The 144,179-nt window shown below is 41.6% G+C and overlaps 3 protein-coding genes across 5 annotated transcripts; 2 read left to right on the forward strand and 1 right to left on the reverse strand.

The window, feature by feature from the left end:
- The first annotated feature begins 12,650 nt into the window (after positions 1 to 12,650).
- LOC139407683 (pituitary adenylate cyclase-activating polypeptide type I receptor-like) lies at positions 12,651 to 72,166 on the forward strand. The gene is made up of 13 exons (XM_071151529.1): positions 12,651 to 13,047; positions 21,315 to 21,423; positions 43,538 to 43,642; positions 63,522 to 63,622; positions 65,847 to 65,944; positions 66,165 to 66,297; positions 67,371 to 67,524; positions 67,733 to 67,793; positions 67,946 to 68,015; positions 68,167 to 68,258; positions 68,481 to 68,610; positions 70,038 to 70,079; positions 70,394 to 72,166. The coding sequence occupies exons 1-13, from the start codon at positions 12,967 to 12,969 to the stop codon at positions 70,634 to 70,636; spliced, it is 1,419 nt and encodes a 472-aa protein (XP_071007630.1). The 5' UTR covers positions 12,651 to 12,966; the 3' UTR covers positions 70,637 to 72,166.
- A 12,107-nt stretch (positions 72,167 to 84,273) lies between these two features.
- On the forward strand, positions 84,274 to 98,107 carry LOC139406775 (cytochrome P450 2J2-like). Its single transcript, XM_071149801.1, has 9 exons — positions 84,274 to 84,668; positions 84,877 to 85,069; positions 85,984 to 86,133; positions 90,086 to 90,246; positions 93,221 to 93,397; positions 93,840 to 93,981; positions 94,217 to 94,404; positions 94,740 to 94,881; positions 97,420 to 98,107. Exons 1-9 carry the CDS (start codon positions 84,468 to 84,470, stop codon positions 97,593 to 97,595), a joined length of 1,530 nt encoding a protein of 509 aa, XP_071005902.1. The 5' UTR covers positions 84,274 to 84,467; the 3' UTR covers positions 97,596 to 98,107.
- An 11,212-nt stretch (positions 98,108 to 109,319) lies between these two features.
- LOC139406782 (terminal uridylyltransferase 4-like) lies at positions 109,320 to 129,052 on the reverse strand. Of its 3 annotated transcripts, none has more exons than XM_071149815.1 (29): positions 128,913 to 129,044; positions 127,008 to 127,576; positions 126,667 to 126,839; positions 122,890 to 123,006; positions 122,415 to 122,592; positions 120,731 to 120,819; positions 120,199 to 120,250; positions 119,768 to 119,837; positions 119,394 to 119,520; positions 118,970 to 119,089; positions 118,589 to 118,774; positions 118,055 to 118,229; positions 117,131 to 117,702; positions 116,703 to 116,853; positions 116,380 to 116,466; positions 116,146 to 116,249; positions 115,969 to 116,026; positions 115,728 to 115,831; positions 114,415 to 114,618; positions 114,155 to 114,232; positions 113,818 to 113,995; positions 113,683 to 113,730; positions 113,491 to 113,573; positions 113,118 to 113,233; positions 112,675 to 112,835; positions 112,240 to 112,337; positions 111,419 to 112,025; positions 110,895 to 111,071; positions 109,320 to 110,701 (listed from the first exon to the last, which is right to left on the reverse strand). In XM_071149815.1, the coding sequence occupies exons 2-29, from the start codon at positions 127,492 to 127,494 to the stop codon at positions 110,613 to 110,615; spliced, it is 4,689 nt and encodes a 1,562-aa protein (XP_071005916.1). In that variant the 5' UTR covers positions 127,495 to 127,576; positions 128,913 to 129,044; the 3' UTR covers positions 109,320 to 110,612. The 3 variants fall into 3 exon arrangements, with proteins under 3 accessions (XP_071005916.1, XP_071005914.1, XP_071005915.1); XM_071149813.1 differs by having other exon boundaries at positions 110,379 to 110,701; positions 113,097 to 113,233; positions 128,913 to 129,052; XM_071149814.1 differs by having other exon boundaries at positions 110,379 to 110,701; positions 113,097 to 113,233; positions 127,008 to 127,528; positions 128,908 to 129,039.
- Between the last annotated feature and the right edge of the window lie 15,127 nt (positions 129,053 to 144,179).

The following is a 144,179-nucleotide window of genomic DNA, read 5'->3' on the forward strand; positions in this document are numbered from 1 at the left end:
ATCGACCTGGCCCGGGTATCCTGGAAGGATATTGACCTCATCCCGTCAGTCGAGGATGCCTGGTCGTTCTTTAAAAGTAATTTCCTCACCATCTTAAATAAGCATGCCCCTTTCAAAAAATGTAGTACTAAGAACAGATATAGCCCTTGGTTCACTCCAGACCTGACTGCCCTTGACCAGCACAAAAACATCCTGCGGCAGACTGCACTAACATCGAATATGTGATATGCAACTTTTCAGGGAAGTCAGGAACCAATGCATGCAGTCAGTCAGGAAAGCAAAGGCTAGCTTTTTCAAACAGAAATTTGTGTCGTGTAGCTCTAACTCAAAAAGGTTTTGGGACACTAAAGACCCAGTGGAGAATAAGAGCACATCTTCCCAGCTGCCCACTGCACTGAGGCTAGGTAACACTATCACCACCGATAAATCCACGATAATCGAGAATTTTAATAAGCGTTTCTCTACGGCTGGCCATGCTTTCCTCCTGGCTACCCTAACACCGGTCAATAGCTCCGCACCCCCCGCAGCTACTTGCCCAAGCCTCCCCAGCTTCCCCTTCACCCAAATCCAGATAGCAGATCTTCTGAAAGAGCGGCAAAACCTGGACCCATACAAATCAGCTGGGCTAGACAATCTGAACCCTCTCTTCCTAAAATTACCTGCCGCCATTGTTGCAACCCCTATTACCAGTCTGTTCAAAATCTCTTTGGTATCGTCTGAGATCCTTAAAGATTGGAAAGCTGCCGCAGTCATCCCCCTCTTCAAAGGGGGTGACACTCTAGACCCAAACTGTTATAGACCTATATCCATCCTGCCCTGCCTTTCTAAAGTCTTTGAAAGCCAAGTTAATAAACAGATCACTGACCATTTCGAATCTCACCGTACCTTCACCACTGTGCAATCCGGTTTCCGAGCTGGTCACAGTTGCACCTCAGCCACGCTCAAGGTACTAAACGATATCATAACCGCCATCGATAAAAGACAGTACTGTGCAGCTGTTTTCATCGACCTGGCCAAGGCTTTCGACTCTGTCAATCACCACATTCTTATCGGCAGACTCAACAGCCTTGGTTTCTCAAATGACTGCCTCGCCTGGTTCGCCAACTGCCTCCCAGATAGAGATCAATGTGTCAAATAGGAAGGCCTGTTGTCCGGACCTCTGGCAGTCTCTATGGGGGTACCACAGGGTTCAATTCTCAGGCCGACTCTTTTCTCTGTATATATCAGCGATGTAGCTCTTGTTGCGGGTGATTCCCTGATCCACCTCTACGCAGACGACACCATTCTGTATACATCTGGCCCTTCTTTTGACACTGTGTTAACTAACCTCCAAAGAGTTTCAATGCCATACAACAACTCCTTCTGTGGCCTCCAACGGCTCTTAAACACTAGTAAAACCAAATGCATGCTTTTCAACCGTTCGCTGCCCGACTAGTACTACTCTGGACGGTTCTGACTTAGAATATGTGGACAACTACAAATACCTAGGTGTCTGGCTAGAGTGTAAACTCTCCTTCCAGACGCATTTTTAACAAATCCAATCCAAAATCCAAACAAATCACTCGTGCTGCCAAACATACCCTCGTAAAACTGACTATCCTATCGATCCTCAACTTCGGCGATGTCATTTACAAAATAGCTTCCAATACTCTACTCAGCAAACTGGATGCAGTCTATCACAGTGCCATCCATTTTGTCACCAAAGCCCCATATACCACCCACCACCGCGACCTGTATGCTCTAGTCGGCTGGCCCTCACTACATATTCCTCGCCAGACCCACTGGCTCCAGGCTCCGCCTTATCTCAGCTCACTGGTCACGATAACAACACCCACCCGTAGCATGCGCTCCAGCAGGTATATCTCACTGGTCATCCCCAAAGCCAACACCTCCTTTGGCCGCCTTTGCTTCCAATTCTCTGCTGCCAATGACTGGAACGAATTGCAAAAATCGGTGAAGCTGGAGACTTATATTTCCCTCACTAACTTTAAACAATAGATATCTGAGCAGCTAACCAATCGCTGCACCTGTACATAGCCCATCTGTAAATATCCCACCCTTACTACTTCATCTCCATATTGTCAGGATTTGGCCAGGGTTGTTCCGGTTTTTGGTCACTAGATGCCCCCATTGTACTTTTTGACCTTTTGTTTTCCCTTGATCCCCATTATTATTTGCACCTGTGCCTTGTTTCCCCTGATTGTATTTAAACCCTTAGTTTTCCTCAGTTCTTTGCTCTGTGTTTGTATGTTAGCACCCAGCCCTAGTATTCTGTGAACTCTTGTTGATCCCGGTGGACTCTCTTGTGGAATTCTGTTTTTGTTCTTGTTTATTTATTTTTGAGTATCTTTTGAGGCTTTTTATGCTATTCCTACCACCTTGTGGATTTACCTTTTTGTCTTGGAGGATTACCTTTGTTCTTGTGGAATTCCTTTTGAGGTTGTGAAGTTACATGTTTTCCTGAAGGACTTCTCTTTTTACTTCATTAAATACACCGTCTCAAGTACTGCTGTGTCTGCCTCATCTTCTGGGTTCTGCCGACTATTCGTGGCTCAGTAGGTTAAGTGACTGTTTCTTACTCCGGAGACCCGGGTTCGTAACCGGGTCCTGACAGAAACACAGAGCCAAAAATGAACCCAGAGGCAGCCAGTTCCCAGGACCTTGTTGCCATGCTGTCCCACCACCAGGAGATTGTCCAACGCCACGAAGCCGCCCTGGTTCAGCAAGAGGCCTTAATGGCTAGACATTCTCATCTTCTGTCGGAGATGCTAACTTCCATAAAGCAGATATCTGATCGACTTACTCCGGCAACAGTTCCTGTCCCAGTACCTCAGATTCACGTACCCATGGCAGTTAACCCCCTGGCTGAACCTCGTCTTCCACCTCCCCAACGGTTCTCAGGTGATCCAAGTGCTTGTAAGGGGCTTCTCACCCGTTTCAAGTGCTTACGGACCACAAAAATCTGGAGTATATCCAGCAGGCGAAGCGGTTGAAGTCTAGACAAGCTAGATGGTCTCTATTCTTCAATCGATTCCAGTTTATCCTCACCTATCGGCCCGGGTCGAAGAATCTCAAACCGGATGCCCTGTCCCGAGTCTACGCTCCTGCCATTCGAGATGACACGGACATGCCTGTCCTTCCTGCTGCTAAGATCGTGGCTCCGATCTCGTGGCAAGTTGAGGATACCGTGAGACGAGCTCAAGCTATCGAACCGGACCCGAAAGGAGGCCCTGCCAATCGGTTGTTTGTCCCCAAGGCAGTGAGGACTCAGGTCCTTCTGTGGGGGCACTCCTCTCGCCTCACCTGTCACCCGGGCGTAGGTCGCACCTTGGAGTTCATCCAGCGTAAGTTCTGGTGGCCTACCATAAGAGAAGACGTTGCCACTTTCGTCAATGCCTGCCCTGTGTGCTGCCAGGGCAAATCTTCTCACCTCCGCCCTCAAGGACTCCTTCACCCTTTACCTGTTCCCCACAGACCCTGGTCCCATATCTCGTTGGACTTTATTACTGGCCTTCCTCCATCCTATGGCAATACTACTATCCTAGTCATAATCGACAGGTTTTCTAAGGCGGCCAGGTTCGTCCCTCTGACTAAGTTACCTTCTGCCAAGGAAACTGCTGAGTTGGTAATTAATCATGTGTTCCGAGTCTTCGGCATTCCTCAAGATATGGTTTCTGACAGAGGTCCCCAGTTCGCCTCAAGGTTTTGGAAGGCCTTCTGCCAACTCATGGGGGCTTCTGCCAGTCTATCTTCAGGGTACCATCCGGAGTCCAACGGTCAAACAGAGAGGATGAATCAAGAGCTGGAAACCACCCTCCGATGTATGACTCGTAACAACCCGTCCACATGGTCGTCCTTCATTGTTTGGGCCGAATACGCGCACAACACCTTGCGCTCCTCCTCCACTGGTATGTCCCCGCACGAGTGTCAGTTTGGCTATGCCCCTCCATTGTTCCCGGACCAGGAGGCAGAAGTCAGAGTGCCTTCAGCCTTGAAGTTCGTCAGACGCTGTCGGCTTATGTGGAGGAAGACCCGTCTTAATCTTATGCGTTCCTCACAGAGGTACCAACAACAAGCCAACAGACGTCGCCGTCCCGGGCCTACCCTGCGCCCCGGCCAGAGAGTCTGGCTCTCCACAAGAGACTTACCACTACGGGTGGAGTCTCGCAAGCTGTCCCAAAAATACATCGGTCCCTTTAAGGTTGCCAGGAGAGTTAACCCAGTTTCTTATCGCCTACACTTACCCAGATCCCTTAAGATTAATCCCACGTTTCACATTTCCTTATTAAAACCTGTTGTTTTTTCTCCCCTTGTCCCGGCAGACAGACCTCCCCCTCCGCCTCGTGTCATTGGAGGCCAGCCGGCTTATACCGTCCATCGGATACTGGATTCCCGCCGGGTGCAGCGGTCCTGGCAGTATCTGGTGGACTGGGAAGGCTACGGTCCCGAGGAGCGCTCCTGGGTTCCTGCCAAAGACATACTGGACCCTGACCTCATTCGTCGGTTCAGGGCCCTCCACCCCGAGAGAGCTGGTAGGAACGTCAGGAGCCGTTCCTAGGGGGGGGATTCTGTCAGGATTTGGCCAGGGTTGTTCCGGTTTTTGGTCACTAGATGCCCCCATTGTACTTTTTGACCTTTTGTTTTCCCTTGATCCCCATTATTATTTGCACCTGTGCCTCGTTTCCCCTGATTGTATTTAAACCCTTAGTTTTCCTCAGTTCTTTGCTCTGTGTTTGTATGTTAGCACCCAGCCCTAGTATTCTGTGAACTCTTGTTGATCCCGGTGGACTCTCTTGTGGAATTCTGTTTTTGTTCTTGTTTATTTATTTTTGAGTATCTTTTGAGGCTTTTTATGCTATTCCTACCACCTTGTGGATTTACCTTTTTGTCTTGGAGGATTACCTTTGTTCTTGTGGAATTCCTTTTGAGGTTGTGAAGTTACATGTTTTCCTGAAGGACTTCTCTTTTTACTTCATTAAATACACCGTCTCAAGTACTGCTGTGTCTGCCTCATCTTCTGGGTTCTGCCGACTATTCGTGGCTCAGTAGGTTAAGTGACTGTTTCTCACTTCGGAGACCCGGGTTCGTAACCGGGTCCTGACACATATTGTTTTTATTTACTTCTCTGCTCTTTTGCACACCAGTACTTCTACTTCCACATCGTCATCTGCTCATCTTTCACTCCAGTGTTAATTTGCTAAACTGTAATTAATTTGCTACTATGGCCTATTTATTGCTTTACCTCCTCACGCCATTTGCACACTGTATATAGACTTTCTTTTTTGTTCTATTGAGTTATTGACTGTACGCTTGTTTATTCCATGTGTAACTCTGTTGTTTGTGTCGCACTGCTTTGCTTATTCTTGGCCAGGTCGCAGTTGTGAATGAGAAATTGTTCTCAATGAGCTTACCTGGTTAAATAAAGGTGAAATATATATTTTAAAAAATTAACAACTAAAACCAGGTATAAAGTATGTAGAAAACAGCCCATTATCAGCCTCATAATGTCATCCTGTGACAATTTTGGATAAAAAAGTTAAGGGTCACAACATGATGCTCATGTCAATGCATTGCAGTCAATGGAAAATATGAGCGTCAACCTAGTATAAAAAAATCCATGCATGTTTAATGGCCGTCAATCATTACGTAGGCTGTACCTGGATTATCGAGCACGCAGATTGACAAAGCAATGAGCAGACAAGTCAGAACCATGGAGAAATAATTAAGCCATGGCTACACCTTGTTCTTTAGAATAGTCGGACAGTAAACAAAATAATAATCATGCAAGATCTGGAAGACCGCAGTCTATAACATACACTGTAAACAGAAAACACGTCCACTTCATTTCAATATTGCTTTCTGTAGTCGGGCACAACAAGCAACTGAATCCCATGTGCCTGTTTGGTTATAGTTCAAACTGTAATCTTATATAGAATAGTCTACTTTTGCTTTCAGATTCCATTTACAAACAAGTTACAGGAAAGAACACTACAGTGAGCCTACTCACCAAACACATGTGTTTTGTCATGGGGTGAAATGTAATTCATCATTCTCAGTGGGCATGGCAATTCTATTGTCGTGGAAATTCTACACATGGGAAACTCAAAGTCAATCTTAAATGAATCATTGTTTATTACAGCAAGCTGGAGAAGTCACAGTCAACTTTAGGAGAATATAAGAATGTATTTTCTGCTGAATTAACAAGCAAGGGCAAGGCTAGGACATTGCAATTGCATATAGCCATAATCACCAGCATCCAACCAGGAGTGCAGCACCAGGGTATGGCGACAGACACAGACATTGCTTAATAAAATAGGCAACACCAGCTCAGACCAATTCCAGGATTTAATCAAATCATATGGATATCAATTATATATACACGGTACATTTGCCATGTTTTATAATGTTATGGGAATGTTTTTGGTACATTGTCAAAATAAATAATTATATTCAAAAACTCCAGGAACAGGGGGGCCTAAGGTGGTCGCACCCACAGGCTTTGCGCCACCTCCACCTCTGTCCAACCATTACCCTAGCATCATGTCCACACCCGGCTCAACCCTAACCCTCTCAACATCAGCGTTTGTTTTCAATCTCCAGGAACTGTGGGACGCAGGTAGCCTAGCGGTTAAGAGCATTGGGCAAGTAACTGAAATGCAGCTGGTTCAACTCTCAGAGCTGGCAAGGTAGAAACATCTGCCGTTCTGCCCTTGAGCAAGGTAGTTATCATCTCTGATTCAGAGGGGTTAAGTTAAATGCAGAAGACATGTTTTTGTTGAATGCATTCAGTTGTGCAACTGACAAAAAATGGACGAAGTACAAATGATTTATCCTTAGTCTCTGTGCTTAATCCTTTTCCTTCAATTCGCAAGAGGCTGACTGCATCTCACTGGAGCAAGCATCTGAGCGAGCGAAGCCCCTCTGTCTCTGTATGTAACACCCATCTGATGCTGTCTGGTCAAAAATTATGATATTGTTGCCACCTATAGCATTGAATACAAGGGAAGCCAGCGAGCATTTGGCCTCCCTTGATGTATTTTTATAATAGCCAAACAGCGTTGAGCTAAACTGAGTGAGCTTATCTGTGAATGGTCCTGGCGCACCAAAAAAAACATTCAATTTTATTTTTAATAATAAGTGTCAAAGGACGGCAGTTTGGATTTTCCTTCACACCAAGCCGATCACACCAAAAGCCCAATGTCATTTACAGAAAAAAATGAATTGTTGCTTCTCGTTGTGTGGCTGGCTAGCTAGCTGAAGTCGTTCCTTTCCTAAATTAGCCACAGAAGGAGATAGGGTTTTGGACTTGTGGCTTTGCTTAATTCTCCGTACTTGCCAATGATTAGAATGGCGATATTGATCCAACTGACACGACTCAGGATAAGACCCAAATGCAAACAGTTCGAATTTCAGATGTTTATTGCAAAAAGGCAGGTCAAGGGCAGGCAGAAGTCAGGCAGAAGTCAGTAATCCGAGGCAGAGTCAAGCAGGGACCGAATGGAAGACAAAAACCGAATAAAATTAACTTTAATAATGATTTAATATTTAACCGTGTCCATTTGATCTGTTTCGTCCTGTTATTACAGCCCTTTTGGAAGCCTTTGTTTAGACATGTAGAAGTGCAAATTATTTAAAACATCTAGTAGTCATTAATATGCAATAATATATAAATGCTTAGCAGCCATCCTGCTTACTCAAATCACTTGTAATTACAGTAAAATACTGTAGAAACTTTGCTATACTTTGCCACTTTTACAGTATTGTACTGTGTTTCAATACTTTGTCCATGGGGAAGCAGTTAGTTGACTAGTAGTGGCTATTCAGCAGCCTGATGGTCTTAGAGTAGAAACTATTGGCCAGACTTCCAGTTTTTGCCATGACGCTCCTGTGCTGCCCACGTCTGAGTGATTGAAGATGGGAGAACAGGGAATGGCTTGGGTGGCTGTGATCCCAGATATTCCTCTTGGCCTTCTTGCGACACCTGGTGTTGTAGGTGTCCAGTAAGGCAGGCAGTGTGCACCCAATGGTGCGTTCAGTTGCACTTATCACCCTTAGAAGTACCTTGCAGTCCGCAATGGTTGAGTTTCCGTACCAGGCTGTGATGCAGCCCAACAGTATGCTCTCGATTGTGCGCCTGTAGAACACTGAGGGCCCTCGGGACAGGACAAATTTCTTCAGCATTCTAAGGTTAAAGATACGCTGTTGTGTCTTCTTCACCACTGTGTCCGTGTTGTTAGACCATTTCAGCTTCTCTGAGATCTGTACACCAAGGAATTTGAAGTTATTGACCGTCTCCACAGTGGCCCCATTGATGAGGATTGGGGCGTGTCCAGCCTGGTTCCTCCAGGAGTCCACAATCAGCTCCTTTGTTTTGCTAATGTTGAGGGAGAGGTTGTTTACCTGGCACCAGGCCTTCAGAGTGCCTGCCTCCTCCCTGTTGGCTGTCTCGTTGTTGGTAATCAGGGCTATTACTGTTGTCGTCAGCGAACTTGATGATGGAGTTGGAACTGTGTGAGGCGCGGTCATGGGTATACAGGGAACACAGGAGGGGACTGAGGATGCACCCTTGTGGGGCCCCCGTGCTGAGAATTTGTGTCGGAGGTAATGTTGCCGAACCTTCATCACCTGAGGGTGGCCCGTCAGGAAGTCCAGGACCCAATTGCATTGGGAGGAGTTCAGACCCAGGGCCGTAAGCTTTGTAATGAGCTTATAGGACACAATGGTATTAAAGGCTGAGCTGTAATTGACGAACAGCATTGTCATGAACCGGCTCGTAGCCCGTAACAAAAAGGGAGACAACGTGGAGATCAAAGAATAACAAAAATATATTTATAAACAAGTAGCAATGGTGTGTGTAGTCAGTAAAGTAAGTGGTTTGCTTGCATAGATGTGATAATGAAGGGTGTCGAAGGTGCCAAAGCAGACAAACAAAACGGCCACAAAAATGCCACAACCAAAATGCAAGAGTGTGTCTGTGTGGAGAGTCTCCTCAATTCATGGGGGAAAGATGTATTCATCCCCAGGACACACAGCCCAGGTGTATCCCATTTTGCTGACAACCCTCCCGGCTCCGCCCACAAACATCCTAATAAGGAAAACAAGAGCAAAGAGAAAGAATTCGGCAGACAGAGTGGGATGGTCATCACACCCCCCTCCATAAACCGGGACCACCAAGGATCCCGGAACACCACACCAACCATAAATTCAAACAAAATACTGGCCAGGAAGCAACCTTTAAGAGGAAAGAAGAAAACGAGAACAAAAGGGAACAGACAGGAGCAACAGGACAATACAAAACATTAGATAAACAGTGGCCGGTCACGTGAACGACACCGTACACTCAGACAATGTGTATGAGAGAACGCGTGTCCACCAATCAATGGGACCTGACAACTCCAGAACATGGCACACGAGAGAGTGTCAGCAAAGACATTATCAGTCCCCCTGATGTGCACATCGAGATGGAATGCCTATATAAACAAACACCACCTAATTATCCTCTGGTTAGGACACATCATAGACCTCAAGAAGGTAACAGGGTTACGGTCGGTCGGTGTAGACCACAATAGGTACTACACCCGACCCAACAAAGACCTCGAAATGTTGTAGCGCCCATATGAGTGCTAGCACTTCTTCTTCCACCACGGATTAGTTCAACTGATAAGGGTTAAACTTCTTGGAAAAGAAACTAACAGGCTTCTCAACAACGGACACATCTGCTTGCAGCAGTACTGCACCTGCCCCCAAGTGACTCGCATCCACCTGCAAGGTGAATGACATATCCACACGAGGAGCAACCAGCACTGGAGTTGCGGTAAGCAACCTCTTTGCATCCTCAAAAGTCTGTTGACAAAGAGGAGACCAGACGTAAACCGCCTTATCTTTCAGCAAATCTGTCAGGGGAGCGACTACGGTAGAGAAGTTCCTACAGAAACGACAGTAATAATCAATCATTCCCAAGAACCGCATCAGTTCCTTTTTAGTAGTTGGCGGTGGAAAAGCATCAGTAGCTACCACTTTATCCCAAACAGGATGCACTTCACCCTGCCCAACCACCTGGTGGTTCATGCTCTAGGTACGCAATGGTCGAACAAGGCTTGAATATGGGACATATGCTCCTGCCAAGTATCTGCATAAACCACTACATCGTCCAGATAAACAGCACACCCGACCAGACTGGAGACAACCCTATTCATAAGGCACTGAAAAGTGACAGGTGCATTATGCAGGCCGAAACTCATAACCGAATAAGAGTACAGACCGAAGGGTGTAATAAAGGCAGAGATTTCACGTGCCCTACTTGTCAGTGGCACCTGCATTTAGCCCTTTGATCAAGTTTGATCTTTTTAAACTTAGCTGCTCCGACCTGATCAACGCAGTCCTCCATCCGAGGAAGAGGAAATTCATCTGGTTTACTTTACGGTAGTCTGTACAAAATCTGTTTGTCCCATCTGGTTTACTGACCAAGATACAGGGAGAAGCCCAGCTGGAGAAAGAAGGCTCTGCAATATTACTCTCCATGTACCGCTCAGCATTCAGACAACGCAGTTTCCCTAAAGAAACTCTATGGAACCGCTGACGGACGGGGTCAGCATCCCCAATATCAAGATCGTGTTCTATTCTACAAACCAATTTGACCGCAGTGGCAAGTCTACCAAAAAACAAACCAACAAAGGCACCCAACACTGGCCTACCAAACAGCACAAAAGATGTCACAAAAGATGAAAACAAGCACCGACAGAGTTTTCAAACACCATGTTTTCTCCCAAACAAATTACTCATACCAGTTAGCTCAACAACACTACTGTTAGGCCTACTGGCCCTTTTAATTCCATGCAACGCATAATTTGATGACATCACCGGACAACCAAAAACACTGATACATCTCTAAGGCACTATACTGAACACACAAGACTATGCAGTGAATACAAACCAAAGCACATCCCAAAATAGCATCAACCCATCATAATACTATACGCCAAAATGTCTAGGAACCAACCTTATATTCCCAGATGAGCTCCCACCTGTCACGCACCGGCTCGTAGCCCGTAACAAGAAGGTAGACAATGTGGAGATCAAGAAATAACACAAAATATATTTAGTAACTAAAGTAACAGTAGTGTAAGAGGTTGCGCGTAAATATGTGATAATGAAGGGTATTGAAGAGTGCCAAAGCAAGCTGCCACAACCAAAATCCAACAGTGTGTCTGCATGGAGAGTCTCTTCAATGAATGGGGGGGTGAAGGTGTATTTATCCCTAGGACACACCCGAACCCAGGTGTACCATTTTGCTGACAACTTTCTTCCCACCGACGTCGTAATAAGTCAAACAAGAGCAAAAAGAAAGAATTTGGCAGACAGAGTGGGAGGGTTGTCACAGCATCCTCACGTAAGCATTCCTTTGGTCCAGGCCCACTCAGCCAACTAGCTCCCTGTCCAATCAGTCTGTTTTTTTTTCAGACTTCCTGGTAGTTTGACATGAGAGAAACATTTTGAGCAGTTTTATCTGGAAATAATATAATGGGTAATCTTTTGATTAGAATCAGAATGATATTATCTGGAAATAATATCATGGGTAATCTTTTAATTAGAATCAGAAGGACTGTTCGGTGCCTTTTAAGAAGTCACAATTTGGTTACAATATCGTGGCCAATAAATTAGAATATTTTATGTAAAGATCAGTTTGGAGTCACTATTTCACGTTATTGAACCAGAGTAATTTCTTGAGTAAAAGTTAAAAATCTACTCGAATTTTTAAAAGTGGGTGTATTTACATGAAATATTAGTTTGCATTTATGTTATTTATTTGATTTTAACCTCCAACTTGAAATATAGTTTTTTTTAAATAATCAAATAATACAGTTGGCATTGAATCATATATTTGGTTTCAACAAGTATAGTATTTTTCCATTGAGAAAACCTAACTCTTATGTGTAATCACTTGAATTATTTGTATTTTTAAGTTGATCCAAAGAGTTGTTATTTTTATAGTGTAGGTCCCTATATCCTCCCCATGCTAATGTCCTGGCATGGCGACTAAGCCTAAAGATAATCCAGTTCATTAAATGTCTATGGTTGAGGACTGCCTGTGTTTGGACTCTATGGAAAAACAATGAATTAACGTGAATGGAAAATCAGTAACTAACAATCATATGTTAAAGATACAGATCATGTTGAGTTGCCAAATTAGAGCTATGGGTGCCTCATATCGTTTGTAACCCATATACTTGATGAAATATGTAGTGTATATGCACATAGTGTTTTAATTTTATTTATTTGACCTGTAAGCCTGTTGAGGTGGGGGGTTGTCTGTTAAATAGACCTCAAGGTAATTTTCTGACACCTACAGAAGTATCTATCCAGTCTCCAGCACTGTACCAGCAGAATGCACTACCCTCACGGGACAATAAAATGCATGTATGCTTAGGTCTACTGCAATTATGCTAACCATGGTTTCCCTAATATTTTAGTATTTAACATTAACAGTGGATACAAAACACTTTTATAACATAAGAAGCCAGTGGGCAAACTACGGTCGTTCTTTATCTCCAAAGAGGACAAGCACGTCTACTACTCCGACTGTGCGCGTGCGCTGCGCTGTACTGTACTGTAGCTGGCTTTTGAGTAGGAGGCGCGCACCTCATTCACTCAGTCGAGTCCTGTCTCTTGTACGAGTATGACGAAGTCTTGCTAGGAACTAAACCCAGCATAACTGCGCTGGAGAAACCCTGCAAAACTTCTGAATAACGGCGACAAGAAGGGTTACATACAGGCAAATGCCAAATCTGTGGATAACAGACTGAAAGAGAATCAAACAATACTAGTTTTCGTTCATGAGGTAGAGAAACAACTAACCAGTGTTTCATTAAATAATTAGGATACTTATTTAGAGTTATGTCAATGCATTGTACTATTCTTTGAACCATCTGTTATACTAAGAAAAGGGGCAATTAATTATAAAGGACAATGTTACTCACTAAAACTTCGTCGTTGAAATGGATACGTACGTTATTTGCTATTTGGCTGCATCAGATTGTATGGGGAACGGTAAGTAAATGCTTTTATAACATTCAAAACATTATTTCGACCTTTTTTAATTGCGAATCAATTTAATCATCAATATAGCATATTTTATACAATGCTCTATAACACACTATCCAAACTATACATTATTTCTATAGGTTAAATGAGAAAGAATTCTAAAAAGTTTGCGACTTAATTTCCCTGATTATTAGGCTGCAACACTGAATCTTTCATCCAGTCTTACAGATCATTGTCCTTCCAATTGTCATCATAGTCTCAGGATCCGGCTGGTTATTGTTAAGTTAATTTCCTTTGAGAAAGGATCTTGCTGAGTCTGGTGTGCTCCGGTGCCAACCACGGAGACCGGGACACAGCGACTGTGTCTAACAGTACTCCGTGCGGTCCTCGTACAGTATCATTTTTCTGAAGGCGTAAATGAGCAGCAAGAGTCCCGTTCTCCGGTGCTGACTGTGAAAGAGACTTGAGTGTCTCCCGTGTCTCTATTAGGACACATGTCCTTGGCATCTCCCTGTAGTGTTCAACGTCAAGCAAAATAAAGTGTAAACATATTAATGTTATCTTTCAATAGGGGAAAGACCCACAACTAGGGTAACTTGGGGGGAAACGCCTCCCCTTAAGGGAAATATTTGGTCAAATTTAAATATGTGCATATTGGCGATCCCCAGAACACATTTTGAAGGGAAATAATTGGGCAGAATTTTGGTTGTTGTTTTTCAATAAAAACAAAAAACTTGCCCCTTTAGGATTGTGTTCAAATCAATTGTATACCTTTTTATTTTGAATTTGAGTAATTGACTCTTAAAAGCTGAAGTCTATGTATCTTATTTTCTTTAAATTAATCAAATATCGGAGCAAAATGACATTGGACATTCTCACTAAGATGAAGTTTTGATGTATGGACCCTTTATTTTCACCCCATCACATCATGGGTGAACTCACCATTGATCGGAATAATTGAGTAAAACAGTTTCTAGAAATCAAAAGGAATCCAATGATGGGTAGTTTTTGCCAGCCGTCTGTTTTTTGTTTTGTTTGTTGCATCAACCAAACATAATAAGAGGAGACAAGATGAGTTCGGTCTGTTTGCAGTATGCATGTTGTCATCTACGGTCATTCACTTCCCTTCATTCCCTTCCGGAAGTTTACCCGAAAGATGAGTGACCCATTTCTTTACCTCATTATAACATCTTTGGTCTGACAGATGTTTTACGTGACCCAGAATGCATTGTATAGTGTCAACAAACATGGTGCCACACATAGCTGGCAAATAGCTTAGCATCATTATAATCAGTACAACCTTCAAAAAATTATTTTACACACATAGGTGTCCATTACAATCTATGCAATAATCGAAATGCATTATTTGACACCAGTACTTGAAAACATGTGAATAAAACAGTAAATACATTATGCTCCATACATATATACTGTATGCACCTACAGTAGAAACAACAACACAATATACATAAAATAAGGAACTTACTTTTATAGGAACGCACCCATGTCTAAAGTTATTATTTGTAAGGAAAACGACAGGGACTGCAATGCGAGCGCCAGCCAGAACATTTTCCAAGACTGCACAAATGTCTGCATACTTGATCTGCACAAACAGTGGTGACGTGTGTAGGCTCTCCTCGAAGAGAGAACCCATGAAGACATACGTTTCTCCGGCTCAGTAAAGCCTCAAACATAAATTGTCCGCAACGCTGAAATGGGCTAATTCTATGTGAATTAATGAGGAGGCGGATCACACCTCAATTCAAACTGTTAGAAAATACAACTTGTTAGAAAATAAGTTGGAATTGACAAGTTGAAACATAGCTAGCCTATAGATAATTAGCTGCAGCGCGTATTATATGTCCTGTTGCGTAATAATCACGTTTTGGAAAAGTGAGTGCATTCTGACATCACGTGCATAAATCAACTCTCGCTGGGGCGACCGTTAGAGATATTTGGAACTCGCGTATGAAAATGTTAAAACATTTTGAGGGTTGCCTATACTTGTTGCACCCGTTAGTGAGATTGCTGTACCAATTTAAGTGGCATGTGGTAGTAGTTCCCTAACACTGAGAAGTGTCCAGGAGGGCATGAGACGAAGGAATGTATGTATGTATGTATGTATGTATGTATGTATGTATGTATGTATGTATGTGTGTGTGTATTTGTGTGTGTGTGTATGTGTATGTGTGTGTGTGTCCGCAGGGCTGGAGATCGAAGGTGTCTGGCATGAGAAAGGCTGGTTGAGGTTGCCAAGGTCAGAGTAGTAGAGAAAGTGTTGAATGATGAAGCTGTGAAGAGTGGTAGAAGATGGTAAAGGGTGAGGGATCCTGAGAAGATTCCTGTGAGTAGGCAGAGACCAATAGAGTGTTGGGAATAATATGTGCTTCAGTAAGGTGGGTTTCTTAGCATTCATAGCCATGGTAGCATTCATAGCCAATCACAGAAAATAAAGGTTGTGGTGGCAGTTGCAAAGAAGTACTTGGGATTGAGAGGTTTTACTGCAGAAGAGTTGCAGGGGGTGTTGAGTAGGATTAGATGGGGTTAAATAGTGGAATGGGTTGGTGCTTTTTGTTTTGTTGTGAGGGCTAATAGTTGGCAGGGTAATTTTCCTTATTCTCAATTTTGTATTACCGGAATGTTATGTAGGTAGGCCTTGACTGGCCTCACACTCCAGTACAGTAGGTGGCAGTGTGTGCACCTAAAAGTTGGATGAACTGTTAGCAATTGTTGTAATTATTTTACAATACAATTTAACACTATCTTGCCATATATTTACCGCAGCATTCTGTAAATTAGAGAGAACATATTTTTAGACATGCCCCATGTAAGAGGCGAAATTTGTTGCACCCCGTTAGTGAGTGCTGTACCAATTGAAGTGATATGTGGTAGTAGTGTCTTAACAACTTAATATATTCAGGAGACAGGTCAGAGTGACAGTGTCTTAAATCTGTAGTGGTTGAATAGAGGTTAAGCCGTGTCCTTTTGATCTGTTCTGCCTTGTAATCAAAGCCAGTTTGGAAGCCTTTGTTTAGGGTGCTAGAAGTGCAAGTGATATGAAACACCAAATACTCATAAATATGCTGCAGTATACAAATACCTAGCAGCCAACTTGCTTGAACTAATCCCAGGTAATTAGTGAAATACTAACATGATTACAGTAGAATTGACTTCATTACAGTATATTAGGATCATTTCACAGTATTGTAGCATGACACTGTGCTGCATTGGAAAGTAACTGACAGAAAGATGGTGCAAAGATACATCCAAAATATATCCTATTACAATTACATTATAGTTTAAAGACCAATGTATTCTAAACTACAACAACATTCCTAGTAACGGTTACAGAAACATTGTTCTAGCTATAACTGTTAATATATATATATATATATATATTATTAATTATTTGATTAGATTTTTTATCAACCTTAGATGAATGCAGTGACTAAGTCAATCTGGACAAGAGCATCTGGTTATGATAAATGAATGTTATGTTAGATTTTTTTTGTTAAAAATAAGCTTTTGCAAAGCACACTGTTGGGTATTATTCTAATAAGCTCCGCACTCAAACGATTTGTATTTTCATCACATTTGGCGTTGGAGGTCATTAAATGATACCCGGCAGTGTGCCTTTGCATTTACGTTTTGTTCATTTATCATGCACTATTATCCAGAGTGAATTACAGTCAGTGTATTAAACTAAGGTAAACCACAGTCATAGCAAGTAAAAAATATTGTGCTGCCCTTACTGAAAATGCTGTAGTTAAGCGGGCTACTTGCAAGTCTATATTTTTATTAGAAAATACATGTATTCTAATTATACTGTTACAAAATAGCCTACATGAATTGTAGTTCAGGCCAGTGAAATACGAGCGACAGAATAGGTATGGAAGTACTTATATCAAATGCATGTCACAGAAACCCTGCCCATTGTTGGTCATATGCAGTCAAAATGATGTTCCCAATGTCAAACACTTAGATTTATTATTAAGATTTATTATTAAAATAGTATTCTCTTACCTAGTTTAAATAAGTATCGTCTTGTAACCAACATCGGAGAAGGCATGTTGCAGAGGGGCGTGGTTTATATAGCTCAATAGCTACTGTATTGATGCCAACATTTGACTGTAGGGTTATCAACTGTAACGCAGAAATGGAATGAAAATCACAGAAAATATATATTGTGGTGGCAGCTGCAGAGAAGTACTTGGGTGTACAAGATTTTGTTTCATAAGAGCTACAAAGTGTATTGAACGATAGTGTCCCATCCTCCCAGACGGATGGCCTAGTGTAGGGTCAGATAGGGCCAAAGTGGTGGAATAGTGGTGAGGTTTTAATGAGTGCAGGGTTAGTTGCTAGGGCAATTTTTCTCCCCTTTTCCCCCATCCTTTTTTCCTTCCCCTTTATGCGTCACAAAGTTGAATGAATTTACTGAATTTACCCAGAACAGTAGGCCGACACAGCCCACACAGAAGGTGGCAGCATACACCTCTAACGTATGCTTGCGGCGATCATAATGCCATAGAAGAAGAGGGAAAAAACAGTTTTGTTTACGGTAACTTACTGACAGTTACTGTAAAATAATAATAATGATTATTATGCGTTAACGCAGATACATTTAAACATTTTTTTTTAAATATCTGTTTTTTTGCATGTACATTGACTGAATGATTGATCTTATACTACACAAAAATAAATAACATAAATTTTCTAAACTAATCCAATCATTTAGTTAGATTTTTTGCACCTGTTACTGAAAGGCTTGTTCCAGTCTAAGTGGCTTAGGTAGTATCCTCAGCCTGTTTCCAACTCTGGCAGTCATTATGAATGCAGGTTGCAGGTGAAGAAAAATGTCAACAGTTGGATATTCTAACTCTCGCTGGATAACTTGCAGGTGGGGTTGCAAAATTCTGGTAAATTTCCCGGGTTTTACAGAATTTGTGGTTGGTTCAGGAAATCCTTCAACTGGTACAGTGTGGCTCAGTTGGTAGAGCATGGCACTTGAAATGCCTGGGTTGTGAGTTTTTTCCTATGGGGGAACAATATGTGAAAATATACACTACTGTTCAAAAGTTTGGGGTCACTTAGAAATGTCCTTGTTTTTAGAAGAAAATCATTTTTTTGTCCATTAAAATAACGTAAAATTGATCAGAAATACAGTGTAGACATTGTTAATTTTGTAAATGATTATTGTTGCTGGAAATGGCTGCTTTTTAATGGAATATCTACATAGTTGTACAGAGTGTCACGACTTCCGCCGGAGTCGGTCGCTCTCCTTGTTCGAGCGGCGTTCGCCGGTCGACGTCATCGGCCTTCTAGCCATCGCCGATCCACTTTTCATTTTCCATTTGTTTTGTTTTTGTTTTCTACACACCTGGTTTCAATTCCCACATTACATACATGTTCATTATTTAACCCTCTGGTTTCCCCCATGTTGGTGTGCGTGTTTGTTTTATTGTTCAGGCTGTTTCTGACGGCTGGTTTCCTCCATGTTTGTGTGCGTGTTTGTTTTATTGTAAGGCTGTATCTGACGGCTGGTATTTTGTTGCCGGGTTTTGTTATTATGCCCGTTTATTTTGTGGTACCGGTATTTTCCCGCACCGTAGTATTGTGTTTATACTGGTGTATCTTGTATTACATACCTTGTCCCCGCATCTTTGCTCTCCTGCGTCTGACTCCTTTCACCAGTTGCCCACAGCCTTGACACTGAGGCCCATTATCAGCAATCATCATTCCTGTGTTCCAGTGGCACATTGTGTTAGCTAATCTAAGTGTATCATTTTAAAAGGCTAATTGATCATTAGAAAACCATTTTGCAATTAGAAGGCCAGCATCCCAGCATCTTCACTGTTGATATTGAGACTGGTGTTTTGCTGGTACTATTTAATGAAGCTGCCAGTTGAGGACTTGTGAGGTGTCTGTTTCTCAAACAAGACACTTTAATGTACTTGTCCTCTTGCTTGTGCACTGGGGCCTCCCACTCTTGTTTCTATTCTGGTTAGAGACAGTTTGCGCTGTCTTGTGAAGGGAGTAGTATAAAGCGTTGTATGAGATCTTCAGTTTCTTAGCAATTTCTCTCATTGAATAGCTTTAATTCCTTAGAACAAGAATAGACTGATGAGTTTCAGAAGAAAGTGCTTTGTTTCTGGACATTTTGAGCCAGAAACAAAGAACCCGGAAGTCAGTGATGGTACTCTCATGTGGTCTACTCTATCCGAGCGCAGGTCTAAATCTTTGGTCCTTCCGTCACACCTCTTCTGATGTGGTGATGAATGGTTTCTGGTCTAGTTCTGTGAGAGTGATAGGTGTAGTGGGGGGAGGGGGAAGAGCGATGGAGAGGGAGACGGGGGGTGGGAGTAGTGGAGGGTATGTCTATCGGGCTGGTGCTGGAGGATAGAGTGAACAAACAGGACTCAGACCCGCCTGGCTTTGGTGCACTCACCAACAGTATGTGTGTTCATTGTGAGTGACTCCATGGGGGCAGATCTCTGTACGTACCTTGTGCTGTCTATGTGGAGTCAACCATGAGCAGCCATATATCTGCTGCTACCAGGGCTGGAAAACCAGGGGTTGGTGCTGCGTCTGGTGCTGGGACTGTGGGCCTGGAAGCAACAGGAACCGGGAACCAGGAGGAAAGACAACTTGAAGAGCAAGCAGACACACAAGGGAGCCCGAGACCCAGGGGTCAGGGATGGCCCTCCACTGGGGTCCGCTTGCTCCGGGTCAAGGTGTGATGTTTGGTTTCCCCGCCATCCTCTTTTGGTGGTGGAGGGTTCCGGGTTGGTTCCGTGAGTGTGATAGTGGGAGGTAGGTGTAGGTAGAAATCGAGAGAGACAGAAACGGTGGGTGGTAGTAGAAAATGTGTTCATCGGCCTTTGCTGGTGCTGGAGCCTTGGTTGTCGTGTAAAAAGCAAAGCGACGCGGCAGCCAGGCTGAAGGCTAAAAACCGGGTCTGAGTTTTGTCTTGGTCTGGGCAGCTCGGGGGGCAGTGAAGATTTCGACTTCTATCTTGTCACCTTCCTCCTCAGTCGTTCATTCCACCGTTTGTTGCTGGTAGATCCTGATGTTCCCTGTCTCCCACATATATAACATTTACTTAGAAATTCACTTGATGAAAGCGACAGGACTAAAAATGAACGAATTCAGCAACATTGTCTCTGTCACTAACAAATACAGTCATGGGTAATAACTCTGCAATCCACTTGAAAAGGCAAGGCGACCTGGGAAATTATATTGGAGGCGTGGCTTGGTGGGGGCAATGTTCAAGATGATACCACTCAAATTTGGACCACTACAGTGACTCTATCGGTTTCAGAAATGACAACAAAATCCCTTTACGTAACTGTACTCATATGTTACGTGCAACGGGTTTCCTTAAAAGTTTTGAGTAATGACAGCACATTGGGTTTTACAGTGCAGCCTCCACCTCCAGTCTGTTCACGTGTTCTTAGAAAGTTATTGCGCAATCACGTGTGAAAACAGAGTTTTGACTGGCCACTATTGAAAAAAGGATCCCAGCTTTCTTGGACTGCGACATGTATTGCTCAACTCTTAAAATTAAGCACATGAATCGAGACAACCAGTGTAGCCTATCTGGCAAATTAAAAACATATCCACAGGAAGAGCTTCCTCCATTCACTATTCACTGTCTTGATGAATATGAGGTTGAATGAATATGTTGATGAATATGAGGTTGAAAAGTGGTGGAATTTCCCTTTAAAGACGTTGGCTTTACTGTAATATATCTCAAAGATATAGACCTCTCTCACTATGTACACTTCTTCCACTGTCATTAATAATACTTTCCTCCAGTTGAGCAAGCACACAAAGTTTCTACCGAAACTTCTGTTTCTACTGTAGTTATAGATACTGTCACTGTCTTTGGAGAACTGTCACCCTCTCCCGTGGGTGTGGGTATATAAACAGAGCCCTATCCCAAACAGCATCAGTAGCAGATGGTCTCTATAATGAAGTAAACAAGTCATTTTGGTGGGACTGTTTTTCACTGCCCTACAGATGGGACAGGAGGGGAGAGATGGTTGGAAGACAGGGTGATAATGAGTGTGTAACTCTCTACAGTATGTGTTGAATAAGTTAATGATACAGTGTGCGTAAAGGGACAATGTTGTATGGTGGCACTTGTCGTCTCGGTAAAGATGCAGGAATATGTTTTCACATTACACAAGTTCTGTCCTTTTTCATAGATAAAAAAAATCTCCCCTTCCTTCCCTCCCTCTCTCTCATACTCCCTCCCTCCCTCCCCCCTCCAGGTGGAGGCCATCCATCCAGACTGTGCCTTGGTGTCCCAACACATGAAGGCCCAGCAGAGCTGTATCCACACACGCAGACAGGAGGGTCGCAACCGTTCTGCCAGGACAGGTACTGTACTGTAAACCCAAACAGTACTATTAATTTATTGGATTAAGTTCTGTAAACATAATCGATGTGAAAACTTTGTAGTCGCAAATGTTTTAGGTTCCCTTAACATGCATATTCAGTCTTGATTTTGTGAGACTATTTTTGATTCAGATGAAATTTACCAGAGGTTTTAGGTGAACAGGCCTTGTGGTGATAGATTTACAAATACGTCTTTCAAGTTTGACCTTGATTACATCTGACCTCCTAAACGATGACTGCACGTTTATGTTCATAAAAATATTTCCAAAAATGGTGGCACAAATTGGAATTATCTACGTAGCAAGCTTTTATCTATTGTTGGCGTCAGTGTAAACTTTCTTAATGGTAAAATGTTTAAATCTGTTAGTGACCATTTCTTCTTTGACAAGATAATCCATTCACCTGACAGGTGTGTCATATCAAGAAGCTGATTAAACAGCATGAATATTACACAGGTGCACCTGTGCTGGGAACAATAAAAGGCCACTCTAAAGTGTTCAGTTTTGTCACATAATGCCACAGATGTCTCAAGTTTTGAGGGAGCATGCAATTAGCATGCTGACTGCAGGAATGTCCACCAGAGCTGTTGCCAGATAATTTACCGTTTTTCTCAATTGCTAAAACACAATTTCTGAAACCTTGCTCCATTTCCTGAAAACATTCAACACAAAACCTCATCTTCAAGCACTATTTGCATAACCTCTGACTCCTCTTGCAAAATGAAACATTCGCCTCAAAACAGTTTTACCTGTGTTCAAAATCAAACACGGCTCTCAAATCACAAACAAAGTGATCAAAATGATATACACTCTCAAGCAGTCCGTAAACACAAATAGAAGACACACGAAAAATAGAAAACACATTGTTCAAAACATACAATTCTCAGGGAGAAGTACATTTTTAATCTAAAAAAATATTCATATTTTTCCGTCATTGTCTTTTGATGAACAAAAACATGTTCTATCATAGTAGCTGAAAATTGATCAGAAATTACTACTCTGCTTTGCTCTTTGCAATTTTGTTTTTTGTTCTTCCTCCTCCTTGTACCCCTATTTTTACAGTACTGTACCCTGCATCTCACAAACTTGTCCTTTGTCTCTGTGATACTGTACTTCTTGTTCTTTGTTGATATGAACCTGCAACCAGTCAAAATCTATTGAGCAGTCAGTACTGTTAATAAATGGAAAGCACAATGTGCAGGGCCATACAATTTGTCCATTGTACAGTATAAAGCCTACAATGCACTGTACCACAGTATCCATTCTCAGACTTTCTCCTTCCCACCTTCAACAACCTGTTTACTCTCTGAACTGGCTTATATTGGTTGTGTCACATCATTTGAAACAGGTTAAATCAATTTTGAGTGGTTGTGTTCAATCAATGACACATGTTCTCTATTTGTATTTGATTGTTGCCACTTGTGTTTACCAGTATGGATGACGTGCATTAGAGTGCAGAATGTGTTTTGAGAATGAGAATGTGTTTAGAGTTTTGCTGAAAAGTCTAAGTGAGATCTGCAAATTGTGTTTTACCATGTGAAATTGTTTAAGGTATTGACAACAGACTGCATAATTAGCTAAATGAGTCCAGGCAACTGAGAACTTTGTTCAGCCAATGGGTTTTAGTGTTTTAGCAATTGAGAAAAACTGTAATGTTCATTTCTCTACCATAAGCCATCTCCAACGTCGTTATAGAGAATTTAGCAGTACGTCCAACTGGCCTTACAACCACAGACCACATGTGGGTGAGCGGTTAGCTGATGTCAATGTTGTGAATAGAGTGCCCCATTGTGGCGGTGGGGTTATGGTGTGGGCAGGCATAAGCTACGAACACAATTGCATTTTTATCCATGGCAATTTGAATGCACAGAGATTCCTGAGGCTCATTGTGAGGTCCATTTTGTTAAAGGTATCTCTGACCAACAGGTGCATGCATATCTGTATTCCCAGTCATGTGAAATGTTGTATTTATTTTATTTAACCTTTATTTTGACAGGGAAGACATGTTTATACCAAGGTCTCTTTTCTTAATGCACCCTGAATAATTAAGTGATAATGCCCTCGAAGCCAATGTTTGGAGGATATATTGGCACGATACAACAGGTTACCAACATATGATTGGCTTGATGGGCACTTCTTACGTACTATACGGTCAAGCTGCTCCCACAACAGCTCAATAGGGTTGATCTGGTGACTGTGCTGGCCACTCTATTATAGACAGAATACCAGGTTACAGCTTCTTCCCTGAATAGTTAATGCATAGTTTGGAGTTGTGCTTTGGGTCATTGTCCTGTTGAAGGAGGAAATTGGCTCCAATTAAGCGCCATCCACATGGCATGGCATTGCAAAATTGAGTGATAGCCTTCCTTCTTCAAGATACATTTTACCCTGTACAAATCTCCCACTTTACCACCACCAAAGCACCCCCAGACCATCACGTTGCCTCCACCATGCTTGACAGATGGCGTCAAGCATTCCTCCAGCATCTATTTGTTTTTTCTGCGCCTCACAAATGTTCTTCTTTGTGACATGAACACCTCAAATTTAGATTCGTATGTCCATACACTTTCCCAATCATCCTCTGTCCAGTGTCTGTGTTCTTTTGCCCATCTCAATCTTTTATTATTTTTTGGCAAGTCTGAGATATGACTTTTTCTTTGCAACTCTGCCTAGAAGGCCAGCCTCCCGGAGTCACCTCTTCACTGTTGATGTTGAGACTGGTGTTTTGCGGATACTATTTAATGAAGCTGCCATTTGAGGACTTGTGAGGCATCGGTTTCTCAAACTAGACACTCTAATGTACTTGTCCTCTTGCTCAGATGTGCACCGGGGCCTCCCACTCCTCTTTCTATTATGGTTAGAGCCAGTTTGCGCTGTTCAGTGAAGGGAGTAGTACACAGCGTTGTACGAGATCTTAAGTTTCTTGGCAATTTCTCGCATGGAATAGCCTTCATTTCTCAGAACAAGAACAGACTGACGAGTTTCAGAGGAAAGTTCTTTGTTTCTGGCCATTTTGAGTCTGTAGTTGAACCCATAAATGCTGATGCTCCAGATACTCAACTTGTCTAAAGAAGGCCAGTTTTATTGCTTCTATAATCAGCACAACAGTTTTCAGCTGTACTAATATAATTGCAAAAGGGTTGCCAATGATCAATTAGCCTTTTTAAAATGATAAACCTGGATTAGCTAGCACAACATGCCATTGGAACGCCGTTGTGATGGTTGCTGATAATGAGCCTCTGTACACCTGTAGATATTCCCCCCCCAAAATCAGTTGTTTCCAGCTACAATAGTCATTTACAACATTATCAATGTATACACTGTATTTCTGATAAATTTGATGTTATTTTAATGAACAAAAAAATATGCTTTCTTTCAAAAACAAGGACATTTCTATGTGACCACAAACTTTTGGATAGTACTATATGTATGTTGGCTATCTTATCTATCTATCTCCTACTCATTCAAGGGTTTTTCTTTTTTTAGAATATGTTCTACATTGTAGAATAATAGTGAAGACATCAAAACTATGAAATAACACATATGGAATCATGTAGTAACCAAAAAAAGTGTTAAACAAATCAAAATAGATTTTATATTTGAGATTCTTAAAAGTAGCCACACTTTGCGTTCAAAACAGCTTTGCACACTCTTGGCATTCTCTCAACCAGCTTCATGAGGTAGTCACGTGGAATGCATTTCAATTAACAGGTGTGTCTTTGTTAAGTTAATTTGTGGAATTTCTTTCCTTAATGCGTTTGAGCCAACCAGTTGTGACGTGACAAGGTAGGGTTGGTATACAGAAGATCACCCTATTTGGTAAAAGACCAAGTCCATATTATGGCAAGAACAGCTCAGATTAGCAAAGAGAAACAACAGTCAACAAATTTCAAGAACTGAAAGTTTCTTCAAGTGCAGTCGCAAAAACCATCAAGCGCCATGATGAAACTAGCTCTCATGAGGACCTCCACAGGAAAGGTAGACCCAGGGTTACCTCTTCTGCAGAGGATAAGTTCATTAGAGTTAACTGCACCCCAAATAAATGCTTCAGAGACTGTGTGAATCAGGCCTTCATGGTCGAATTGCTGCAAAGAAACAAGTACTAAAGGACACCAATAAGAAGAGACTTGCTTGGGCCAAGAAATACGAGCAATTGACATTAGACTGGTGGAAATCTTTCCATTGGTTTAAGATGTTTGATTCCAACTGCCGTGTCTTTGTGAGACGCAGAGTATTTGAATGGATGATCTCCACATGTGTAGTTCCCACTGTGAAGCATGGAGATGGTGTGGGGGTGCTTCGCTAGTGACACGGTCTGTGATTTATTTAGAATTCAAGGCACACTTAACCAGCATGGCTACCACAGCATTCTGCAGCGATACCCCCCATCTGGTTTGCACATAGTCCCACTATAATTTGTTTTTCAACAGGACAATGACCCAAAACACACCTCCAGGCTGTGTAAGGGCTATTTGACCAAGCTGCATCAGATGACCTGGCCTCCACAATCACCCGACCTCAACCCAATTGAGATGGTTTGGGAGGAGTTGGACTGCAGAGTGAAGGAAAAGCAGTGTGCAAAGCCGTTATCAAGGCAAAGGTTGGCTACTTTGAAGAAACTAAAATATATTTGGATTTGTTTAACATTTGTTTTGGTTACAACATGATTCCAATGTCATTTTGTTACCACAATTTTGATATTGCAAGTGCACCCTCTTAAAATGTTTTATTCTTCCACAGAGCAATGGCAGCCTCAGACCCTCAAGCAATGTTACTTTGCATTGTTAATGCTGACCATACAAGGAAGATAAACCTCATCTCCCGTCCAGCAGCCGCTGTTGACGTAAACATTTTGAAGGAACATTTTGAGTTGAACCACGACTTCCTCTTGCAGTATGAAGACCCTGACATTGATGGACAACTTACCTGCTTGATGATCATTGAAGAGTTGCCACAAAAAGCAACACTGCACATTTCAGTGGAAGAAGGAGATTCAAGTTCTACTCCAACCACTGACAGAATTACGGGGACCATGTCTGTTCCCTCAGCAACGTGTTGTATCAGTTCCCACAGCCCTATATTTCCTCAGCCCTATTTTCCCTCAGCTGGTCCTTCAGCTGTCCTTCAGTTCTATCAGTTCAGCTGGTCCTTCAGTTCTATCTTCTAAACCATGGATCGGCAACCCAAATGAGAGATACTTTTTTCAAATTCTCTCAATAGCTAGTATTTTTGGAGCTGCACTGAATGTATCCCTGTTTAAGAGGGGGAAAGCAGAAAATATGGGCATTATAGACAACTGGATGTTATGTGATAACAAATATTTCACATGGCGTATATTTTTTACACCGTTGATGTACACTTACACTTACGTTGTACGATTATTTTCTTAAACACAATACCAGACGTATTTCATAAGGCCTTATTTTGAGGGCCTAGTTTTACCCTAATACAGGATCTTGAAACTCATACACATCACTTTCAACCAAACCACTCCCATCATTATCATATTTCCCAGCATATTCTGCAACAGCAAGTTGCAAGTGAATAAAAATTTTAAATTGGAAATACGGTTTATGTGTCTTTCTGTTGGGGAAGGGGCGACGTATGGGCTGGCAGTTCCTGGATTGAGGTGGCAGTTGTTTGATCGGTGTTGTGTCCAAATCATATTGTATTAGTCACATGCGTCGAATACAACAAGTGCAGACTTAACAGTTAAATGCTTACTAACCAACAATGCAGTTACAAAAATAAATATGAATATGAATAATAGATAAAAGTAACAAGTAATTAAAGAAAAACTGTAAAATAACAATAGCGAGACTATATACAGGGGGGTAATGATACAGAGTCAATGTGCGGAGGCACCGGTAAGTTGAGGTAGTATGTACATGTAGGTAGTGTTATTAAAGTGACTGCATAGATGACAAGAGTAGCAGTGGTGTAAAGAGGGGGTGAGGAGGTGGTGGGGGGCACTGCAAATAGTCTGGGTAACCATTTGACTAGATGTTCAGGAGTCTTATGGCTTGGGGGTAGAAGCTGTTTAGAAGCCTCTTGGACTTAGACTTGGTGCTCCAGTACCACTTGCCGTGCAATAGCAGAGAGAACAGTCTATGACTAGGGTGGCTGGAGTCTTTGACAATTTTAGGGCCTTCCTCTGACACCGCCTGGTATAGAGGTCCTGGATGGCAGGAAGCTTGGCCCCAGTGATGAACTGGGTCGTAGGCACAACCCTCTGTCATGCCTTGCGTTTGGAGGCCGAGCAGTTTCCATACCAGGCAGTGATGCAACCAGCTCTCGATGGTGCAGCTGTAGAATCTTTTGAGGATCTGAGGACCCATGCAAAATATTTTCAGTCTCCTGAGGGGGAATAGGTTTTGTCATGCCCTCTTCATGACTGTCTTGGTGTGCTTGGACCATGTTAGTTTGTTGGTGATGTGGACACCAAGGAACTTGAAGCTGTCAACCTGCTCCACTGCAGCCCGTTGATGAGAATGGTGGCTTACTCGGTCCTCTTCTTCCTGTCGTCCACAATCATCTCCTTTGTCTTGATTACTTTGAGGTAGAGGTGGTTGTCCTGGCACCACATGGCCAGGTCTCTGACCTCCTCCCTATAGGCTGTCTCATCATTGTCGGTGATCAGGCCTACCACTTGTGTCCTCTGCAAATTTATTGATGGTGTTGGAGTCGTGCCTGGATGCAGTCATGAGTGAACACGGAGTACAGGAGGGGACCGAGCATGCACTCCTGAGGGGCCCCTGTGTTGAGGATCAGCGTGGCGGATGTGTTATTACCTACCCTTACCACCTATGGGGCAGCCCATCAGGAAGTCCAGGATCCAGTTGCAGAGGTAGGTGTTTATTCCCAGGGTCCTTAGCTTATTGATGAGCTTTGAGGGCACTATGGTGTTAAATGCTGAGCTGTAGTCAATGAATAGCATTCTCACAAAGGTGTGGATCTGTTGGGGCGGTATGCAAATTGGAGTGGGTCTAGGGTTTCTGGGATGATGGTGTTGATGTGAGCCATGACCAGCCTTTCAAAGCACTTCATAGCTACAGACGTGAGTGCTACGGGTCGGTAGTCATTTAGGCAGGTTACCTTAGTGTTCTTGAGCACAGGGACTATGGTGGTCTACGTAAAACATGTTGTTATTACAGACTCAGACAGGGAGAGGTTGAAAATGTCAGTGAAGACACTTGCCAATTGGTCAGTGCATGCTCGCAGTACACGTCCTGGTAATCCATCTTGCCCTGCGGCCTTGTGAATGTTGACCTGTTTAAAGGTCTTACTCACATCGGCTGCGGAGAGCATGATTAGTCTTCCGAAACTGCTGGTGCTCTCTTGTATGTTTCAGTGTTATTTGCCTCGAAGCAAAAGTATCTATTCTTTCCATTAAATCTTTGACCAATCTCTGTCATGCTCACAGACCTGGTGGAGTAGCATGAATTTCAAGTAATTAGCAACCAAGCAGTTGTGATTTCAAATCCCAAGTGAAATATAGTCACAATTAACCAGCATTCAGCAGCATACTGTCCTTTTACAGCAATAACACCTTAATTCAGTAACTTGTTGTTGTTTACCTTACTTCCACTGCAACCAGTAGCCTGTAGTGTACCGTCAAATTACAGGATTTAAAAAAAAGTGCTGTCATGTCTTTGGTATCATTAAACTGAAGACTTATTTTTATCAAATACATTCTCTGTAATTATTATTATGTGGTTAAACTAACCTTAATCATGTAAATGTAATTAACTAGGAAGTCGGGGCACAAAGGAATATATTCAGATTACAAAATTATAATTTTCCAAAAAAACTTTCAGATATTTTAATATTGTAAATTGTTGGTTATCTGCATGAACCCAGTCTTCACTATGAGTCTATATGACTATACTATGACTATACTATGACTATACATCAATTGTCTTAAATTTTTTAGGTAGTTAGTAAATAAATGATCACAGAAATGCATAAACAAACGAACAGTAGATATAGTTACAAGGAAATGATAGCGGAGTTTCCTTAGTGGGATAAATGGGAATTGATGGGAAATGATGTAAATATATCACTAGCCACTTTAAACAATGCTACCTTATATAATGTTACTTACCCTACATTATTCATCTCATATGCATACGTATATACTGTACTCTATATCATCGACTGTATCCTTATGTAATACATGTATCACTAGCCACTTTAAACTATGCCACTTTGTTTACATACTCATCTCATTTGTACATACTGTACTCAATACCATCTACTGTATCTTGCCTATGCTGCTCTGTACCATCACTCATTCATATATCCTTATGTACATATTCTTTATCCCCTTACACTGTGTACAAGACAGTAGTTTTGGAATTGTTAGTTAGATTACTTGTTATTACTGCATTGTCGGAACTAGAAGCACAAGCATTTCGCTACACTCGCATTAACATCTGCTAACCATGTGTATGTGACAAATAAAAATTTGATTTGATTTGATTTGATTTGATTTTAAACCGGTATCGCGGCTTGGTGGACAAAAAAGACACTACAATGTTGATAATTATAACAATTGAAATGCTAACCCTTTGCACATGAACGCTCACTCATTCGGGAATAATTGCAATCAATATATATATTTACGCTCAGTGTGTCGTCGTGGTCTCTGTTGGAAAGTTTGTTTCTGTTGGAGAGTTTGTCCACCCTCTCACTCTCTGCCGTGGTTAGAATGGATAGTTCAGAGTAACATTCAGCAATGTTGTTATAGAATAGATGTTTCAGCGGTTGAGGGTCTTCGCGTTCAATGATACTGAATTCCTAGCTGCAGAATAGTAATTAGTATCAAAGATCGGTTCTTATTCTGTCTGTTCGATAGTCTCAGAGTTTAACCACGTGGTATGGTTAAGAATTCAGCAATCGTCTGAAACCTTAGCCCTCTCGTGGTTATCGAGGTAAGCTGGTCTCTACTCAAACCTTAGCCCTCTCGCAATTGAGAGAAGCATGGTCTGAAGATAAATTCCCAAGGTGGGGGTTATATTCGTAAGAACAGAAAGGGGCTGTCCCACGACGCCAGATCAATGTATGTGCTCATGGGGCAGACCTATGATTTAGTTAACTCCAACTCCCTTTGGAGTTTTCCTTCATTAAACTCGCTGTACCCAAAGAGTGCAACGTCATGACTGTGTATTTCATGGCATAAAAGGAAACATGTCAGAGAGGTAAAGAACAGGATGGTTCTTCACAACCATCACAGCTGTCCCGCCCTGAACGTAGAGAGCGTTTTATGTCTCAATTTTGGTTTGGTCAGTGTGTGATTTGGGTGGGTAGTCTATGTTCTTTGATTTTCTATTTCTATGTGTTTGGCCGTTGTGTGGTTCTCAATCAGAGGCAGCTGTCTATCATTGTCTCTGATTGAGAACCATACTTAGGTACCCTTTTCCCCCACCTGTTTTGTGGGAAGTTAACTTTGACTTTGTTCAGGGCACATAGCCCAAAGCTTCACGGTTTGGCTTTGTTCTTTGTTTTGTCGGTGTCATTTTTAATAAAGAGAAAATGTACGCTTACCATGCTGCACCTTGGTCCAGTCCTTCAGCCAGCTGTGACAGAACTTCCCACCACCAACGGACCAAGCAGCATGGTAAGGTGGACTCCTGGACATGGGACGACGTTCTGGACGGCAAGGGAGTCTACACATGGGAGGAGATCCTGGCGGGAAGTGATCACCTTCCATGGGAACAGGTGGAGGCAGCTAGGAGAGCAGAGGCAGTCAGAGAAAGGAACCAGCGGTATGTGGGAACACGGCTGGCAAGGAAGCCCGAGAGGCAGCCCCAAATAATTTTGGGGGGGGCACACGGGGAGTGTGGCAGAGTCAGGAAGCAGACCTGAGCCAACTCCCCGTGCTTACCGTGGAGAGCATGGGACTGATCAGGCCCCGTGCTATGGGGTGATGTTCACGGTGTCGAGGCGGAGCATTCACAGGCCGGTGTGCTCGGTGCCAGCGTCCCGCATTTGCCGGGTGTAAGCTGGCATCCAGCCAGAACGGGTGGGGCCACCTCTGCGCTCGAGACCACCAGTGCGCCTCCATGGCCCAGTGTATCCGGTGCCTCGGCCAAGGAAGAGGCCTCCTGGATGTCTCCCCAGCCCGGTGAGTCCTGTGACTGCTCCCAGAGCCAGGTCTCCTGTGCGTCTCCGAAGCCCGGTGAGTCCTGTGTCTGCCAGAGTCTCCCTCCTGTCCGAATCTGCCAGAGTCTCCCTCCTGTCCGGAGCTGCCAGAGTCTCCCTCCTGTCCGGAGCTGCCAGAGTCTCCCTCCTGTCCGGAGCTGCCAGAGTCTCCCTCCTGTCCGGAGCTGCCAGAGTAAAAAAATAAAAAATACAGTAGAAGATAAATAAATAGGTTTGTCCTTGCCCTCGTCCCCTTCTTACTCTCACTCCTCTTCCTCTAACTCTCTCTTCAAAATTGGCTTCCATTGTTGCCTATTTATAGTGCTCAAGCTCTGATTTCTAAGTGAAGAAATTAGCTAGGTGTTGTCACACGTCAGCACTGGGTGTAGGTAATCTGTAAATGAGTGTGGCATTTGGAATGGCAGTGTTTTCCAAACGAAACACAAGACCTGTTAGTTTTGAATGATGTGTCTAATGTAGAGAACTGTGTTTAGTGTTTTGCAAAAGTGTGTTTTACACTTGCAAACTGAGTGTAAAGCAGATAATGTGCTTGCAGTTTTGCAGACTTGGTTTGAAGATCAGGACATGAGTTAATGGTTTCACTGAGTGTGCCTCAAGTACCACTTTTAGTGTGTAAGCGATTGTGAAAAACTGTAATCTGAGAGTGGTTACATTTCTCCAGGCCCATCCCTCAGCTTTTTACCAAAACAGAGGCGGGGTGGCTGTTTTGTTATTGTCTCATCTGTGTATTTTCCCTTTAAACAGCTGCATTGTATTATTATATGTAGTTGAAAGCGATGGGTTAGAAGAAGCCTACATAACCAACCCTTGAAGTAAAACGTAGCATCCATATGTCAATTTTGATATTGATTTATCTTGTAATAGATGTCGCTCAATTGGTAACATTCATGTTTGTGTTCTTCTACTGTCTCTTAAGGGGAAAGCAATCTAAAAGTAACTGAATATAATCAGATTACATTACTGAGTTTGGGTAATCCAAAAGTTACGTTACTAATTTTAAAAAATGGACTAGTAACTAGTAACTATAACGGATTACATTTAGAAAGTAACCTACCCAACCCTGGTCTGTTACCTGTGTGAAGCAGGATATGAAATCTGACACCACTTGAAGCTGGGATGTCAATCTTATCATTTAATTCGCTCTTCCGACTGTCCATAAACTCATGGCTGAACCTTATATCACAGCCACTAAAAGCAAATATGCCTGGAATCAATACATCATAATGCAGCAGGAGAGAGTGGTTTTATTACTGTAGCACATATAGAGATTGATTTATTGCCAGTAATTTAAAATATTTCACAGATTTTAAACAAAACAACACTTTCTCTTTGTTAAAGACGGACAAGATTAATGAGATTTCAGGAAGCCAAGCTAGATCTCTGTGAGACGTTCACAGCGATCGGGGCAGAAGTTTTGATCAAGAGAGACGTTTAGAAAATATGCACATTTTCTCTAACAATAAATAAACAAATATGTATTTTACAATTATAAGGAAGGTGAAATCTTATACTTAGTAATTTTATAAATACTATATTTAGACAAAAATGTCACTTCAAGCCTTATTCATACAGTTTTGTTAAAAAGGAAATACGTCATATAAAATATTACATATTTTTATCATATTTGTACTGTGTACTTGAGCTTGTGTCCTCAAATGTGACTACACCTCTGCAATTTACAACTAATTTTACCAGAAAGGTGAGATGTTAACCTTTCTTGGACTATTACTAGTTATTATTACTAATAACTAGCATTACTAGCATTACTATTACATTTAAGAGTTAAATTTGATTCTTTGTAAGTCTGTTTCTCTATAGTGACCCGTTTGTGTTTCAAAATAATCCATTTTTATAGAGAGCTTTGTGAGACATATGATAACGTCTAAAGGTCATCAAATTCCTCCAGTTTCCTTTGACAGCCGCCTTGGAAAAGGTGAACATGAAAGGTAGCTTATCTGTCAGGTCTGTTTGTCTGTCAGGGCTCTTCAACCCTGTTCTTGGAGTCCTACCATCCTGTAGATTTTCAGTTCAACCCTAATCTAGCGCACCTGATTCTAATAATGAGTTAGTTTATAAGCTGAATCGGGTTAGTTATAACTGGGGTAGGTGAGAAAATCTGAAGTGCCGACGACAGTTTACTGTGTGTGTGTCTTCATCCTGGCTGACACCATTACAGACGCCCAAGGGGAGATGAAGCCTGAGCTCCTACTGGTCCTGGGCCTCCTAAGTGCCCCCATATCCCCTCATCCAGGTGTGTGTGTGTCTGTGGGCATCCTAAGTGTGCCCATATCCCCTCATCCAGGTGTGTGTGTGTGTCTATGGGCATCCTAAGTGTGCCCATATCCCCTCATCCAGGTGTGTGTGTGTCTATGGGCATCCTAAGTGTGCCCATATCCCCTCATCCAGGTGTGTGTGTGTGTCTATGGGCATCCTAAGTGCGCCCATATCTCCTCTAGAGTAGGGATGAAAGATGGTAACATTGAGATCAACCAACATAGAAAACATGTTAGATTGGTGCGTTAAAATCAAAAATGATTCAGTCAAAAAGAGGGCAGTTCACACACAAAACAGACAAACTCCAAAATGTTCATTTTGTGACTTTTACTGTGTTTCTTTTCTTGTTTGGAGGCGCATGGTGAAATATATTTATTTCAGTCTAAGCCAAACTCGGCCTACGGAACCCCAAGGACTGAGTTGTTTTTTTGCCCTAACACACACACACAAAAAAAGATCAGCTTTGTAGTGCTAGGTCAAAAACCAAAATGTGCACCCCTTGGGGTTCAGAGGACTGAATTTGGGAAACCTTGGTGTAAGCCTTCTACAGTGTGTGTGAAGGAGTGCTCAACCATTATTTAGATACAAATATACTGATCAATAATATAAACACAACATGCAACAATTGAAACAATTTTACTGAGGTACAGTTCATATAAGGAAATCAGTCAATTAAAATAAATTAGCCCTAATCAAGGGATTTCACATGACTGGGCAGGGGCGCAGCCATGGGTGGGCCTGGGAGGGCATAGACCCACCCACTGGGGAGCCAGACCCAGCCAATCAGAATGAGTTTCATCACCTGTCCGGGTGGCTGGTCTCCGACCATCCCACAATTGAGGAAGCTGGATGTGGAGGTCCTGGGCTGGTGTGGTTACATGTGGTCTGCGGTTGTGAGGCTGGTTGAACGTACTGCCAAGTTCTCTAAAATTACATTAGAGGCAGCTTATGGTAGAGAAAATCACATTAAATTATCTGGCAACAGCTCTGGTGGACATTCCTGCAGTCAGAATGCCAATTGCACGCTCCCTCAACATCTGTTGCATTGTGTTGTGTGACAAAATATGAACATTTTAGAGTGGCCTTTTATTGTACCCAGCACAAGGTGCTACTGTGTAATGATCTTGCTTCTTGATACGCCACACCTGTCAGATGGATGGATTGTCTTGGCAAAGGAGAAATGCTCACTAACAGGGATGTAAACAAATTTGTCCATAACGTTTTAGAGAAATAAGCTTTGTGCGTATGGAACATTTCTGGGATCTTTTATTTCAGCTCATGAAACATGGGACCAACACTTTACATGTTGAGTTTATACACCCTGTTTTGCAATGAAGGTCTACAGTAGCCTTGACAGCATTCTGTCGGAGGTCAGCTAACTTTGTCCTCCTCTGGGTGTTTTGACTTCAATACAAAACCTAGGACGCTCGTGGTTCTCACCCCCTTCCATAGACTTACAGTACACAGTAATTATGACAACTTCCGGAGGATGTTCTCCAACCTATCAGAGCACTTGCATCATGAACTGACATGTTGTCCACCCAATCAAAGGATCATAGAATGGGGTCTAATACTGAATGCATAACCTACAGCTAGCTAGCACTGCAGTGCATAAAATGTGGTGAGTAGTTGACTCAAAGCGAGAGCAAGATTATAGTTGAACAGTTTTGACAAATTAATTTATTCAAACATGAAGGAGATGCAAGAGAGAGAGAGAAACACAGAAAGAGAGCGGTTTGTTGTCATTTTTTCCACTTTCACTTACTTTGCTAGCGAATGCAGGTAGCTAGTCTAGTTTATACAAACAGCCGGCGCAAACCGAGGGATGCTATGTTAGCTAGCTGGTTATGACTATCCAACACTGGAACTCTTCCAAGTCAAGGTATGTTTTGGGTTTTACTAATTAACTGCTAAATTGCTTACTGACTGTACACTGTACTGCATGATTGTAGCGGGTTTACTAACGCATTAGTTCTATTAGCTATGTTGACTATGATGTTACTTTAGCTAATATGGTGACAATGATGTAGGCTGTGTTTTGAGGTTAGTGGTTATGATATGAAGGCTTTGCTTGGAAAGTTTTTTTTATCTGGTCACAACTGTGTTGTGCATTGAAGTCTACAAGTGAAGGGAAAAGGTGAGTGGAGGAGAGCTTGTAGATGCGAGAAGGAATACAATGAGCTGTTTGTATGTGGCTATGAAAGTGAACTGTTTGTGTGTGATCAGGGGTGTATTAATTCTGCTGATTATGTTGAAAAACGTTTCTTAAACGGAAAAAAACGTAACGAAACGGGGATAAACAAACCTGAATTTGTATAATAGAAACTCTCGTTTGCAACTGTTGAAATAATGATTGCACACTAGATCAGCTAGATGCAGGCAAGAGTGTGCAAGGCGGTATTGAATGTGTAGCATTCAAGCAAAACATCTGTACATGTGTCACTTATCTTTCACCTCAAATCTTTCTCTCGAGCTATGTGCACCTACGTTGTAAACTTTCATTCATAGGCTAGTTCGTAGCAACCTCATGATGGCTATAGGGAAAATTCAAATATCATAGTAGCCTAAACCTATCGATGTTACATTGAACAGCCGCATATACCCCCCCCCCCCCCCCATTTGACTCTATGTAAACTGGAAACCACATATCCTGAGGCTGCATTTATTGTAGCTGGGGGTTTTAACAAGGCTAATCTGGAAAAAAAATTCTATCAGCATATCGATTGTGCAACCAGGGCTGGTAAAACCCTAGATTATTGTAATTCTAACTTCCGTGATGCATATAAGGCCCTTCCACGCCCTCCATTCGGTAAAGCTGACCACGACTCCATTTTGTTGCTCCCTGCATATAGACAGAGACTAAAACAGAAAGCTCCCACACTCAGGTCTGTTCAACGCTGGTCCAACCAATCTGATTCCACGATTCAAGATTGCTTCGATCACGTAGACTGGGATATGTTCCCAAACAACAACATTGACGAATATGCTGATTCGGTGAGCGGGTTTATTAGCAAGTGCATCGGCGATGTCGTACCCACAGCAACTATTAAAACATTCCCAAACCAGAAACCGTGGATTGATGGCAGCATTCGCACAAAACTGAAAGCGCGAACCACTGCTTTTAATAAGGGCAAGGTGACCGGAAACATGACCAAATACAAACAGTGTAGCTATTCCCTCCGCAAGGCAATCAAACAAGCTAAGCGTCAGTATAGAGACAAAGTAGAGTCGCAATTCAACGGCTCAGACACGAGAGGTATGTGGCAGAGTCTACAGTCAATCACGGACTATAGAAGAAAACCAGCTCCATTGCGGACCAGGATGTCTTGCTCCCAGACAGACTTTGCTCGCTTTGAAGACACTACAGTGCCACTGATATGGCCCGCTACCAAAACCTGCGGGGTCTCCTTCACTGCAGCCGAGGTGAGCAAAACATTTAAACGTGTCAACCCTTGCAAGGCTGCAGGCCCAGAAGGCATCCCCAGCCACATCCTCAGAGCATGCGCAGACCAGCTGGCTGGTGTGTTCATGGACATATTCAATCAATCCCTATCCCAGTCTGCTGTCCCCACATGCTTCAAGATTGTTCCTGTTCCCAAGAAGGCAAAGGTAACTGAGCTAAATGACTACCGCCCCGTAGCACTCACTTCTGTCATCATGAAGTGCTTTGAGAGACAAGTCAAGGACCATATCACCTCCACCCTACCCGACACCATAGACCCACTCCAATTTGCTTACCGCCCCAACAGGTCCACAGACGACCCAATCACACTGCACACTGCCCTAACCTATCTGGACAAGACTTATGTAAGAATGCTGTTCATCGACTACAGCTCAGCATTTAACATCATAGTACCCTCCAAACTCGTCATTAAGCTTGGGTCTTGACCCTGGGTCTCGACCCCGCCCTGTGCAACTAAGTCCTGGACTTCCTGACGGGTAACAACATCTCCACCCCGCTGATCCTCAACACTGGGGCCCCACAAGGGTGCGTTCTCAGCTCTCTCCTGTACTCCCTGTTCACCCACGACTGTGTGGCCATGCACGCCTCCAACTCAATCATCAAGTTTGCAGACGACACTACAGTGGTAGGCTTGATGACCAACAACGACGAGACGGCCTACAGGGAGGAGGTTAGGGCCCTCGGAGTGTGGTGGAATTAAAATAACCTCACACTCAACGTCAACAAAACAAGAGAGATTATAGTAGACTTCAGGAAACAGCAGAGGGAGCACCCCCCTATCCACATCGACGGGACAGTAGTGGAGAGGGTAGAAAGTTTTAAGTTCCTCGGCGTACACATCACGGACAGACTGAAATGGTCCACCCACACAGATAGTGTGGTGAAGAAGGCGCAGCAGCGCCTCTTCAACCTCAGGAGGCTGAAGAAATTCGGCTTGTCACCAAAAACACAAAAACTTTTACAGATGCACAATCAAGAGCATCCTGGCGGACTGTATCACCGCCTGGTACGGCAACTGCTCCTCCGCCCATAACCGTAAGGCTCTCCAGAGTGTAGTGAGGTCTGCACAAGGCATCACCGGTGGCAAACTACCTGCCCTCCAGGACACCTGCACCACCCAATGTCACAGGAAGGCCAAAAAGATCATCAAGGACAACAACCACCCGAGCCTCTGCCTGTTCACACCACTATCATCCAGAAGGCGAGGTCAGTACAGGTGCATCAATCCTATAGAACATTTGTGGGCAGAACTGAAAAAGCGTGTGCGAGCAAGGAGGCCTACAAACCTGACTCAGTTTCACCAGCTCCGTCAGGAGGAATGGGCCAAAATTCACCCAACTTATTGTGGGAAGCTTGTGGAAGGCTACCTGAAACATTTGACCCAAGTTAAACAATTCAAAGGCAATGCTACCAAGTATTAATTGAGTGTATGTAAACTTCTGACCCATTGGGAATGTGATGAAATAAATAAAAGCTGAAATAAATCATTCCCTCTGCTATTATTCTGACATTTTACATTCTTAAATAAAGTGGTGATCCTAACTGACCTAAGACAAGGATTCTTTACTAGGACTAAATGTCAGGAATTGTGATAAACTGAGTTGTAATGTATTTGGCTAAGGTGTACGTAAACTGTAAACAACTGTAATCAACCATTTAAAACATATTTTACATACCAGCTTTAAAGTCAATTTGGATTAAATACAAATGTTTCCTCAATCTACACACGACACCCCATAATGACAAGCGAAAAACGTTTTTTGAAAACAGATTTGATTTTTGCAAATTTATAAAACAGAAATAACATAAATACCTTATTTACATAACTATATTGAGACCCTTTGCTATAAGACTCGAAATAGAGCCCAGGTGCATCCTGCTTCCAATGATCATCCTTGAGATGTTTCTACAACTTGATTGAGTCCACCTGTGATAAATTCAATTGATTGGACATGATTTATAAAGGCACATATCTGTCTATATAAGGTCCCACAGTTGACAAGTGTCATGACGTTGCCCTGTTGGTGAGGTTTACCCCCATAAATGTATTTCCCCCTTTCCTCTACAGAGTGTCTCTTGGAATGCCCTCTGTTAACATAGAGAGAGTCTGAAAACATCAAAATGTTGGGGACTAGAACCATGTTTCGGTAATCCAACCAGTTGAAAATATGCGTTGGTACTTAAAGAATATGATGTCAGATCACTTGTCATCTGAGACATTATTACTGATGATAGGATGACATAAACTGTATCTTGGAAAGTCTACACATTCTAGTTATTAGATTCACATGGAATTGGTGTGCAATTTAAATGTTTAAATATGGAACTATTTGTGAAAAGATTAAATTAATTTTAGCTTCTAAATGAGAGAATGGTTTTCATAGAGTAAAAACTCTGCTCACTCAGTGGCCCTGCCCAAGTGAACAGACGTTGGTTGTAAACTATGAAACACACCCTTCTCTCCACCACTATATAACCCTTTACAAATATGTAACATTTTTAGGCTGTAACCTAACAAAATGTCAAGGGGTCTGAATACTTTCCGAATGCACTGTATATATACACCATATAAAACACTCACTCATGCACACACACAAAACCCACACACATTCACATACACTACATACGCACCAATGGCGGTCAGTGCTGTTTAAGGTGAGGGAAGATGATACTTTATTTTATGAACATAACCTTATTTCTATTACAGCATACTGTCATTCATATTATATTCACCCAGCTTAATGTAACATCGACAGGTTTAAGCTACTACATGATGCTTTTCCCTGTACTCATCATGAGGTTGCTACAACCTAGCCTATGATTTAAAGAAAGTTTACAATGCAGGTGCACACAGGTTGAGAGAAAGATTTGAGGTGACAGACTGACAGATAGTGACACATTAAATATTACACTCTTGCCTGCATCTAGCTGATCTAGAGTGTAATCACTAGTCCAGTTGCAAACAAGATTTTTTATTGAACATCTTCTAGATACATACAGTATCTTGCCCCCCTCTTAATTTCTTTCTTTCTTCCCTATTGGCCAGATGTTCACAACAAATAATGTCATTTCTGGAATGCCTTAAGTGTAGAAATACAGTATAGTAATCCAGACTGAACAATATTGTAAACAGCATTACAACCAAAACGAGAGGTATCTGTGTATGACACATGGAGAAATGGAAAACAAATGTAACCACTAAACATCTGGAAGTAAAGCCTGAGGGGAAAAGTGCATGCCAGAGAGGAGTGAGAGAAGGAAAGATTGAAACCTGTGGAAAGGGGAAATAAAAGAACATACAGATGTAAGATCTTAATTGGATCACCCTGCAACGCAGGACATTTTTTACTTGTAGTGTATTTGAAGTTTAAAAAGGTTTCTGAGGTTTGTAATTTCCACTTCTAAATTTCAGACTTGATTTTCTCTTACGAAAAATGTATCCATTAATTAATAATTCACAAAATTATTCACATATCCTGGTGATGGAATATTATTTTCTTGCTGTAGCAAACTGGCTCAAATGAAGATCCTATATCTGTACACTCAGCTTATTTACCAATCTAATTCCACCACTCTCTCAAACCAGATCAGGTGCACTGTAAACCCTAACGTGCTGATAAAACCTGTTGCACTTAATATATAGTACAGTTACTTAAAGTACAGTTACTTAAAGTTATTTTGTACTCATTACTCTAACCTATAGAGTCACTGTGACCCTGTAGGTGGTTCAGATTTGAGTTGTGTCAGTTCCTGTGTCAGTTCATCAAGTTCCGAGGAGAATGTTCCATGGGCACGCATTCGGATCTTATATTGACGCCTCCCACGTTCACACTTCATGTACGCTGTTGCTACTCTGTTTATTATATATCCTGATTGCCTAATCACTTTTACCCTTACCCACATATGCGTACTGTATTACTTTAATTACCTCAACTACTGTACTGTACCTTGTACCTTGCACATTGACTCAGTACTGGTACTCCTTGTAAATAGCCTCATTGTTTTTTTATTGTGTTACTATCTCCTTTTTTATTTAGCAAATATTTGTCTTCCTTTTAACTCAACGTTTTTCAGAAAGTCTACAGATGTTGTATTCCGCGAATCCGACTAATAACATTTGATTTGATGCACATCTCTCTCTCTCTCTCTCTCTCTCTCTCTTCTGTCTCATGCATATGGGTCTTTCTATAAACTAGGATACCAGTGAGGATTTCCTACACTGGACAACTTGTAACAGCTGTTGATAAGTCATTGATAATAATCTGCCAATTTGTTCACGTCATTACATTAAAATATAAGGGGGAATCATAACTATATTCAATAAAATGCACCAATTCATAAGTTCTCCAGCTCCCTTATAATTATTTGTGATTATGTTTTTTTTATCCGTTTTTGCAAGAGATGTGGCCACTTTCATTTGTTTGCCACCATTTCAATTGAAGGGGGTTGTGCTACTCTGCTGCAGTAAAAACCATGTGTGGTTATTATGAGGACGATAACATCTAATGTTGGCTTCAACTTGGCTTTCCAAACAAATCCTTCCATTAAAAAAGGAACCTGGTTTTTGGTCACTTTCTCATAATAAAAACAATGATGGTGAGATTAATGATACAGCTATTCATGGTCTTTATTATGTGTGCCTGTGTTGGCCAAATACTGTAGATTACAGAAATATCTCCATGCATGCATCCCATCTATGTATTTAGTCAGGCAATATCCACATTATTTGCACATATTTTAGAATGTAAAAATAATTTCAACATCAAGGCTTAAAAAATGCATTATTCTTAAAGTGGTGAAGTGGTACACTTCATGCATGCCTTTTGGGGAGGTGGGTTCTACAGTATATTAGGCCCTATATGTACAATTATATAAATTATACAATTGTATTACATTGAGGTCCTTGAAAATTACAATTAAGTGCTTGAAAAAGTCCCTGAAAGTCCTTGAATTTGACTTGCCAATGTCTGTATGAACCCTGCTTAAAGGATGTATAATCCTAGGTCTATGTTGTTGCACAGGTGGAGCTATGGGCTAATTTGCATATATTCACTTTTATTTCTTTAAGTACACATGAAGAACTGCATTTAATTATTATTATTTGTTTTTTTTTCAAACCATTTTGAAATGTTTATCCCAATGTCACACATTGGCCCCATTTATGTATAGAAAGACCCATATGCACACATGATATTAGTGTTCTGTTATTAAAAGGGACTTTGTGTCTCATGGCCAAGAGTTGGTTATGATTACACACTGTCCTTACTTTCCCTGTTCCTCCAGTCCCACTGTGATCTTCATTCTGATCTACTGGTTGCATCACCACCTGGTATGGAAACTGCTCGGCCTCAGACCGCAAGGCACTACAGAGCGTAGTGCGTATGGCCCAGTAAATTGTTTGGGACAAGCTTCCTGCCATTCAGGACCTCTATAACAGGCGGTGTCAGAGGGAGACCCTAAAAATTGTCCAATTCCAACCACTCTCTGCTACGGCAAGTGGTACCGGAGCACCAAGTCTAGGTCCAAAAGGCTTCTTATTAACAGCTTCTACCCCCAAGCCATAAGACTCCTGAACAGCTAATCAAAGTGCTACCCAGACCCCTCTTTTACGCTGCTGCTACTCTCTGTTTATTATCTATCCATGGTCACTTTAACTCTGTCTGCATGTGCATATTACCTCAATTACCCCGACTAACCGGTGCCCCCACATATTGACTCTGTACTGGTACCCCCTGTATATAGCCTCCCTATAGCTATTGTTATTTTACTGCTTTTTGTTATTTTAAATGTTTTTTTTTTGTCTATTTTTTACTTAACACAGTTTTTTTCTTCACTTCTTAAAGCATTGTTGGTTAAGGGCTCCTAAGTAAGCATTTCACTGTAAGGTCTACACCTGTTGTATTTGGCGCATGTGACAAAACATTTGATTTGATTTGATTGTTAGAGTTTACAGTGGACCCATCAAACCCGGCAAAAATCTGCTGTCCGTTCTACAGCTTGCTGACAGGAAGTGACAAACTGTGTTCATATCCTTTCCTCCTTCCTCCTGTGTGTGCATTATGCGTGCGTGCATGCATGCATGCGTGTGTGTCTCTCAGGGTGTCGTATTGAGTGGGATGAAGTGAGGTGCTAACATCCATTCTTTCTGTGTGGGTGCGTGTGTGTGTGCATGCATGCCTCTGTGTGCGTTTCTCAGGGTGTCGTACGGAGTGGGATGAGGTCAGGTGCTGGTACCGGGCTGATGTGGGCCAGATTGTCAATGTGTCTTGCTCAGACATCTCCCAGCTCTTCGCCAACAAAGGTAATGATGTCCAACCTTTCACCTTTAACTTTGACACTATCCTTTGATCTTTGAGCGATTTGTCCCTGAGCAGTTTTCCCTAGACAATATGCCTCTGCTTCTGCTTACCCTTTAGGGTCTATAGGCTGGGTAATGGCATATGCATTTTGTGACAACTGCTGATGTAAAAAATAACTTTATAAATACTTTTCATAGATTGATTGATTGACCTTTAAACATGGCCTTAACCCACACATCACAGTGGGGAGAAGTTTATATAAGCAGAACCAATGTAGCTTCTGAAGAGGTGTAAGGAAGGATGTCAGTATGTGTGTGTTTCCTGATCATTCCACTGATGTAAATCGAAAGATCAGAGGTGAAAGCTTCTACTGTTGCTATTAGTTGGGTCATTAATAGCGCATGCAAACACTAAAGATATGAATCAGTTGGCGAATAAAGGCTTCTGCATGCTTCAGTTCGACAGGTGCATACCCAAACTCGTATTAGTTAACCGCCAGAGCATTTCTTTATGCTCCTTTGGCACAAAACTACCTCCATACTTCCATTGGTTTGTACGGGTTACCGTCAGACGAGTCCCGTGACACTCGTGGAGGTTGTAGAGAAAAATGGAGAACGCCATCATGTTCGTGAGAGTCTCCACTTTCCATAGTGGTTTGTAGCTCAAAAGGTTCGGACGCTGTAGACAGATGTTGGCACATCAGCGATACCAACTTCAGACGAGTCCCGTAGAGCAAAACACAGTACGTTAGCCAGCAATACACAACATGGGTTCCAGTAGACAAACTAAAGTTAGCTAGGTGGCTTGCAGGAAAAACAACTTACTTAGCTAGCCAACGTATTCCACCTGCACTCTTGGTGCTGGCATCGGCTGTAGCTGAGCTTCTAGCTAAATCCAACATTTTTTATCAAGTCCTCTTTGCTATATTCTGGTTGAAACATGTATGGTTGAATGTCACCATGTAGCTGATAAAATAGAACATACAGAAATGCTCCATTGTCAATTTCATGTTGATGAGAGGAATCACTTGAAGCCATTGCGGTCTGGTCAGTTCTTTCAGTTTTGCCCAAAGGATTGTGTTGTTAGTGTAAGGCTTTTCAAAATAGCCCACCTTGTGGGAGGGATGGGGCCAGAACACAAAGCACCCACCCCACACGAGTTGTCGTCTTTCAGAGACTGCAAACAAAAGGTTCAGCTTAAGCAATGCATCCGCCTATAGGAACATCTCTGAAATATGTCCAATTAATATATTGAACAAGTCCAACCATATCTACACGCACAAAACAAATAGTGCAATCAGGATAACATACAGCCTTTGTGAAATGCCACAAAGCAGGACAAAAAAAAATTCAGATCTCGCACCTCCCCTAGACCTGCCTTCCTCCTGGTCAATTATGTGTGAAACACATCTCACTGACCTAGAAATGCCTCGGACATTATGAAAACAAGCCTAGATTTCCCCAGGGTGAAATTCCCCTTGAAGGGGACAAGGTGACATCACCTTAACTCTAATTTTATAACACCAATGGTAACATGATATTCTATTACCTAATTTAAATAAGTACCGCCTTGGAGAAGGCATGTTTGCACAGGGGCGTGATATAAATAGCTGGATAGCTACTCTACTGGTGCCAAAATTTGACTGTAGGGTGTCAGCAAATACAATTAACAGTTTACCCTATTAATGTGTGGCAAAGATACTTATATACTGTATTTCCCCTTTCATCTGTGTCTTATATTAGCTAGTTAGGGTCCTGGGGTGCTAGGTCTTCAGGCTGTATGGAACCAAAGGAGGGGAGGGGTCGTTAACACCAACGCAGCTGTCAAATCAACACATCTGTCAGTGCTGCTGTGAACTGCGTCACAAAAGACATGCCAAATAGGATCTGTTTAAAAAAATCGTTGATACCTGTAGCTAGGTATACATCCAATTTGTGACATATTTTCATTTCAATATTCAAAAATCTGTATAAAACAAAATGCGCATTTTACCAGCAGAGGTTTTTCCATCAAGCTGACTTTTTACGGTTGAAAGACTGTGCGTGATAACATATTGCACATAAAAATAACTTTTGCCGTTAAATTCAATGGAAAATGATCAAATCAAATTTGATTGGTTACATACACATTAGGTTAGCAGATGTTATTGTGGGTGTTGCGAAATGCTTGTGCTTCTAGTTCCGACAGTGCAGCAATATCTAACAAGTAATCTAACAATTCCACAACAACTACCTAATACACACAAATCTAAGTGAAGGATTGGAATAAGAATATATGAGTATAAATATGTGGATGAGCAATGACAGAGCGACATAGGCAAGATGCAATAGATGGTATAAAATACAGTATATAGCCTCCCGGGTGGCGCAGTGGTTAAGGGTGCTGTACTGCAGCGCCAGCTGTGCCAACAGAGACTGGAGCCCAGGCTCTGTCGTAACCGGCCGCGACCGGGAGGGATAACCTTGTCTCATCGCGCACCAGCGACTCCTGTGGCGGGCCGGGCGCAGTGCGCGCTAACCAAGGTTGCCAGGTGCACCAGAGACTCTGTGTTTCCTCCGACACATTGGTGCGGCTGGTTTGGATGCGCGCTGTGTTAAGAAGCAGTGCGGCTTGGTTGGGTTGTGTATCGGAGGATGCATGACCTTCGTCTCTCCCGAGCCTGTACGGGAGTTGTAGCGATGAGACAAGATAGTAGCTACTAAACAATTGGATACCACGAAATTGGGGAGAAAACAGGGTAAAATGTAAATAAAAAATATATATTAAAAAAATACAGTGTATACGTGCACATATGAGATGAGTAATGCAAGATATGTAAACATTATTAAAGTGGCATTATTAAAGTGACTAGTGATCCATTTATTAAAGTGGCCAATGATTTCAAGTCTGTATGTAGGCAGCAGCTTCTCTGTGTTAGTGATGGCTGTTTAACAGTCTGATGGCCTAGAGATAAAAGCCTTTTTTCAGTCTCTCGGTCCCAGATTTGATTCACCTGTACTGAACTTGCCTTCTGGATGGTAGCGGGGTGAACAGGCAGTGGCTCAGGTGGTTGTTGTCCTTGATGATCTTTTTGGCCTTCCTGTGACATCGGGTGCTGTAGGTGTCCTGGAGGGCAGGTAGTTTATAGTTTAAATACACGTTAACCCAAAGTTGATGTCCGCACCCCGTGGAAATCTAATTATCATAATAAAAAAATCCCCATCAAAATCCGTCGGGTGAAAGCTATAGATATCTGGGGGGGTTTTGCACTGGATGTGCGCACAAGTGTCTTGGGACTCGTCTGAAGTCGGGACAGCCGATCTGACAAACTTCTTCAGTAGTGTCTGAACAGTTTGGGCTACATACTAATATAACCCCTCTGTGGAAAGGTGAGACTCTCACAAATACGTACAAGTTGTTTTGCTCTAGGACGCTCACAGGCCTCATAAGACTCTGACAGTCCCCCGGTACCAGCTGAATAAATGTATGGAAGTATATATGGAGTCCCAAATATAAGAGGTTCAATGTACATGTAAAATAAATACATGAAATAAAAATGTTTCCTGATCTTATATCTCTCAGATATAGGACAGACACTTCAGAAACAACTTTTTGTAGATATTTTTTGTACTTCAAGGGGTCTTAATAATCTAAATCAAAATGATTAAATGACCTTCGTAAAACAAGTAGAACCACCCCGGCTTAGACAGGGCTTAGACTGTTTTGGGTTAATTGAGTTTCCATCGCATTTTCAACTATACTGATGGTTTTGTCACAAAAACTGTTGCATTGTCAAGCAAATGTGCCCACTCTGGTCTTGGCACATGCACTCTAGCAAACAGCTAGCATCATACAGTGCGGGTAGGCTACCTACATTATGAGATTGTTATGGATAAGAGGGATATCATTTGTTTTTGTCAAACGTCAGCCAAGCATCGATCATCATATCACCAGAATAAGAATTTTGGAAAGGAGCATCAAGCTCATCACCTTGCAAATTCAAAACCCTGTGAAGTTCATCATAACTTATTGAATCTGTTCCCTAATAAACTGCATGCTTTCCTAAGTCATAGTGGGAGGACCACACACAGCTTGACATAGGCGTTTCAAAGGGCTGTCAGTCAAGGTGAGCTCATGAATATAAGTTCCCGCCCACTCAGCCTTTCTTTTCAAACTTTCTGGTAGTTAGCAATGAGAGAACAAAATATTTTCAGAATGACTGTTCAGGACCTTTAATATTATACTGTAGAGGTGGAGGCCTATCATATTATTGAAGGTGTGGCTTATTGGAGACCAGGCTTTCAGATTTGTTGGCCACCCGTTAGATTAAATCTCATCATGTCAAGTTTGTACACGGCAAAATTTCAATTTACCTTAAATATTAAAGCATTTTACAATTGCTGATTATATATAGTAATAAAGGGACTTGAGGAACTCATACACCACTGTAAGCCTCACCAAAACGACAAAACTGATAGCATTCAATCATACAGTGGGATGAAAATGCAACCGAACATATGAACAGGAATGACATTTACTCCCACAGGTCAGGTAAAAAGATCTAGCTGAACACCACACCCTTACTAAGCCACGCCTCTAGTCCAGTGTTCCTCTAAGAACCTTTTGCTACATCGAAATGTTAAAGGTTTCTCAAAGAATGCCACAACTAACCAAAGATGCCAATATGAATCCATTGACTGCAGGGGTTCCTTGAGGATTTCCAGGGTTCCTTGAGTGACCACTAATTCTAGGAGTGTACACCAAAGAAAACAAACACTGTTATGGCCTCTCTCATGGCTCGTAAAATGGTTGACATTGGATAAGGTGTTTAAACATGATACATTCATCACTGTGCGTGTGTTTTATGTTCTTAAAACGACTACACTAAGAACGTCTCCATGGAGTCAGAAACACACTCTGTGGAAGTATGTGTGTGTTGACCAAAATGTATGTGTGAAGGCAGGGAAATATGTAGTCTGTTTGATATGTGTTAACCAACATTAATGGGTAAGTTTAGGGAAATATTCTGTGTTTTTTGGTGTGGAGGTTTGTGTATATGGCTTGTACTTCTCAATGACAGGAAGAGCAAAAGACGGAGAGTGTGTGTGCTTGTGAGAGAGGGAGATAAATATAAAAAATAAAAATGTAAAGAACAAGAGAAAGGGAAAAACCCCTTGAAGCATTATCTCAGTGAAACTTGAGCTTGGACTTAAACTTTAAGAGTGAGTGGGAGTAAAGGGCGGGGGTTGTCAATGTGAACGATGACCTCATAACTCAATTAAGAGTGGGAGCTAGCCTACAGAGCACTCCCTGGATTCCCTCCCCCGCAGACTCAGTCAACGATAAGTACACCAGAGGCACTTAGAGCCACGGAGGGAAAAATAAAGAAATAATCAAAAATCAAAGGGTTCAACTCTGAGTGAGGAGGAGTGTGAGGATGAGCATTATTGAAGCTTGTTAGCCACCATTGTTCAGTCTCTACTGTCCCTGGAGTTTTAGCCTTAGCCCTCAGTTATGCTATGCTACCGCTAGGCTAGATAGTACTGCTGAGCCATCCACTCACCCACCAACCCTGTCTTACCATGGCTGCAGGGCTACAGGCCTCCATGCTATGGCCACTAGCCACTTTATGCTAATGCTAATACAGAATCTAAAATCTCACTGGCATCTTATCAGTCAAGCCGCCCACTCTTCACTATACTGTTCAATACCCCACATTCATTCTCCTACCGCTCACCGTCTCACTGTGGAGCAAGGTACTGGATGGGTGCAGTTCTAATTTATTATCCATAACAGCCAATAGACAGCTTCACAGTCCCATTGTGTTAAACCCTCTTTAACCTCCTTTTCTCAGTTAGCTGCTGTGTTGATACAGGGCTACTGAGCTGTTATGAAGGTGTCATTAGTGGATAGTAATTCACTACTTCTACAGTGGGAGGCCAGAGGCAGGAGAGAGGGGGCAAGGAGATAGCATAGTGGAAGATGCTTAGTCTACAAAATAAACACAACACCTATTCTCAAAGCCATAATCAAATCTCATGCGTGGGTATACAGCAACATCAACGCAACATGAGAGTGTGGACCAAGGCATTCAACTCTGGTCAGATTTCTGGGGATATGAATGAATACAAAACTACCCAAATACAATCAACGTGTAGCTCTCGTAGTTCATTGTTATACAATGGGTGGTGCTAATCCTGAATGCTGATTGGTTAAAACCACATTCCAGCAGGTGTCTATTCTACAAGTTACCACCGGCTAAATCTAAAACGTTAAAATGCCTATTTACTCTGTTCCATCTGATTGCGCAATCCACTTTTTCATCAGCCCAGCCAGACAATTTATAAACTTGATCTCCACTATAAAAAGCATTGAGACATTCTCACATTTCTTTTAGACTAACATTTAGTTTTTAACAGCAGAGATGTTTATAAACCTCGCTGCCTGTGTCTCTGATATTTGCAACATTGTTTCAATATTCAAAGTCGATCTCCGGCTGTCCCATAGTAATGAATGTGTCAGGAGTCGGGACGAGAGACAGGCAGGCAGCATTTCTCAGCCAGTCAAAATCATGAGTCAGCTGGCATCCTTTTTATGGAAACGTTCAAAGAAATGTCAATTGAAAAAAGGTCAAACAAAATGAAGTGCAGCTAGTTTGCAGTCTTTCCAGCTTCAGTTTGAAGTGATCGTGTTACTGTAGCTGTGTTGTTGGCTAGCTCCTCTGAACAACAGTGTCCTGACGAGTGAGCACATTTTCTGTGCCAGGCGAAATCGTGCCTCATTAGCTCATTGTTATGAATGTATCCAAATAAATGTCACTAGAAAACAGCTTAAACAAATGCAGATCAAATCAAACTGTATTTGTCACATGCACCGAATACAAGTGTAGACCTTACCGTGAAATGCTTACTTACAAGCCCTTAACCAACAGTGTAGACCTTACCGTGAAATGCTTACTGACAAGCCCTTAACCAACAGTGTAGACCTTATCGTGAAATGCTTACTTACAAGCCCTTAACCAACAGTGTAGACCTTACCGTGAAATGCTTACTTACAAGCCCTTAACCAACAGTGCAGTTCAAGAAGAGTTAAGAAAATATTTGCCCAAAAAACTAAAGTAAAAAAACTATAAAAAGTAACACAATAACGACGCTATATACAGAGGGTACCAGTACCGAGTGTGTAGGGGTACATGTTAAACGTAATTTGTACAAGTATTTAGGGGTGAAGTGACTATGCATAGATAATAAACAGCGAGTAGCAGCAGTGTACAATACAAATGTAATAGTCCTGTGGCCATTTGATTAATTCTTCAGCAGTCTAATGGCTTGGGGGTAGAAGCTGTTAAGGAATCTTTTGGTCCTAGACTTGGCGCTCCAGTATTGCTTGCTGTGCGGTAGCAGAGAAAACAGTCTTTGACTTGGGTGCCTGGAGTCTCTGACAGTTTTATGGGCTTTCCTCTAACACCGCCTATTATATAGAACCTGGAATGCAGGAAGCTTGGCCCCAGTAATGTACTGGGACGTTCGCACTACCCTCTGTAGTGCCTTACGGTTAGATGCCGAGCAGTTGCCATACCAGGCGGTGACGCAACCGGTCAGGATGCTCTCGATGGTGCAGCTGTATAACTTTTTGAGGATCTGGGGACCCATGCCAAATCTTTTCAGTCTTCTGAGGGGGAAAAGGTTTTGTCGTGCCCTCTTCATGACTGTCTTGGTGTGTTTGGTAGATTGTTGGTGATGTGGACACCAAGGAACTTGAAACTCAGCTACTTTGTTGTTATTCTGGCTGCACTGTTTGACGTGACTATAAGTTAGCCATAGTTGGCTAGCTAGCAAGCAAGGAATAAGAATGTGGCCAGCCAGTATGGCAATGGAACAATTACAACAAACAACTGGGTACAGAACAAATACAGAACAAAAAGACTGAACGACTGGGTCGTGTCTCTGGCAACCGAACCGATAGAAAGAAAATGCAGCTGGCTTGGGTAGCAACCCTAGATTTGTGTCGGGACTATATATTGTGGAAGGATGAAATAGTATGAATTAATTCATGAATTAATTTAATGAAAATATGTCAATCATTATTTGAATATGTTGTTAACCCATCGTATAAAGTGATAATGCCCTCGACACCGGTGTTTGCAGGATACATTGGCATGGTTTGCCAGCTCTTGACATCGTCTCTGGCCTAACAACACCCGTGCCAATATATCCACCAAACTCCAGCTTCTCTAGCATTATCACTTAAATAACCAACGGTTCTGAGACACCAAGACTACTCCATGGCTATTCTAAATAATACAATGTTCTCATCGATGTGTCTAATAACTGAACACCCAATACTATCCACGGTAGGGATTGTAATAAAACACAACAGGAAAACAATAAAATACATTAATTGATAAAGAAATAATCTACAAATATACCTTACCATTCAAGATAAGGAATGTTGTAAAATAATTAGTATTATACTTTCTATTCAAAGTATTTAGAAATATATATTTTTTTTAAACAATATTAGAAATAGAAATAATAAATTTTCTTATAAAAATAACTGAAACACAAAAGTACTAAAAAGCCCGAAATTACAGTACCAGTCAAAACTTTGGACAACAATTACAGTAAAAATAAATAAAAACCCTTGAATGAGTAGATGTGTCCAAACATTTGAGTGGTACTGTAGTTAGGTAGTAGTAGTAGCAGCAAATGGCTCTAGCAACTCCTGTGGAGGGCCGGGCGCATGCACGCTGACTTCGGTCGCCAGTTGTACTGTGTTTCCTCCAACACAATGGTGCGGCTGGCTTCCGGGTTAAACGAGCAGTGTGTCAAGAAGTGCGGCTTGGCAGGGCCGTGTTTCGGAGGATGCATGGCTCTCTCAACCTTCGCCTCTCCCGAGTCTGTACGGGAGTTGCATCGATCGGACAAGACTGTAAATACCCATTGGATATCATGAAATTGTGGAAATAAAGGGGTAACAAGTATTTTAAAAATAAATAAATAAAATAATGTTAACCATTTGTGCATACTGAGCGACGTATAACTCCTATCTGTCTTATGTACAGCTGGGTACCATCGCTAGAGTCAAGATGGGCTTAATGTTGGCACAACTGCCTATCTGCTAAGTAGCAGTGTACCCTAAAGAAGCACCACCGGGTACTATCACAGAACTATATGGGAAGCCTAATCATGTGGTCTGCACGAAGTATATACTATAAGCAATCTAAGTAATAAGCACCCAGCCAACCACCTGTACTGATATGCACTGAACTTTATTACGAAGACAACTGAAGCAAAGCTATTGACTGTGAGCTGAACGCCGACATTTTTATTTATCTATTTAATGCATGGGAACTCGCAGATGAACTCATCACTTTTAGCATCCAAAATCTCCTTGGCTTTTAATCGAATATAGAGTTCGTAGGAAGTAGAAGACCACGCCCTATGATCTTCAGTGTGTGTGCAGGGCCAGATAGGGAAGCCGCTGAAGCAGCGCCAAATCAAAATGAATGGCTGTGTATATCTCAGGGGTATGCCCGCAGCGTTGGCAGAGGAGACGGAGCCGTGATGAAAACCAATATCTCGTTTGCCAGCATCAGTGATAAATATTGAACAGAGGTTCGCCAGGTGCTGCCCGTGTTCAGCATGCAGGCCGCATAACATGAAAGAGAGGACAAAGCGGTGTTAGTTCTGGTGACGATGACAATGTTCCACAAGTGAGAGTCCGTAAAGCAAACCTAAGCGATCATACAAAAGTAAAGGGAAGGAACATTTAGTGTATTCAGACGGAAAGAACCCCTAAAGTCATCATATGGACCGCCTCTGGAAAAGTGTAATGTCAACCCAACACTGTTGCCTTAACGTGAACTCAAACTACTGAGAGGAGAGAAACTCTGATATGCATGTTCGCTGCTTCTCCATAGGTCATGAAGAGTAGGCAGACAGATGGATTCTTGAGCAGACTGCATGCAGACGGGTCTTGACGCCCAATATGAACTGAAACCCTGCTATTGGAGCATGATATGGCACATTTCCCGACTGAAATTGGAATAGAAAAGGCATACAGTGGGGAGAACAAGTATTTGATACACTGCCGATTTTGCAGGTTTTCCTACTTACAAAGCACGTAGAGGTCTGTAATTTTTTATCATAGGTACACTTCAACTGTGAGAGATGGAATCTAAAACAAAAATGCAGAAAATCACATTGTATGATTTTTAAGTAATTAATTTGCATTTTATTGCATGATATAAGTATTTGATCACCTACCAACCAGTAAGAATTCCAGCTCTCACAGACCTGTTAGTTTTTCTTTTTGAAGCCCTCCTCTTCTCCACTCATTACCTGTATTAACTGCACCTGTTTGAATTCGTTACCTATGAAAAAGAAACCTGTCCACACACTCAATCAAACAGTCTCCAACCTCTCCACAATGGCCAAGACCAGAGAGCTGTGTAAGGACATCAGGGTTAAATTATAGACCTGCACAAGGCTGGGATGGGCTACAGGACAATAGGCAAGCAGCTTGGTGAGAAGGCAACAACTGTTGGCGCAATTACTAGAAAATGGAAGAAGGTCAAGATGACGGTCAGTCACCCTCCATGCAAGATCTCACCTTGTGGGGCATCAATGATCATGAGGAAGGTCAAAAAAGAGGGATCAAAAAAAAAAAGGGATCAGCCCAGAACTACACGGCAGGACCTGGTCAATGACCTGAAGAGAGCTGGGACCACAGTCTCAAAGAAAACCATTAGTAACACACTACGCCGTCATGGATTAAACTCCTTCTTTGGAGGGAGCTGAAGGTCCGTATTGCCCAGCGACAGCCCCGAAACCTGAAGGATCTGGAGAAGGTCTGTATGGAGGAGTGGGCTAAAATCCCTGCTGCAGTGTGTGCAAACCTGGTCAAGAATTACAGGAAACGTATGACCTCTAATTGCAAACAAAGGTATCTGTACCAAATATTAAGTTCTGCTTTTCTGATGTATCAAATACTTATGTCATGCAATAAAGTGCAAATTAATTACTTAAAAATCATGCAATGTGATTTTCTGGATTTTTGTTTTAGATTCCGTCTCTCACAGTTGAAAAAAAAAAAAATACAGACCTCTAGATGCTTTGTAAGTAGGAAAACCTGCAAAATCGGCAGTGTATCAAATACTTCTCCCCACTGTATGTGCTTATATAACAGCGGACATTTTACAGAGAGAAGACCATACAGTAGGCTTCTGCAGAGCGGCACAACTCAGCCATGACATACCATCACATAGCATAAAACATACAGTATTCCTAACAATCCCCCAAAACCGCAACTAACAATAGCTACGTATCCACCTCATCTAAACAGCCTAATGTCTTACTGAAATTGCTCAACAGTGGCTGATGCATCTGCAGCATGCACAGTGTGCACAGGAAGAGTGACCTGATAATCACAATCTAGACCTACAAATAGTTTACCTGAGCTGAAGGCTAATGTCTAATGGTATACGCTGGTAAGCCATGAGAGTAGAATAAAATGATGCCCTGACAACGAAAGAAACAGACCCCATAGATTACTAGATCAGCCTGCATTTCCTGAATAACCGTTAACAGACCTTCCCGTTAGAGGCAATGAACGCTTGATCGTCAACACTGATCACCATGTGGGTGTTTAGCAAGCCCAGCACATGCTAGATAATGGTAGTGTCAACAGCCCATCCAGCACGCTGAAACTAAAGCAAGCCTTGATTAGTCATCGCACAGCTATACGCGTCAGCTTCCCCACTAAGGTCCAGTGTGATAACTTAAAATCTGAGGAAGAGAGGTGAGGATTAGGCAGTATTATCAATTTAAAAAGGAGGCTGTACCTTTTTGAATATACTGAAAATACCCAGTAATGTTTAGCCGATGGCAGACTAAACACCATTCAAGTAGCACAAGAGATCCTTCTACTTGACTGCTGAACAGTTCATTTAAAAAAATATATTTCACCTTTATTTAACCAGGTAGGCTAGTTGAGAACAAGTTCTAATTTGCAACTGCGACCTGGCCAAGATAAAGCATAGCAGTGTGAACAGACAACACACAGAGTTACACATGGAGTAAACAATTAACAAGTCAATAACACCGTAGATAAAAAGAGAGTCTATATACATTGTGTGCAAAAGGCATGAGGAGGTAGGCGAATAATTACAATTTTGCAGATTAACACTGGAGTGATAAATGATCAGATGGTCATGTACAGGTAGAGATATTGGTGTGCAAAAAAGCAGAAAAGTAAATAAATAGAAACAGTATGGGGATGAGGTAGGTAAAAATGGGTGGGCTATTTACCGATAGACTATGTACAGCTGCAGCGATCGGTTAGCTGCTCAGATAGCAGATGTTTGAAGTTGGTGAGGGAGATAAAAGTCTCCAACTTCAGCGATTTTTGCAATTCGTTCCAGTCACAGGCAGCAGAGAACTGGAACGAAAGGCGGCCAAATGAGGTGTTGGCTTTAGGGATGATCAGTGAGATACACCTGCTGGAGCGTGTGCTACGGGTGGACTAGCATGGACTTGTAGATGACCTGGAGGCAGTGGGTCTGGCGACGAATATGTAGCGAGGGCCAGCCGACTAGAGCATACAGGTCGCAGTGGTGGGTGGTATAAGGTGCTTTAGTGACAAAACGGATGGCACTGTGATAAACTGCATCCAGTTTGCTGAGTAGAGTGTTGGAAGCAATTTTGTAGATGACATCGCCGAAGTCCAGGATCGGTAGGATAGTCAGTTTTACTAGGGTAAGTTTGGCGGCGTGAGTGAAGGAGGCTTTGTTGCGGAATAGAAAGCCGACTCTAGATTTGATTTTCGATTGGAGATGTTTGATATGAGTCTGGAAGGAGAGTTTACAGTCTAGCCAGACACCTAGGTACTTATAGATGTCCACATATTCAAGGTCGGAACCATCCAGGGTGGTGATGCTAGTCAGGCGTGCAGGCAGCGAACGGTTGAAAAGCATGCATTTGGTTTTACTAGCGTTTAGAAGCAGTTGGAGGCCACGGAAGGAGTGTTGTATGGCATTGAAGCTCGTTTGGAGGTTAGATAGCACAGTGTCCAAGGACGGGCCGGAAGTATATAGAATGGTGTCTTCTGCGTAGAGGTGGATCAGGGAATGGCCCGCAACAAGAGCAACATCATTGATATATACAGAGAAAAGAGTCGGCCCGAGAATTGAACCCTGTGGCACCCCCATAGAGACTGCCAGAGGACCGGACAGCATGCCCTCCGATTTGACACACTGAACTCTGTCTGCAAAGTAGTTGGTGAACCAGGCAAGGCAGTCATCAGAAAAACCGAGGCTACTGAGTCTGCCGATAAGAATATGGTGATTGACAGAGTCGAAAGCCTTGGCAAGGTCGATGAAGACGGCTGCACAGTACTGTCTTTTATCAATGGCGGTTATGATATCGTTTAGTACCTTCATGTAGAACCCACACATTTGGAACAGCACAAGTTGGTAGATATGAGTCATGCTCAGTGAGCTGCATCAGGGTATAAGATGCCTGCATGTACAAGCATGCATGATAACGCAGATAAACTTGCTTACTACTATCCTAAAATGATGAGCCATCGTACTGCAATGCTCCAGCAGATGCCGTGGAAGGAGTAGCTAGTGTTCACCTCTAGGCAACCATAACCTCTGTGTGCTCTTGCAATAATAGCAAGCATGCCATAACACTATGTGCAGCCAGGCATGAATAACACAACATCCACCTACTGTAGATGATGTTTATGGAGCCTAACCAGCACGCACTCCCATAATGCAATATTGGCAGCCATGCCATGTGCTTACTGTGTGTAGAAAACGAAGCAAAGAATATCAGCTGAATGTACGTACATCTGAATGTACGAGTATTCACACCCAAATAAGAGTTGCAGCATAAACACATAATATAACTAGTACGTAAAACATGAGAATAACAAAATGCACAGAAATTGAATTACAGTTTTTTCTGATTGCTTAGGCACCATCTTTGAAACTATAGGCTATTTTTTGCAAAACTCTACACACTAACCACAAAACCTTACACCAAACCAGCAAAACAGTACACATCTCTGGCAAAAGCAAACGATTCTTGCAAAACTCTTAACTCTTTTAAAAATGATGTTTTTGCATCAATACAGTACACACAAACCATTTGAATAAGCACACGAAGCACTGATAGTATAAATGAAAAACACTTAACTGTGTGCAGGGTATAGCAGTTTGCAATAAAGTATAATCATACAAACACACATGCACACAGGTAACCAAATGTGTAAAGTATGGATGTGTTTTCCGAACATAACACACTATCAATACAAATGTCACGACTCCTACCGAAGGTGGCTCCCCTTCCCATTCGGGTGGCGCTCGTAGTCACCGGCCTACTAGCTGCCACTGATTCTTTCACCCCCCCTCCCCTCCCCTCCCCTCCCCTCCCCTCCTTGTCTGTTAATTGGTTACACCTGTTGTTTATTTGGTGATTAGTTGGGCTTTATTAGCCAACCTGCTCTTTGTGCAGGATTGTTTGTGTGACTAGTGTGCACGTTAGAGGTTAACGTGTTTTCCTGTTCGTGTTTTTATTTGCTGGACTGTTTTAGTCCCCGTGTTTGGGGCATTTGGTTTTGTGTGCACCCTGTGTTTTCGTGGGGTGGCTTATGTTCGCAGTTTGTGCATTAAATAGCACTACCCTGAAATATCTGCGTCCTGCGCCTGACTTCGCACCCACTACACCCAGATCGTTACAACAAATAAGAGGGAAAAGTTGTTGTTTTTTATTCTCAAAATGTTCTAACACTTCTCAAACAAAAAAAAGCAGTAGAAAAAACTAAAACATTGGTGCTAGAAAAAAAGACAATCCACATCACATAGGCAGCGTGGAAAGTATCGCCTGGAGTGCCTTATCCAGGCCTGGCATGACCCCTGACCGATGTCTCCACAAGCCTCCTCCATTGCCTGTAGAAAGGGTATGCGTTGGTGGGGCTGGCGATCATCCACCTTCCAATGCCATGCAGAGAAGAATTCTTCAATAGGATTCAAGAACGGGGAGTATGGGGGGGGGGGGGGATTGAGTGCAATGAAAAGTGGGTGACCTGTGAACCAATTGCGGACCACAGCAGCCCGGTGGAAACTAACATTGTCCCAGATGATAACGTATCTGATGCTCTGGCCCCTGGTCATTAGGGATTAGTCTGTTGTGGAGGGTGTCCAGAAATGTGATAATGTGTGCAGTGTTGTATGGGCCTAAGATTGCATGATGGTGAAGGACGCCGTTTTGACTAATAGCCGCACACATTGTTCTGTTGCCACCACGTTCTCCTGGGACGTTGATGATGGCACGGTGTCCGATGATATTTCTGCCGCGGCCCCTTGTTTTTGCAAGGTTGAAACCTGCCTCGCCACTTATATTAGCTCATGATGCACTTCTAGCTCCATGACTCTCTGAAAGAGACAAAACAATGTAGCACAGTACGAAAAGACAAGGATCAGTCAATATGATGTAGCACCATACACTTCCAGAACCAGTACCAATGATAGGATAGTACAGCTTACCTGCACATATTCATATCTCTGTTGTTTTACATGGTCTGAGTTTCCTTCGAAATGGACTCTGTACAGCTGCTTCATCCTAATTATGTTGCGTTTCAGTAGACGAGACAGTGCAGAGAGACTCACTCTGTTAACGTTTTGGAATATGGTGTTATATGCCATTATGTGGTCCTGCAGTTCTGAGTCTGATGCAGTTATTTGCAATGACCATATTTACAATGTGGGTCTCCTGCTCTGGGGTAAACACTCTTGCACCAGATACTGGTTTTCTTGCAGTTCTGTAAAAGTATTTGAATGGTTTTAGCGATCCTTCCCATTATGAAAGAACGGTACATATTACTGTACCAGTAAGACTACAGCACTTACAGTTACTTACCGGTTCTCAATATCCAGATGATACCTGCAACAGTATAGCAGCTCATATTTGGTTGAACCCGTTGCCCAGCCCCCCCTCATGCTCATCCCATGGTACATGGGAATCAGAATGACAGTTTGGGACCTTTTTTTCCCTTTTTGCACATGTCACAGTGGGGCTGAACAATTCCTTGTGTGTCCCTGGGGCATCCAGGAGGTCCACACTCTAAAAAGAAAAGGTTCCTGGAGTACCCTTTAGGGGTTCTTCAAATTGAAACTGTGGGGGAATCCCTACAAATTCTTCAAATAATCTCTTTTAATGGATCCTCAAAGAACCTTTTGAATTACTTTTTGGGGTACAGTTTTTTAAATACCCCTGATATTATTATTATTAATGATAATAATATGCATAACAATAACACCATATTTTATTTCTCAGTTTATTGTGATTTTAGTGGCAACGTAGAATAAAAAAATCCTAATCTGCAGAGCCCCAAATCCAGTGGGTATTTCCTCTGGTGTGTTGATGTTAATGTGTTGATGTTCTCCGTATCCATAGCCAGAATGATTTTGCGGTGCGTGGCGATTGAACAGGTTGCTTGTTATATTGTGAGGTTCTAATTCTAATCCATGGCTCTCTCCCCTTATCAATGTCTGCCATATGTGATCGATTTCCCAACACACAGTACATTCCAAGCTTAATTCCCCCCACCATATACTTTCCTCCTACAGATAACCATTAACTTCTGATGTAGACCCTCTAAACCTAAGCACTCAATATTTAAATATGATACCTGATAATTAACCCTATCCCAAGTTTAAGAGTTAGTACCCAGAATCCATCAATATTCATCAGAGAGGTAGGAAGGGTGAAGTCTGTGAATCCCCAAAAATGCAATTATAAGATTAACAGAACACACAACAGTATTCATACCTTGGTTTTTGTGGTGAATGTGAATGAAAAAATCTGTTTTGATAATGGTTTTCATACACATACCTTCTCCATAATGTAGAGGCCTGTGGCATATTAATTGAAGAGATAAGGGAGGAGGTTGGTAAATGTGATCTGCATAACATACCAATACCAATTGACATACCCTTGTATGCATCCCTGTCCGTATACCTGCCGACACAGACACAAACGTGAGCAATTCAGTCATCTGCAGCCAATACAGCTAGCCTTCAGCATATTCTTATAGCCTACATATTCTTACCTCTTTGTTGATTGATATCCATTGAATTGTGTCCAGTCATTGTTTTAGAAAAATTTGCACAAATATGAAAAGACAGATGGTATCACCATTAAACAATATCAATTTAGATCATATAAGGGACAAACCTGAACTGAAAAATGTAAAGATCTACTCAATTTAAGGTAAGTGCCTTAACCTGCTGTCCTTTCAAATTCAAATCGAAATGTTTCAGTTGGGCAGTTAGGTGCCTGCTAGAACCCCCACCAGCTAAGGAGGTTCCTTGATGAATCCCATTCAGTTGTACAACTGACTAGGTATCCCCCTTTCCCTTCTTGGTTGAACCTTTTGGGGTCCATTTTCAGTGCCAAGAACCCTTAGATTCTTCGAAGAACTTTGAGGATCTTAGAAGAACCCTTGTTGAACCCATAATTTGTATAGTGCACTTTCTCTTTGAAGCTGGATAAGCTTAGCCAAAGTACCCTTTCTCCCACCTCCACTAGGCTCATGATATGACCACAGCCTTGGATGGTACTATGGGAGGAACGGAGGCTCAGGTCTGTAATCATACAGGTCTCCTCCCAAGCATCCGGATCTAGGGTGTCCGAGTCCAGATTCTTCCCCAGCTCCTCCAGTAACTCAGCCTGATAAGCCAACAATAAAGAGGTCATGTTGAGGTCTCTACTTACTTGGGCTGAGTCTTTGTACATTTCTGAAAATGGAAGCAGTAAAGCCCTCTGCCTTTCCAGGGATTGAAGCGCTGGTGTTGTTAGTGACACGACACGAGGGGCTGAGGGGGTGAGCACAGTATAACTCTATAGACGTGAGGCTAGTGGGGCGTTAGCTAGCAAGCAGCTACCTCATGGTGAAGGCGTGCCGTGGCTAGCTCAGTGCTGGAGGCCCTGGTAGGCACTGGGCTTTTACCAGTATTTCCAACATTATCCACTACTGTAGCTACAGGTAGAAAATCAATGGTAAATGTTCTGTAATTGACATAAGCTGTCTCCAATCAATCAATGTTTGGTTGTGCATGTGTGTTTGCCAGGGGGATCGCCAGGGGAGGTGTAGCTCTGCGAATCTTAATCACACAAAACCTATTATTTGGCAAGGAATCGTATTTGTAGATTTTTTATTTAACCTTTATTTAAGTAGTCAAGTCAGTTAAGAAAAAATCTTATTTACAATGACCTCCTTCCCTGGCCGAAACCTAACGGTGCTGGGCCAATTGTGTGCCGCACTATGGGGCTCCCAATTACAGCTGGTTGTAAAACAGCCTGGAATCAAACCAGGGTCTCTAGTGACACCTCTAACACTGAGATGCAGTGCCTTAGACCACTGTGACACTCGGGAGTCCCTTGATAGATCAGTGATTCTACACCTCAAGCTGATCATCTCCAAGAAGTTGTAGTCAAAAATGGGTCATTTTGGGGCCGTTAAAGGGAAGAGTCAATGAAACCAACCATGCAAGTATATTTTTGGGAGTTTTGTGGGTAGCCCTGGCCAGGAGTTGAACCCTAGTCTATGTGTTTGGTGTGTGTTTCATTGTGTTCATTATTTCCTGCCACTATGGCCCTTATCTCTCTCTCTCCTCTTCTGTCATTGCCCTCTGTGGTGCATCTAATCCTCTATCTAATCAGTCTGTAGAAATAATAACACACAGCCCTCTGATCCCTTAGCCCATAACAACATGACAAAACAACACACACAAACATGCATGCACACACACACACACACACACACACACACAGGTGCACATGCACACGCACGCACATATGCACACACACACCAACAGCACCAACACAACACAACACATGCAATCATATACATGAGTATGATCATAAAGAAATAAACAGAACAGAGAGAAGACAGGTCCCTAGGCAATTAATTGGCCTGCTGCATTCTGAACTACAGTATTTCACTGTCTAGTATGATAAAGTATTGAACACGGTTTTACTGTAAACTTTCATTGCTTTGTGTCTTTGTTCTTTAACTATTGCAACGCACTGTATCAAGGGCATCATGCAACCCAAAAATCTGAATGGGTACAAAGTACGTGAGGATGGCTGGGGGGTGTTCTGGAGGGTGCTCATGCTACCCGTCCGTAATTTGGAGAATTTTGCAAATTTCAAACACTTGAAACAGATTTTCCCTGCATTCTAGAGCCATAATTATTATGCTTAAATCTTTGTAAAAAATATCTGTATTTTTTTTTCTGCATATCTAAGCATACCTCTTGAGCTGTCTATCCTCCTGACTGGTGGTTATTTTAAAGAAATATGCTTCTCTGCATCTCTGCTCAAATCTAGGTAACATATTGAAAGGAATGTGAGTCTTATTCAGTACATTTAGTTATTACTTGCTTTTCTAAAGTCTACCAACCTGGCCAGCAGGAATGTCAGCTAAAATAGTTAGACAAGCTAGCTACTCTAACTTGATTGATAGCCTGAAATGGCTCCTTGGTAGCTAGTTATGAGGTTAGGAGATTGCTATCATTTATCTATAAAATGTTCTTAATTTGTTTTTATCACTGTACACATTTATTTTGGGATTCCACCCCTGTAAATGTAATTTGCCTGACAGAGTGCGTGTGGAGAAGGATCGTCTCATTTCAAACAAGTGCATTTCCGTCCACGTTCCCTCTCCTCGATTACCTTTGATCCTTTTCAAAAGGAGGCGAGAGATGACGGAGGAGAGAGGACGCAGGAGGTGAGCAAATCTAGTTGAGAAAATACCTGCAGGCCACCAGCTCTGGTGGCTCCTCCTTCACACCCTCAGGGCTGGCTTATGATTGGTTGATCTGTTTCTCAGGTTACATCTTCAGGAACTGTACGAAGGATGGCTGGACAGAGCTGTACCCTACATATGAGGAGGCCTGTGAGTTCGCAGAGGAGTCAGAGACAGGATCAGAGGTTAGAGATATCACATCACTCACATAATGTACATTCTCTTTTAATCACTCTGTTATTCAGACACTCATTGAAATGTTCCACTTTCAATTTTGTTCTGTGGGAGAAGGAATGTGATTGGTTGAGGACAGAAGGAATGTCATGTTGATTCTGCCATTAGAAACAAATTGAACGAGGAAACCTCTAATGACCTATTCAGTCATGTGCTTGTTTGAATTATCTGGGCTGTACTGTACTCTCATTGTAACAGACCCATTTCCCAGGCGCATCATGAAAAGTTACGCTTGCAGTTCAGAATCAGAAACCGGTCTGTTTACATATAAGTAAATGCGATCAAGTCCGACTTCAGATGCAGCTCGTCTTTTTACCTTTCCTGTCTGGATAAGTTAATTTGCTAAGCTTACGTTGTTTTATCTACTTGTCAGTATATGATAATTATATAAATATATGATTGAGTATATGCAGGCAAGGTATTGATGGTATTTGAAGTTTTTACATTTTTTGCAAATGTAAAAAACTTCAAACAGAAAGACCTTATATACATAAGTATTCAGACCTTTTACTCTGAGACTCAAAAATGGAGCTCAGGTGCATCCTGTTTCCATTGATCATCCTTGAACTCTTTATACAACTTGATTGGAGTCCACCTGTGGTAAATTCTATTGATTGGACATGATTTGGAAAGGCACACACCTGTCTATATAAGGTTCCACAGTTGACAGTGCATGTTAGAGCAAAAACCAAGCCATGAGGTCGAAGAAATTGTCCTAGAACTCCGAGACAGGATTGTGTTGAGGCACAGATCTGGGGATGGGTACCAAAATATTTATGCAGGCGTGAAGGTCCCCAAGAACACAGTAGACGCCATCATTCTTAAACGGAAGAAGCTTCTCTGCAGCACTCTACCAATCAGGCCTGTATGGTAAAGTGGCCAGACGGAAGCCACTCCTTAGTAAAAGGCACATGACAACCCGTTTGGAGTTTGCCAAAAAGCACCTAAAGGACTCTCAGACCATGAAAAAAAAGATGATCTGGTCTGATGAAACCACGTTCGCCTGAATGCAAAGTGTCACATCTGGAGGAAACCTGGCACCATCCCTACGGTGAAGCATGGTGGTGGAAGCATTATGCTGTGGGGATGTTTTTCAGCGGCATGGACTTGGAGACTAGTCAGGATCGAGGGAAAGATGAATGGAGCAATTTACAGAGAGATACTTGATGAAAACCTGCTCAGAGCGATCAGGACCTCAGACTGGTGCGAAGGTTCACCTTCCAACAGGACAATGACCCTAAGCATACAGCCAAGACAACACAGGAGTGGCTTCGAGGTAAGTCTCTGAATGTCCTTGAGTGGCCCAGCCAGAGCCAGGACTTAAACCCGATTTAACATCTCTGGAGAGACCTGAAAATGGCTGTGCAGCAACGCTCCCCATCCAACCTGACAGAACTTTAGAGGATCTGCAGAGAAGAATGGGAGAAACTCCCCAAATACAAGTGTGCCAAGTTTGTAACGTCATACCCATGAAAACTCAAGACTGTTTTCGCTGTAAAAAGTGCTTCAATAATGTATTGAGTAAAGATTCTGAATACTTATGTAAATATGATATTTCTTAAACCTGTTTTTTATTTGTCATTATGGCGTATTGTGTATAGATTGATGAGGGATTTTTTTTATTTTATACCTCTCTTGGGTAGGGGGCAGTATTTTCGTGGCGCACCTGCCTGGATGAAATATGTTTTTCATGCTTTTGTATGCGGGGCGCTGTTCTCAGATAATCGCAGGGTGTGCTTTCGCCGTAAAGCCTTTTTGAAATCTGACACAGCGGCTGGATTAACAAGAAGTTAAGCTTTATTTTGATGTATTACACTTCTGATTTTATGAAAGTTAAATATTTATAATTCTGTAGTTTGAATTTCGCGCTCTGCAATTTCACCGGATGTTGGCCAGGTGGGACGCTACCGTCCTGCCCATAAGAAGTTAATCCATTTTAGAATAAGGCTGTAACGTAACAAAATGTGGATAAAGTCAAGGGGTCTGAATAATTTCCAAATGCACCGTAAGCCCTTTTTGGTTTCCAACTTCTCTTGCACACCATTTTCACCATTTTTCTATCTGTACTGTTTTGTCTTTCACTAGTTTTATTTGGTGCAAATAAATGAACCTCCCCCCAAATACTAAAACCAGTACTTCATGTTTCTTTTTGACCTTTCTCCTGTTGATTTCCAGACAACATACTTTTTGACCATCAGTCAGGTGTACACTGCTGGATACGCCACCTCCCTCATCTCCCTCATATCAGCCATTTTTGTCTTCGCTGTGTTCAGGTAACACTAGGACATACTCAGTCCAATATTAGTTCCTAAGAGATACACAGATACATGATAAATAGATAACACTGTAAGAATGGACTGCATTCATATAGGTATTATAGTTTATAATGGTACATTATATATTGTATGGGAATACATTTGCAAACATGGACCCTCTAAACTCGCCTGACAGGAAATGAGGTCAGTTTAATAAGAAGTTAACTCACCCGTACAGGAAGTTCCACTGTACCAGGAACTACATCCACATCAACCTCTTCTCCTCGTTCATCCTGAGAGCCAGTGCCGTCTTCATCAAGGATGGGGTTCTTTTTGCTGATGAGAACTTCGACCACTGCTTCATGTCCACTGTGAGTGTCATGATGTCATCAACAAAGGACACTTACTACACAGGATTTAATGTCCCAAAACTGTCTCTAACTCCCTGTGACTTCTACCTCTTACACCACCATATACAGTATTTAGATATTCTATACCGTATCTACATTAACTTCATGTAAGTTCATAGAGTATCCCATCGATCTATACTAAGTTCCTGAAACTTTATAAGTCTTCATCCTAGCACTTCCCTCCATTGAATGTCATTGCCTTCAGAGTGTATGACTCATCTTGTTGTATGGGAACAGTGTGAGATGGTAAACACAATCTCACTTGAACACATTTTAAGTTATTGAAACGAGTCTGTGAGAGAGCGAGTCGAGACTTTCTCCTCAGTATATTTTATGCTGATACATGCTTCTAAACAGAGCGAGTCGTCCAGTTGAGAGAAAAGGGCTGTGTGTACAGACAAGGCGATGGGGAATTCTATACTTAGAAAGTAAATCCACAGCACAGAGAGGAGATCGAGGCAATAGAGAGTCAACTATAGAAAGGTGTGAAAGTGTGATTGTGTCTCAGGGAGTCATTGGCATGGTGGATGGGGAACCCGAGGGTGAAGGGGAGGGGTGGAGGTGGCAGTGTGCAGGTAATTTGCAAATTTAACATTTCCTTGAATATTGTTGCACATTGCGTATTCTAATATAAAGTTAATAACATTATTATTTACATATTGTAACAAAGTGGTAACTATCCCGAAATTGGGATATGCATGGGTTTTTGTGGAACTCAGACACTTGTGTAAGCCTCATTAAAACTACAAAAGTGTCAGTGAACCGGAACAGATGAACCGGAATGACATTTACTCTCACGGCTGGCCAAAAATAACTATGTGGCAGCCACGCCCCTACCAAGCCACACCTCCAGTCTTCGGATCTGACTCACTGGGTCATATCTCAATATCCCAGCATCAACAACCCAACATTTTCCTTTTTAAAGAAAACAATTCAACAACTAAGTGACCCAATGCCTGTAACCCAGCAAATTGGGTCAGCCAAACAACACAGCATTTTTTTTCCGTGTGTGTGTATATTGTGTTCTCCTGCAGACGGCGTGTAAATCAGCAGTGGCGTTCTTCCAGTTCAGCATCCTGGCTAACTACTTCTGGTTGCTGGTCGAGGGCATGTACCTCCAGACCCTCCTTGCCCTCACCTTTGTCTCACACAATAAGTACTTCTGGTGGTACACACTCATCGGCTGGGGTAGGTGACCTTTCTCAATCTGTCCTCTTTCTTTCTCTCTCTCTCCCTCGTTCTGTCTTTCGCACACACACACACCTATCTCTCTTTTCACACTCACTCTCTCTCTCTTTTTCCTCTCTTCCCTTCTCCCTCTCTCCTCAACAACTCAAAGAGGCATGGCTTTGTTACAACATCTTGCTGATGTTTGTCCATTCTCTGTGTCTGTTAGGTCTCCCAACCACAGTATTGTTGGTGTGGGTTCTGACACGAAACTTCTATGATAACAGAGGGTAAGTATGGAAACTAGCATTTGCTTTGAATTTACTCTGAATTGATATGGTCATGTAGCCTAAAAATTCATACATGAATCCTAATGTAATACAATTGGAGATTGGTTATAATACGGTACTGTCTGATATCATCTTGTTCTGTCCCAATGTAGTTGCTGGGACGACACCGATGTGGCCTTCATTTGGTGGATTATCAAAGGGCCTATAACTGCATCACTGCTGGTGAATAGCCTAACACTCACCTAACCCTAACCTCAAATCTAACCCTGACCGTGGTCTCCATAAACCTAGCCTTAGCCTCAACTCCAACCCTAACCCACCCTGTGTTGTAAAGTATTCTGCCCTAACTCATCCTCTTTCTCCACTGCTTAAGGTCAACTTCATCATCTTCATTAATGTGATCCGTATACTGGTCCAGAAGCTAAAATCTCCCGGTGTCAGGGGACACAACACAGGCCACTTCATGTGAGTCCCCCCCCCCTCCTCACACACACACACACACACACACACACACACACACACACACACACACACACACACAACGATGATGGTTCAGTGACCACGCTTGCGTGATGAGTACATCTCAAACCAGAACAGTTGTAATGGCTCCCTCAACAAATACCTACGCATTGGCCTAGAGTGTTAATTGCTGTTTGTGTGTGCGCGTGTGTGTGTGTGTGTGTGCAGGAGGCTGGCTAAGTCCACCCTGTTCCTGATCCCTCTGTTTGGGATGCATTACATGGTGTTTGCCTTCCTACCAGAGAACACAGGAGAGGAGGCACGCATCTTCATAGAGCTGGGTCTGGGATCCTTCCAGGTAGATGTGTGTGTGCGTGAGTGCCCGTATCGCGTGCCTGCTCACGTGTGTGTGTGTGTTTATGCAACGTACAGAATGTGACGTGCAACGTGTGTTGGGGATGACGCTGTCTGAATAAGTGTATTTTGACGTAATACAGTTGAAGTCGGAAGTTTACATAAACTTAGGTTGGAGTCATTAAAGCTCGTTTTTCATCAATGGGAGCAATTTCCAAATGCCCGACGGTATCACGTTCATTTGTACAAACAATAGTACCCAAGTATAAACACCATGGGGCCATGGGGCTATGCAGCCGTCATACCGCTCGGGAAGGAGACGTGTTCTGTCTCCTAAAAATGAATGTACTTTGGTGCAAAAAGTGCAAATCAATCCCAGAACAACAGCAAAGGACCTTGTGAAGATACTGGAGGAAACAGGTACAAAGGTATCTATATCCACAATAAAACAAGTCTTTTATCGACATAACCTGAAAGGCCACTCAGCAAGGAAGAAGCCACTGCTCCAAACCCACCATAAAAAAGCCAGACTACGGTTTGCAACGGCACATGGGGACAAAGATCGTACTTTTTGGAGAAATGTCCTCTGGTCTGATGAAACAAAAATTGAACTGTTTGGCCATAATGACCATTGTTATGTTTGGAGGAACAAAGGGGAGGCTTGCAAACTGAAGAACATCATCCCAACCGTGAAACACGGGGGTGGCAGCATCATGTTGTGGGGGTGCTTTGCTGCAGGAGGGCCTGGTGCACTTCACAAAATATGGATTGAAGCAACATCTCAAAACATCAGGAAGTTAAAGCCTGGTCGCAAATTGGTCTTCCAAATGGACAATGACCCCAAGCATACTTCCAAACTTGTGGCAAAATGGCTTAAGGACAACAAAGTCCAGGTATTGGAGTGGCCATCACAAAGCCCTGACCTCAATCCTATAGAACATTATTGGGCAGAACTGAAAAAGCGTGTGCGAGCAAGGAGGCCTACAAACTTGACTCAGTTACACCAGCTCTGTCAGGAGGAATGGGCCAAAATTCACCCAACTTATTGTGGGAAGCTTGTGGAAGGCTACCTGAAACGTTTGACCCAAGTTAAACAATTGAAAGTCAATGCTACCCAAATACTAATTGTGTGTATGTAAACTTCTGACCCACTGGGAATGTGATGAAAGAAATAAAAGTTGAAATAAATCAGTCTCTCTACTATTATTCTGACATGTCACATTCTTAAAATGAAGTGGTGATCCTAACCGACCTAAACCAGGTATTTTTTACTTGGATTAAATGTCAGGAATTGTCAAAAACTGAGTTTAAATGTATTTGGCTAAGGTGTATGTAAACTTCTGACTTCAACTGTATATGATCTTGTAATAACGTAGCTAGTCAAAATGGCCTGATGTACAGTACAACTCACTTTCTATTCCTTCTTCTCAGGGCTTTGTTGTGGCTCTGCTCTACTGTTTCCTGAATGGAGAAGTAAGCAGGGGGGTTACCAACATAATTAGAATGACAGAATTAGAACTTTGATTGAATAACACTTAGTGTTCTTACTGCGGAGACGAGGATGAAAATCCAAAATTCTTATAATAGACTGCTTTCTCAAGTCTCTAATGTCCAGATTATCTTAAGTACTGTACGCCATGTACAGACCTCTCAATGTGCTTTTAAATGAGAGTTTCTCTCTCTCGCTCTCTCTCTCCCCCCATCAATTCTCTCTCCCCCCAACTACTATATCACTCTCTCTGACTGTGTGTGTGTGTGTGTGTGTGTGTGTGTGTGTGTGTGTCTAGGTGCAGGCGGAGCTGAAGAAGCGTCTGTGGAAGTGGCAGACCCAGGGCTATATGAGCTACAGTAGGAGAAGACGCACCCTATTCACAGAGAGCTCCACCGTCACACAGATCTCTGTGATGGAGAAGTCCTCCCCCAAGGAACTGCCCTGCATCAGTGACACATACACACTCACCGACACACACACACTCACAAACAGCTCTGTCTCAATCTGTGACGACACACACCCTAACACACAACTCTGATTCCACCTGCACTAACACACTCACACTGTCTGAGTGAACAAAAATTAAATGGTCTCTCCTTTCCTTCTCCTTCTCCTGCAATCCCCAAATATCAGATAGAACTGTCTCTAGAGAGGTCTCTCTTTGAATGTTGTTCTATAGATTGTGGTATCTGTTTTGTTGACTGATTGGCTTGGCTGGGGGGTTCCATAGACTGACAAAGAACTCTACAGGAAAATCCTTGAGTCCCTATATCACAATTGCCACAGTTTGACCAGATTCCCAACTGAAGCAACCCTTATAGTATCTACAATATACAGTATATTTCATAGTACAATGATAGACACAGCCTTGTGTGTCAGGGCATTTGGAACTGTGCTGTGTTTGGGTTGTTTGCTGGTATTTTTGCCAGACATGGGCTTGTATCCAGAGTAGTAAGAAATCAAACAGTGCCTGCATCTGAAATGGCAAATTATTCCCTATATCGTCCATGTTCAACTGACCTCTCTCCCCTCATCAACCTGAAGTGTACAGAGAAGAACAACCACTTATTAGTGGTGGGAAAAGTACCCAATTTTCATACTTGAGTAAAAGTAAACGATACCTTAATAGAAAACTACTAAAGTAAATTTGAAAGTCACCCAGTAAAATAATACTTGAGTAAAAGTCTAAAAGTATTTGGTTTTAAATATACTTAAGTATCAAAAGTAAATGTAATTGCTAAAATATACTATCAAAAGTAAAAGTATAAATTATTTCAAATTCCTTATATAAAGCAAACAAGACAGCATTATTTTTTTATTTTTTTTTATTTACTGATAGTCAGGGGCCTGCTCCAACACTCAGACATCATTTACAAACGAAGCATGTGTTTAGTGAGTCCGCCAGATCAGAGGCAGTAGGGATGACCAGGGATGTTCTCTTGATACGTGTGTGAATTAGACAATTTTCCTGTCCTGCAAAGCATAAAAAATGTAACGAGTAAGGGAAAATGCATGGAGTAAAAAGTACATCATTTTCTGTAGGAATGCAGTGAAGTAAAAGTAAAAGATGTGAAAAATATAAATGGTACAGTAAAGTACAGATGCCCCAAAAAACTACTTAAGTAGTACTTTCAAGTATATTTACTTAAGTACATTACACCACTGCCACTTCTACCTTACGGATTGCATTGCAACATGTTGCACAGTGCAGCAGCACATCTGGAGCACTACACTGTACAATTATTTATTTAGACCCTCTTGTTTTTTGTGATTAACAATAGATGTGTAAATCGCCATGAATGAATGAATTATATAGTCTAGTATGGGTTGTGTTTTTGAAACTGTGCACTCCTGTTTTCTTGGATTACATTGCATTTATTTAGAGATACGGAACCAGATTTTATAAATACCAATTTCAACTTATTTATATAAAATATCATATTTGAGCAATCTATACAATACAGTGCCATGAAAAAGTATTTGCCCCCTTTCTAAATGTTTGATTTTTTTTAATACTGAATGTTATCAGATCTTCAACCAAAAACAAATATCAAATAAAGGGAACCTGAGTTTTAAAAAATTGTATACTTGTTATTATCATTTTTTAAAAGTTTTACCCCTTTTTTGTGGTATCCAATTGGTAGTTACAGTCTTGTCTCATCGCTGCAACTCCTATACAGAGTCAACAGGAAAATGCCTAAAAAGCAACACATTTAAAGTTTTGGAATGGCCTAGTCAAAATCCAGACCTAATCCCAATTGAGATGTTGTGGCAGGACTTGAAACGAGCAGTTCATGCTTGAAAACTCACAAATGTCGGTGAGTTACAGCAGTTCTGCATGGAACAGTGGGCCAAAATTCCTCCACAGCAACTTGAGAGACTGATCAACAACTACAGGAAGTGCAGATAAAGTGACGCAAACAGCTATTGAGTGTAAGGGGGCAATTACTTTTTCACAATTACTTCGAGTGTTGCATAACTTTGTTTATGAAGTAAATATGTAATTGTCGTGTTATTGTTCACTCAGGTTCCCTTTATCTAATATTAGGTTTGGTTGAAGTTCTGATTCAGTATCACAAATATGGGGCAAATACTTTTTCATGGCGCTGTATATACCTAGACAACACATCTTAATGATTTCATTGTGATCAATCAAATATTTTTGTATCATATGTAACTGTACTGTAGGTAATAGGTTTATAATATAATTAAATGAGTAGGTTAATCAAATCAAATATGACATACTTGAAATAGAAATATATACATTTTATATTTCAACAATTGCAAAGAAGATGTGTTACATACTTTGTGTGCTATCATTACATTTTAGAGAATGGTTATTGTATTAACATATCTATTTGACTATACGTTAAAACTGTACAGTATGCGTATGTTTTCAGATATTTGTATCGTGTAGTTGGGAAAATGTGCAGTTCTTTGGATTAACGTGTCTGTTTATTTCTTGCTGTCAATAATTGCATTTCTCCACAAGGGAGCACTGGAGAGTCATATTTTATTTTTGTCAATGTAATACATTATATATACAAAAGTATGTGGACACCCCTTCAAATTAATGTTTTCGGCTATTTCAGCCACACCCTTAGCTGACAGGTGAATAAAATTGATCACACAGCCATGGAATCTCCATAAACAAACATTAGCAGTAGAATGGCCTGAAGAGCTCAGTGACTTTCAACATGGCACCGTCATAGGATGCCACCTTTCCAACAAGTCAATTCGTCAAATATCTGCCCTGCTAGAGCTGCCCCGGTCAACTGTAAGAGCTGTTATTGTGAAGTGGAACTGTCTAGAAGCAACAACGGCTCAGCCGCGAAGTGGTAGGCCACACAAGATCACAGAACGGGACCGGTGAAACCGCGTAATGCGTGAAAATCGTCTATCCTCGGTTGCAACACTCACTACCGAGTTCCAAACTACCTCTGGAAGTAACATCAGCACAACAACTGTTTGTCGGGAAATTCATGAAAAGGGTTTTCATGGCTGAGTAGCCGCAAACAAGCCTAAGATCACCAAGCGCAATGCCAAGTGTTGGCTGGAGTGGTGTAAAGCTCACCACCATAAGACTCTGGAGCAGTGGAAACGCATTCTCTGGAGTGATGAATCACACTTCACCATCTGGCAGTCCAAAGGACAAATCTGGGATGCCAGGAGAACGTGTCCTGCCCGAATGCATAGTGCCAACTGTAAAGTTTGATGGCTAAGCCCCTTAACTCTACAGCATACAACAAATTCTAGACAATTCTGTGCTTCCAACATTGTGGCAACAGTTTGGGGAAGGCCCTTTCCTGTTTCAGCATAACAATGCCCCCGTGCACAAAGCAAGGTCCATACAGAAATGGTTTGGAAAAACTTGACTGGCCTGTACAGAGCGCTGACCTCAACCCCATTGAACACCTTTGGAATTAATTGGAACCAGGCTTAATGGCCCAACATCAGTGCCAAACCTCACTAATGCTCTTGTGGCTGAATGTCCCTGTAGCAATGTTTCAACATCTAGTGGAAAACGTTCCCAGAAGAGTGGAGGCTGTTATAGCAGCAAAAGGGGGACCAGCTTCATATTAATGCCCATGATTTTGGAATGAGATGTTTGACGAGCAGGTGTCCACATACTTTTGGTCATGTAGTGTACATTATCTGAACAAGAACAAAGTCAGAAGTATTGGTACTGTAAAATGTGATAAGAAAATAGAACTGATCTGATTGACTGAGAAATTGTTACCTCTTACAAGGATCAATGGATTTATCACTTGAACTTGAGCTCCTGTGTAAACAGCTTTTTTGTTATTTAGGAGTTTAAATTGTATAATATTTCTGAATGTTTCTGGTGAGATGCTGTTTCTTTGGGATGAGGAATAGAGGGCTAGCCTTGTGCCAGATCTGTTTGTGCTGTCTTACCAACTTCTACTGGCATGTTCATCTAAGGCGAGAGAGTGGCCATAAATTGGTAAGAAAGCACAAACATTTATGTCCTAAACATTTCATGCGACTTAAAGTCAATAATGCAATAATATTATACAACACCTCTTAAATATGTACATCAAAACAAGACACGTAAACACTGCAGCAGTGAAAGCAGTGGCATGTATTCATGGATGTCAAAGGAAGCCAGGCTTCCCTTAAAAATGTGTTGCAGAATTGTCCTTCAATTCGCAAGAGGCTGAATGTATCTCAGAAGGAGAAAGCATCCTAGCGTGCAAAACAGCACCCCTCTATCTCTCTACGTGTAGGCCATCTATCTGATGCTGTCTGGTTCAAACGAGTATGACATTTACAAGATACTGCAATAGTAGCTTAATTCTGTGTCTTACACTATTTACATCTCATGTATTGCCTGACTACAGTATTGTATCTTGATATGTTAATAAATGCATGCTGTGTTCATTTTGACATGGTTACCTGCCTACTATACCCACTGTAGTGTGCGTAGGTCGCAATCCCATAGTAAGTAAATAGAGCTAACTGGCTAGCTACTACTGTTAGCTAGCCAGATAGCCACAAAGAATTGTTAGCATTTTTGCCTGTTATACTATCTGGTTAGCTACATTATTACGATCAGTGGCGAACCATCATTCAGGGCAGAGCCCCACCTGTATTGAGCCCCACTTTCTTTGCTAAAAAAAAAACTAAACAAACTAAAACAGTTTTGCATGTTATTTTGGCATTAATACATGTCACATATGATGCTACAAAAAATGCTACAATAATTGTTGAGTTAATAAAGCTGCAGTTGCGCCATGATTAGCTCAGTGTTCTGTCAATCATGGGGAGAGTAGTCCCTGTCAAGTCTAACGGTAGACTTTGAAAATTCAAGCCCCTTGGGTGCTGTCATAGAGTTAAATTAGAAGTGCCCATCCAAGAAGGCTCAAGGTCATTGGCCACAGATAAAATGATGTCAAATCACATTATATCTACTGTAGCTTTGATTGGACTGATCATGTCAACATCATACTTTCAAAATCTTAGCAAGCAGTCATCATCATGAATCAAGTCGACAAATCTACTGGCAAATCCTTTTTAATCCATGTCATATGAAGAGAAATTTTAGACCAAATGTATCGGTGCTCATTGGACATAAACATTACACAACAAGTTGGAATTCGCAAATTCAACAATGAGTGGTTTGGAAACAATCATTGGCAGGAGCTAAGTGCAAGCATTGTAAAGCAATCACTAGCCTGCTATTCAGTGGAGTGGCTGTGTGGTCCCAAATCTGGGATTAGGGGTCTCTTTTCCAAGTTTAAAATGATAAACATTAAACAATGGCCATGATGTCAATGGAGCATGATTTGTGCCATACTCAAAACAACTCTTAACTCGGAACGGCTGAAAACCTGACTTCAGTAAGTTCAAGACAACTGGGAATTCTGGAAAAAAACTAGCTCCAACTGGGAAATACGTTTTGAACGGTCATCCAACTCCGAATTCTCCGAAGTCAGGAACTCGGGCCTCTTTCTAGAGCTACAGTATGACCTGAAGATTAATGACGTCCTCATGATTCAACCTCGTTTTTTTTTACGAGTTCCCAGTCGTCTTGAAAGCACAGAGAATGCCGGACTTTGATGACAAAATTGGCCCACGGAGGACCGTTGTGCCACCTTCCTGTTCAAGTGAGCACAGCAAGGTGAGTCCAAACTGTAGAAAATAAAACTTAAATACTGGTTTAACTCCTGTCACCTGTCTTCCTCAAAATAATGCTGCGTTCAAAACAACTGGGATCTCTGAACTTCTGATGTCAGTACGTTCAAGACAACTGGGAATTTAGGGGCAAAACGAGCTCCGACTGGGAAAAATCTGTTTTAATCAGTCATCCAACTCAGAATTCCATGTCGGGCATCTTTCTAGAGCTTCGACCTTCCGACCTGAAGTTCACTGACGAGTGGCGCAGGTCCTAATCCAGGCACTTGTCCTCTCATCTGGACTACTGCAACTTGCTGCAGACTAGGCTCCTCGCTTGTGCCATAAAACCCCTGCAATTTATCCAGTATGCTGTCGTCCTCCTGGGGCTCAAGCTTCCCAAGGTCGCTAATGTCACCTTGCTCCTCCGCACAATCCACTGAATCCACTACAAGACCATGGTACATGCCTATGGAGCAGCAAGATTAGCAGCTTCCTCCTGAAGCTAGGACAGCAGAGTCCCGTTCCATCTTTCGAAAACATCTGAAACACTAACTCTTCAAAGAGTATTTGAATATTATTTTTATATTGGATTCTCACTGACCTGTTGGTACAGCAGGAAATTCAAGTAGTTAATAACCAGCAGGTTTTGAGTTCAAATCCCAATGAATTAGCATACAGCAAAAACACCTTAATTTAGCAGAAAAAAACTGTAATTTATTGTATATTTATCGTATTTTCACGACAACCAGTAGCTGGTAGTGTACCATAAGACATTTTTAACAGTGAAGTTACCTGAGGTTTGTGTCTCTTTGTTAACAACAACTGGTGCGCGATCTCTAATGTTAAGGATGTCTCGAGTTTTTGCTCACTTGAGTTAGAATACCTCATGATAAGCTGCAGACCATACTATTTACCAAGAGAGTTTTCATCTACATTATTCATAGCTGTCTATTTACCACAACAAACCAATGCTGGCACTAAGACCGCACTCAACGAGTTGTATACGGCCATAAGCAAACAATAAAATGCACATCCAGAGGTGACGTTTCTCATGACCGGTGATTTTAATGCAGGGGAAAAAAAACTCATTTTTTTACCAGCATTCCACCTTTGCAACTAGAGGTGAAAAACTCATAGATCACCTTTACTTCACACACAAAGATACATACTGTACAAGGCCCTACATCGCCCTACCTTTGGAAAATCACACGATAACTCTATCCTCCTGCTTCCTGCTTACAAGCAAAAACTTAAACAGGAAGTACTAGTGACACTCATTATGGAAGTGGTCCGATGAAGCAGATGCTAAGGTACATGACTGTTTCGCTAGCACAGACTGGAATATATTCTCGGATTCATCTGATAACATTGAGGACTTTAACACATACAGTGGGGCAAAAAAGTATTTAGTCGGCCACCAATTGTGCAAGTTCTCCCACTTAAAAAGATGAGAGAGGCCTGTAATTTTCATCATAGGAACAGTTCAACTATGACAGACAAAATGAGAAAAAAACATCCAGAAAATCCACCATAATTTGCAAATAAATTCATTAAAAACACTACAATGTGAATTTCTGGATTTTTTTCTTCTCATTTTGTCTGTCATAGTTGAAGTGTACCTATGATGAAAATTACAGGCCTCTCTCATCTTTTTAAGTGGGAGAACTTGCACAATTGGTGGCCGACTAAATACTTTTTTGCCCCACTGTAAGTGCATCGACGACATCGTCCCCACAGTGACCGTAAATACATACCCCAACCAGAAGCCATGGATTACAGGCAACATCCACACTGAGGTAAAGGCTGCCGCTTTCAAGGAGCGCATAAACTAATCTGGATGCTTATAAAAAATCCCTCAAATACCTCCGACAAGCCATCAAACAGGCAAAGTCTAAATACAGGACTAATATCGAATCCTACTATGCTGGCTCTGATGCTTAACAGATGTGGCAGGATTTGCAAACTATCACGGATTACAAAGGGAAACCCAGCTGTGAGCTGCCCAGCGATGCAAACCTACCAGAGGAGCTAAATGCCATCTATGCAAGCAACACTGAATCATGCATGAGAGCACCAGCTGTGTGATCTCGCTCTCTGTAGCCGATGTGAGTAAGACCTTTAAACAGGTTAACATTCGCAGGGCCGCAGGGCCAGACGGAATACCAGGACGCGTACTCAGAGCATGCGTTGACCAGTTGGCAAGTGTCTTCACTGACATTTTTAACCTATCCCTGACCCGGTCTGTAATACAAACTTGCTTCAAGCAGACCACCATAGTCCCCATGCCCAAGAACGCCAAGGTAACCTGCTTAAATGACTATCGTCCCATAGCACTCACATCTATAGCCATTAAATGCTTTGAAAGGCTGGTCAGGCCTCACATCAATACTATCATTCCAGACACCCTGGACCCACTCCAATTTGCATACCGCCCCAACAGATCCACAGATGATGCAATCTCTATTGCATTCTACACTGCCCTCACCCACATGGACAAAAGGAATATCAATGCTCATTGACTACAGTGTAGCAATCAATACCATAGTCCCTTCCAAGCTCATCACCAAGATCAGGACCCTTGCTAAAGTTGATCTCAACTCAACTTTAGCAAAACAAAGGACCTGATCATGGACTACAGGAAACGGAGGGGCAAGCACGCCCCCATCTACCTTGATGGACCGAGAGCTTCAAGTCGAGAGCTTCAAGGAACTTCAGGTCGAGAGCTTCAAGTTCCTTGGTGTCCACACAGTTTGAGCTTACATGTCTTTTTGATGAGCACAGACCCCCTCACGCAATCAACTTCGTAGAGATACAGAGTTCCCTTGTAAGCCTATTTGACGGGAAACTGTGAAGACAGCTATATATCACGTCTTGTTTCTGTTAATGAGTTTTTTATTAAATAATGTGAAACAATGTTGTGTCTGTTTGCTGCTTTTCATTAAATCATGCATAGCTGTTCGTTATATGGCCTAAAATGTATTTGTACATATTGGCAGAAAATTATCTGTAGGCTATAGCATACCAAATTTTGATCAGTTATGAAAATAAACATTTCATGTGGAAAATAAAATATCCTATAAATGGCCAACATTTCGACGTTTCAGTTAAGACAATTTGTCACATGATTAAAGCAACGAAAACAATGTGACTTTAGTGACAAAAAGAAACAATAGCCTATGATTAAAGGGTTTAGGGCTCTCACCATCATCATCATTATTATTATTCAAATAATAAAAATTCAATAAAGTCACAATTATCAGCTTTGGTATGGACAAAAGGAACACCTATGTGAGAATGCTGTTCATTGACTACAGCTCAGCGTTCAACACCATAGTGCCCACGAAGCTCATCACTAAGCTAAGGACTCTGGGACTAAACACCTCCCTCTGCAACTGGATCCTGGACTTCCTGACGGGCCGCCCCCAGGTGGTAAGAGTAGGCAACCACACGCCTGCCACACTCATCCTTAACACTGGGGCCCCTCAAGGGTGTGTACTTAGTCCCCTCCTGTATTTCCTGTTCACCCACGACTGTGTGGCCAAACATGACTCCAACACCATCAATAAGTTTGCTGACGACACAACAGTGATAGGCCTGATCACCGACAATGATGAGACGGGATATAGGTAGGAGGTCAGAGAACTGGCAGGGTGGTGCCAGGACAACAACCTCTCCCTCAATGTGAGCAAGGCAAAGGAGCTGATCGTGGACTACAGGAAAAGGAGGGCCGAACAGGCCCCCATTAACATTGACGGGGATGTAGTGGAGCAGGTCGAGATTTTCATGTTCCTTGGTATACACATCACCAAGAAACTATCACGGTCAAAACATACCAAGACCGTCATGAATAGGGCACAACAAAACCTTTTCCCCCTCAGAAGACTGAAAATCAAAAGGCTCATCAACAGCTTCTACCCCCAAGCTGCTGAACAATTCATAAAAATTAGCATCCTACAATTTACATTGACCCCCCCTCTTGTACGCTGCTGCTACTCAATGTTTGTTTGTTAAGTGACTAAGGCATAGTCACTTCAGCCCCACCTACATGTACAGATGACCTCAACTAGCCTGTACCCCTGCACACTGACTAAGTACCAGTGCCCCCTGTATATAGCCTTGTTAATGTTATTCTTGTGTTACTTTTTATTTGCCTACTTGGTAAATATTTTCTTCTTCTTGAACTGCACTGTTGGTTAAGGGCTTGTAAGTAAACATTTCACAGTAAAGTCTGCACTTTATTTGCATGTGGCAAATAAAGTTTGATTTGACATTGGTGAGCAGGATTTCAAAGTGAGGAGAGACACATGAGTAGGTCTACCAACGGAAAACATCTGAAAACAAAAATGATTATGCAATTCAGACCAGAGAAATCCAATGTTTACAGTATATACAACGTCTGCCTTTTCCCCTACATTTTAACAGTCTAATAAGTACATTTAATATAGGACAACATCACAAAATCAATTTGGCATCTTTTGAGAATGTTGTCCATAAAGTTTTGAAATCAGTATTTGTCCATCTCTCCCATTTTTGAACCTGTTTTAAAATGATATAGGCCTTTTTCTGCCTATGTGAACTTATTGCAGTATTGTAGACATTATGTCCTGGGATTTCCTATGATCTTCTAACGACTCCTGTGTAGCTTGTGAGCATCATAGAGCAAAACATGTTACACATGGGTGCTCGTGAGAGTCTCAGCTATTTGAAATAGTTTGTAGCTCAAACAACTGATGTTTTTGTAAAAAAAAAGACTCTGCCAAAGGCCCCTTCGGGATCCGCCCTTGTCTCACTAACACTTCTCTAGCTCAGCCCCCGTCAATCACACAGACTATTTGTTGGTACAAAAAAATAAACAAAATCCAATGACCCAGAACCCAGAATTCTGTCGCTCAAACATACAATGTTTAAAAGGGGTTAGAAGTCCTAAATCACGCCGCCGCAATGGTGGGACTCAATGGGTTAACAAACCTATGTTTGAAGTTGCAACCAATTTCTTTCAACGCTCAGTTTACTTTACCTCTTTAGTTAAACCTAACAAATAACTAATATATACAACTCATTTTGTCATGTTATACCAATAAGATTTGTCACTTTGGAAAAACATATGCACATTTCTACAATTGGGTTACAAGCAATTCAATACATTTCTTGGTAATCAATATACTAACTTGGTTCCATAACATGAAATAATGATTCCAAAAACTCTTTACATAAGACTTTATTAACTGGTTACAATATTGGCACCAAATCATAACCACCTCATCAACGTAAATCTTCCCTGCTCTTTAGTATCACAGTACTTACAACAATATCATTTTAGATTGAGTGCTGTCAGTGAACATCGTAAAAAAATTTTTTTTTAAAAAGATTAACTGCAATGACATATATACTCACGGGTGGCCAAAAATAACAAACTGAAAGTCACGCCCTCAATAGGCCACGCCTCCAACTCTTCTGATAGGCTTCCGCAGCTATGTCACACCCACCACTATGCAAAGCAAATATGAATGAGGTGTTGAAAGCAATTTAGAAACTTTCATTCAATAAAAAAAAATCACATTGATCTGTCAAATTCGTTACTTGATTCCAGACAAATTTAACAGAATAGGTTGAATGAGCCAAAGCATAATTTTTTATCATACCAATCAGAAAAAGCATTTCAGATGAACAACAGTACCATCCCACCTTTTATAGTGCTGTATTAACTGTAAAGAGAAAACATCCATTTGTCATAGACTATATGCAATATAACAATTTAGAGGAGAGTGAAAGCCAATTACATTTTCATGCAGTATAGGCAGCCTAGTATTGTTTCAGAAGGAGTGGAAACTTGACAATAAATCTTACCATCTCAGCGGTGATCCATAAAACAACAACACAATTTCAGTGACAACTCCTTCTTGGTTTTATGTGCTGGTGGCTTGGATAGGAGCTGGAGGTCCACTCCGAAACAGAAGGGGAGAGGAAGAGAACCGCACCACTGTACACACTTTCGTGGTGCAAAGCAATTCCCTCAGGGCGCAGACAGACGGCCAGGGAACTTGTGAGTCTTAAACAGGTTCTCGTCACTCAACACCGTTCAAGAGGCTATTCACATTGCAAGAGATATGGACAAAGTCAGAGAATTGAAGAGAAAGATAAATGAGTGTCTCTTAACGCAGATCTGACTGGGTCCGTGATTCGAATCTCAGTTCCCAGGAATTATGACTGTTGATATTTCAAAACTCCATTCCACACTGCCCTGGGGTTAAATGTGTGTGTTCACTCCACTCGATTGTGAAGTATGCGCTTCACATTTCAACAAGCCTACCTCTCCCCCTCCCCCTCTCTCTCTCACTCACACACACTCAAACACTAAGACAATGTGCTGTGCATGCACTAACACACCCCCAGAACAGCTGTTTTGAGCTGTGATGGTAGTCAGTGAAACCTAACTAGCCACACACACACACAAGGGGTAACTATGATGTAGCTCTGTTATCTGAGTGGTTCAACGTGTCAAAAAGACGGACAGCGGTCTGGATGGCAAGAACAACTGCCCGAGTTACACCAGGAATGCACAATCCCTCCATCAGTGCTCAGACTGTCCGCAATAGGCTGAGAGAGGCTGGACTGGGTGCTTGTAGGCCTGTTGTAAGGCAGGTCCTCACCAAACATCACCGGCAACAACATCGCCTATGGGCACAATCCCACCGCCGCTGGACCAGACAGGACTGGCAAAAAGTGCTCTTCACTGACGAGTCGCGGTTTTGTTTCACCAGGGGTGATGGTCGGATTCGCGTTAATCGTGAAAGGAATGAGCGTTACACCGAGGCCTGTACTCTGAAGCGGGATCGATTTGAAGGTGGAGGGTCCGTCATGGTCTGGGGCGGTGTGTCACAGCATCATCGGACTGAGCTTGTTGTCATTGTAGGCAATCTCAACGCTGTGCGTTACAGGCAAGACATCCTCCTCCCTCACGTGGTACCCTTCCTGCAGGCTCATCCTGACATGACCCTCCAGCATGACAATGCCACCCGCCATACTGCTCATTCTGTGTGTGATTTCCTGCAAAACAGGATTGTCAGTGTTCTGCCATGGCCAGCGAAGAGCCCGGATCTCAATCCCATTGAGCACGTCTCGGACCTGTTGGATCGGAGGGTGAGGGCTAGGGCCATTCCCCCCAGAAATGTCCGGGAACTTGCAGGTGCCTTGGTGGAAGAGTGGGGTATCTCACAGCAAGAACTGTAAAATCTGGTGCAGTCCATGAGGAGATGCACTGCAGGACATACAGTTTTTCTCAATTGCTAAAACACAATTTCTGAAACCTTGCTCCATTTCCTGAAAACATTAAACACAAACGTCATCTTCAAGCACTATTTGCATAACCTCTGATTCCTCTTGAAAAATGAAACATTCGCCTCAAAACAGTTTGACCTGTGTTCAAAATCAAACACTGCTCTCAAATCATAAACAAAGTGATCAAAATGATATACACTCTCAAGCAGTCAGTTAACAATACACCGAAAAATAGAAAACACATTGTTCAAAACATACAATCCTCAGGGAGAAGTATATTTTTTATCTAAAAAAATATTCAAATTTCTCCGTCATTGTCTTTTGATGAACGAAAACATGTTCTATCATAGTAGCTCAAAATTGATCAGAAATGACTACTCTGCTTTGTTCTTTGCAATTTTGTTTTTTGTTCTTCCTCCTCCTTGTACCCCTATTTTTTACAGTACTGTACCCTGCATCTCACAAACTTGTCCTTTGTCTCTGTGATATTGTAAATCTTGTTCTTTGTTGATATGAACCTGCAACCAGTCAAAATCTATTGAGCAGTCAGTAGTGTTAATAAATGGAAAGCACAATGTTCAGGGCCATACAATTTGTCCATTGTGCAGTATACAGCCTACAATGCACTGTACTACAGTAAAGTAATATTGCTAAGGACTTAGCAACAAAGCTGAAATCTACCTCTATAGGAGGAATTCTGTGTAGTCATTGTGCAACCATGGTTTTCTGAGGAGAGAAAACAACTCTGTACAAAGGGGAAATGCATGAACTCTGCCGTTGTTATGGTAGTAGCACACGCCCAGTCCCAAGTATGAACACACACAACAGTGGTTATTATGACATTACTTTGGAAGCAGAGAGATAGGGAGCAGGTTACAGAGAAATCACTGGCACGTCATTCCTCTGTTTAGTTTCTGTGTGTTTTTTTTTTAGTCAGTTCCACTTGTAGTGAGATGAGCAAATTACTTCATTCTTCTGTTTTGGAATGGTTGGACATAAAGACTTTTTTGATTTTCCTCTGTGTTTTCTTGGTACTTGCCGACCTCCTGAAGAACAAAACTCCAAAGAATTTTCCTCCTGGACCTTGGTCATGGCCTTTCATTGGCAACATGTTTCAATTTGATCCTGCTAAGATGCATCTTCAGTTTGAAGAGGTGGGTTTACTAAACGCTAGCCTGAGTATCATTCTGTTGGTGCTATCATTCCAACTCCTTGTTAATCATTGTCATGCCAGACAAATGTTTGGCTGGACAATGAGCAATGGAGTTGGCAAGAGCACAATCAGATATGGCACCAGGCTAACTTAATGCTGCTTAGCACTCTTTTGATGACAAACGTTATTTCTTGTTGTTCTTCTTGTAGTGTGAAAAAAAATATGGAAAGATTTTCAGCCTTCGAATTCCATCAGCAAACCAAGGGTCAAAGTGGGTTATTCTGAGTGGATACGAGATGGTGAAAGAGGCCTTGGTCCACAATGGCGACAGTTTTGTTGATCGTCCCTCCATTCCCTTATTTGAAGATATATATATTGGAAGTCAAGCAATGGGAAGTAAAGGTAACGCTCACATACTTTATACTTGTTACGACCTGATCTGTTTCACCTGTCTTTGTGCCTGTCTCCACCCCCCTCCAAGTGTCGCCCATCTTCCCCACTTATCCCCTGGGTATTTATACCTGTGTTTTCTGTCCGTCTGTACCAGTTTTTCCTTGTTTGTTCAAGTCAACTAGTGTTTTGTCTCAGCTCCTGCCTTTCCCCAGTCACTCTATTTCTTGTCCTCCTGGTTTTGACCCTTGCCTGTCCTGACTCTGAGCCTGCCTGCTGTCCTGTGTCTTTGCCACTACTCTGGATTTACCGACCTCTGCCTGACCTGACCCTGGGCTTGCAGGACATTGTCATCATCTTACAGTTATTAACTGATAATTGATTATGGATCATAATAATTTATTATTGTAGAAATATTACATATTTAGTGTATTAGTGTCAATCCTTAAAAATGGAAAGGTTGGGGGTTCGATCCCCGTTCAAGTCCTACCAAAGACTCCAAAATGGGACCTCATGCCTCTTTGCTTGGCCATCAGTATTAAAGAGATGGATAGGGGGTGACAGGCCCTGACAGACTAGAATCCTGTCTAGGGTGTGTACTTTTACATCAAGCTGCCTCACGCTTGAGAAACAGATGTGTGAAAACCTTGTGAAGACTTACAGAAAACGTTTGACCTCTGTCATTGCCAGCAAAGGGTATATAACAAAGTATTGAGAAACTTTTGTTATTGACCAAATACTTATTTTCCACCATAATTTGCAAATAAATTCATAAAAATCCTACAATGTGATTTTCTGGATTTTGTTTCTCATTTTGTCTGTCGTAGTTGAAGTGTACCTATGAGGAAAATTACAGGCCTCTCATCTTTAAGTGGGAGAACTTGCACAATTGGTGGCTGACTAAATACTTTTTTGCCCCACTGTAGGTGTGGTTATGTCGAACGGGTATCCATGGAAGCAACAGAGGAGGTTTGCTCTCTCTACACTGAGGAACTTTGGACTGGGCAAGAAGAGTCTGGAGCCATCCATCCAGATTGAAGCGCAGTGTTTGAATGAAGCCATTCAGAGTGAACAAGGTACAGTGGAAACTTGATATGGTTACAGTTCAATTCAAACTTTATTGTCCCTGCAAGGAAATGAATATACTTGTCAAAACAGATTTGGGTAAACACCGCACTGGCATTAAGTTTACACATGAGTTGTCTCTGTTTTGGATGCAACAGACATATAGCGATTAAAAACTGTTTCGATTTTCACGTTGAAAACAGATTCAGTTCAGATCAGGAGTCCAAGCACCAAGCAAAAAAAATACAACAAAGCTGTATATGAGCTGTGGTGCTTACAGAGAAGTTTTGCAGACTGAAGTTCAGTGTAGAGATATAAAGCATTTTTAGATGCCCCTACCTGAGGCATTACAAAACACTAGCGTTTTTCCATATCTTTAAGGTCTCCCATATATGAAATGGAGGGTTCTGTAAAAATATTTTACTGAAAAAGTGGTTACATATATAGATGTTGTGACACACACACCCTTTACCCCCTAAGGTCGATGTCAGCGCCCCCATGGAAATCGAATTATCATAATAAAAGAATTGGCCTAAAATGTCCGCACACCGGTGGAAATCAAATGAACATAATACTAAAAAATCTCCATCAAAATCCATTTGTTTAAGCAATTTGTTCTTGTATGGGCTGCTTCTCAAATATCGCTTCTGCCGATATCTGCCTTCCGCATCTGCAGTGAAAGGTTGCAGAGCCAGAGTGGTGTTTGTCAGACCATGAGATGTCCTGAAAATCGGTCTTCTCACGAAAACATCTCTAAGGAAATGTGAGACACTCATGAACAAGATGGTCTTACAGCACAAGCGTCTTGGGACTCGTCTGAAGTCGGTACAGCCGATCTGCCAGCTTCTGTCTGTAGTGTCCGAACAGTTTGGGCTACACACCAATATTATTATTATTTATTTTTTAAACATATTTTACCCCCTTTTTCTCCCCAATTTTGTGATATCCAATTGGTAGTCATGATCTTGTCTCAACGCTGCAACTCCCCAATAGACTCGGGAGAGGTGCCGGTTGAGAGCCATGCGTCCTCTGAAACATTACCTGCCAAGCCGCACTGCTTCTTGACACACTGCACAATGGGACTCCTGGTCACCGCCGGCTGTGACACAATCTGGGATTGAACCCGGAGATGTAGTGGCGCCTCAGCACTTCGATGCTTTGCCTTAGACTGCTGCGTCACTCGGGAGGCCAGGCTAAATATTAATATGACCCCTATGCGGAAAGGTACTCTCACAAACAAATACATGTCGGTTGTTTTCCTCTAGGATGCTCACAAGACTCATCTGAAGGTTCCCGGTACCAGTTTTTTTTTAATTATGGTATTATGTATTTAGATAGTTTAGTGCCTAAAATAAGGGGATAAATACATTTATGGTGATCTTTCTTATATCTCTCAGATAGTACCAAAACAAATCAAAAGGAAGTTTGTTCTGAAGTGTCTCCTATCTGTTCCATGTAGGGAACCCTGTATAGGCCACGAAAGCACTTCCCCACTTTCTTTATTGACTTATCTGAACTATTGTCCTTGAGAACTATGATAAAACTCATTGTGTGATTTTAATATTTCACTCCAAGGCCATTAAATATATTAATCTTTTGAGCTCTATTGACTTTATCCAACATGTAACTGGGCCCACCCATTACCGGGACCATCCTCTGGACCTGGTTATTACCAAGGGCCTTCCAATTGACATATCCTCTACTGTTGATGTTGCTTTATCTGAATACCATCTTGTATTTTTTACTACCTTTTTGCCTATAGCAGAGGGTCATCTTGAACACATTATTAAGAAATGCTGTCTTACCTCTGAAGTTGCTACAGATTTTACTGAGTGTATGAACAATGCTAGCAGAAGTTGCAGGTCCATTATGATGTTCTAAGAGAGCAACTTGGCATATATAACAAGTCAATTAGAAATGCCAGATGACCTCATTTTCTAACTTGATCACTAATAATCAGAATAATTCGAGAGCTCTTTTCGAGCAGTGATGGCCTGATAAATCCTACCCCCGCAAATGTAGGTGAACTTTCCTCCACATCTAAATGAGTGATGAGTTTACGGCATATTTCAAAGATAAGATAACAAACATTAGGCTGGGTATCAGTGAAGCAAGACCTGATGAGAAGTTTATGTGCCCTAGCCTACCACGCAAAGGCACTATGGATTTATTTTCCCTGGTTGACACAGATATGCTCAGGAAAGTGATATCACCTGCCTTCTCGATCCTATACCAACCACCTTGCATATTCAAACACAACTAGTTTTTTAATGTGTGTTCATGTTTTGATCTCATTCACACACTTACAGCATATCAACAAGGACATGCGTGTGTCCTTAAATGGTGAGGAGACAAAGTAGCCAATCGTTGTTGTAGTTCTGTGGCCAAATTTCGGCCCTGCTAGAGCTGCCCCGGTTAACTGGGGCGGCAGGGTAGCCTAGTGGTTAGAGTGTTGGACTAGTATCCGGAAGGTTGCAAGTACAAACCCCCGAGCTGACAAGGTACAAATCTGTCGTTCTGCCCCTGAACAGGCAGTTAACCCACTGTTCCTAGGCCGTCATTGAAAATAAGAATTTGTTCTTAACTGACTTGCCTAGTTAAATAAAGGTAAAAAATAAATAAAAATAAAAACTGTGAGTGCTGTGAAGTCAAAACATCTAGGAGCAACAACGACTCAGCTGCGAAGTGGTAGGCTACACAAGCTCACAGAATGGGACCTCCGAGTGTATTGAAGCGTGTAGCACTATAAAGTTTGGTTTGAGGAATAATGCTCTGGGACTGTTTTTCATGGTTCCACTAAAGATAAATCTTAACGCTACAGCATACAATGACATTCTAGATGATTCTGTGCTCCCAACTTTGTGGCAAGAGTTTGGGGAAGGCCCTTTCCTCTCAGCTTGACAATGCCCCGTGCACAAAGTGAGGTCCATACAGAAATGGTTTGTTGAGATCGATGTGGAAGAACTTGACTGGCCTGCACAGAGCCCTGACCTCAACCCCATCGGGCTGAATTGAGATGCCGACTGCAAGCCAGGCCTAATTGCAAGCCAGGCCTCAGTGCCCGACCTCATTAATTCTCTTGTGGCTGAATGGAAGCCAGTTCCTGCAGCAATGTTCCAACAGCTAGTGGAAAGCCTTCCCAGAAGAGTGAAGGCAGTTAAAGCAGCACATTTTGGAATGAGATGTTTGATGAGCACACACTTTTGGTCATGTAATGTAGTTGAAGTTCCAAAAAATTGTCTTGAGTACAGGTCATAAGTACAGTACACAAACCTGAAAAATATCTATCATTTAAAACATGTACAGAGGTAATTGAACCACCAGTTAATGGTGATGTTGCAGGCATATTGGATATTGGACACCATATTGGATTTGGGTGGGGGGCACATAATGTATAAAGTCCACAGAGGAACCTTTGAAATAAATGAGCGTTCAGTGTCTGGGCCCACTTGCCTTAGAGCTGATTGCAATAGCCACAAGGTAAAAAAAACGTAACTTTATGCACTTTTGTCGGGCAGGACCATACAGCACTGAATGAGAGCAAATTTGACCTGGAAGTTGTCTATTGAACAACTATCAGAAAGTTACATTTGTATTCATAGTTAATACTTCCTCCTAATGTATCTGTTTACAGGTCTATATTTCCAAAATCCTTTAAGATATCGTAATGCTGTTTGTTTGTATATGTAGGGGAGACAATTGACTACTTGTAATTCAACATTTTTGCAATATCAGAGTTTGCAATATTGGGCCACATGAGCTTATGTATACAACCATCAATTTCATATATTGGAGACCTCAGAGGGGAAAAAAACATGGTTGTGCTTTGTTATACCTCTGGTAGGGGTATCTCAAACAAATGCCCTTTTTGAGGATTGGCCACTAGCCTATATGGTGACATTTTACTTTTGATGTAAGCCATATTGCTTTTGTGGGGAATAAGGTTTCTTTTGGCCCATGCAGGAAAACCCTTCAGCCCCCAGATACTGATGAACAATGCTGTTTCCAATGTGATCTGCTGTCTTGTGTTTGGTGCCCGCTTTGAATACAGCGATGACCAATTCCAAACCCTCCTGAAAACAATGAACGAGATTATTTACTTGGAAGGGGGCTTTTGGGCCGGGGTAAGTCTCTCACTCTTATTCTATTTGTAGACTGCTTCAACCTTGTGGTTACTTACTTTGACTTGTTGACTACAATTGTCTACCCTAGAGGAGAAAACAATATTAAATGCACTAATAGGTTTTTTTAAATGTAAATATTATGGCCATCCATCAATTCAAGAATGATCAGGAAATCTGACTGGACTGAAGTTTTCCATTGAACCTAACTTTGTCAGAAACATACTGGCCGTAGCTCTTTTTGCCCCAAAAACCCTATCTAAATCAACCAATCTTTTGGTCATGTAGTGCATGTAAAGGCTAATGGATAATAGTAAAATCATCTAAGATCATATTGATCAAGAATATCCATAGCTCCACTCAACTTCAATCTAATGGAAAAATAAAATAATCTGCTATGATTAAATATATATATAAATTAGAGCCACTGTATTTGTTTTATTGGTCATAAATGTAACTGCTCAGATAATTTCATATATAATGAGCTTTATAGATTCAATGTATTCAAATTGAAGGCACATAATATAAACTACACCCTTTAAAAATTGTATTTACAAAGAAAATAGTTGTTTAGTGGTTAGAGCGTTGGACTAGCAACCGAAAGGTTGCAATATTGAATCCCTAAACTGACAAGGTAAAAATCTGTTGTTCTGCCCCTGAACAAGGCTGTTAACCCACTGTTCCTAGGCCGTCATTGAAAATAAGAATTTGTAAGTCTAGGCGTCCTGCTAGAAGGACAACTTCCGGTGAAACTGGAGGGCGCGCAATTCAAATAAAAAAAATCTTAAAAATTACGGATATTAAACATTTAGGTACATACAAGTGTCTTATATCGGGTTGAAAGCTTGTATTCTTGTTAATATAACGACACTGTCCGATTTACAGTAGCCATTACAGCGACAGCATGCCATGCGATTGTTTGAGGACGGCGCCCCACATCAAAATATTTTTCCACTGGCACAGGTTTCATAAATTCACAAATAGTGATTTAAATATTCACTTACTTTTTGAAAATCTTCTTCTCATTTGTCATCCAAAGGGTCCCAGATATAACATGTAGTGTCGTTTTGTTAGATAAAATCCTTCTTTATATCCCCAAAAGTCAGTTTAGTTTGCGCCATCAATTTGATTAATCCACTCAGGTCTACAATTGTATCCCTGATGTCCTTACACAGCTCTCTGGTCTTGGCCATTGTGGAGAGGTTGGAGTCTGTTTGATTGAGTGTGTGGACAGGTGTCTTTTATACAGGTAACGAGTTCAAACAGGTGCAGTTAATACAGGTAATAAGTGGAGAACAGGAAGACTTCTTAAAGAAAAACTAACAGGTCTGTGAGAGCCGGAATTCTTACTGGTTGGTAGGTGATCAAATACTTATGTCATGCAATAAAATGCAAATGAATTACTTAAAAATCATACAATGTGATTTTCTGGATTTTTGTTTTAGATTCCGTCTCTCACAGTTGACGTGTACCTATGACAAAAATTACAGACCTCTACATGCCTATGCCGTTCTGTACCATCACTCATTCACATATCTTTATGTACATATTCTTTATCCCTTTACACTTGTAAAGGTAGTAGTTTTGGAATTGTTAGTTAGATTACTCGTTGGTTATTACTGCATTGTCGGAACTAGAAGCACAAGCATTTCGCTACACTCGCATTAACATCTGCTAACCATGTGTATGTTACAAATAAAATTTGATTTGATTTGATTTTCAGTAGGAAAACCTGCAAAATCGACAGTGTATCAAATACTTGTTCTCCCCACTATATATAGGGAACAGATCAGAGTTAGTGATGGGAATTCTTAATCACTTCTTTGAGCCGGCTCATTGTAAAAGAGATGGCTCATTTGGTTCCCAATGTAAAGCCCAAAAGGTGGGCTACAATTATGTCAGATCATGAAAAGCGAGTTCAAATAAATTTTTACCTGCCCACATAAAAAAATGTAATGCACTGAAAAATTCAGAATGGACCAGATTGAAACGCTCTCTCCACTATTTATTGTTTCAGCAGTGAGGAGTCACTCTCTTTCCATAATTATTTTGTAACTTATCTGCAGAAAAATGTTGTTGAGTTCAAAAAGCGGCAAGAGCTGTTCGTTCGCGAACAACCCATCACTAATCAGATTGGCAATGGGCCTTAAACCTCTAATGATTGAAAATGTAACCATGCCCATTTGATTTGTTTTGCCCTGTAATCATGGCCTGGTTGGAAGTTTTTGTTTCGGCCTCTAATAGTGCAAGTAATATAAATCAAGTTTTCATTAAAATGCGTTAACATACAAATGCCTAGCAGCCAACCTGCTTTTTCCAACCCCTTGTAAAATATGGTAAGAACTTTTTTACAGTTACCTTGTCACTTTGACAGTATTTTACTGTTTCGTTGCTTGACATTACAGTAGTGTACAGGAAGTTGGCATCAAGTTACCTTGAATATTTCAGCAATGTATTGGCACTATCCAGAGTGATATATATTTATCATAAGATATATTGTTGAAATTACAATAATTTTGAAGATCAGAGTATCCTTAAGTACAATATTTTCAGTAACAGTTACCGAAACTCTTTACATGCTATGACTGTGGTATGTTTTTATCAACCTTTGTTGAATGCACCAACTGTAAGATGTTAAGGATAAGAGCGCCCACTAAATTACCTAAATGTGAATGTAAAATGAAAATGTGCAAAGAACACTGGGAAATTACAGTCATATGCTGTAAATTAGATTACAGGTACATACTTGGTACTGTAATTTAGATTACAGTAAAAGTGTTGGTACCATAAAATGAATTACAGTAGATATATGTAAAATAAATTACAGTAACTTACTGGCAAATTGCTGCCAGGAACTATGTTTTTGTCAGACTTATCATTATTTTACAAAAAATTAGGGCCTTGAGGGGCTGCTGTGTTTGTAATTCCCTGGCCGAATTCTGGTTTCAGTCCTTGCCTGCCCTAACTCTGTCCTCAGATGTATAACATGATGCCGTGGGTCATGCGTCGGGTTCCTGGTCCTCACAGAAGGATCTTCACTGGCTGGAAGGAGGTCATCTCCTTCATCAACATCAGGATTCAGGAGCACATGAAGGACAACGACCCCTCGTCACCAAGAGACTTCATCGACTGCTTCCTCAACGAGATAGAGAAGGTGACGATGATAATGACAACCATTATCGGTGATGTAGTTGTAAAAAAAAAAAGTAAAAACTGATTGCCATTCGCAGTGAACATAGTACTGCTCCCTATAGTATTTTTCCGCAGTAGGTAGGTAAGTGGTGTTTACGTACAGTATATGTTTACCCTCCTCTACACTCATGATGATGATGAGGTCGGATTGGATAATAGTATTAGGGAGGGGTTCTACATAATCAAGTAGTTTAAACAAAAAAGTGGTGGGTGCAGGGCACACTTACCATCCAAATGAATGTGGATTCAGAGCTATTATTTGTATTGCAACACATGTAAACATTTTTTATCACATTTTCTTGACACATTGGTAATTTAGCTAAAGCATCATGAATTCGTTAGATTGTCAAATATTTTTAAGTATCTAGCATGTTGAGGTTGTTTTGGTGTGTTTTGTTCCACAGTGTGAAGATGACACAAGGGCTGGGTTCAACTTGGAGAACTTGTCCTTCTGCACTCTGGATCTATTTGTGGCTGGGACAGAGACCACCTCTACCACCCTCTATTGGGGCCTTCTCTTTATGATCAACTACCCGGAGATACAAGGTAAGTGCTCCCACCGCCATCACAATGACTACGTTTCGACCCCTATAGCATTTAATCAGTTCGTCAAAGCGATTGATCTTGATTGATTAATAAAAGGTCATTCTCTCACATGGAGGCACGCATACACACCACACACACACACACACACACACACACACACACACACACACACACAATCCATTTGCATGAAGACTTCCTTTGTGTTGTGCCTTTATATCTTGTATCCCTGTTGTAGCCAAGGTGCAGGCAGAGATCGATGCAGTTGTTAGGTCGTCGCGGCAGCCCTCCATGGAAGACAGGAACCGCATGCCCTACACAGACGCAGTCATCCATGAGACACAAAGGATGGGGAATATCATACCGCTCAACGTATCCCGCATGGCCACTAAAGACACTGAGGTTGGAGGATACACCATCCCTAAGGTCAGTCATCTCATCTCAAGCATAGAGATCATGTACTTGTTCTACTTAATCATGTGATCTCACGGCGCATCCACTGCATGATTCAGCGCTTTATAAAGATGTATTCCTTATAACTACATTAATGTGTAGTATGCTGTCACCATGTGGTGTTTGTACATTTAGAAGAATAAATAAATGTGTTTGGTTATCGTATAGGGACATCCCTACACTTAAAAGTATAACCTTTTGCCTTTTTCCTCATTTTCCGTATTATTTCAACTACACATAAAACATTGATGCCATAACATTCTGTACTTGTTGATGAGATAATGTCTGTTATTTTCTCCCCCCCTCAGAACACCATTGTGCTTGGCACCCTCCAGTCGATCCTGTTTGATGAGTCAGAGTGGGAGACCCCTCACACCTTCAACCCGGGACACTTCCTGGATCAGGAGGGCAAGTTCAGGAAGAGAGACGCATTCCTTCCATTCTCTTTAGGTAATGCTGTACTACGTTTCTTCCATATCAGTTGACCCCCATATTGGTGCCAAATAAAGCTGCGCTATAGGAAATAGGACATGCACAACTCATCTTCCTTACATAGTAATACTTGACTCGGTTTAATCGGTTTAACTGATTGACTTGAAGTTGAATCATTGACTTGCCTATATAGTTAGAGTACACCGTTAGACTTTTATTTGATCAGTTACTTACTGTATACATTAACGGTATGATACTGTATTGTTATGTTCTAAATTCTGGTACAATAATCCAGATGGACCCAGAGAAACTGAAATTAGATTTAATCACCACACTGGGTGTTGCAGCTACAGTACATAGCAAACCCATACAGGTCACACAAGCACTTACATTTATACCTTCCGACTAGGTCCTCCTATTTAAGTGATAATGCCCGAGAAGCCTGTGTTCGGAGGATATATTGGCACGGGTTTTAGACCCGAGACAAAGTCGAGGGCCGGCAAAAAGTGACAATGTATCCTCTAAACATCGAGTTCGAGGGCATTATCACCTTTATACAACGGGTTACCAACATATTCAAACAATGATTTACATACACTAATGTTCAAAAGTTTGGGTTCAAACAAATGTCCTTGTTTTTGAATGAAAAGCTAATGTTTTGACCATGAAAATAACATCAATTGTAAATATTGTTAATGTTGTAAATGACTATTGTTGCTGGAACACCGGTCTCAACGTCAACAGTGAAGAGGCGACTCTGGGATGCTGGCCTTCTAGGCAGTTCCTCTGTCCAGTGTCTGTGTTCTTTTGCCCATCTTAATATTTTATTTTTATTGGCCAGTCTGAGATACGGCTTTTTCTTTGCAACTCTGCCTAGAAGACGAGCATCCCGGAGTCGCCTCTTTACTGTTGACCTTGACTGGTCTTTTGCAGGTACTTTTTAATGAAGCTGCCAGTTGAGGACTGGTGAGGCATCTGTTTCTCAAACTATTCACTCTAATGTACTTGTCCTCTTGCTCAGTTGTCCCCTGGGGCCTCCCACTCCTCTTTCTATTCTGGTTAGAGCTAGTTTGCACTGTTCTGTGAAGGGAGTAGTACACAGCGCTGTAAGAGATCTTCAGTTTCTTGGCAATTTCTCACATGGAATAGCCTTCATTTCTCAGAACAAGAACAGACTAACGAGTTTCAGAAGAAACTGTCAAATATATCAAAAAGAGTTCCAACGAAAAGCAGGTGTTTCCAGGCCTTCTGCAGGGATATGGGGAGGGAGCACCAGCAGGTGTTTCAGGCCTTCTGCAGGGATATGGGGAGGGAGCACCAGCAGGTGTTTCCAGGCCTTCTGCAGGGATATGGGGAGGGAGCACCAGCAGGTGTTTCAGGCCTTCTGCAGGGATATGGGGAGGGAGCACCAGCAGGTGTTTCAGGCCTTCTGCAGGGATATGGGGAGGGAGCACCAGCAGGTGTCTCCAGGCCTTCTGCAGGGATATGGGGAGGGAGCACCAGCAGGTGTCTCCAGGCCTTCTGCAGGGATATGGGGAGGGAGCATCAGCAGGTGTCTCCAGGCCTTCTGCAGGGATATGGGGAGCGAGCACCAGCAGGTGTCTCCAGGCCTTCTGCAGAGATATGGGGAGGGAGCACCAGCAGGTGTCTCCAGGCCTTCTGCAGGGATATGGGGAGGGAGCACCAGCAGGTGTCTCCAGGCCTTCTGCAGGGATATGGGGAGCGAGCACCAGCAGGTGTCTCCAGGCCTTCTGCAGGGATATGGGGAGGGAGCACCAGCAGGTGTCTCCAGTCCTTCTGCAGGGATATGGGGAGCGAGCACCAGCAGGTGTCTCCAGGCCTTCTGCAGGGATATGGGGAGCGAGCACCAGCAGGTGTCTCCAGGCCTTCTGCAGGGATATGGGGAGGGAGCACCAGCAGGTGCTTTATAATGCAGAGGTCCGCTGGCTTTCCGGTGGTAAACTGTTGGGTCGCTTTTATGAGCTTCGAACATTTCAATTGTGAGGAATGGCTCACCGATGTTGCCTATCTGGAGATTATGCTTGAGCATCTGAATTTGCTCAAAGCGAGGGGGCACAATCGATTTGAACGGACCAAAATGAAAGACTTGCTAAGAACATTGTGTAATATGTCACTGCATGGGTAATTGGATTTCAGTAACATTTTTGGTACTATAAAATGGATTACCGTCAAATGGATTACAGTAACTGTACTGCTAAATAAATTGAGGCCAGTAAGTTACTGTACATTTTACAGGAAATGTTTTTCAGTGTACGTTAGTGTTAGTATCCCAATCCAAAGTAACTGTTCTGTACTTTACAGCATGTGTCAAATTCATTCCAATGGAGGGCCGAGTGTCTGCAGGTTTTTGCTTCTCTCTTGTACTTGATTGCTGAATTAAGGTCATAATTAATAAATAACTCTCCTCACCTGGTTGTCTAGTTGAAAGGAAAAAACAAAAACCTGCAGGCACTGGGCCCTCCATGGAATGAGTTTGACACCCCTGCTTTACAGTGTCAGTTAGAGAAGGTTTACTGTGATTGGTTCCCTCCCCAGGTAAGAGGGTGTGTCCTGGGGAGCAGCTAGCCAAGATGGAACTCTTCCTGTTCTTCACCTCCCTGCTGCAGAGGTTCACCTTCTTCTCTCCCCCAGGGGTGGAACCCAGCCTGGACTTTCAGATGGGGGTTACACACAGTCCCAAGCCTTACCAGCTGTGTGCAACACCTCGATGAGTCTTCCACAGCTGCCCTATTCATTATGTTGCTGGGGTTTAAAAATTAATTATTGGAGGGCCAAGTGTCTGAAGGTTCACACCTCCCTTGTACTTGATTGATCAACTAAGGTAATTGATTAAAACTTCCTTTGCCTGGTTGCTTAGGTTTTAAATTGACACAAATGAAAAGGAAATTAAGTCTTTCTTAACACCAAACAACTGAAAAGGCTGCAGATGGAGAAAACACACTCACGTAGTGACACTACACATACCAATAATACTCTACATATCAAGATCTCAAACCATATGTTGTAGTCCTAGATTAAACTTGAATAAGAAGGACATATTTGATTGATAATGTAGGAGTGTTTTAGATTTTCAATGTAAATGTACATAATTTACAATGTAAACATACTACATGTCTTTCATGTATATGGCATATCTGAATGTATTTGACCCATGGTCTGGTGGATTGTGATTTCTTCTGTACCTTTTTATTTTCTATCAAGGCAATATACACTACAATATACACTTTGTGTTTTTCTTTATTTTTACTATTTTCTACATTGTAAAATAATAGTGATGACATCAAAACTATAAAATAACACATATGGAATCATGTAGTAACCAAACGAGTGTTAAACAAATATTATTTAATTTTTCAGATTCTTCAAATAGCCACCCTTTGCCTTGATGACAGCGTTGCACACTCTTGGCATTCTCACAACCAGCTTAATGAGGTAGTCACCTGGAATGCATTTCAATTAACAGGTGTTCCTTCTTAAAAGTTAATTTGTGGAATTTATTTCCTTCCTATTACTTTAACAGAACGTTTCCTAAAAGTTCAAACATGATTATATTTCATTTCAATTTTGGTAATGTTCTATGAACGTTCTCCAACTGTTTTGACATTGGGAATGTTCTCAAATAGTTCAGAGAATGTTAGCAATGTTCTTCTGTGGGAATTTCAGTAATGTTTCCATATGGTTCTATTTAAAGTCATGTTCTTAAATTGTTCCGAGAATGTTAAGAAAACATTCCATAAAATATATACATTCATCATTAACAAAACTCTCTTTATCTGCTATCTTGTTAAGTGTGTTCAGGTGTGTTGGTCCACTAATTGGCCACACCGTATAAAATAAAATGTTACTGGTCACATACACATGGTTAGCAGATGTTATTGCGAGTGTAGCGAAATGCTTATTCTAGATCTGACAGTGCAGCAGTATCTAAGAGGTAATATCTAACAATTCCACAACAAAACCTAATATCTAACACATTTCACAACAAAACCCAATACACACAATCTAGTAAAGGAATGGGATAAGACTATATAAGTATAAAATATATGGATGAGCAGTGACAGACAGAGCGGCTAAGATGCAATAGATAGTAAAGAATAGATAGTGAAGGATACAGTATACATTATATACATATGAAATAAGTAATGCGAGACATGTATCTCGATGAGTGCTTGGCTCCTTTGAAATGGGGTCCATTTGAATAGACTACAATGACCAGCTTTGTATGCATAAAAAGAACATAGCATGTTGGATCCATCAGTGGACTAATTCCATGGATAGAGAATAGAAGTTTAGAGGTTTGAATCTCACTGCTGTGTTATTAATGTCTAAGAAAATGTATTTCCATATGTCCTATCTGTACTTGAACTAAAACATGTTTTACCCGAAATAAGCTAGCAGTGTTTTTGAAAGTCTTATTGATAGTTTTAAATGTGCAATATGCAGATATCGCTCCACCATTTCCTGGTTGCTGAAATTCTAATAGTTGGCCTAATTTCAGTTGGTGACAAAACAAGCAATCTATACTATCATCTAAACCGCTGTAAAATATTGTTTCAATAACCAACAATATAGTATTTTCAGCTGTTTCAAGTTGGTATACAAGAATAGGTTGCACGGCGTTTCCTCCGACACATTGGTGCGGCTGGCTTCCGGGTTGGATGCACGCTGTGTTAAGAAGCAGTGCGTCTTGGTTGGGTTGTGTATCGGAGGACGCATGACTTTCAACCTTCGTCTTTCCCGAGCCCGTACAGGAGTGTAGTGATGAGACAAGATAGTAGCTACTAAAAACAATTGGATACCACGAAATTGGGGAGAAAAAGGGGTAAAATAAAAAAAAATTAAATAAAAAAATAAACTATCATTTCCATTCTCAGAGCGTTAATAAAACCTCCCTCGAAAACATTTAAGGAAACAGAGTAAAACGTTCAGAACCTCCCTGCAACCTGGCAGACTTACTAAATTATGTTTGTAAATTATGTCTGAGTGTTGGAGTGTGCCCCTGGCTATCCGTAACAAAAATAAATATATGAATGGTGCAGTCTGGTTAGCTTAATATAAGGAAGGTGAAATGATTTATACTTTTACTTTTGATACTTAAGTACATTTGAGCAATTACATTTACTTTTGATACTTAAGTATATTTGAAACCAAATACTTTTAGACTTTTACTCAAGTAATATTTTACTGGGTGACTTTCACTTTTAGTTGAGTCCTTTTCTATTAAGGTATCTTTACTTTTACTCAAGTATGAAAATGTAGTACTTTTTCCACCACTGGTTATACGATTGGTGGAATCATTTTGATAGTTGCGTAAACACACAGGCTAATAAAAAAAATTAAAAGCCATGGACCTTAAGTTGGAAGCAGTTGTGGAAAACCCTACATGGGAGATGCTAGATAAATGTATAAATGCAACTCTGCTCATGATTGCAATACATTATGACATCAAAGCGGCATCTGACGATCCAAAGGCAGTAGTCAAAGTGCTGATTGGTACTACTTTGGTGGAGGAGGAAATCCTGATGAAGATTCTGCTGAAAAGGGTGCTACAAGTAGTAGGGTGAGTTTGTAGACATGCAACTGAGGGAGTTCAAACTAAAGGCAAAGTTGGAGCAACATAAATTAGAGCTTGAGCACAAGGAAAGGGAAAGAGAACGTGAGGAGTGACTGGAGTAACAGAAATTAGAGCACAGGGAAAGACGAGATGAGCATGCAGCCAAACCAGAACAAGGACGTGAACATGCTGCCAAAAACCAAGAACATGCAGCCAAACAACAAGATCAAAAATGTGAGCATGAATTTCGATTAAGAGATACAGTAGATCTGGAAGCACTCTGAATCCATTCAGCACCCTCAACAGTTTGATCTTGGTCAGAACAGCCGGCTTGTAGCGCCTTTCAATGAAAAATAGGTGCATGTCTATTTTACTCCGTTTGAGTTGATTGCCACATCCCTAAAATGGCCACGAGAGATTTGGTCATTGCTCCTCCAAAGTGTTCTGGTGAAAAAAGCCCCGAAAGTGTACGCAGCTCTCTCTTGGCCAGAGTTCAGATCATGACACCGTTAAAGCTGCCATCCTTCGGGCTTACGAGATGGTCCCAGAGGCATACGGACAACAGTTCCGTAAATTGAAAAAGACAGAATCACAGCCATGTTGAGTTTGCAAGGGAACAAGCATATATTTTTGATCGGTGGTGTGGTTCTCAAGAGGTCAAGGACCTTGAAGATTTAAAGACACTCATGCTTCTCGAGCAGTTCAAGAATTGCCTTCACAAAAGGGTTGCTACCTACATTCGTGAGCACAAGGATCTCATTCTTGAGAAAGCTGCAGTACTTGCAAATAAGTTTGGGTTGACAAATAAATACCTTAACAAACAAAGCACCCAGTAGTTATCCCTAAGCAAAAAGCAATCCAGCAAGGTTTCAGTTATTTACTACAGTGCCCAAAGATACATTTTCACATCTGCCAGTTTGTCATTACTGCCATGAGAAAGGACACATTGTCTCCGTGTGCTAAGTTGAAACAGAAAAATGAGAGCGAGAAAAAGCTGTTTCTGCTTGTGGGAGCATTCCAGCCAATTAAATCTATATTTGGGACTGGTGTATCTCCTAAACAAGATTTTGGATCAGGTGTGTATGGAACGATCATTTTAGATACACTGGACCAATCAGTTTGCCCAGAAGTGGTGTCTGAAACCCTTTGTGAAGATAATGTGAGACACTGGGGCAGCCCTTCATTATGGAGGTTGTTTTGCCTTTGTTTTACAATTCAGCCGCTGGTTACAGTGTGTTAGTACAATGCATTGAAATTGGTTGCATGGAAGTTCCTTTGTATAATGTGGAATTTGAGCCGGATTGTTTCTGGTTTCTTTATCGTTGGACTGAGACCTAGCCTACCGGTGAAGAGGGTATTTTTTCATTTTGGGAATTGATTTGGCTGGAGGGAAGATCGTGCCAAATCCTGTCGTTTGTATGGAACCCAGAGTAGAGGAACCTGATGGGTTATCAGAAAAGTAACCTAGAGTGTTCCCAGCATGTGCCGTTACACATGCTATGTCTAAGCAAGTCTAGTGTTGATGAGGATGTCAGTGAGCCCACCATGGTCTACCCGTCTGAGACGTTTGTGGGTGACCCTGATTTCAGTAAACCTCCTCAGTTGACCTCTCCTTTGAAACCCCCAAATGTGAGCGAGTGTATAGGACCAGTTGAAGAGGTTCACCTCGCCCCTTTTTTTGCTGAGATACGTCCAGGAGTTTGAAGTTTGTGTGGGTGACTGACAGAGATGGTGTTCTGATGAGGAAATGGTGTTCTGATGAGGAAATGGTGTTCTGATGAGGAAATGATGTTCTGATGAGGAAATGGTGTTCTGATGAGGACATGGTGTTCTGATGAGGAAATGGTGTTCTGATGAGGACATGGTGTTCTGATGAGGACATGGTGTTCTGATGCCACTTCTGGGCAAGACGATTGGCCCAGTTTATCTCAAATTGTCATTCCAGTTACGATAGTCACAACAGAACCACAGTAAAAATAAAGAAACACCAACGCATTCCAGAGGGGTTGTCTAAACTTTTGACTGGTACTGTATGTAAATGTGATATTTCAGTTTTATTTTTTAAATTAGGAAAAAATTCTAAAAACCTGTTTTTGCTTTGTCATTATGGGTTATTGTGTGTAGATTGGCATGGCATGAAAAAGTCTTAATAGAAACGTGGAGGCAATTATTTTAAGTAAGACTTCCTCATGCCATTAACCAGCATTTCTCTCCTGTTCTATTGGTTTTCATATCAACTTTCTTTCGTTATACACAAGCCAAAAGGCACAATTCTAGTTAGCCAACCCATCATAGTAGTTGCTATTATATTCCACCTATTGCTAAATTTCTAACAGATATTGTTCTCTGTCACGTATGAAACTGCTTGCAGTAGGTGCGTGCTTTAGAACTATGTTTTCCGCGAATTGCATTTGGGCAAATGCTTGAAAATTATGTTTTATTAGCTGCTTCATTCCAGGAGTTGCATGTTCAATAATAGACTATAGTCTTTTGACTGTAAGACGATAAGCTTGCCATTGTTGCATGTTTCCATTAAGCTCTTAATGAAAAATGTCCGGTCCTTGTATGTACACATAGTATCAGAGGTTTCACTCACCAAAATATGTTCACTATAAGTCCAATGCGTTTCTATGGGCTTATTTTGGGCATAAACTTGTTTCCTGTCTTCCCGCCTTGGGACGACTCCAATTGTTAGGGTGGAAACATATGCATCTCGTCATTATATACAGATCTCTGATAGTATATTCTGTTGGTCACATCAATTTACCTTTTAGAAAAAATGGAACTGTTTGTTGACCGGTTTATTAGGGTCAGTTAGTCAGCAGCAAAATTGACTGAAATTTGCATCCCTCACTTCTACACAATCTAATATGACCCATGACCCTTCAAGCCAGCAAAAAGTAGAACAAAAAGTAAGCAAAAATGCCCAGTCATCAAGCTAGGTAAGAGATCATTATTAAATATGTGAGAAGACAGAACTAGATCAGTGATAATTCAATAATTAATATTGAGTTGCAACTTTAACCAATAGCCTAACAAATTAACAAATCTTACAAATAAAGTACAAATACTTTTGATTGTCTTATTAAGACATCCTCTATATTAAATTTCAGCCAGACTGCCAAGCCAGCCCGAGCCGACTGCACGCCCGACCCCCACCATTTTAGTCAATACCTCAACTCTCTCCCCATCATAACTTCCTTCCAATCTTTTTTTTATGTCCCAAGGGAAAGGTTTTGGAAAACAAAAGTTTAATAAAAACACATACACATGAACACACAGAAACAGTCGCCCTCCATATACAGTGCATTCGGAAAACATTCAGAACCTTTGACTTTCTCCAAATTGTTACATTACAGCCTTATTCTAAAATTGATAAAAATCATCAATCTACACATAATGACAAAGCAAAAACATGTTTTTAGAAAATTTTGCAAAATAGAAAATATGTATGTTATATTTACATACCCTTTCCTCAGTACTTTGTTGAAGAACCTTTGGCAGCGATTACAGCCTTGAGTCTTGGGTATGATGCTACAAGCTTGGCACGCCTGTATTTGGGGAGTTTCTCCCATTCATCTCTGAAGATCCTCTCAGGCTCTGTCAGGTTGGATGGGGAGCGTTGCTGCACAGCTATTTTCAGATCTCTCCAGAGATGATCAGGTTCAAATCCGGCCTCTGAATGGGCCACTCAAGGACATTCAGAGACTTGTCCTGAAGCCACTCCTGTGTTGTCTTGGCTGTGTGCTTAGGGTCGTTGTCCTGTTGGAAGGTGAAACTTCGCCCCAGTCTGACGTCCTGAGCGCTCTGGAACAATAGGTCTACACTAACATATTTCCTATACAGATTTTTTTTCTTCGTGTCGATGACGGTATTTGAATGGGGAATTGGGATACATTTTTATGATGGAAAATTATAATACCCACACTGTTTGTACTCATGATATAGTCAATTCTTTACTTAACTTGTATGTATTATTTGTAATAAAATATGACTGGTTATAATGTATGTATTTTCTTTAACTGGTAAAAGGTTTGTAGTTTGCATGTTTCAGTAATTATTAACATGTTTAAATAGTTGTAAATCTCTTGATTTAGCTTTTGGTATATTTGGCTTTTTATTTTATTTTATTTTTTTTACATTATTTCCATTGAAGAAAGCAATAATTCATCAACACACTACTGTAAATAAATAAATGGTGATAAATGTCGTTCGGCTTTCACAGCCCATAGGGGTTTCACAGCCCATAGGATTTGGATCATTATCAGGTTATTAGATATATAAGCTTCAGTAACTAAATAAAACCATGGTTGTAATAACACCTTAAACCGGTAGCTTGTAAATGTGTGAAATGTGTTTGTTTTGGGTCCACACTGGTAAGTTAACTTATGTAAATTAGACAGTCACATCTTCTGAAACACTGGTTAGGGAATAACACTTTCCATTCAGCTTCAGGCAACTTTGATGTTAGGCTTGATCACAGCTGTAGTGATTACTTCTATCCGTCACACCCATTGTTGCTTATCCATTGTTGCTTATCCATTGTTCACTAGATATATCAATGTAATTACACCCAACACAATGTTGAAAAAGAATGCTTCCCACCACAAGATCACATAACTAGACGAGAGCTGGATGTGATCCCAACGCTGCCTCCAATGTAGCGAAAGAAATTGAAAGCTGCAACAGGGTCTCTAACCAGGGCTCATATGTGGGCTCTAATAGCCTAGTACACCTCTGGGCAGAGACAGTAGGTCAACAATGCTGGCATATGTTACATGATTGACCCGACCGTAATAATCATCATGAAACAGCCTTGGAAGTGCCATTAGTGCAAGCCAACAATGTTATTTTACCTGTTTAACTGCATTGATATGGCTTAATTGATTATAGTACAGACTCATTACAGTGGCAAATACCATGCAGTTGCAGTTTCCCATAATTAAAATGTATCCCCATTCCCCAATCAAATACCTTCATCGATACCACAAAAAAAAAAAAAAAAAAAAAGCTTTTTACTCCAATCTGGCAACCCTTATAAAATCCAACATAGCACCAGTATCCCAAAGTATTAAGCGTAAATCAGCTTAGAAAACAGCATTGGCATTAAGAGTCAAATATAATATAATAGTAGCCTTATGTTTTTATTTTAAGTATTTCGGTGACAACCTGGTTGATTAACAACGTTAGGTTGTAAACACACGTTTTTTTTTACATAAATGTGGGACACAAAAACCAAAAGCAGTGTAGAACACTATTGCACAAAATGCATTGCTCCAATAACTTTCCTAAGATTGTCCCTAAGATTTTTCTATGAACGAAGTTTCACAAAAAGTGTATTTTTCTACAAATTCAGTCACACAGAAATGTGTTTTCTGTCACACAAATTAAGCCACAATCTGCTGAAATCCGTTTTGTAAATATTTGCAGGAATTGAGTGTGAGATTGTGTTGTTTCTATGGATGGATTTTTACAAGGCTACTTTGAAGCAAGGTAAGACTTGCCTCATTATTTGAAGTAAAGTTGAGATTGAGTTGAGACTGAGAAATAACTCCTTTTCAAATCATAGCCACAGAAGTTAACACAGGAAAATTAACCTATAGACCAACAATGCAATAGAATGACTAGCAAATAAACTTAGTAAAAAAATAAACATATATTTTTTCAGGATCCTGTCTTTCAAAGATAATTCGTAAAAAATCAAAATAACTTCAGATCTTCATTGTAAAAGGTTTTAAACACTGTTTCCCATTAATGAACATGCACCTGTGGAACGGTCATTAAGACACTAACAGCTTACAGACGGTAGGCAATTAAGGTAATTAATTAAGGTCTGAAAACTTAGGACACTAAAGAGGCCTTTCTACTGACTCTGACATACACCAAAATAAGGATGCCCAGGGTCCCTTATGTGCGTGAACGTTCCTTAGGCATGCTGTAAGGAGGCATGAGGACTGCAGATGTGGCCAGGGCAATAAATTGAAATGTCCGTACTGTGAGATGCCTAAGACAGCGCTTTAGGGAGACAGGACGGACAGCTGATCATCTTCGCAGTGGAAGACCACGTGTAACAACACCTGCACAGGATCGGTACATCCGAACATCACACCTGCGGGACAGGTACAGGATGGCAACAACAACTGCCCGAGTTACACCAGGAACGCACAATCCCTCCATCAGTGCTCAGACAATCGGCAATAGGCTGAGAGAGGCTAGACTGAGGGCTTGTAGGCCTGTTGTAAGGCAGGTCCACACCAGACATCACCGGAAACAATTTCACCTATGGGTACAAACCCACCGTCGCTGGACCAGACAGGACTAGCAAAAAGTGCTCTTCACTGACGAATTGCGGTTTTGTCTCACGTTTATCGTCGAAGGAATGAGCATTACACCGAGGCCTGTACTCTGGAGCGGGATCGATTTGGAGGTGGATGGTCTGTCATGGTCTGTGGCGGTGTGTCACAGCATCATCAGACTGAGCTTGTTGTCATTGCAGGCAATCTCAACACTGTGTGTTACAGCGAAGACATCCTTCTCCCTCATGTGGTACCCTTCCTGTAGGCTCATCCTGACATGACAATGCCACCAGCCATACTGCTCGTTCTGTGCGTGATTTCCTGCAAGACAGGAATGTCAGTGTTCTGCCATGGCCAGCGAAGAGCCCGGATCTCAATCCCATTGAGCACGTCTGGGACCTGTTGGATTGGAGGGTGAGGACTAGGGCCATTCCGCACAGAAATGTCCGGAAACATGCAAGTGCCTTGGTGGAAGAGTGGAGTAATATCTCACAGCAAGAACTGGCAAATCTGGTGCAGTCCATGGGGAGGAGATGCACTGCAGTACTTAATGCAGCTGCTGGCCACACCAGATACTGTTACTTTTGAGTACAGTACAGTTATGGATAAAAATACTAGATTGCCATATCAAATTCCTTATATTAAGCAAACAAGACAGCACCATTTTTTAAATTGTATTTATTTACAGACAGGGCATACTCCATTATTCAGACATCATGTACAAACAGTATTTGTGTTTAGTGAGTCCACCAGATCAGAGGCATGACATCTCATCATATTGACAAGGTGTGTGAATTGGACAACATTGCTGTCCTTCCAAAGCATTAGCTTTTGTGTGTCGGGGAAAATGGGGGTAAAAAGTCTGTTTTCTTTACGAATGTAGTAGAATAAGTTGTTAAAAATACAAATAGTAAAGTACAGATACCCCCCAAAACTAATAAAGTAGTACTTCAAAGCATTTTTACTTAGTTACTTCACACCACTGCCTCAGCAAAAGTTGGTGCAGGTTTGTTCAGTAGCTGGGGCATGTTCCCCACCAGAAGCCAGGGTGTAGGGACCGGCCAGTGTAAAGGTTGCCTACCTGTACACCTCATAGAAGACCAGACCATACAGCAAGGTTGGGCCCACACTCCAGCCTTACAACCTTCATGCCTGTGTGTAGTATAGTTTTGAAATTGCAATAACTAGACCTTTAGTAGTTATCATGAGCACTTATTCAGTCCACCTATTCATAAGCATACATTCTTACTTGCATCCTTCCTTTCCTACCTCTGTCCCCTACTGTTCTGGTTTACCTGAGACTAACATGAAAAGTTCTACCTGACTGTATACATTACTGCTACTGCCTTTCACATTGTCCATCCAACACAAAGGCTATGGGCTAGGCAAAGGTGGGAGAGCCCAAACCCAATGCAAAGTGGACTGCTGTGACAGCTTATTCCATTGATTTGAGAGAAAAACATTCCTCAGAGGCATTTCTAGGAAAATGTTCACTTGGGTGACAACCACTACCATTATGTAATAACTGAAATCTGTAACTTTAGAATCAACAAATGTATGAATCAATAATACTACAGTGACATTGTATGCAATACATGCCAATACCAGTGTCCTGCTGATTAAATCCATGTTCTAGTATAGCAGCTGCAGTTATGTAAATCATTACCGAATCTGATCGTGAAAAACATACTGTACTGCATTGTACGTAGAGCGACAACAATTTGCTGTCCCAATCGGCTATTTCAAAAAAACAAAAAACAAGGCAGTGGTTTCCAGGACAGATTAAGAATCTCGATTAAAAATGATTTGAGTCCAGGATTGGATTAAGTTTAATCTGTCTGGGAAACTGGCCAAAATTGTCTGCAGTCAACAAATAGTCACCAAAAACAAATAAAGTATTTTTGGGGGACTTTGTTATTCATTTTAAAATGTTGCCACTTACTATAGGTATTTTTGGCACTACATACAGTGCCTTAATTGTGCCTTAATAATTCACACCCCTAGACTTTTTCCAAATTTTGTTGTTACAACCTACATTTAAAATGGAGAATTTTTTGGTCACTGGCCTACACACACAATACCCCATAATTCCAAAGTGGAATTATGTTTGTAGAAATGTTTAATTAACAAAAAATGAAAAGCTGAAATATCTTGAGTCAATAAGTATTCAATCCCTTATGTTTTGGCAAGCCTAAATAAATTTAGGAGTAAACATCTGCTTAATAATTCACATAATAAATTGCATGGATTCACTAGGTGTGCAATAGTGTTTAACATGATTTTTGAATGACTACCTCATCTCTGTACCCCACACATACCTTACAGATAATTGTCTCAGTCGAGCAGTGAATTTCAAACAAAGACCAGGAAGGTTTACCAACGCCTCGCAAAGAAGGGCACCTATTGGTAGATGGGTAAAAGTAATAAAAAAAACAGACATTGAATATCCCTTTGAGCATGGCAAAGTTATTAATTACACTTTAGATGGTGTATTAATACACCCAGTCACTACAAAAAATACAGGCGTCTTTCCTAACTCCGGAGAGGAAGGAAACCGCTCAGGGACTTCAACATGAGGCCAATGGTGACTTTAAAACAGTTTCAGAATTTAATGGATGTGGTAGGAGAAAACTGAGGATAGATCAACAACATTGTAGTTAGTCCACAATACTAACCTAAATTGACAGAATGTAAAGAAGGAAGCCTGTACAAAATTTAATTATTCCGAAACATGCATCCTGTTTGCAACAATGTCTTGAAAAAAAGTGTTATGTTTGGGGCAAATCCAATACAACACATTACTGAGTACCACTCTCCAAATTTTCAAGTATAGTGGTGGCAGCATCGTGTTATGGGTATGCTTGTAATCATTAAGGACTGGGGAGTTTTTCCAGATAGTTCCGTTCTGTTTCTTAGTGTTGATGACTAAGCAGAGGCAAAATCCTAGCGGAAAACCTAGTTCAGTCTGCTTTCCACCAGACACTGGGAGATTAATTCACCTTTCAGCAGGACAATAAGCTAAAACACAAGGCCAAATCTACACTGGAGTTGCTTACCAAGACGACAGTGAATGTTCGAGTGGCCAATTTACAGTTTTGACATAAATCCATGGCAAGACCTGAAAATGGTTGTCTAGCAGTGATCAACAACACATTTGACAGAGCTTAGAGGATTTTTTTTAACAACAATGGGCAAATGTTACACAATCCAGGTGTGGAAAGCTCTTACAGACATACCCAGAAAGACTAAGCTGTCATCACTGCCAAAGGTGCTTCTACAAAGTATTGAGTCAGGGGTGTGAATACTTATGTAAATTCAATGCCTGCATTTCATTTCCTATAAAATGTGCAAAATATTTCTACAAACATGTTTTCACTTTGTCATTATGGGGTATCGTGTAATTCAGAGTGAATTTTAACAATTTAATCCATTTTCAATTCAGGCTGTCACAACAAAATGTGGAATAAGTCAGGGTGTATGCATACTTTCTAAAGGCACTGTAACTATCTGATAGGGGTGAGCATGATATATATATATATATATTTTACAAATATCTATTCAAAGATTTTATCCTTAATAAGCAAGCAAAGTATGAGTACAGCTAATATTTTACCTACTTCCTTTACACAATAAAATAAACACTTTTTGGACCCCTTCAAAAATGGGGGTATTAAAATATGACATTTGTATCACAAATCAATGTAAGGAGACCAAAGGAAAAATGTAAAAAATGTACAAAAATGATCAAATTCATTTAAAAAGTAGTGTGACCAAATGATGCAAATTTTCGATTATATTGTTTTTGTTTTGTCATGGTGAAGGACCATAAAACCTAATTGAATGGATATGCTATGTGAGCAGAGTTTAGAATTCAAAGTTCATTTCTTCTGTTGGATGTAATTGAGGTTGACATGTCGTCGTCCGTGGGGGAGGAGCGGGAAATGCTGACCGGGGTGCACCACAGAACCTGGGGCGGAGTCAAGACAAACAAGGAAGTAAAGTTAACTGCTGTAGGGGCATTTTTCTAAGATTGAAGGGGTCAATTATTTAGATTACATTTAGTAAAAAAGTATACTAAATGAGAGGTGGCATCCTAGCAGTACATCTCTTGACCCTGTGTCTGTCTCTCCCTCTCTCCTCTCGCTTTCTGAGCCTCTTACTCTGGGACATGACGGGCTTGCCGGGTTGTGGGTAGCAACCGTTGCCCTGCTGGATGAATTTCTGTGGCATGCGGTAGGGCCAGGACGGGGACTGGGAGTAGTGGGCTGCGTTGCTGTGCTCCCAATTCCTAGAGCCCTGCTGACTCACCCCCCCAAACTGGGTCTGGTAGCCCGGATCTGCGGGGGGAGGGAGGGAGGAATGGAGAGGTCTTCAAATTCGGTACAGCAAAACATCCTTGGAATTTAAAACAAACAAACTAAGCCAACTACAATAATTTGATAATATCCTTCAGTCCTAGCACCAGTTTTTTGTGAACAGCAAATTAAGTGTGTAGCCAAAACCACTGGTGTCTCTTACCTGACCACACAATCAGCACCGTTAACAGGGAAACAGACAGTTACTGCTAAAGACTCCCGGAACAAGGACAGAATCTGACCATAGTCAGTCAAATAAACAAAGACGTGGACAGAATGACACAGACAATCAGACCTAACACAGACAGACAGTGCCACCCAGTGTGTACCTGACTTGCCCACAGTGCCATTAGCCACCAGTGCCCCTTGCTGTGCCAGGTGGTTGTGCCAGTGCCCGTCCAGTCCCGTCCCTCCTCCCAACCCCATGGGCCTCCCCGCCGGCTGGGCGAAGATGATGCTGGGGTCATTGAGGTTCATGGGGCTGCCACCCACCGGAGACCGCCCTGGGCCTGTGTTCCCATTCCCTTGCCCGGGGGCCTGGCGTAAGGAGAATTTTAGGCCGGGCGGGGAGGGCCCTTCAGGGCCACTGGAGGTCTGGAGGACGGGGCCATGGATGGGCCAGGAGGTGGAGGGGTGGTGAGGTTGGTGATGGGCCTGGTGTCCCTGGGACAGGTGTGATTGGTGCTGGTTGTGGTGGGACGGCAGTAGCCCCAGAGCAGTGAGAGCTCCAGGGTGGTGGTACTGGCTTGGGTGGGAGGGAGGGAAGCTAAAGAGAGAGAGGGGAACCTGGGGATGTTGGGGCTGCTTGTGGGGTACCCCTCCAGCGGAGGTGGAGGTCTTGGAAGAGGAGGGCTGGGGGGAGCTGGAGGATTGGCTCGAACCCTGGGAGAACAGGGTGGGCTGAGGGGAATAGGGCGGAGTCTGGCGGGAATCAGACTGGACAGAGAGACCGAGAGAGCAGAGTTGGAGAGACAGCAAGGGAACAGGAGGTAGTGGGAAAGACAGAAAAAAAAGAAAATAAATGTATCATACATACATACATACAAGTATTGATAGATGAAGAAGCTAGCTGCAACAGTACTCAATGCATTATATTTGAGCATGGTTAGGGTGGCTAAGGGAGAGAGAGACAATTCCCTGTTGTACTCACACATTCGGAAGGTTGTCTGGTGCGTCCAGGGAGGTCCTGGGGAGGTTGGGGGATGGGGATGGACTGGGAGCTTGCCATGGCTCGCACTATGTGGGAAACTGGAGGAAACAGAGAAACCAACCACCACATACATCACTCTGTCCCACTGCTGCCCTGTGCTGGGCAGTACTAGTAATGAGAAAATACAGGTCTAATCATGAATTAGTTACTGTATACATAGCTGGTAAATACTCTTGCTGTGATCCACTAGCTCAGATAATAAATAAATAAAACATTGTGGATACTCAAATAAAATTGAGCTTCTAAAAACAATCATCGTCAAACTTGGTACAGTATTTTCTTTGGTATCAGTTAATATACATTATGTCACCTGTACCCATTAAAAAGTAGTGCAAATAAAAGGACATTGAGGTGTGTGTGTGTGTGTGTGTGTACCTGGTCCCCCTGCGGCTTTCTGTCTAAGGTGGCGGTGCTCTGGGCAGTCCCGCCGTACATGACCAATTTCACCACACTGGAAACAGCGACGCTCCCGAGGCTCATGATCGTCTCCATCCTTGACATCCTCCTCTTTTTCGTTCTCCTTCTTCTTCATCCCCCTTTTTGGACAAATGACACACACACACGCACAGAAACAGAGGATTAGTTCAATCAAACATGGAAACACCACCCAACACAGGTTTAAATAATATATACTATGCCTGTTGCAATAGAACCAACAGACAAAAGTGCAAACCGGTGACACCTGGCACTGCAAGCATGCTAAAGCAAATGTTCAAAGTATTGAAAATGTTTTAAATAGTATTTGAACCCAGGTCTGCACACACACACACACACACACACGTTCCAAAAAAACTCACTGATGTTCTCTCCCTGTGTACCTGCGTCTTTTGGGGCAGTCCTTCATGTAATGACCGATCTTGCCACAGATCCGACAGCACCTGTCATTAGGTGCAAGTTCCCCGTCCGTGAGCACCTTGGAGTCAAAGAAGTAGTTCTGTACCACAGAATAAAACATTGTTAGACATGAGAACAGACTTTACTTAGACAAATGGAACCATTTGATACATGTTCATAAATGCAACTCGGTGTCAAGGCAACAATGCCCATACTTACAATGTGTTTCAGAGTGCCGATCTTGGATCAGGTCCCATTCTTACTCATTGTCATTTAAAAAGGCAAAAATGAACCTATACCAGCACTCATACTCTAACACTCTGTTTAATACAGTCCTATATCTAATGTGTGTCATACCGCCTCTATGCCAGGCTGGGGGTAGAAAGGAGTACCAAACAGCTTCCTGCCGTTGATAAAGGCCTTCATGATGAAGTTAGTCACTGAGGAGAGAGAGAGGGGGGGTGTGTTAGGGACCATGATCACAGAAATACTAGAGACAACACAGAATTGGCCTCCTAAGGATGACTTTAGGAGACATAGTTCACTTACTTTTGCGAGAAACTCCAGCACCAAGATTGTGATTCAAGTCGAAGGGATCTAAGGAAAACAAAAAGTCAGTCATCAGTGATCAAATTGGTCCTTTCATCATCACAACCATGTGACTGAGAAGGATAGTTTCACTACCTTCAATGGCGATGCACTTGGAGGTCCACTGCTTCTCGAAAGTGGTGAGTCGTTTCCTCTGGCGGATGCTGATGACGAGCTCCTTAAAGTCAAACTCTTCAGTGTAGAACCTGAGCAGGCCCAGCCACAGCTCCCCCACAGTCTCGCGGTTCTGCGGAAGCTCTGGCAGACGCTGACGCTACGGGGGACGTCAACAGATAGTGAGCTTTATTATATTCAGAACTTTTAGAGAACGCTTTTGACTACAATGACTAGTAAGCAACAACAAAAACATAATTTAGGAAAAGCAGGCATGTAGGATGTTACATTCAGTAGTGTTGATGACCAAACAACTCACCAGTTCCTCAATGTCATCAAAGAAGAAGGCATTCCAACCATCCACCATCCTCTGCGGTACAGAATGTCCATCAAAGACCTAAGAAAAAGATCAACATTGGGTTATTTCCTTAAGTTTTTTATAAATGCTTTTACAAAAGTCTTTCAGCATGTTCTGTTGGTGTGGGCTACGTCCATACAGACAAGCTATAACAGTAACCACTTTGGGGTTGTAAAAAGGGTTAACAGAGGGTAAGTGAACAGAGGGTAAGTGAACAGTACCTCTTGGAGAACAGGGATGACAGGGGGCTGTCTCTGCTGCAGGAAGTAGAGCACCATGAGGATGTAGGCATAGGATGACAGACTTCCTCTGGACGCGTCACCTATGTCACAGCGCTTCGCAAACACCTTCATGGTGTATCCCAGGAACTGCACGCGAGGGTCTAGGGCAGCGTAGGTAGCCAGCATTCTGGTGTTGTGTTGAGCCTGGATAAGAGGATTGATGCCAATGAATCCATACAGATGCATGCATTTAATTGCTTAACCTCTTGGGTAGGGGGCGGTATTTTCACCTCTAGATAAAAAGCGTGCCCAAAGTAAACTGCTTGTTACTCAGGCCCAGAAGCTAGGATATGCATATAATTGGTAGATTTGGATAGAAAACACTCTAAAGTTTCTAAAACTGTTAAAATAATGTATGTGAGTATAACAGAACTGATATGGAAACCCCAAGGACAAACCATCCAGGGAAAATAATTGAGGTCATAGGATTTTCCAATTGTTTTCTATGGGATACCCTTATTAGGAACCTGGTTGCAGTTCCTATGGCTTCCACTAGATGTCAACAGTCTTTAGAAATTGTTCAATGTTTTATTTTTTTTGAGAAATGAAGAAGTAAGTGTCACTCCAGGTGGACTCTACTGTTTTGATGCGCGTGAACTGGAGCGCGCTTCACGTTGTTTTTATCCGGTATTAATCGATTATTTACATTTTAGGGTACCTGAGGTTGGATTAGGGACATTGTTTGAAATGTTTGGACCAAGTTCATAGGTAACTTATTAGATACTTTGTGGGCGAGTTGAAACCGGTGTATTTCTGAATCAAACTGGACAAATAAATGGACATTTTTGGGACATAAAGAAGACATTATCGAACAAAAGGACCATTTGTGATGTTTCTGGGACATTTTGGAGTGCCAACAGAAGAATATCTTCAAAGGTAAGGCATTTATTATATCGCTATTTCTTACTTTTGTGGCGCACCTGCCTGGTTGAAATATGATTTTCATGTGTTTGTATGCGGGGCGCTGTCCTCAGATAATCGCATGGTTTGCTTTCGCTGTAAAGCCTTTTTGAAATCGGACACAGCGGCTGGCTGGATTAACAATAAATTAAGTTTAATTTTGATGTATAACACATATATTTTCAAGAATGTAAAATATTTGAATTTGGTATTTTAGAATTTTGCGCATTGCAATTTCACCGCCCATAAAAACTTTTAAGCTAGTAAGCAATTATGTAGATAATAGCAACTTAGCTTGAGTTACAAAAGGACCTGTTAACCAGTGACTGACGCTTACCAGTCTGTTTACTCACCAGAGTGTTGTAGAGGCTTATGTCTGCCTCCAGTCCGCTCTGTCTGTGTTCAAACTTCACAATAGGCACTTTGGCTGTTGTGATAGGCAGGATGTTCCTCAGACCTGATATGGGAAAACACAGGTTAATCAATCACCAAGTCACAAAATATGACTGTCTACTCTGTACTCATAGCAAGCAGTCAAACCTTGCATTCTGAAAGGAGTCAATGTAATGTGCTGTGGACGAACTGGTCTCTTACCTGTGTGTTTCTTTAGCACCTTGGCTAGGCCTTCGATGATCTCTTTGCAGTTCAACTTCTGTTGGTAGAGGTAGACATATTTACATCTCAAAATGACTAGGGAGATGAGATCAGACAAAGAACTGAAGGCTTAGTTTAAAATGTCAAAATGGGTGCCGGTCCAGTGAGTTAATGTACCTCTGCTGTATCATGGCCCTCCAGGGTCATGCAGATGTCCAGGTCACTGTCACGGAAACCAAAGCCGTTCTTCGAGGAACCAAACAAACACAGCTGGGCATTGTCTGTAGAATGATATCATAGATGTTTTATAGTACCACACTGAAGTGGTAACACTGTATAGGAAGTTCCGTATTCCTTTACACTGCTGTTCTCAGCCGTTACATACGCAACTCAGTTGTTATCTGTACGTACCATTGTACTCCTTTTGTATGAACCTCTCCAGACTACCCAGGATCTGCTCTCTCTTCAGCTGCTCTCCAGGGGAAGGGGACAGCTCATCTACAAACACAACAGACATTTAACAACAAAAAAACAGGATAATAAAAATGATATTTAGCGTGCTTGAGTATTCCCGTGTGTGTTATTTAAGTATATTGTTTTTAACAGTGTATGGTTAAAGACACCTGTCTTCGCTCCATAATATAGAAGATATGCTGGGACAAAATCTGGACCAAAAAAAATCACTCAAACACCTTGTAAGATGGTACAAGGATGATGAACAGCGGACGACTTACGGTAGCAGAGTCTACAAAGGCCATCCAGGATGTCTCTGAAGCGGTCGGTCATGGGGGGCAGCGGTTTGAGCTCGATCTTCTTGAAGTCCTCAGGACACTCGTCCTTCAGATGGCCATCTCTCTTACATGTGCTGCACACAACTGTAGGAGGCTGCAGGGGGGATAATCAAATAATAAAGAGGATTGACCTGTTGGAAAGCAGAACCTGTGAACATCCAAATGACCAGAAACTCATTAAGATAATACCTGAAAACTATGGTAAAGACCTGCTTTTTCCCTAAACTTTAAGCCAAATCCATGAGTCAAACTATAACAATTATGGCAAAGGAGTTCTGGAACTTACATAAAGATATACAAAATGTGCTGTCAAATCAGTTATAGAATGTACATTGTCCATTGGAAAACAAGTTTGATGAGTAAGGTGTTACCTTTCCGCCAGTGAAGATCATTCTGTCAAAGATATAGTGCAGGTCCTCTGGTGCAATGTGTCCCTGCTTCTCTGACACATGGTTCTCCTCCTCTTCATCCCTATCCAGTAGGCCGTTGTGGGTTGAGGCGGAGGAAGGCTCCAGAGTGGTGCCAGGCTCCGCTACAGCCCCATCCGTTGAAGTCCCCCCCCCACTAAGGACCAAGTCCATAAGCCCGCCATTCAATGCCCTCTCCTCCTTCTCCTGAGTCCGCTCAGCCCATTCCTCTTCATCACTCTCACCATCCTCCTTCTGACCTGTCTCAGAGCTCTGACTTTTCCCTTCATTCCGATCGCCCTGTCCACCTCCACTCTTCTCAGACCCGTCTTCTCCACCCTTTCTTTCGCCTTCCTCCTGCTTCATGCCCCCATGTTTGGTTGTATTCTTGCCTCTCTGCTGCTCCACGGTGTTTCGGTCCTTGCTCTGCGGGCAGGCAAAGTATTTGTAGGCGGTGCGGAAGCGCTCCTGGATGTACTCAAAGACCATTTGACTGTTGAGGCTGCGTGCGACGTTCCTCTTCAGGGCAAACGGATCTGACAGAAGAGGAAATGGAGGATGACGAATTGAAAGGTGGTAGTGGGGTGTAGAAACTCACTGAGAAATCAAAAAAAAAAAAAAAAAAGGTTCTTCTGACCTTTCCAACCCCAACCTATTAACCCCTGGTACTTCAGCAGGCTCATTGAGTGAGACAAATAGTAATGACAAAATAGGTAACAAAGGAGGAGAGCTAGTCACAAATAAAAATGTATTGTGTAAAACAAACCTGATTGTCTGTCATGTAGAATACAATGACATGTCAGCTCTATTCAGTACGTTTCTATCGTTTCACCTCTCCGAATACACCCCCATTCAGCGGTCTCTCCCCTCCCCCTCTCTGTCACTTACCCTCGATTGCCAGCCTGCGTCGGGGCCAGTTCTTCATCTCTCGAGAGAGAAGTTCTTTGAGGCGGATGCTGATGATGTGTTCCTCCAGGGCGAACTCCAGCGTGTAGAACCTCAGCAGCTCCAGCCACAGCTGGCCCAGGGAAACACCCTTACCCAGGTCCAGGGATAGACGCGTCTGGGAGGGACAGAGAGTGGGAAATACACTATGTCAGTGACATAGGCTTAGTTCAGGAAGCTCCATAAAAAAAAAAAACATTCTGATTCTTGAAAGCCATAGTAACGGTCACATTCTCTCCTCGTTCACTTCCCTTCATGGACTGTGTACTCATGAAAGTTGTCATTAAGTGTTACCAAAAGACTGGTGTCAGATTTCTCTCGAGCTAGCTTATGCAAAACAATCTAATAAATCCATAAAGGGAAGAGTGAGCTAGTGTACACTTTTTGCGAAAAGTGAAGAAATTCAGAACTCGACCATAGTGTGAGTGTGCTGTTTGCAGAGCCGGTGAGTAGTCCCTCCCCTTCCGGACTACTCACCTTCCCCGCTACATGCCGGTTCTTCACATCAGGTTTCTTTTGCTCAGACTTGGCCTTCCGTCCTTCCCCCCTGCCGTCCCCCCGTCCCTCTGTACTGGGGGATCTGTGCTCCCACCCCACAAATATATCCATCTCTATCCCCGTCAGATGGTACTCGTCCACATGCTTCACGTCAAAGCCTTCAATCTGAAACAGAACACAACATAGCTTAGCTATCAACAACAGAAAAGCCAGCAACATGTTATGACTTGTCACTTGAAAGTAATTTATTACCTTCAAATGTGCCTGTCATAATGGTGACCAGTTCTATTAAAATGATCAAATGCGTGACAAAGAGAACGATGTCCACTCTAGTTATTATATTTCTGTGGTGTCACCTACCCAGTAGCCGAAGTAGACAGGGAGGATGGGGTCCCTGCGTTGTTGGAGGAAGAAGATGACCATGAGAGAGAAGGAGTAGGAGGGGATACCCCCTTCCGCCTGGCAGTCAATGTGGCACAACTAGAGGAACGGAAACAACCAAATATATAATTGTCTCTGGTCAGGGGCTGTTGGTGTCATCAAAACAACTAAAACTACAGTATGCAAAGGTATGTCGAGCCATCATATCATTGACTCATTACAATGAAACCCACAGACAAATACAGTACACTTTAAGAACTGTAGGCATGAAGAGGTTTAGGTTTAGTCAGCAAAGGCCTGAACATTGAAAAAGTGTAATCATCAAAAGCACTAGATATATACCATTTACATCATATGATGGCATACTATCCATTAAAGAGAATGTCCCCCAGGCCAGCCTTACCTTAGCCCAGAGGCGGAAGGCCAGGACCAGAGGCACCAGTCTGGGTTCCAGTCTAGCCAGGGCAGCCAGGTGGTTGGTAGTGAGGCAGGCTACGTCATTACCTGCACTCACCGTGCACAACAACCTACTGTGGAGACAACAAGCTCATCAGGGTTGTATTCATTAGGCACCAAACAGAAGAAAACTGACTGAAACAGAGGGGCTACCTGAAAAAAATCATTTTTGTTTTCTGTTGCAAAATGTATTGCTATAATGTGCCCAGGAATGAAAACCATCCAGCAACCAGTAACTCAGAGGATATTTCAAAGAGTAGTATGTTGTAAATAGATCAAAGTAGAGCTAATAGAAAGCAGTAGAGTTGACATTCCACTGACCTGTTGACATCTCTACAAAACACTACCGGAACTTTGGCGTGAAAATCAGACTCCACCTCAGAATATTCAGCTGTAAAGAGAAAGGTGAACATTCTTTGACTGCTCCCAAACTCAAAGACAACAACATGATCTCCTAGGCTGGCTCCCCAATTGACATACTGTACATACTGGGGTTGTATTAAATTAGTTATCAGGTTTTCTATAAATGTTCTCATTTCATAACAACATTCTTCATTCAAGGAGGTTAATATGGACTCTCCAGTCTAACACAGAACTCAGTACAGCTCTACTCTTCCCTGCTCTGGCCTGTGGGCTGGAACAAAGAGCTCACTGACTCTGTCTGGTGCCACAACACAATCCTCCTTGTGCTGAATCTACAGTCGCTCTCTACACTGACAGTGTTTATTCATGCAGGGCTGTTCAACACTCACTGCTGTTCTTCAGGATTTCCAGTACTAGTATCAGCACATCTGGTTGGGTCATCTGGAGAGACAACAACAGCATGACATTTGTTAGTCAGGGTCGGCATCAAAGTTGATCATATCAAATTCAATCAAATGCATTCATTAGGGGTGTCAATTTGGTGAACTCGGTTCGGTCCGCACTGTTAAATGTGTTTTGTTTTACAGTGTCCTGTTTAGAAGTCCTATTATTCACAGGTACTTGGATCCTCTTAACTAATAAGCACTACCCAAATCAGTTAAATATTATCCAAAGCAATGATGTTGAAGAGCAATCGCTGATCATCCGATACAGACTGACATTGAGGTGATGATGCAAACCAAGGCTGTGTCCCAATAGTCTTGAATAGCTTCCTTCCCTTGTTTGCCATGTATTGATTACCACTGATGTAACTGTTAACTCCAAAGATACGTCTTAACACTAACAACAATTCGATGTGCACCCACTTAACATTTATATAACTTGCATTAGTGGTTAGGTGAGAACACAACAAAGACTTACAGTGGAGGGGTAGGTGACGTCAATGTTAATGTCACTTGTCTTGAAGGCAAATCGGGTGAGACAGGAGCCGTAGAGCCGAAGGGAGCAAACTGGATAAGAAACAACACCAAAAGCCATACATTAAACAGCATTTTACATGATTCAGATCATATAATCTCCCTACTAGTGTTGCCACGATACCAACATTTCACTCATCATACGATAGCAGGACAAGTATCACGATACCGTGTAGTATCGCGATACCACTAGGAAAAATGTCAGTGGCCTTAGCGTCCTGTTCGCGCTGTTCACCAGACAGACGCCTGTTCCCTTTTCAAAATGTTTTGCGGATTTGCTACACGAAATCCAGTCACCGATATTCACACTTCTACTCAATACAACACATTGGATTGAACCTTACTGTTCAGTGTATCATTTAATACTGCATTGGTTTGGTCCAACAGAATCAGGCATATGGACACCGAAACCAATAGAGACATTATTTTACTGTAATAGAGGAGAAGTTAGCCTTTCTAACCATACCCTGTTTATGTTTCAACTCCTCAAATTTTGAGGACAACAGACACTACTAAAATGGATGTACCAATGAACAATCATTCTGAAGAATTAATGCTCAGTTTGTCACATGCACATTACCGTACCACGTATCGCTAGCAGCATTTTTGTCAAATAATGATTGTTTTACTAGCTGTTTAGGGAAATAAATAAAAAATAAAATACTAGCTGTTTAGGGAAATAAATAAAAAATAAAATACTAGCTGTTTAGGGAAATAAATAAAAAATAAAATACTAGCTGTTTAGGGAAATAAATAAAAAATAAAATACTAGCTGTTTAGGCTTATAAACATGTGCAATAAACAAACTATTTATATAAGGAATTGGCAACTCGTTCTCATTCTGAGAAATAAGGTAGCCAACTTGATTTCAACATCTGAACAAAGTGGAAAGACTAGCATACTGTTCAAACAGTAGGAGACGGACGGTTGTGCTCTTAACAATTGAACTGCTTTTCCTTTCAGAGCTTGTGAAATTATACCATGATCTAAGTTGACTAAACTTGAAATATAAATATTAGCTGGCTACTCACTAGCACCTGGGATTGTGCCTGAGAGATTGTTCATGAGTCGGGTGTTTATTTTATTTTATGCCTGTTACATTATTAGTGAATGTGCATGGTTCTGTATAAATGTGTAACAAAAAGGGCATTTTTATAGACAGACCTGAAAGTCAGATTAGTGATTTTGCAACAACAACAAAAAAGCAGGTACAACTATTTTGATAAAATATTAAAATTATTAGTGGGTCTTATGATTGTGGAAAGCATATATTCGGCCTAGGTATAAATACAGTGTATTTGACCTTTAAATTGTACAGAAAAAAAGCTTCTTTAGAGAGAATATTTTGTTTGTTGATATATATCGTGAACCGCCCACAAGTTTGAAAAAAAAAATAGATGCGTTTTAGGCCATATCGCCCAGCCCTAATATCAATGCATAATGATCTGCATGTCATTGTGGCAGAAAGGGGAAAACACTGCCACAGCTGCCACACGTGACATGCACATGAACGTGAAGTGGACATTATTGGACACGCACATTCAAGAGAAAGACCAGCTGCGTTTGCACAGCTTTCACCCAGGCCTAGATGACAGGGAGGAGACAGAAGGATAGGAAGAGTTGGTTACCTGAGAGGTGCTGCTGTATGATCTCCTCCATCCTGTCGACCACTTCCTGTCGCACCAGGAAGTCCTGGTCTGAGATGCCGTGTTGGTTGGCCGCCCGGAGGACGGCTGCGTCAACGGCTCCGAGCTGGGCTGGGAAGGGGGCAGGCAGCGCCCGCAGCTCATTCTCTTCCTGCTTATCCTAAAACAGTTACAGCACAGGGGAGAGGGACAAAGGCATGGTGAATCCAAATATCCAATGGCCCTGTCTAATTGACTAGGGAAAATGCTGGGGGGGATACAGAGGAAGGAAAAATAGAGGAAAAATAAACAGACACACATCAATAAGCTCCACCTCAAGTAAATGTTTCCACTTCTAAAATGTCATAAAAATTGAAATAACAGCGTAGGTTTCCCTTCTAAGTTACAATACACATCCGTTGTCGTTGGAGAACATGATAATTATGACAAATTAAATAAAAGTAGCTTTTTCTCTCACCATGATGTTCTTCTTGTGTCTTTTCTCCTTGATGTGTTTGTGTGCCCCCTGTATGTTCTCAATGTGTACAGAACACAGCTTGCATAGATACTGGAAGTCAGGGTATTCAGGAGACGGCTGTAGAGGCGGAGATAGAGCAGTGAAACCAATCACATGTAAGAGATGATGATATGATAGTGCCCCACCCCTCTGCCCTGTAGACATGGATATCTTAACTCTACGTCTTGAGCTGTTGACTATTAGCATTGAAACAGTTTTACCTGGTGATAATTCTCATTAACCAATTACAAGTTGATAAGACTTAAACATGAAATGCACTATGCATTGTGGTTTGAATACTGCAACACAGAATAAAATAATACATTGAAATCCCATGATGGTAGTGACTGACCATTACTGCTTATCCCTTAGCCATAATTTATTTGCATTACTTTAATTAAATATTTAATTGGATGACTATTATTTATTCCAAGTCCTCATCTCTATAGAGCTGCTGCCTATGCTGTCAGACAAAAATCACAATTGATTATTTCTTCACAATGATTAGTTCTTCAAAGTAAATACGGCCTACTTTTATGACTGCTGAACAGGCTACCAACTATATCAAATCACTTAGATCATGCATTTAAGTACACCTTGCAAAGCAACTGCTGCTTTCTACCCCTCTCACGTGTTCTTTTCTCTCTGTGTCTGTTCCACATAGACAAGTAAGCAGGCGTGCAATGGATTATGCTCATTGTAGTTAATTACCCAATTTTCTCTGCTAAACTATGTCAAATATTGGGCTTTTGGAAACTACAACTCCCTACCATATTGCACAGTTCGGCTTAATCTGATTTATTTCTACAGAAACTGAACATCGAGCTGACAGGAAAAAAACTAAATGGAATTCAAATAATTGACCTTCTTGGTGACAGGGGGGCAGTATTGAGTAGCTTGGATGAATAAGGTGCCCAGAGTAAACTGCCTGCTACTCTGCCCCAGATGCTAATAGATGCATATTATTAGTGGTATTGGATAGAAAACCCTCTAAAGTTTCTAAAACTGTTTGAATGATGTCTGAGTATAACAGAACTCATATGGCAGGCAAAAACCTGAGACAAATCCAACCAAGAAGTGGGAAATCTGAGGTTTGTAGTTTCATTTAAGTGATTGCCTATCCAATATGCTGTGTCTATGGGGCCAGATTGCACTTCCCAAGGCTTCCAGCAGATTTTGCCTTTGGAGTAATGAACTAAACGCGTGAACAAAACGGAGGTATTTGGATATAAATATGGACGTAATCAAACAAAACGAACATTTCTTGTGGGAGTGCATTCCAACGAAGATCAGCAAAGGTAAGTGAAGATTTATAATGCTATTTATGACTTTTGTTGACTCCACAATTTGGCGGGTAACTGTATGGCTTGTTTTTGTGGCTGAACGCTGTTCTCAGATTATTCAATATTGTGCTTTTGCCATAAAGCATTTTTGAAATCTGACACAGCGGTTGCATTAAAGATAAACTTGTTCTTAACTTCTTGATGCTACCCATCCCTTTAGCGGGATAATTGTCATCAACAACCGCTGAATTGCATAGCGCCACATAAATAATATTACTAAAAATATTTATATTCATGAAATCACAAGTGCATTATAGCAAAACACAGTTTAGCATTTTGTTAACCTCTTGGATCTCTAGGGGCGCTATTTCATTTTTGGATAAAAAACGTTCCCGTTTTAAGCGCGATATTTTGTCACGAAAAGATGCTCGACTATGCATATTCTTGACAGTTTTTGAAAGAAAACACTCTGAAGTTTCAGAATCTGCAAAGATATTGTCTGTAAGTGCCCCAGAACTCATTCTACAGGCGAAACCAAGATGATGCGTCAACCAGGAAACTAGCAGAATTTCTGAAGCTCTGTTTTCCATTGTCTCCTTATATGGCTGTGATTGCGCAAGGAATGAGCCTACACTTTCTGTCGTTCCCCCAAGGTCTTAGCAGCATTGTGACGTATTTGTAGGCATATCATTGGAAGATTGACCATAAGAGACTACATTTTCCAAGTGTCCGCCTGGTGTCCTGCGTGGAATTCGGTGCGCAATTGCCAGCTGCTTGTACTTTTCCATTTGATTCAGGGGAGAAACCATGCGTCCAAGAACGATATATCAATGAAGAGATATGTGAAAAACACCTTGAGGATTGATTCTAAACAACATTTGCCATGTTTTCAGTCGATATTATGGAGTTAATTTGGAAAAAAGTTCGCGTTTTGAGGACTGAATTTTCGTTTTTTTTTGGTAGCCAAATGTGATGTATAAAACGGAGCTATTTCTAATACACAAAGAATCTTTTTGGAAAAACTGAGCATCTGCTATCTAACTGAGAGTATCCTCATTGAAAACATCAGAAGTTCTTCAAAGGTAAATTATTTTATTTGAAGGCTTTTATGTTTTTGTTGAAATGTTGCGTGCTGGATGCTAACGCTAATGCTAACGCTAAATGCTACGCTAGCTAGCTACTTTTACACAAATTATTGTTTTCCTATGGTTGAGAAGCATATTTTGAAAATCTGAGATGACAGTGTTGTTTACAAAAGGCTAAGCTTGAGAGATGGCATATTTATTTCATTTCATTTGCGATGTTCATGAATAGTTAACGTTGCGTTATGGTAATGAGCTTGAGTCTGTATTCCTGATACCGGATCCGGTATGGGGAGATCCAAGAGGTTAATCCACCTGTCGTGTCAGATTTTGAAAATATGCTTTACAGCGAAAGCAATCCAAGCTGTTGTGTAAGTTTATCAATCACTAGACAAAACATTATGAACAACTAGCATCAAAGTAGCTTGGTCACGAAAATCAGAAAAGCAATAAAATTAATCGCTTACCTTTGATGATCTTCGGATGTTTTCACTCACGAGACTCCCAGTTACACAATAAATGTTCCTTTTGTTCAATAAAGGTTATTTTTATATCCAAAATAACTCAGTTTGTTTGGCGCGTTATGTTCAGAAATCCACAGGCTCGAGCGGCCTGTGTATCCGTATCCGTAATAAATAGTATCCGTAATGTCCACAGAAACATGTCAAACGTTTTTTATAATCAATCCTAAGGTTGTTTTTTAAAATAAATAAATCAATAATATATCAACCGGCACGGTCTCTTTTTCAGTAGGAGAGGGAGAGTCAATGGCTGCCCCACTGTGTTACGCAAACAAAACTCATGGGAACACCCAGCTATCCACCAACGCGATGTTATCTTTCTCCCTCATTTTTCAAAATAAAAGCCTGAAACTATGTCTAAAGACTGTCGACACCTTGAGGAAGCGATAGGAAAAGAAATCTGGTTGATATCCCTTTAAATGGAGCGAAGGCAGGCTATGGCTTTCGAAATAGAAGCCACTTCCTGTTTGATTTTCCTCAGGTTTCGCCTGCAATATCAGTTATGTTATACTCACAGACAATATTTTGACAGTTTTGGAAACTTTAGAGTGTTTTCTATCCTAATCTGCCAATTATATGCATATTCTAGCATATGGGCCTATTTTTAAAAACATAAAAATAGTGCCCCCTAGCTGAAAGAGGTTAACCGATGCGGGTCAGTTAGCTGCTTAAAAAAATGAAAAATAACCAAAATGTTGGTTAATCGCTCAGCACCATCAGACCGATCTAACTTGAGACTGAAGCTGCCTTAAATGTGCAATTGTGTACATAAATTCCAGTAACTAATACAGACAATACATACAGACAACAGTTGACTGATACAAACTGAGGTAACATATTTTCTCTCCTCACCTTGACCAGTCTGTGTATGTAGTCTCTGTAGAGGCGCTCCTCAGCCTGTCTGAGACCCAGCTTCTGCTCAGAGGTCATGTTTCTACCCTGACCACGCTGGTTGACCCCTGACCCCACCACAGTGACCTCCAATGCAGGCTGCCCTGTGCCCACCACAGCACTAGCCTTCTCACCTGCAAACACAGACAGGCAGAATATGAAACAGCTGTAGGAAACAAATATTTTGACCAAGAATAGTTTCCATGGCATAACAACAACAAGAGGTCTCTAACAGAGACATATTATAGCGGCTATCGGCTCAAACATTAACCTATAGTTATGTAAAGTATAGAATAACTCACCCGGTGACTTCAACTTCAATTGACTTGTCTTAGTCTGTAAAGTAAGGCCTTCTTCAGATGAAGTGGCCACCATACCTGTGGCTCCTGTGTCTCTGTCTCCACCTACACCAGCCGGGCTGCGTCCTGTAACCAACGAGGGCCTAGCATCAACCCTCTGCTTCCGCTGGCCTTCAAGTCTCACCTTCCCCCTCTCCCCAGAGTTGGTCCTACCAGTTGGCCTACGAGGCTTCCCTCTCCCTGGGTCATGAGGGCTGGCAGTGGAGGCTCTGCCTGTGCCTGTCCCACAGTTACTGCCTTGGTCCTTATGGTCTTCCCTGGCTGTGGTGATGTTCTCCTTGCTCCGACAGGCAGTGGCAGGCTTTAGGCACTCTCTCTGGACTGGAGCCTCTTTCAGGGGCCTGGAGCTGGCAGAGGATGAAGCTTTGGCTCCCTTGGCCTCGTTGCGAGAGGACTTGACTGATTTTAATGGGCTTTTTGATTCCTCCATGCCTCGATCCTGTCCTCTCCCACTAACTGCTACTCTGTATTGAGTGATCAGGGTCTAGTGAGGCAGCTAGTCCAACGAAAACCTGGAGAGATGAAATGCATTCATTGTTGGCATTACCTACATTTACCTTAGAAGAGCAATAGCCTAAACTATTATTATATACTAAATAGTAATACTATCAAATCATATATTGAAGAAATTGGGTATTGATAAGAGGAACTGAGAAAGTAGCCAATGGACAGTGGCAAAACCTTTGCTGCAATGAAGTCCCAAAGGCCTGATTAAACAAGAGTGCATCTAAGCTAGGAAAATATATGGTTAGTTGGACCAGTTCAGAAAAAGGTAAAATGATAACTAGCTATGTTCATTGCAAAGACACATTATTTTAAAATAACAAAGGGCGTAGTTAACGCTAGTTGGTTAGTAGCTGCTTTTAGCAACGCTTTGCATTTACATACACTAGCATTGCTTCCAATAGTATTGTGTAGCCCAAAAAGCCAGAAGTTAACAAAATATCTAGTTAAAGACATGTATTATTAAACAGTTTCCAAAACGTGGGTCTGCTGTAGACATTCTAACCTCATATCAAAATAAAAGTCCTGCACTATTACATGGACGAAAAAGGAATAACTTGTGGGGGACTTTTATATTGACATGAGGTAAACAGAGAGGAAGTGGTTCTACAATAGTCCCACGTTTGGAAAGTCAGTTTAATAATACTGTAATGAAACAGCAGGGAGCAGGTCTCGAACCGGCGCGCTATCGACTCTGCCGCTTGAGCATGCTTTTGCGGCACAGTCGATAGCGCGCAGGACCTCGGGCTCGAGACCTGCTCCCTGCTGTTTCATTACACTTACAATACATTCCTATAACTTCTATTTTGTTTTAAATTCAATGTTTTCATAATGTCCAACCAGCACAGTAAGTTGAAATTATTATTTATTTTATTTAACTACGGGCTTCCCGCGGACAGTTTTCTGTGCAACCCAATACAATTCGGAGCAACGCTAGTGTATGTAAATACACCCGCGTTGCTAAAAGCATCTAGTTTAACAAAACCATGGCTGAAGCACTTGTTTATTAAGAAACGAAACCAAACCACAAGGCGAAAGGGCCTTCTCGCACAGCGAGAAACCCTGCAGAAGCAGCAAACTAAAATGTATTAAAAACGGCTCGAGACAAATACATATCCGCAAGCTCGCGCACGGACTTCCTAGCTAGCTAGTAAATGTTTTTGCTAACGACAGCTACATAAGTCAAAGTAGCTAATAAATGGCTGGCTAGCTAGTTCTCAAACTAGACATATCTCCGCTGGCGGCTTAGCGTTTCTATTGACAATTGTTTTACTAGCTAGGTACTCTATAAAACTGATGCACGACAAAATCGTCAAACGTCCAAAATAATATCTAATGCCTTACTGTAATATGCAGGTTTTTAGCTGAAAATTGACCTAGACCGTATTTATCTTCCTGTTCAGTATATTGTTTTTCTCATCCACGGCCCCGATCAACACAGCAACCATAGACGCCATGTTAATCCCTCTACACTTTGTCTTCTTCCATGAGGTTTAACGGCGGTTGTCATTCAATAAATGTTGCATTACCGCCTCCTACTAGACTGGAGTATAACTCCCGTATTCTTTGCTTAAAAAACAATACCCTACCATTTAACACTACACTCACTAAAAAAATAAAACACCACCCTACTCCACTATCTAAATATATTTAGTCCTACTTCAGGCCAACAACCTGAAAGGATAGGACACCACCTCTTAACACACCATGTAACTCTTCTGAGGTCAAATCTCATATACCCAAATACCTCTCTGCAGCTGCCACCACAACCTCAATTTCTCTGCCACTTACGTTCCATCCCTGCAGTACAGTTGATAACCATCGCTATAAATGCTAAAAATCCAATCTTACTGAAACATACAGTACCAGTCAAACATTTGGACACACCTACTCATACAAGGGTTTTTCTTTATTTTTTACTATGTTCTACATTGTATAATAATAGTGAAGACATCAGAACTATGAAATAACACATATGGAATCATGTAGTAACCAAAAAAGTGTTAAACAATTCCGAATATTTTTTTATATTTTGGGTTCTTCAAAGTAGCCACCCTTTGCCTTGATGACAGCTTTGCACGCTCTTGACATTTTCTCAATCAGCTTCACAAGGAATGCTTTTCCAACAGTCTTGAAGGAGTTCCCACATATGCTGAGCACTATTTGCTTTTCCTTCACTCTGCAGTCCAACTCATCCCAAACCATCTCAATTGGGTTGAGGTCGGGAGGCCAGGTCATCTGATTGTGGAGGCCAGGTCATCTGATGCAGCCCTCCATCACTCTTATTGTTGGTCAAATAGCCCTTACACAGCCTGGAGGTGTTTTGGGTCATTGTCCTGTTGAAAAACAAATTATAGTACCATTAGGTGCAAACCAGATGGGATGGCATATCACTGCAGAATGCTGTGGTAGCCATGCTGGTTAAGTTTGCCTTGAATTCTAAATAAATCACAAGCAGTGTCACCAGCAAAGCACCCCCACACCATCACACCTCCTCCTCCATGCTTCATGGTGGGAACCACACGTGCAGAGATCATCCGTTCACCTACTCTGCAGCTCACAAAGAGACAGCGGTTGGAACTAAAAATCTCTCATTTGGACTCATCAGACCAAAGGACAGATTTCCACTGGTCTAATGTCCATTGCTTGTGTTTCCTGGCCCAAGCAAGTCTCTTCTTCTTATTGGTGTCCTTTAGTAGTGGTTTCTTTGCAGCAATTCGACCATGAAGGCCTGATACACGTACTCTCCACTGAACAGTTGATGTTGACATGTGTCTGTTACTTGAACTCTGAAGCATTCATTTGGGCTGCAATTTCTGAGTCTGGTAACTCTAATTAACTTATCCTCTGGTAACTCTGGATCTTCCTTTCTTGTGGCGGTCCACATACTAGCCAGTTTCATCATAGCGCTTGATGGTTTTTGTGACTGCACTTGACATTTTCCAGATTGACTGACCTTCATATCTTAAAGTAATGATGGACTGTCGTTTCTCTTTACTTATTTGAGCTGTTTGTGGAAATTTGTGGAGTGGTTGAAAAACAAGTTTTAATGACGCCAACCTAAGTGTATATAAACTTCCGACTTTAACTGTATATACAGTCATTAAAACTAGTTTTTCAACCACTCCACAAATTTCTTCTTAACAAACTATAGTTTTGGCAAGTCGATTAGGACATCTACTTTGTGCATGACACAAGTCATTTTTCCAACAATTGTTTACAGACAAATTATTTCACTTATAATTCACTGTATCACAATTCCAGTAATCAGAAGTTTACATACACTAAATTGACTCTGCCTTTAAACAGCTTGGACAATTCCAGAAAATGATGGCATGGCTTTAGAAGCTTCTGATAGGCTATTTGACATCATTTGAGTCAATTGGAGGTGTACCTCTGGATGTACTGCAAGGTCTACCTTCAAACTCGGTGCCTCTTTGCTTGACATCATGGGAAAATCAAAAGAAATCAGCCAAGATCTCAGAAAAAAATTTGTAGACCTCCACAAGTCTGGTTCATCCTTGGAGCAATTTACAAACGTTCATCTGAACAAACAATAGTACGCAAGTATAAACACCATGGGACCATGCAGCCGTCATACCGCCCAGGAAGGAGACACATTCTATCTCCTAGAGATTAACGTACTTTGGTGCGAAAACTGCAAATCAATTCCAAAACAACAGCAAAGGACCTTGTGAAGATACTGGAGGAAACAGGTAAACAATTATCTATATCCACAGTAAAATTAGTTCTATATCGACATAACCTGAAAGGCCGCTCAGCAAGGAAGAAACCACTGCTCCAAAACCGCCTTAAAAAAAGCCAGACGACGGTTTGCAACTGCACATGGGGACAAAGATCCTAATTTTTGGAGAAATGCCCTCTGGTCTGATGAAACAAAAATAGAACTGTTTGGCCATAATGACCATCGTTATGTTTTGAGGAAAAAGGGGGAGACTTGCAAGCCGAAGAACACCATCCCAACCGTGAAGCACAGGGGTGGCAGCATCATGTTGTGGGGGTGCTTTGCTGCATGAGGGACTGGTGCACTTCACAAAATAGATGGCATCATGACGCAATAAAATTATGTGCATATATTGAAGCAACATCTCAAGACATCAGTCAGGATGTTAAAGCTTGGTCGCAAATGGGTCTTCCAAATGGACAATGACCCCAAGCATACTTCCAAAGTTGTGGCAAAATGGCTTAAGGACAAAAAAGTCAAGGTATTGGAGTGGCCATCACAAAGCCCTGACCTCAATCCTATAGAAAATATGCGGGCAGAACTGAAAAAGCGTGTGCGAGCAAGGATGACTTCAAACCTGACTTAGTTACACCAGCTCTATCAGGAGGAATGGGCCAAATTTCACCCAACTTATTGTGGGAAGCTTGTGGAAGGCTACCTGAAACATTTGACCCAAGTTAAACAATTTTAAGGCAATGCTACCAAATACTAATTGAGTGTATGTAAACTTCTGACCCACTGGGAATGTGATGAACGAAATAAAAGCTGAAATAAATCATTATCTCTACTATTATTCTGACATTTCACATTCTTAAAATGAAGTGGTGATCCTAACTGACCTAAGACAGGGAATTTTTACTAGGATTAAATGTCAGGAATTGTGAAAAACTGAGTTAAAATGTATTTGGCTGAGGTGTATGTAAACTTCTGACTTCAACTGTATATGTTTGAATCAAAAGAAATCACTTGTGAAAACAGAATCCTAATTATTACTCCACTTGCTAATAATTGCGCCTATCCAGGCACCTGGGCCAGATTCATTGATTCCCCTCAATGATTTGTTAAGATCCCCAACGCTCAGTCTGAACATTAACATGCATCGCTTGAGGTACGGTTTTGGGAGCATAAGGACCTAATCTTTCATATATTTTCAAAAAACAAAAGGTTACATTTTTACACACGATAGTGTTCCCACACGGCCATATCTCCATGGTACAGTGCTTGTTTACGGAAAAAAAGAGGAAGATGAGGCCTGTGCTAATTAGCTATTAGCTATATATAAGCGTAACTCTGGAAGTGTAGTGGAAGTGTAGTTTTGTCGGATGGAGGCAAAACTGCTACAGTAAGTGTGTCTTTTGTATTTGAAGTATTTTTCGTTGCTGATGAAAGATAAGGCCCACACGTTTTTCGAAAGTCGTATCGGAATCGATGATTATTGACGTTTCTAAACGTTACAACACAGCGTCGGGATTGTAATTCAATGGGGCAGTCATGGGCAAAGCTAATTGCTGAGAACTGTAGGGAAATGCAGAATGCCACATAGAGTTTTAGAGAGCTAGGAGGCGTTTGGTGAGGTGGCGTCGGTGAGAGTCACAAGAGCTGTTCTTATTATGATTTGTTTGTGTGTCCACGTAACAGAAGAAGCATACTTTGTGCCTCAATAAGATTTTTTTCTGGGTGTTTTTCTGTTTTGTGTATAGATTTCTGAAGCAGGACGCCTGTCAAGGGGGTTACTTCTGGGGTTGCACATGAAGTGGATGCAGATGATATACCTGAAGAAATAGATGAAGTGACTGGTGCACGTCGACTGACCTGTATTGTGGATGGAGTAAGGAAACTCACTTCGCCCATGTTATTGTTTTTTGATGTCTCTCCCTTCTCATGTAAGGCTAGGCTTTATGAGATACCCTTTAAGAGCTTTTGTGCACAAGCCCTCCAGTGTTATAAATGCAAAATATTTGTGCAAGTGTAGAGACGGGAAGAATATTGTATGCCAGCTGAGGTTATATGCTGCAGCTGTGGTAGCGAACATGTACCTGAGTCCCCGGATTGCCCTGTTAGGGTGAAGGAGACAGAGGTGGCGAGAATAAGGGCTGTCCAGCGTGTCTCATATCTGGAGACGGTGAGAAGAGTGGAAGGAGTGACTGGCGTTGAAGATGCACTGGTAATTGACACTGCACCGGTGAATGTTTCTCAGCAATCAAGGTATCCTGATATATTACATGTGAAAAAGGTGGACTTTGTAGCATTTATTGCAATGGTCATAAACTACACAGCACAAACAAACAAACAATCCATCTGTTTTATTTTAATTGTGAGTGCAGCAGAATGCTTTTTGGGAATCTTAGTTTACAGCTGAAGCATTACAAGAAATCCTGTCAAGGGTGTTCCGCCTTCACTGACCCCTGATCCTGTGAAGGGATGTTACTTCAATTGGAATGTGAGTGAAGGAGTGGGATGTTTGTTTGAATTTTGTATGTTGTTGGTTTTTCCCTCTTTTTTCCTCCAATGGATATTTTTTCTATAGTTTACCAGCTGAATAGTAGGTGGCGGCATGCACCTCTAATGCTTGGACCGCCATAATAGCATAGAAGAAGAGTTCAGCACATGAAAGCTTCTACAGTATCCAATACTGTGCATCAATAAATCAGTATAAATGCTTCTCTCTGTCCTCAAATTGCTATTTATCCTTGTAACGTAGATGCAGGGAGTCAGGAAGCAGGTGCAGTTAGTGAGTTTAATAATAGCGAACACGGAGCGATACAAAACAAGAGAAGCGTCTGACATAGAAACATAAACAATACTACCTGATGACTGATAACAAAAGAGAGCTTAATAAAGTGTAAGTAATCAAGGGAGAAAATTAAGTCCAGGTGTGACTGATGATGAGACGCAGGTGTGCGTAATGATGGTGTCGTGGAAATACTTACACAGGGACACTCAAAGTCAATCTTAAATTAATCATTGTTTATTGTCAGCGCACTGGAAAGGTTCCAACAAACTTAATGCACGATAGTGGACATCTGTCAGAAGCTCTGCTGGGGAAAAGCACAAACATTACACATTTCCAACACATTCCATCCTCTTAACACTTAATCTGTGATAATCATCAATACATTTTAATGTAAGCATTTAGCTTTGAGCTTCGATATCAAAATACATCATTAGAATAAATCATAATAAAGGTTAAACTTCTATGAACAGGAGTGAAATCAACACATAAAACCAGACACTTCATCATTGCAAGCCCTTCATTCTGGGTTATCATTTACAGTGGCAATGTATTCGGCGAGATCAGTCATATTAGAAGAGTGATCTAGGACAAAAGTACGACGTGCATTTCCAATGATTGCACAAGTGTCCCCTTGACCTGCTAAAAGATGGTCAAGAGCCTCTCTGTTTTGCAGAGCCAATTTACACAATTATTTTAGCATTCCCAATTTTCTCTAGAGATCTCCCGAATTTGGTCTAGGGCACATGCATATTGACTTGCACAGGGAAAAGAGAGAACATGTGTTATAAGTTTCATACCAACCTTGCTAAGAATGAGATTTGGGCAAGGCTAGCCTACACTACAATGTGGTGGCTCTCCTCACAATTTAGGGGCATAGCTCTGTCTCTAGAAGCTTTGCCTTTCCAAATCATGTTTCAGTTCATGTTTTTAATGGCACATGTTCAAAGTGGATGGCCCTTGATAATGTCACTGTCCTTTACAGTTCATTATGTCTTGTCCATTTCCCTACCAGTACACCAGCAGCATGAGAAGTTTTGGACAGGGTCTCTCTCCATGCTCACCCCACATGGAATGATTTCACACTCCTGGGAGAAAAGGCAGTTGATCGCTTCGACTGGATGCTGTGTACAGGTTGTTGGCTCGGACTCGGGTCTCACGGTAAAAGTGGTGAAGAATCATCCTGAACGCCATTTTCGCCATTATTTCACCCGGTTAGAGGGGGTGAGGTTCACACTCTTCTCGGCTTAATTATCTTTCATGCATCTAGATACTATCTGTGGTCACCTTCGCCATAACCACGAGAGAGGACAGACCAGAACAACAGTTTAGTTTAGGACATTTCTGATTCAGAAAATCCAGACAAATTATTTACTGTACAACAAATTATTACTACTACCTGATTCTTAATACATATTTCAAATGTCAAAGAAAATAACGACACACAGTTGAAACCATAATAAATAAAAAAAAATGGCTTATGCTCCCCTATCATCTTGGCGATCTCACTGCAGAGTTACAGGTCAAGGAGTTAGAGGGCAAATCCTTAGGGAGAAATCCCGACCATCCGGCAGACCCAATCTGATGAGATTTGTTATTGAAGCAAGACAAAAACAAAGAAAATAAAGAAAACAACAACAACAATGCACGTATCACTTGATGTGGGGAAAAATTCTATACAGTTGGAGTAACTGTCAACCATTACCAACATATATATTTTTCCTTTTACAGGCAGGCATGTGAAGAAAATCTATTTGCATATTTACCAAAAAGCCACAAGGGACTGGTAATTCCCCCCTTTGGACGCATGACGCACATCGTGATTCAAATGTCCAAAAAAACATCACTGCCTGTTAAATCAAGTATAAACAAATTAGAATTACAACTCTTGATGAATCCATAAGGAAATAATTGTATCCCGTAAGGTAATGGTAAAATAGACTAGAGACGGGTGTCCCTCATTCAGGGGCAGCGCTCTCTATGTCCTTCTCGTGGGGCGAATAAAACATTGGACTAATGATAAATTATAAACATTTTCTAATTATTAGTGTTTACATAGCCCATCTAAACCTCACCCAATGTCTCTAGTCTTAATCGTGAGGGTGATCAGGCCTCACAAGAAAGTCAGAACAGAGGTCAGAGGTCAGTCAGCTCCATTAAGTGAGTGTTTGTTTCCCTGTACCTCAGACATTATTTAATGATATTTTAAACATTTCAAACATGTTGTGTATCAGGCTTACATTGGGTTTTTCAGTACATTTCTTTTCAAGAGAATTTACATGTTTTGCAACCAAAACTCTGACAATTAGAAACTTCAAAAAATGTCATTTGTGCATCCTTTCTAACCCTTGAAAAACCACTAAAACAAAAAAAGAAAGACCCCACCAATAAATCAAACAGAGTATTAACCACTAACACATTTTCATTAACTGGTGGGTTGTGTGTGGGTGGTAAAAATCTTAGGGTAAAAACAAACAAAATGGCCAGGCCTTACTTAATTTTGGAGCTCCCTTAATAGCTGGATCTGGGTACCTTTTAGCTGCTCCTCCAAGGCACTTGGCTTAGGAAGCCTTTCAAAGAGAGATACAGAATCATTGATAAACATGGAAAAAAACTTGGTAGCAGACATTCTATCAGTCGTATACAGAATTATACAAATGAGATGATACAGTGTCTCGTCAAGCTGAATATGCACCTTCTAAATTAAACAATCCCAGTGCCCCTCTCTTGTAATCATTGTTATTTTGACCTGTTGCGTTGACATACAATTCTGTACAAACTGTCCCAGGGACATAAACTTGGTGAAAATATAAAACCTGTTGTTTAACAAATCTGCTAGGACCTTCAAAATGTTGGTGCTGGCTTATCAGCTCAATATTCTGTCACAAACAACAGATGACTTAAACAAGAAAGCAGTGGATATTAAAGCCTCTAATTTAATATCAGTACCAATGCTCAATCTTCTTCAAAATTACTAAAATATTGCATTATTAGAATGCTATCTGAAAGCCAATTACCATTCACTTTGTTACTTTCACTAGTCCCCACAACCTGTTTCCTTCAACTAAAACCCTTCTACTCCATCCAGTAGGGAAAAAAATCTCAATCACTACTCCTAATACACACGGATCACTCTCAAACAATGTTCTGCTCTTATCCCTATTGCAAGGTTTAAAACAAAACAAAACAAACATGATAACTTTCTCTATTGGAAGGCATTGTTTTCATTTTAGCCCACCCTAACAATGTTACTCTATATATTTATTTAAATTTCTGTTGGATATTCACTTTCTGCTTCACACTTATTAAATGTCTATTATTTTAAGATTCATATGTAAATGTTCCGAATTTATAACATACATCAGTCAATTCAGAAGGGGAGAGGTAAACAGTTAATATAACTGGGCTAGCACTGCCTATCAGTCCACTGTCATTGGAATGTTCTATATATAAGATTTCTGGCGCCTGAGACCCCCACTCCTCCTCGGGGAGTGTTTCAGTTTGGCTGCTTTCTCATTGGTTTAATATCTCATCAGGACTACAATAAATTGTGGGGTTAAGTTTAGTTAACAGAAAATCATGTTCAACATTCATTGGTTATAATTATAGTTTTATTGGTTAGGGCTAAGTCAAGTCCCGTCCAATGCTTTAACCTCAAATTATCTAGAAAGGGACCACTATTATTTTCCCTATATAGCTATACCTAAGTATTCACACTACCGTCACCCCATGTGCATCTATGCACCATATGTATCTTCAACGTTTCTAGCCTCGAAGAGACAGTGGTCCCAGACCACATAGACAATTCAGAAATGCCTATAGACCGCTACATCTATACATATAAAACAAAACACTGTGTTCAAAAACACCACGTGCTATTATTAGTAGTCCCAGACTACGATGGGTGGTGGTGGACGGAATGCCTATATAGCGTTATAGATGGAAAAACTCTCATACAGAACTGGAATGAGGTGCAATCAATTACAGCCTAATTGCTAAATGATCTGTTTCTCTCCATCGTTTGAAGCTAAAAGAAGGATGAATGACTTGGATACAGTAGGTCTAAGATCATTCACCCAGTACGTTATAGCTACATTTCAATCTCTTATCCAAATTCCAATCAGCTTAATTTCCAAATTTCAATCAATCTTATTATCCACATTTAAATCTTAATAGTAATAATTTCAATCCCTTTATTATCCAAAATTCTAACTTCCACAGCCATATTCACTTAGTACTATTCCCAAACAAACTTGGCATCTTCAACGATTCTCTGTCGTTATTTCCTATACACCATATGTATCTTCACTATACGTATAGAATAGGACCTAGTGCACTTTATACTATTCTCTACCAGTGGCTGCAGACCACATAAATATTTCTCTTATAAATGCCTACAGACAGCTGTCTGCAGGGCATGGTACCGTTACCTGCCTTAGCTCCAGCCTTCTTCCACGTCATATGTATCTTCGGCAGTTCCTCTACAGTCACCATAGTCTCTACAGTATCTATACTCTCTATAGTATCTATAGTCTCGCGTATCTATAGTATCTCATTGTCTATAGTCTCAATAGTCTATGTAGTCCATAGTCTACAGTATCTATAGTCTCGCGTGTCTATAGTCTCAGTAGTTTATTTAATCATAAATGCTATAGGCTCTATAGTCTTGTTTCTTCCCATACATATAAATAACACTCCGTATTCAGAAACAACTTGTGTTATTTTGTTGGCTAATGGTATCCTCCTTCTACATCTTTATGTGTAGTTTCATTGGTTTTATTATTTTAAATTTTTGTAGAAATTCATTTAAATTGACTTCCTGAAATCAGTTGCCATCCCTTAAAAAGTGCATGAGCTTTTAAAGAGTCAAATGTATGGGCTAAATGAACAAATACGAAAACAGTTCATGGAAAGTGTGCAACATCATGTCGTTTTTCAACAGACATTCAACAGATAATCAAAAATGAAAATGCTACGGGCAGCAAAAATGTCAAACTTCCTGCCAGTGGCGGATTTAGGTATAGGCGACATGGGCAGCATCTTGACTGGGGCGGCTCATTGCACCCGCACTAATAAAATCAGAATGGTGACATTTGCGCGATCGGTTTTCTATCGATCATTTGCACGTCACGTCAATGATATCATGTCACCGTGTGGGACTGTGGGTCAATGATATCATGTCACCGTGTGGGACTGTGGGTCAATGATATCATGTCACCGTGTGGGACTGTGGGTCAATGATATCATGTCACCGTGTGGGACTGTGGGTCAATGATATCATGTCACCGTGTGGGACTGTGGGTCAATGATATCATGTCACCGTGTGGGACTGTGGGTCAATTAACCTTGTCAGAGTTGGCACCCTGATTATAGTTTGTGAGCCAGGCAGGCTACTGCATGTGAAGGTCTCCCACTCAGAAGTATGAGATGAGGAGGGGTGCGGGGTTGACCTCAGGTCTCCCCACTGGAAGGGAGAGGGGGGAATCTATCAAGTAGCGCACCTCTAATGTATTGATGCTCGAGTGCCAAATCAACACAAATTTGTCTCTGTTACTTATTTTTGATATTATATATATATTTATATAGTTTTAAATGTTATGATTATTTATTTGTGTTGTTCCAAATGTCTGAATAAAACTTACAGTTAGTGTGCAGAATGGTGTAGTGAAGTCAGGTATAGTTTTTGACGTTGCTATGCGCAGAGATGATCTTTGCCTTGACTTCACTGAAAATGTCGGTTCACATACATAGGTTGACCCAAACAGTACAAACATCTTCTGAGCATGACTCCTAATCTTTGGAAAGTTAGTGACATTGTTTTGAATAGTTCTCCAATCACTGCATCAGACTGAAGATCGATAAGCTCAAGTTGCAGGTCAGTGGGAGCGTTATCCACGTTGAAGGTGAAAGGAGAGGAAAGCAACAGCATGTCATTTTCTAACACTTTGAAATCCTCAAAGTGACGAGAAAACTCACAGTTCAAAGCACGTAGCAGTAATGTATACTTCTCCCACTGGTCATATGAAGTGTCGGAAGATGGGTGAGATTGTTGGCTTCTACTTGGCGGGTCAGGAAGAGTAATTTTCCCTTGAAGGCTTTGACAAGGCTGTACAGTCGTGGCCAAAAGTTTTGAGAATGACACAAATATTAATTTTAACAATGTTTGCTGCTTCAGTGTCTTTAGATATTTTTGTCAGATGTTACTATGGAATACTGAAGTATAATTACAAGCATTAAATAAGTGTCAAAGGCTTTTATTGACAAGTGTTTAAATACATTATTTGGTGAGGTGAATATATTTAGTATAGTTTTATCTAAAAAGGATAAGGGGCCTCCACTGCCTGACATATTCCACCAGACTTCCCCCATTGGTTTCAGATTATCAGAGACAGCTCACCTACACCCTCTCCATCATCCTCATTTTCAAATGGCATAACAAGACGTAGACTGCGAGCCTTGTAAGTAATTAGTTGGACTGTAACGTCCATATGTATTAATGCGCTTCAACATGAGGGTTTTGATAGCATGGTAAAACAAGGCCCCTTACCATCAAGATCCCAATTATGTCATTGCCCAAGCTGAATTATCAACATAATTTGTCCACCTGTGTCTGATTCTAACACACCATAAGATTGTTTATCTGCTTCTAGGTTGTTCCATTTGCATTAACTAACCGTCTGTTCCATAATTACACCGTCGGTATTGTTTTGCTCGCTCATATTGGTCAAGTTGATTTCACTTCAATTTAAGTTTTGTTAGCATATTTGTTGGTTAACATCTGTCTTAATAAGAGTCGTGTTATCCCAGCACAGAATTGTATCAGGTATGTGAAGCTTTCCCCCAAAGAGAGTTTGTGTTTCTATCCTTAACTTGATACACAATTAGCATTTAGGAAACAAACATTATTTTACTGTACTCAACCCTGAGCTACTCTCAGAAAGCTAAACTGAGACATGTCTAGGGCGAGTTTCCTGCTCCCCTCCCTCTGGGAGGATGTGAAAGTATATGGTTTCGAGAGTGTAGTTTCCGCTGCTTCCTCCACACAGGGGCAGTGTTGGCGCAGGCATGAGGGACTGTCTCGTAAGATTCTTCAGACTTGAAGTGCCGTTCTGCCCTCTCCCTTCCTGCAACACAATACTCTGCCCAGGGCACAACCCACCCACAGAGTACTGGTTATCTCCCGGGACAACGCTCACAACATGCCCATGGTGATGAATCCTTTGCTTCATTCTACAGTGGTCTCTGCAGCGTACTCTCAAACCGGTGTGATTAGAACACTTCCTTAGAAGGTGTAGTTATGACTGATGGAACAGTAAGTGTTTTAGCTGGCCACACTGTTTTTTCACAGAAACACTTTGCACAAACACAGTCTTTACAACGTTATGTCCTCAATGTGAACAGTATATTTTTGGATGCAAGATGAGTTGGGTTCGTTTGCAGTATGCATGTTGAAGGCGAAGGGGGTGTGTCATCTACCATCATTCACTTCCTATCATTAATTTACAGAGGTTTACAAGAAAGATGAGTGAAACGTCCACCTCGTTTTGCTATAAAAACTGACAGACGTTCACCTGACACCCAGAATACATTGATTGATGTCAACAAACATGGTTCCACACAGGCAGCAAATAGCTTAGCATTAGCTCATCATAATCAGTACAACCTTCAAAAAAGTATTTTACACACATCATGTGTCCATTAGAATCTATGCAAAAATTGGAATGCATGATTTGTCACCAGCACTTGAAAACATGTGGTTGAAACAGTAAATAAAGAAACGATTACCACACAAACCATTTTCTGATAGAGATTCATTGAAACAATTGGCATGTGTCAGTGTTATGATACTGATGATTTGTCACCACACATGGTTTGTTTACGTTTCTACCGTTGTGGCTAGATGGAGTAGCTAGGCCTACATCAGCTCTAGCCAGTGGTCGCTTCGGGGGAACACAGTTGTCGACAACTGTAGCATTGTAGCTAAGCCTAACCTTTTTCCTTACCTTAACCTCATTCTCCTAACCTCCCTTGTTAATTCACCTAACCTGCTGCGTTAGTTCTCCTAACCTGCCATGTTAGTTATCCTAAACTGTTATGTAAGCAAACCATCTGTGGAGACATTTCATCAGTATCACCACACCGGCAGCCAATCATGTCATCCCTGACACTCACTTGGAGCCATTCATTGTTGTTGTTTATGTATGTAGTTAGTGGGCTAAGCTGTAGCATTAGCCATGTCTTTCAAAAGGAGACAACTCGCAAATGCAGAAATTCTGAGAATGACTCTGAGAATGACAGTGAGGAATCAGATTCTGACAGTGACAGTGATGAGCTGCCCCCCAACCTTGTGGCCATTGAGAACCCTGAATCTGAGGACCCCTTGCTCACCGACGAAGGCCCAGGTCCCTCTGAAGATGCTGGTGGTGATGTAGGCAGAGCTATAGTGGGTGAGGTGCAGTAGGTCTGTGGTAGCTGAAAGGCCTCACCCCTCCTGGCTCTACTGTTTGCTTTGATGAGTCTCCGTCTGGAGCCCAAAACCCCTTTTTTTTGTAATTGAACATAAACTTTGCATGTAAATCAAACACAGTCCCATTATGCAATTTTATTGGCAATATTTTACCCACCTCCCTACTCCCTCATCCTCCCCACTCCCTTATCCTCCCTACTCCCTCTCCAAACAGTATATTTCTAACATACAAAAGCTGTCCTCAATCTTCAGCACAAAATATGTACAGTTCCAGTTCTGATATTGGCAAATACTGTGTGTGTGTGTGGTTTCTGAAAGTACAGAATAAAGAGGAATGATTAGTAATTAGAATACAACATGAGGATATGGCAATAAAAACATATTACCTGCAACATAATAACTGATGATCTCCACAAGGGCTCCACAAGGGGGCAGGGCAGAGCTATACAGGCCAAGTGCAGGCCAATGCAATGGTCATGATAAGGCCAGGGCAGCTTCCGGATACAACACCAGCTAATACTTCCTTGACGCCATTAGTGTTAACATCGTTTCGCAGAACTAATAGATGAATGCAACCACATTATCAAAATTGAATATAACACAATCAAGGTTATGAAATCAGTACCTTGCTTGTCCACGGTTATAAAGGAATATACACAGAATACATTATGCCCCATACATAAATACAGTCTGCTACAGTAGAAATGACATAACATGATATACAGAAACTGTATTATGATAAGGTAATAAGGTACTGACTTTGATATGAATACACACAGTATTTATTAGTCAGGAAAACAACAATGAATGCGATGTGGGCACCAGCCAGAAAATGCACTAAGGGAAGAGTTCAGGCAGGTTCTGTTCTGACTGGAGATGCACAAATGTCTGCCCATTTGATCTGAGGAAACACTGGTGGAGTACTTGGGCCATTGGGCTCTCATCGAAGAGATACATTTGCCCAGCTCATCTAGCTAATCCTTGTCTTACATATGCATCACAGGTGGTTGCTGGCACCTTGATTGGGGAGGACGGGCTGGTGGTAATGGCTAGAGCGGAATTAGCGGACTGGTATCAAATACATAAAACACATGGTTTCCATTCCATGCACTGTCCCAGACATTATTATGAGCTTGTCCTCCCTTCAGCAGCCTCCACTGATTAGCATAGCGTGCCTCAAACCTAAGTTTTCCGCCACAGTGAAATGGGCTACTTCTATGTGAATTAATGAGGATGCGGAACACACCTAATTTCAAACTGTAAAATTGACCAGTTGAAACATAGCCTATGGAAAATTAGCAGGCAGCGTGCCTTAGTTTGAGGGCAGCAAATGTTAACTGTCTTGTTGCTTAGCAATCACATTTTGGAACAGTGAGCGAATTCGGACATTACACACATAAGAAAACTCACTCTGGGGGACTGTTAGAGATATTTTGGAACTCACGTATGAAAAGGATAATGATCTGCTTTGCCCCTGTGATATTAACTGCACTTCTCACCCAGTTCACCTTCTCACCTGTCCACTCTCCTATTCATGGTACTGGCATTGAAATCATTGTTCCCATGAATCACCACTGCTAGTGCAAGGAATACAGTTATCAGTACACAGATGGATGCTGTTATGACACTTTTCTGAACATAACTCCTACTCAAGTCTCCTTTTCTCCA

The sequence above is a fragment of the Oncorhynchus clarkii genome, chromosome 4 (genome assembly GCF_045791955.1).
Source record: "Oncorhynchus clarkii lewisi isolate Uvic-CL-2024 chromosome 4, UVic_Ocla_1.0, whole genome shotgun sequence".
Classification (NCBI taxonomy): domain Eukaryota; kingdom Metazoa; phylum Chordata; class Actinopteri; order Salmoniformes; family Salmonidae; genus Oncorhynchus; species Oncorhynchus clarkii.

Bases quoted from the DNA above. Each gene is read 5' to 3' on its own strand.
- LOC139406782 (XM_071149813.1), bottom strand. From the start codon at position 127,494: ATGGAGGAATCAAAAAGCCCATTAAAATCAGTCAAGTCCTCTCGCAAC. The intron at 116,854-117,130 runs GTAACACCTTAC...TCCCCCCTGCAG, and splicing joins TGATCTTCACTGGCGGAAAG to CCTCCTACAGTTGTGTGCAG. The intron at 112,836-113,096 runs GTGAGTTTTTTT...TTGTCCAAAAAG, and splicing joins TACACAGGGAGAGAACATCA to GGGGATGAAGAAGAAGGAGA.
- LOC139406775 (XM_071149801.1), top strand. From the start codon at position 84,468: ATGAGCAAATTACTTCATTCTTCTGTTTTGGAATGGTTGGACATAAAG. The intron at 85,070-85,983 runs GTAACGCTCACA...GCCCCACTGTAG, and splicing joins TCAAGCAATGGGAAGTAAAG to GTGTGGTTATGTCGAACGGG. The intron at 93,982-94,216 runs GTAAGTGCTCCC...TCCCTGTTGTAG, and splicing joins CAACTACCCGGAGATACAAG to CCAAGGTGCAGGCAGAGATC.
- LOC139407683 (XM_071151529.1), top strand. From the start codon at position 12,967: ATGTTACTCACTAAAACTTCGTCGTTGAAATGGATACGTACGTTATTT. The intron at 21,424-43,537 runs GTACTGTACTGT...TGCGTTTCTCAG, and splicing joins CAACCGTTCTGCCAGGACAG to GGTGTCGTACGGAGTGGGAT. The intron at 68,259-68,480 runs GTGAGTCCCCCC...GTGTGTGTGCAG, and splicing joins CACAACACAGGCCACTTCAT to GAGGCTGGCTAAGTCCACCC.